The sequence below is a fragment of the Carcharodon carcharias genome, chromosome 19 (genome assembly GCF_017639515.1).
Source record: "Carcharodon carcharias isolate sCarCar2 chromosome 19, sCarCar2.pri, whole genome shotgun sequence".
Taxonomy (NCBI): domain Eukaryota; kingdom Metazoa; phylum Chordata; class Chondrichthyes; order Lamniformes; family Lamnidae; genus Carcharodon; species Carcharodon carcharias.
The window spans coordinates 96,826,245-96,970,423 of record NC_054485.1 but is presented as its reverse complement, the minus strand read 5'-3'; the positions used below and the strand labels follow the sequence as shown (position 1 = coordinate 96,970,423).

Sequence of the window (144,179 nt, the reverse complement as noted above, 5' to 3'; positions counted from 1 at the left end):
CGTCATCTAGATCATTAATGTATAAAGTGAAAATTTGTGGTCCCAAAACTGACCCCTGCGGAACTCCACTAGTCACCGGCCACCATCCCGAGAAGGACATCCTTATGCCCACTCTCTGCCTCCTGCCAGACAGCCAATCTTCTATCCATGCTAGTACCTTGCCTCTAACACCATAGGCTCTTATCTTACTGAGCAGCCTCCTGTGCGGCACCTTGTCAAAGGCCTTCTGGAAGTCCAAGTAGATAACATCCATTGGCTCTCCTTGTCTAACCTACTCGTTACCTCCTCAAAGAATTCTAACAGTTATGGTGTCAGGCCAACATTTTTGGTCCCCGAATTTGCAAGGACTTCAAGTGGGCATTTGGATGCAACTCTTAATCTCCCATGTATTCAGCAAAAATTCTGATCAGCATTAAATCTGACCATTAACTGAGGTGTGTTCGAATTCTGTAAGCAGAAGAATTGGGGGCCTGGTTATTTTTTATTAATCGTTCATGGGATTTGAGCTTCGCTGGCTCAGCCAGGATTTACTTCCCATCCCTAGCTGCCCTTGAGAAGGTAGTGGTGAGTCACCTCCTTGAACTTCTGCTGTTAGGGAGGGAGTTCCAGGTTTTTGACCTAGTAAACAGATGGCGATGTAGTTCCAAGTCACAATGGGTGGGTGACTTGGAGGGGAACTTTCAGTTCCCGTTGTCATGAAAAGCAGATTAAAACCACAAATTACTTGCGAGCATATTGAATTTTTTAAGGAAGACCTATGTGTTTTAAAAGAAATACAAGCAAAGACACTGAGCAAAAGAGGGCTGATAATGGAAAGTCACCACTTTCTGGAAAATACCTATGTGAGTTATAGTTGATCAACTGATCCTGAGAGAACATGCTAGAGGCAAATCTCAGCAGAAGTCAAAATCAGAAAGGAAACAGGACAGCCTCTTCAGCTACCCTGCAGAACTAAGTGTCTCCAACTAACTGCGAATTTTCCAATGTCAGCTCTATCAGAATCACTCAACTTAATGGTCACAACGTACAGCCATCTATGCCTCATAGACAAGTAAAGGATAATTTGTATTTTTTGTTGCTTTTATTTGGACTGTTAACTTCTCATTTCTGATCTATTTGTATGTCTGTTGCATTTTTATTATTTTTCTTGGGCTTTAGTAACTAATAAACCTACACTTCCTTTGACTCAAGAAAGCCTGGTTAAATTGGTTCCTTAATAAAAGTAAATACATTTGGACTGGGAAAAGGTATCCATGGGGATCGGATTTCTAAATTAATCTTGTTGTGAACAACAGAGGGGGTTGAATGAAGAAGGGGAGCCAGCTCATTCCTCCTCATCCGTGATCAAAACAAAATTAGGGTCCCATCCCAGTCGTAACAAATTGGGGATCTTGTCCAGGGATTTGACAAACTGGGGACCATGTCCAGGGACTGGTCGTGACACCATGCACCTGCTACCCTTGATTTTCTAAGTCTGGAAGTGAACTACTCATTGCAGAATTCCCAGCCTCTGATCCTGTCTTGTAACCATTGTATTTATATGGCTGGTCCAGTTAAATTTCTGTCAATAGTAACCCCCAGGATTTGATGGTGGGGCATTCAGCGATGGTACTGCTGTTGAATGAAAAAGATAGATTATGAGATTCTCTCTTGCTGGAGAAGGTCATTATCTGGCAAGAGTGTTATTTGCCACTAATTAGCCCAAGCCTGAATGTTGTCCAGGACTTGCTGCATTGGCTGTGGACTGTTTCAGTATCTGAGGGGTCACAAATGGTACAGAATACTGTGCAACGATCGGCGAATATCCCCACTTGTGCCCTTATGATGGAGGGAAGGTCAGCAATGAAGCAGCTGAAGATGGTTGGGCTGAGGACACTACCCTGAGGAACTCCTGCAGCCAAGTTCTGGGACCGAGATAATTGACTTCCAACAACCACAACTGTCTTCCTTTGTTCCAGGTATGACTTCAATCAGTGGAGAGCTTTTCCCCTGATACCCACTGACATCAGTGTTGCCACACTCAGTGAAAGCAGCCTTGTTGTTAAGAGCAATTACTCTCACCTGACCTCTAGAATTCATTCCTTTCGTTCATGTTTGGACCACAACCAAGATATGGAGCTGAGTGGCCCTGGCACAACTCAAATTGAGTGTCTGAGCAGGTTATTGCTGTGTAATATGCTTTGATAGCATTGTCCATGACACCTTTCTTCACTTTGTTGATGATTGAGAGCAGACTGATGGGGTGCTAATTGACCAGATTTGATTTGTCCTGCCTTTCATGGAAAGGACATAGCTGAGCATTTTTCCACAGGTAGTTCTCCATGCTGTAGCTATAATGGAACATCTTTGCTAGGGCCATACGTAGTTCTGGAGCACAAGTACTACAGTCAGATGTTACTTTACTGTATCCAATACCTTCAGTAGTTTCTTGTCTTCAGCTGGAGTGAATCGAATTGGCTGAAGATCAGCATCTGTGACGCTGGAGACCTCAGGACGAAGCTGAGATGGATCGTCCATTCAGCACTTCTGGCTGAAGATGGTTGCAAATGCTTCAGCCTTGTCTTTTGCACTGATGTGCAAGGTCCCCTATCGTTGAGGATAGGAATATTTGTGGAGTCTCCTCCTCCGGTCTATGGTCAATTATCCACCACCATTCATGACTGGATGTGGCAGGACTGCAGAGCTTAGATCTAACCGGTTGGTTGTGGGATTGCTTAGCTCTTTACATAACATGCTGCTTCCACTGTTTGGAATACATGTGGTCCTGTGTTGTGGCCTCATCAGGTTGGCACCTCATTTTTAGATATCACAATCTTAGCATTGTGGCTTGGCATATCCAGCACTCTACTATTAGCAATTCCTGGTATGCTTTCCTGCACACTTCATTGAACTAAAATTGCCTCCATTGTATTAGTAGATTGCTGGATATGCCAAGCCATAGATTGTGATTGAATACAATTCTGCTGCTGCTGGCCCATAGCACCTCATTGGTGCCCAGTTTAGTATGGTGGAAGTTCTCAGTGGGAAGATGGTACTTTGTCTCCACAAGGACTGAGCAGTGGTCACCCCTGCCAATGCTGTAATGGACTGATGCATTTGTGACAGATATATTGATGAAGGCAAGGTCAAGTTGGTTTTTCCCTCTTGTTGTTTCCCTCACCTCATGTCACAGACCAAGTCTAGCAGCTATATCCTTCAGGACTCAAGAAGCTTGATCAGTAGTTGTGTTACCGAGTCACTCTTGGTGATGGACATTAAAGTCCCTACCCAGAGTACATTCTGTGCCCCATGCCACCCTCAATGCTTCCTCCATGTGGTATTCAACATGGAGGAACATAAAAACATAAGGAATAGGAACAGGCATAGACCATTCAGCACCTCGAGCCTGCTCCGCATTTCAATAAAAGCTTGGCTGATCTTCTTGTGTTTCGATTTCCACATTCCCATCTAACTCCGATAACCTTTGATCCCTTTGCTGAACAAGAATCTATCTACCTCTGCCTTAAAAATATTCAATGACCCCACCTCCACCACCTTCTGAGGCAGAGAGTTCCGAAGTCGCACAACCCGTTGAGAGAAAAAAATTTCTCCTCATCACTGCACTAAAAAGGCGACCACTAATTTTAAAACAGTGCCCCCTAGTTCTAGGCTCACCCACAAGAGGAAACATTCTTTCAACACCCACCTTGTCAAGGCCATTCAGGATCTTGTATACTTCACCCAAATCACCCCTCACTCTTCTAAACTCCTGTGGAAACAAGCCCAGTCTGTCCAACCTTTCCTCATAAGACAATCCACTCATTCCAGGTAACAATCTAGTAAACGTCCTCTGAACCACCTCCAACACATTTACATCCTTCCTTAAATAAGGAGACCAAAACAGCACACAGTATTGGAGGTGCGCTCTCACCAGCAGAACTGATTCATCAGCTAAGGGAGGGTAGTAAATGATAATCAACAGGAGGTTTCCTTGCCCGTGTTACCCTGATGTCATGAGACCCAGAGTCAATGTTGAGGACTCCCAGTCCGACTATATACACCTCTGTGTCACCACCTCCAGTGATTCTGGCCTGCTGGTGGGACAGGACAAACTCAAAGATGGTTTTGGAGGAATCTGCAACATTGACTGTTGGCTATGTTTCAGTGAGTATGATTATTTCATGCTGTTGCTTTACTAGTCTGTGGGACAGCTCTCCTGATTTTGGCACAATTCTCCATACGTTACTGAGGAGGACTTTGGCAGGTTATGCCCTTGTTTTATTTGGTGCCTGGGTCAATGTCAGATGGTGGTCCTAACTCCAACCAGTTTAACTCTTATTCAGCCTTTCTACAAATGGTTTGATAGATCTGATTGGATTGCTAGGCTACTTCAGAGAGCAGTTGTGAGCCAGCCAAAGTGCTGTGGGCCTAGGGATTAGAGTCTGCAGGCCAGAACAGGTACATATGGCAGATTTCATCTCCTAAAGGGCATCAGTGAACCAGGTGGGTTTTTACAACAGTCTGGTAGCTGTGCAATCATCATCACCGAAACATGCTTTTTTAATTCCAGATTAATGGATTAACTGAATTTAAATTCCCCCCAGCTGCTGATGTGGGATTTGAACTCATATCTCCAGAGGAGCATTCCTACAGGCCTCTGGATTACTAGGCCAGCGACACTACCACTATGCTACCAGTCCTTCTGTATTTTGTTCCCCGTTGGGATTCCTGCTCAACTAGTCTGGTTAAAATTGAGTTTCCACTCTCAAGTATTTTGGCAAATATTTTGCAAGTTGCGAGCCACCAGGATATTTTAGGCGGGGGCACAAAGGATGTAAAAGGATGCGTGTGAGGGAGAACTGGGGAAACCAAAGCTGGACTGCCTGGTCCATCAGCAAATGGACTATCTCTGTTGCCACCCAGTCAGCAATGAAGAAGTCACAGGGCTGTCCATCTGCTTAAAAGGGATTAGCTACTGTTGATCACTGCCATGCGGCAGTCACTGTTACCATTGCCCTCTCCTCTACTCTTCAACCTCCTTTCAGGCTCCTTTATCAAATATTGCAACAAAAAAAGCCCAGAGCCATTGTCCTCGGTCCCTGCCACAAATTCGCTGACAACTGAGTCTGAAGATCTGCCCGGCCATTGTCTGAGGCAGAACCCGACCATTCACGACTTTTATTTCCTACTTGAGCCTGAGCTGAGCTTCCAATCATGTATCCGCTCCATCACTATGATTGCCTGCCTCCACCTCACCCATAGTGACATCACCTATCTCAGTGCCTGCCTCAGCCCATCTGCAGCTGAAAGCCTCATCCAGGCCTTTGTCACCTCGAGACTCACCTATTCTAATGTTCTCCTGGCCGTGCTCCCACCTTCCACACTCTATAAACTCCTGGTCATAAGAAACCTAAGATCATAAGAAATGTGTTGCAGTGGTAGGCTTCTCAACGCCTCCAGCCTGTTCTGTCATTCAATAAGATCATGGCTGATCCACCATGGCCTCAGTTCCACCTTCCTGCCACCCCCACTACCTGCCCCCCAACCACCCCACCACCTCCCCCCACAACCGCATTAACCCTTGACTCTCTTGTAGATCAAAAGTCTGTCTAACTCAGCCTTGAATACATTCCGTGGCCCAGCCTCAGCTGCGCACTGAGGTAGGGAATTCCAAAGTTTAATGACCCACTGAGAGAAGAAATTCCTCCTCATTTCTGTCTTGAATTGGACACCCTTATTTTCAAACTGTGCCCCCTAATTCTAGATTCCCCCCAGTGGGGAAATGTCCTCTGAGCATCTAGCCTGTCAATCCCCCTCAGAATCTTGACCAGCAGTGCCTCAAAACTTAAAATTCTCATCCTTGTTTCTAAATCACTCCATGGCCTCGCAGGCTCCCTATCTTGATACCCTCCACCAGGGCTAGGGCCCTCCATGATCTTTGCATGCCTCCGATTTTGGAATCCTCCCAAATTTCCATCACTCAACCATTTGCAACTGTGTCTTCTGCCCCAGGCCTCTAAGCCCTGGAATTGCTTCCCTCCACCTCTCCAACTCTCTATCCCTCTTCTCCCCCTTTAAGATACTCCTTAAATTCTGCCTCTTTGACCAAGCCTTTGGCCATCTGTCCTAATATCATCTTATGTGGCTCAGTATTAATTTTTGTCTGATTACATTCCTGTGAAGCATCTTTGGGCAATATGACCATGTTAAACGTGCTACATAAATGCAGGTCGTTCTTGCTGTGACAGAACATCTGCAGTATTATTCAGCATTCTGCCCACAGATATGTCAGTTGGCTGACTCAGGGATTAGCAGAGTGAGGGCTTTCATTTCCTTTTCCTACTGCAGGCTAACAAGAACCGGACACAGCTGCCCAGTTTTACCACGCTGCTGACTTTTCCCAGAGTACAGGGGCATCTTCAAGTAGGCCCATGCTCCTCATTGCCAGCTGTGGGACCTTGCTGTGCGCTGATTGCTCTGCATTTCAAGCAAGTCCATTTTTAATCACCGAGAGCAGTCAGAGCCTCATGAAAAATTCTTGGAGCTTTGGTGTCAAGAATCTTCAGGCCTCTCTCCTGTGCCTGCACCCAGAGTAAGAGCACCCTCACTCCCACCCCTTCACATGCTCATCCATTAAGCGTAAAAGTGCATCAGCAAACATGGTCAGAGTGGTTGTAAATGGCTTTGAACTGGCAAAGCAGGAGGGGGGGAGTTCAAGTGAAGGGAAATTTAGAAATCCAAAGATAAAAGTTAAAGCAATCGAAAAGTACATCAATATGGGTAAAGACGAGTTGAGTGGGGATAAAAAAAAAGGCAGAGAGAGCTTAATGGTAACAGTGCATCAGAGAGTAAGGTTCAAGCAGGGAATAGCAGTAACCAAATAAAATTTAAGTCACTTTATCCGAATGCACAGAGCATCCGCAGTAAGAGAGATGAACTAGCGGCACAAATGGAGGTAAATGGTTCAGATCTAATTGCCGTTACAGAGACATGGGGCAGAATTTAGCCCTTATTGCACGGGCTCGGTGGGGTTGGTCGGGGAGCCAATGGCCGCGTGCGACTGAGGCCGGAAGACAATTTCATGCTGGCGGGACAATTAAAGCCCGGCCGCCGTGAAACGCGAGCGGCAGCGCTCAGCACTGCCTGTACGGGCGGGGAGAGGAGAACGAGCACGAACTTCGAGCATGCACGCAAGTGCGTGCTTGAAAATTTCCTTGAGGCTCAGGGAGATGCCTCAGGGAGATGAAGAGCTTTAAAAAAAAAATAAAGAAATTAAAAATATTATAAAACACAGTCTGTCACATGAGCAGGGACATGTTATTAATTCAATTTTAAATTTTTTGTTTTACTTTTATTTCCTTTAGAAAACCTCATCCCGACCATGGATGAGGTTTCCCAAAAAGTGCAAAGGCCACTTGGCCGTAGGTTGGACGGGCAGCGAAAAATGTAAATTGATTGAGACTTTAATGGCATTAACAGGCCTTTTAATTGTTGGCCGGCATGCTGCCAATTCCCCTGTGTGCCCGCTGGCCAAAATATCACCTGACTGTGCGTTGACATCGGGACGCTCACCCAATGTCAACACGTGCCATTTTACGCTCGAACAGTTGGGCGCACGCCTGCCTATTGAGGTAAAAATTTTGCCCATGGTTACAAGGTGACCAAGGTTGAGAAATAAATATCTCAGGGTACACAACATTTCAAAGAGACAGGCAGAATGGAAAGCGATTAGGGCTAGCCCTGATAATAAAGGGTGACATAAAGACATTAGCGAGAAAGGATCTTGGCTCAGATAATCAGGAAGTAAAATTAGTCTAGGTAGAGCTTAGGGCTAACAAGGGTGGTTATATGCTGGTGGGAGTAGTTTATATCATTGGACATATAGCATTGGACAGGCCATTAAACAAGAAACTATTGGAGCTTGCAATAAAGGCAGTGCAATGGTTGTGGGGGATTTTATTCTTCATATAGACTAGACCAATCAAACTGGCAAAGGTGAGTTTGAGAAAGCTTTTGTGACAGTTTCCTGGAGCAAGACGTTGTGGGACCAACTAGGGATAAAGCTATTTTAGCTCTACTATTTTGCAATGAAGCATAGTTAATTAGCAATGTCATGCTAAATGATCCATTGGGAAATAGCAATCATTATAAAATTGAATTTCACTTTAAGTTTGAAAACAGCATGTTCCAATCACAATCAAGAATATTAAATTTAAACAAAGCCAATTACATAGATATGGGGGGAGGGCTAGCTAAGGTTGATTGGGTAAATAGACTAGGTATGGTGGTAAATAATAGTGGAAACATTTAAAGAGACAATTCAAAATGTTCAACAAAAATACATTCCATTGAAAAACAAAAATTCAGTGAGAAAGATTCATCTGTGATTTACTAAGGATAGTTTAGGTTATAAGAAGAGATTTATACTGTTGCAAAGAATAATAGTAAGTCTGAGGATTGGGAGTGTTTTAGAAACCAGCAAAGGGCCTCCAAAAGTTGATAAAAAGGGGGGAAATGTAGAATATGAGATTAAAGTAACCAGGAGTATAATAACAGATTACATGAGCTATTACAAGTATATTAAAAGAAAGAGAGTAGCTAAAATCAATGTTGGTCCCATAGAGGCAGAGGCAGGAGACATTGTCATGAGAAATTAGGAAATTTCAGAGACATTGAACAAATATTTTCTGTCTGTCTTCACAGTAGAAGACAAAAGTTACATACCAAAAAGAGGTATACCAAAAACCTAGTGGCTAATAATAGTGAGGAAATTACTGTAATTAATAACAGCAGAGAAAAAGTACTGGAGAAAATTAAGGGACCAAAATCCAACAATCCCTGGGACCTGATGACTTCCATCCTAGGGTTCTAAAAGAGATAGTTGCACAGATAGTGAATGTGCTGGCTATGATTTTCCAAAATTCCCTAGATTGCAGAATGGTCCCAGCAGATTGGAAGTTAGCAAGTGTAAAACTGTTATTCAAGAAAGGATGGGAGAAAGAAAAGAGGGCCAGTTAGCCTAACATAAACCATCAGGAAAGTGCTGGAATCTATTATTAAGGAATCGTACCAATGCACTTAGAAATGCATTGTATGATTAGAACAAATCAACATGGTTTTACAGAAGGGAAATCATGTTTGACAAATTTATTAAAGTGTCTTGTGGATGTAACTAGTAGAGTAGTTAAAGGGGAACCAAGTAGATGTAGTATACTTGAATTTCCAAAAGACATCTGATAAGGTGCCACACAACAGGTTTACACACAAGGGCTCATGGAGTTAGGGGTGATATATTAGCATGGGCAGAAAGTTGGTAATGGACAGGAAGCAAAGCGTAAGGATATATGGAGCATTTTGAAGTTGGCAGGCTGTGACTAGTGGAGTGCTACAAGGATCAGTGCTGGGGCCTCAGATATTTACAATCCATATAAATGACTTAGACGAAGAGATAGAGAGTAATGTATCCAAGTTTGCTGATGATACAAAGCTAGAAGGGGATGCAAGCTGTGAGGAGGACACAAAGAAGCTGCAGAAATACAGACAGGTTAAATGAATGTGCAACAAGGTGGCAATATAGAGTATAAGGTTGGGAAGTGTGAGGTTATTCATTTTGAAAGCAGAATACTTTTAAGAAGTGTGAAACTTGTGAATGTTGATGTTCAGAAAGACTTGGATGTACTCATACACAAAAAGTTAGCATGCTGCTACAGCAAGCAGTTAGGAAAGCAAATGGAATGTTGGCCTTTATTGCAAGGAGACTGGAGTACAAGAATAAAGAAGTCTAGCTAAAATTGTATGGTGCTTTGGTAAGACCCCACAACTGGAATACTGTGTGCAACTTTGGCCTCATATTTAAGGAAGGATATACTTGCATTGGAGGCCATACAACGAAGGTTCACTAGATTGATCCCTGGGATGAGAGAGTTGTCCTATGATGAGAGGCTGAGCAAATTGGGTCTGGATTTTCTGGAGTTTAGAAGAGTGAGAGGTGATCTCAATGAAACATTCAAGATTATCAAGGGGTTTGGCAAGGTAGATACTGAAATGTTGTTTCTCCTGGCTTGGGAATCTAGAATAATGAAGCACATTCTCATTTAGGAGTGAGATGTTAAATTACTTCACTCAAAGGGATGTGAATCGTTGGAATTCCCTACCCCAGAGGGTTGTGGATGCACCGTCATTGAATATATTTAAGGCCTCTGAGCCAGGAACTTAAGAGTTCAAGTCCCACTTGAGATAGCTTGAGCACAAAATCTAGGTTGATATTCCTGTGCTTAATTAAGGAAGAAGAGCGGGAGACTTATCCACGGTGTCTTGACCAATATTTATCCCTGAAACAACATGACGAAAATAGATGATCTGGTTATTATCACATTGCTGTTTGTGGGAGTTTGCTAAGCATATTAGCCACTGTGCCTCCAACATAACAACAGTGACTCCACTCTGAAAGCACTCCATTGGCTATAAATTGCTTTGAGATGTCTGCTGGTCATGAGAAGCACAATAGAAATGCAAATCTCTTTCTCTTTTATATAAATGCCCATCTCTATCCCTTTCTCTCTCTCTCCATCTCTCTCTTTCTCTGTCTCTCTCTCTCTCTCTCTCTGTCTCTCTCTGGCATCACCATTTGTTCCTCCTCACCTGTGCACGGCGAATTTGAAAAATATATTTGTTCTGTGAATGTGGGAAATGTTTGCAAAGCTGTCATTATGTCCATTCCCAGTGGTCCCAGAGAGGTGAGAAGGGTCTCCTCCTTGAACTACCGGACTCCATGTTGCCAACGGTGTCCTCCTGCCCACCATTATCCATTATAGGTGGTTGTTGGGGTGCTGCTTCCTCGACTATACTGGCAGGCCATCAATCACAGAAGAGGAGCATTTCTTAGAATGCTGGTTGTGACTCAGGGTGAGGTGATGGTGTAGTGGTATTTTTGCTGGATTATTATTCCAGATACTATCCTGGGGACCTAGGTTTGAATCCCACCACTGCAAATGGTGAAATTTGAATTCAATAAAAAATATGGAATTAAAAGTCTAATAATGACCATGAAACCATTGTCAATTGCTGTAAAAACCCATCTGGTTCACTAATGCTCTATAGGGAAGGAAATCTGCTATCTTTATCTGGTCTGGCCTACATGTGACTCCAGACCCACAGCAATGTAGTTGACTCTTAAATGCCCTCTGAACAAGGGCAATTAGGGGTGGACCCAGCAGTGCCCACATCCAAAAAAACTCATTTCATTTTGTCAAGACACTGACCAGGAGATTTTGATGTTGTTGAATAGTGTAAAACTGGTGATTATGTGTCAGCAGCCCATATTATGTCTCTCCTCATTTTTAGTTCCATTTTTGGGTACAAGGAAAACAGGCTGTCACATTGCTCTCATGTGGTTTCACATTTCACACAAAGAAAAGGTCTACCTCACAGTGTATGATGTTTACATACTTATCTGTAAACCTGTGTATTTGTGTATGAGAATGGAGTTGATACCTAACTTGTCAGCTATGGCTTTGTGGCTCGCCTCTAGGTCAAAATGTTCCAGGTTCAATTCCAGTCCAGCACAAAAATGACAGCTGATACTCCAGTGCAGTACTGAGGGAGTGCTGCACTGTCAGAGGGTCAGAACTGAGGGAGTGCTGCACTGTCGGAGGGGCAATACTGAGGGAGTGCAGAGCTATCAGAGGGTCAGTGCTGAGGGAGCGCTGCACTGTTGGAGGGTCAGTGCTGTACTGTCAGAGGGTCAGTACTGAGGGAGTGCTGCACTTCGGAGGGTCAGTACTGTGGGAGTGCTGCACTGTTGGAGGGGCAATACTGAGGGAGTGCTGTGCTGCCAGAGGGTCTGTCTTTCAGAAAAGACCTTAAACTGAGGTCCCATTTGCTCTCTGAGGTGGACACAAAGGATCCCATGACACTATTTATTCCATAAGGAAGAACAAGAGTTCTTCCCAGTGTTCTGCCCAATATTATCCCTCAATCAACATCACAAAAACAGACCATTCGCTGATTATCACATGGGTCTTTGTGGAAGCTTGCTGTGCACAATTGCCTGTGTGTTTACTACAATACAACAGTGACTACACTTCGAAAGGGAATTCATTGACTGTAAAGCACAATAAGAAGTCCAGTAGTCGTGAAAGGTGCTGTATAAATGCAAGCCTTTCTTTAACTACAGCCAGTTAATACTGGCCCCAAGTTTTCATGGGCAAGGACCTCCATGAGCAATGTTTATGAGACCCATTTTCAGAATTGAACCCACTAAGTTCCTGGAATCATTCTGGTAAACCCGTGTTCTCTCCAAGGCCAATATCTTCAGCCTGCGGTGCATTTCCCAGAACTGATGGGCTTGGACTGAGACACCATGCACCTGATGCATAACTTCCTTCCCTTTGTGTTCCATCCTGCTTGAGATAAAGACCAACAGTCTATTTGCCTTTTAATTTTTTTTCCACTGTTTTTTTAAAAATTTAAAACATTTTCCTTTGCTGTATTGACAACTGTGTGGCAATCCATTCTTTCACACATGTAATGCTTTTCAGTCAGTTCCTTTGACTATGCAATGTATGTGTGAGTCTGAAAGATCCCATTTCTACCCTTTCTTTCTTGTGACTGCTCCCTGTGTCTGTGTTAAATCCCCCCAGGGGCAGAATTTTACGTTTCCCCGCTGGCGGGTTTGTAAGCTGGTGGGGTGGGGGGTGCGGGGGGGAGGTGGGCATAAAATTTCTCGGATGCCCTTCCTGCCAGATTCCCGCTCCCCCAACCTAGCCACAATTTTATGCTTGGATGGACGAATGGCCAATTGGGGCCCGTAAGGGACCAATTATTGACCACTTGAGGGCCATTTCCCATCCAGCTCAATTTTCAGGCTGGCAGGAGGAGTTCCAGAGCAGGGGGGATGCCTGAAAATAAACTGGGTTCGGGACTTGGGCGGGAAACAGTGAGGGGGCACTTCCATCAACCGCTTCCTTCTAGCATGGGGCAGGAAGGGAAACCCCACCATCCTGGCCCAGGCCTACAGCTACCAAGAACAGCTCCAAGGAGATCCTGATGGTTTATCTCCTGTGTATTTGTGTATCAATCTCTGTCTCTCTGCTTTGTCTGCATCTCTCTCTCTCTGCTTCCCTCCGTGATACTACTCAGGCGTTCTCTCTCAGTGAGTGACATCACTGTGGCATATCTACTTTTGCACATGCTCAGAGTGCTCTTATTAGTATTAACCCTTTACTCGACAGTATATCTCATTCTTTCTCTCTCTGCTTCCCCTTTCCTTTCCAATCTGTATCTTGCTTCCGCACATCCCTCCTTGAGATCATCAAAGTCAACATGCAACCTGCGGTGATGTTGCATGTGAAGACAGTGGTCCAGGTAGCTATTTTCCCATTGATTCTATGAACACACGAACAAGGAGTAGGAGTAGGCCATTCAGCCCCTCGAGTCTGCTCTGCCATGTAATAAGGTCGTGGCTGATCTGATAGTAACCTCAAATCTGCATCCCACCTATCCCCGATAACCCTTGTTTACCAAGAATCTATCTACCACTGCCTTAAAAACATCCAAAGATTCTGCTTCCACCACCTTTTCAGGAAGAGAATTCCAAAGACTCATGACCCTCTGAGTGAAAAAAATTTGCCTCATCTCCATTTTAAATGGGCAAACCCTTATTTTTAAAAAGCGACCCCTAGTTCTAGATTCTCCCACAAGAGGAAACATCCTCTCTACATCCACCCTGTCAAGTCCCCTCAGGATATTTTATGTTTCAATCAAGTCACCTCTTACTCTTCTAAACTCCAGCAGATACAGGCCTAATTTGTCCAAAATTTCCTCATAAGACAACCCACACATTCCAGGTATTAGTCTGGTAAACCTTCTCTGAACTGCTTCCAATGCATTTACATTTTCCTTAAATAAGGTGACCAATATTGTACACAGTACTCCAGATGTGGCCTCACTAGTGCTCTGTGTAACTGAAGCATAACCTACCTATTTTTGTATTCAATTCACAGATTCACAGAATCTTTACAATGCAGAAAGAGGCCATTTGGCCCCCCTCACAAGAAATTATAACGTTTTATTAGCTTTCCTAATTACTTGCTGTACCTGCATACTAGTCTTTTGCGATTCATGCACTAAGACACACAGACCCCTTTGCATCTCAGAGCTCTGCAATCTTTCACCATTTAGATAATATGCCTCTCTTTTATTCTTCCTGCCAAAATGAACAATTTCACATTATCCCACCATATACTACATTTGCAAGATTTTTTCCCACTCGCTTAACCCATCTATACCTTTTCGTAGCCTCCTTATGTCCTCTTCACAAATTACTTTCCTACCTATCTTTGTGTCATCAGCAAATTTAGCAACCATCCCTTCATTTATATAAATTATAAACAGTTGAGGTCCCAGCACTGATCTGTGTGGCACACCACTCGTTACATCTTACCAACCTGAAAAAGACCCATTTATACCTTCTCTCTGCTCCCTGCTAATCTTCTGCCCATACCATGAGCTTTTATTTTCCACAATTCTAAGAGCTTTTATCTCACTGAGAGGTGAAATATAGTAAATGCCTCCTTGCAAGTCTTGAACTATTGCTTTGAAAACCATGTTGATTTCACCTTGTGGGTTTCTGAGCAGCAACGTTCCAAATGGTAAAACTTGCAAGGTTCAAAGTACTAAGTATGGTATCTCTAGGCAGCAAAGTTCTAAGGATGGAATTCCTGACTGGTGAAGTTCCAAGGATGTAATTCCCAAGTGGTGAATAGAACTTCCAAATACTGAACTTCTAAGGGTGAAATTTCTGGTGATGAAGTTCTAATGGTGGAATTTCTGGGTGGTGAAGTTCTAAGGGTGGAATTTCTGGGTTGTGAAGTTCTAAGGTTGGAATTCCCAAGTGGTGAAGTTCTAAGTAGTGAAGTTCGACTCTTTCTTCTCATCCTCAATGATTTCAAAATCCATCTCAATTCATCATGTTCTCTCTTCCTCTAACATTCACAGTCAACTGCCTGACTTTGCCATCTCATATGTCCATGGTTCTCCTAAAATATATCAATCACCAACAAGTTCCTCATCACTCCCTTGTATCGCTTTCCATCCACATCTCACTTCCCCTTCCAAAACCTAGTTCCCTGGAAAAAAACTTCTGCCAATTCACTTGTAAGCGCCCTCTCAAATTCCTGATTGGTTGACTTTGGTCCTCCATTCACAATGACTTTTCTGCAACTACCAATCTGCTTAACTGCACCTGTACCTTCACCTTCCATGTAGTCCCCATTAAAACCATGACTGTCTCTCACCCTGACTGCACCCACTGCTATGGCCCTCATCTCTGCTCCCGTAAGTCCAAGGGATGTAGTCTTGAAAGGATATGGTGGACAACTGGTTTAGTTATTCACAGCCAGATCTAGCCCAACAACATAAAACACTAACTGTTCTCATGTGCTAAAACCATTCGTATTTCAGGATCACCTGCAAAGATAATCCTGGCTTCTTTTCTCTACTATAAGCTGTCTTCTTAAAATCCTATCCCCTGTCCCAACTACCCTCACCTCTTATGTCTGAGGAGCTCATAGATTTCTTTTCTGATCAGCTGCCCCTGCTGCATCTCTCCCTTCTGCTTGCCCTCCATGCCAAACATTCCCCCTGTTCTAGCCCTGACGTCTCATCTTTCTCTAATTTCTCATCCCCTCTTCAAGCAGGAGACCCACCTCCTGCTCCCTCGGTCCTATTCCTCATTCGTTCATGGGATGTGGGCGTAATTGGCTAGGCCAGCGTTTATTGCCCTTGAGAACTAAGTGGCTTGCTGGGGTCACAGGAAGAGGGGATTCAGATGGGCTTACTCCAACCTTCCCCTTCTCCTCAAGGAGTCAGCCAGGGGCCCTTGGGCACCCATAGGAAGGAGGATCAGCAGGTGTGCACAGCGGAGTCATCCACACAGGTGATTCTGGGAGCGTCCAGCCCATCCGAATCCCCTCTTCCTGTGACCCCAGCAGCCCCAGTTCCACAGACCGAGGCAGGTGCCACTGCCACACATCAAGTCCTCGAAAGCAGGCCAGGGCCCTCCTGAAGACACCTACCAAGGTCATTACAGACAGGGTGTAGCAGTCAGGAGACTGCCTCTATGTCTGCTGTGGATGTACGGGGAGGACCAAGATGTAGTGGCAGGGTTAGGCAGGTTGAGTAGTTGCATTGCCTGTGCATGGGTGTCAACCACTTGTACTTAATCTTCACTTTTGTAAATAAACTCCCAAGAATGTCTCCTTGCCTATGGTTCCTCGTTCTGTTCAGCAGTGTTCATGTCACTCAGATTTGAAACCTTCGTTCCTGCACAAGATAAAGGCAGGCGTCTCAGTCCCAGGGCCTCTTCCCTGAGCAGTGTGTAACCTTCAGACCAAAGTGATGTACCAGCTTCACACCCACTGGACGCATTACTGTGTCCTCATCGGAGGAGACATGCAGCTCTTCCACCTCCCCCTCAGCCAGGTCCTCCCTCCGTTGCAGCGCCAGGCTGTGAATCGTGCAGCAAGCGAAGATGATGCATGATACCCTCCAGGGACTGTATTGCAGGGCTCCACTGGACTTGTTGGGGCACCGGAATCTCATTTTCAAAATGCCAATTGTTTGCTCCACCAAAGTCCAGGCCGCAGCCTGACCCTCGTTGTACCATTGCTCTGCTGTAGTCTGAGGTCTCACAGACGTCATCAGCCATGTCTTCTCTGTATAGCCCTTCCCCCGAGGAGCCAACCCTGCAGCCTTTCTGGACCCTGGAAGATTTCAGGGATCTGGGACCTACTGGGACGCTTTCACCAGTGACTGTACCATGGCCACCTTTCACAAGGGAATTGTACAACTTGCCTAGCCAGCCAATTGCTCTGCTGCCCCCTAAAACGCACATTAATTTGCCGACTGCGCCCACGGGGTGAAAGGTTCTGGAGCATTTGGTGGCACGTTCATGCTTTTGCGTTGCTTGAGTGGGCAGAGAAGCTTCAGAGGCCCAGCTCCAAGCATGTCGATGGAACTGCAGGTGAACAGTCTCAGCTGCAGAAGAATGCTCAGTTTTGACAAGCTTTTCGAAGTGCAAGGCCGCTTCCCTCACCCCCAGCGCCACTCCCCCCGACACTCCGGCATGTGCTGGACTATTTCCTTCAGCCTGTGCTTCCTTATGTCCTCCCCCCCACCACCCCCCCCTCCACCACCCACCAGCCACCAGCCACTCTCCCCAGCCCCACCCACACCAGAGCCCTTGACCCAGCACTGCACTGAAAGCCATCCAGGAAAGAGCAATTTGCCTATATATCCCCCACCAACCCCCCTCCCCCCACCCCCCCCACCCCCCCACCAACTCCGAATGTGCAGTTCCTTCTTTTTGACATCCTTCAGGCAATGCTCACGAGTGCCATGCAAGGTTGTGTGCACTCACCTCCGAGTTCCTCTCAAAGTTCAGCTCGCCAGGTGCACGCTTTTCAAAGGCAGTTGTGAAATGGGGAGGCCGTTCTGAAGTCACGCTGCTGTGGGAGGGGGGGTAAGTTTGAGGTGGGAGGATGATTCCGATGAGCAGGGCTCATAATTAGATGCCGATGTATGAAAATTGCGCTCCCAGTGTGTGGGGTGACAGGGGATGCAGCCCCTCATTGAAGAGTGGAGCAAACTGGTTTCACAACAGCGTAAAACCGATGTTTGGCCTTCTCACCATCTTGTTCCGGAACCCCAACCTCGACACTGCCGCCCGCCATGACACCTGACGCCAACAGGGCCGGAAAATTCCGGCCATTGCCTTCAGTCCCCGTGACAAACTTCATTTCCTATAGCCACCAACTACACCCTCTCCCTGGCAACAGCCTGAGGTTGAGAGAGTCTGTTCACAATCTCGGCATCGTACCTGACCCCAAGATGAGCTTCCAATCACCTCCGTGCACTGGTACTAAGACTACCTATTTCCAACTCTGTAACATTGCCCGTTGCACCATTGTTCCAGCCATTCTGTTGCATGAAGCCCCGGCTTCCTGTTCAACAACACTTTCGTTTTAACGTTCTCACCATTGTTTGCAAATCCCTCCATGGCCTCGCCCCTCCCTATCTCTGTCACCTCCTCCAGCCCCAAAGCCCACCGGGATATTCGATTTCCTCCAATTCCAGCTTCTTGAGCATCCTTGATTTAATCATCCCACCATTGGTGGCCTTGCTTTCAGCTGCCGAGGCCTTAAGCTCTGGAATTCCCTCCCTAAGCGCCTCTGACTCTCTACCTCACTTTCCTCCATTAAGTTGCCCCTTAAAAACTGCCACTTTGACAAAGCATTCTGGTCCTCCACCCTAATATCCCCCAGTGCAGCTCGGTGTCACATTTTGTTGGGTAATGTTCCTGCAAGGTGCCTTGGGACATATTATTACATTAAGGGTGCTATATAAATGCAGGTTGTGGTTGTGCGGTATCCTCTCCTGACCATTCACCATTTTTGTTCTTTTTGGTTTCTGACCCCTTTCATGAACGAGCTCCTTATTTAGCTCATTTGCTATTAAGGCCGGAAAATCACAGCCCCCTGGCATTGGGGGCGGGGCTGTAAAATGCGGCCGGCCATTCCAAAGTCCATCGACCCCGGCGCGATTGTAAAATGCCGCCAGCACAAAATTTCAAGCGTTAGCCCCGTGGACGCTCAGGGACGACGGGCACAATTTCGCCGCCTGCTTCACGACCCTGACATCGGGGTCAAAACACGACATCCGAGCCCAGGCTTGGCAGCAGTGGCACCAGGTCAGCAGTTTTACAGCAGGCGGCTTCCTAATTGCACCCCCCCCCCCACCCCCCTCCGGACTCCCCATCCAATTAAGGGAGGCAGATGGGCTCCCGGTGTTGAAGGCCCGACCGGACGGCCGGCAACTCTGAAGCCTCGGTGGCCCAACTGGGAGAGGCGGGCGCGATCGAGGTGGGTCGGGGACTTCAGCTCGCCTCAATGTCGGAGAGCAAAATAAAAAATTTAAGCTCGGGGGCGCCAATGGCCCCTCCAGAGGGCCCACTGGGGCCATGGGTGCAGCCTTTCATGACCGCGCACCGCCACCAACAGGAGATTCCCCAGCGGCAGGATGACATCAGGGAACCACCGCAATGCGGGCTTCCCAATATTTTCCCGGCCGCGCCCCCTCCCAGCCCATGTACCAGGTCTGGGGAAACCTGATGCGCTTTGGCGAGCGAAGCAGCCAGCGATTTGTGGTTTCTACACACATTGGCCCGTTTGCTGTCTCGGTGGCCCTGTGTTCAAACACAGGCATCAACCTCGTCCGCGTGGCTGTGCGTACCAGCTACTATCACCTGGGTGAACGCAGGAGTTGCCAGCTCTGAATTGACGTTTTCCTAGAGGTTTCACCACTTGACCTCCCGCCCCACCTGCTCAAACACCTTCGCTGATCTCCGATTTATTTTTTTTTTTACAGCTAATGAACATTCGAATGAATTCAAGAAGATCAACAATCCATTTATTTTAACGCCCCTCGTGATTTTTTTCCCTGAGCTTTGGTCGGAGCAGTGACCTGGAGATTAATTTTTAACTCAGTGAGACGCCAGGGCAGTCCTGGAGGGTTGGCAACCCCTAATCAGCGGCGAAAACACAATGAGACATCACCAGCTGCAGAACAAGTGATGTCCTAATCCTGTCAACAAGATTGTTTCGTCCCCTCTCTCAAGATAGGTTTCTACAAGATTGCTGCTATCGAACATGTCCTCCTGACACCTGGGAGTTTAGTTACTGTCTTGTTTATTGGAACTAACAGCTTGCCGGACAATGATAACCGCAGGCTAATACATCATGTACTCCTTTCCTTGTGGGGAATGTAGGCAAAAGTGAAAGTAAATACAAGCTCTCAGCAACTCCAGACAGTCTGGCTCCAATCAAACATCTCAGAGTTCCCAAGTGATCCTTAAAAGGTGCACCATTTAAAAGGACTATATTAGACTGGTTTTCCGAACACATGCTTCCTAGGCATTGTCGGGATGTGGATTGCAGTGGGGTGGGTCCACCTGGGAATTCCAAGGGATGATCCATGTCATCAAATTTCTCTCCAGATTTCCGTGAATCTTCATTTACCCATGCACCCTTTCGGCTGCTGTGCACTATTTTCCAGCACTGACGCTTACTTTGTGGGTGCCCACATTGTGCTTCAGAGAGAAGCATCAATGTTTGCTGGGTACCCAGGACAGCGTCAGTGTTCACAAGGGGATATCCAAGGCTGTGTCAATATTTCAAAAGGTTACCTGGGACTGTACCATGATGTCAATGTTGTGGAATGGGTCAATATTTTTAAGTGCACTCAGGGCTGTATCAATAATTGTAGGGGTACCCAGAGTACTTCAATATCCTGAAATATATCATTGTTTGCAAGGAGTATCCTGGAATGTGTCGACATTTGCAGACACCACTCAAGAGTTTGCTGCTAGTTGCACAGGACCACCAGATGTGCTGGTTTTTGCAGGGGAACACCTGGCCTCTGTTGGTATTTGCAGGGAGTCTCCTGGAGTGTGTTGGTATTTGCAGGGAGTCCCCAGGAGTGTGTTGGTATTTGCAGGGAGTCCCCAGGAGTGTGTTGGTATTTGTGGGGAGTCTCCAGGAGTGTGTTGGTATTTGTGGGGAGTCTCCAGGAGTGTGTTGGTATTTGCAGGGAGTCCCCAGGAGTGTGTTGGTATTTGTGGGGAGTCTCCAGGAGTGTGTTGGTATTTGCGGGGAGTCCCCAGGAGTGTGTTGGTATTTGCGGGGAGTCCCCAGGAGTGTGTTGGTATTTGAGGGGAGTCCCCAGGAGTGTGTTGGTATTTGTGGGGAGTCTCCAGGAGTGTGTTGGTATTTGTGGGGAGTCCTCAGGAGTGTGTTGATATTTGCGAGGAGTCCCCAGGAGTGTGTTGGTATTTGCGAGGAGTCCCCAGGAGTGTGTTGGTATTTGCAGGGAGTCCCCAGGAGTGTGTTGATATTTGCGAGGAGTCCCCAGGAGTGTGTTGGTATTTGCGGGGATTCCCCAGGAGTGTGTTGGTATTTGCAGGGAGTCCCCGGGGATGTGTTAGCATTTGCAGGGAGTCCCCAGGAGTGTGTTGATATTTGCGGGGAGTCTCCAGGAGTGTGTTGGTATTTGCGGGGAGTCCCCAGGAGTGTGTTGGTATTTGCGGGGAGTCCCCAGGAGTGTGTTGGTATTTGCGGGGGGTCTCCGGGAGTGTGTTGGTATTTGCGGGGAGTCTCCGGGAGTGTGTTGGTATTTGCAGAGAGTCTCCAGGAGTGTGTTGGTATTTGCAGAGAGTCTCCAGGAATGTGTTGGTATTTGCAGAGAGTCTCCAGGAGTGTGTTGGTATTTGCAGGGAGTCTCCGGGAGTGTTTTGGTATTTGCGGGGGGTCTCCGGGAGTGTGTTGGTATTTGCGGGGAGTCCCCAGGAGTGTGTTGGTATTTGCGGGGAGTCCCCAGGAGTGTGTTGGTATTTGTGAGGAGTCTCCAGGAGTGTGTTGGTATTTGCGGGGAGTCCCCAGGAGTGTGTTGGTATTTGTGGGGAGTCCCCGGGAGTGTGTTGTTATTGGCAGGGAGTCCCCAGGAGTGGTTTGGTATTTGCGGGGAGTCCCCAAGAGTGTGTTGGTATTTGCGGTGGGTCTCCGGGAGTGTGTTGGTATTTGCGGTGGGTCTCCGGGAGTATGTTGGTATTTGCGGGGAGTCCCCAGGAGTGTGTTGGTATTTGCGGGGGGTCTCCGGGAGTGTGTTGGTATTTGTGGGGAGACCCCAGGGGTGTGTAGGTATTTGTGGGGAGACCCCAGGAGTGTGTTGGTATTTGTGGGGAGTCCCCAGGGGTGTGTTGGTATTTGCGGGGGGTCTCCGGGAGTGTGTTGGTATTTGTGGGGAGACCCCAGGGGTGTGTTGGTATTTGCAGGGAGTCCCCGGGGATGTGTTAGCATTTGCAGGGAGTCCCCAGGAGTGTGTTGGTATTTGTGGGGAGTCCCCAGGAGTGTGTTAGTATTTGCAGGGAGTCTCCAAGAGTGTGTTGGTATTTGCAGGGAGTCCCTGGGGATGTGTTAGCATTTGCAGGGAGTCCCCAGGAGTGTGTTGATATTTGCGGGGAATCCCCAGGAGTGTGTTGGTATTTGCAGGGGCACCTGATTCTTGTGCCGGAACACACTGACTTCCACGTTTTTGCCCAGTCTCCAGGTGATTTTTGGTATTTGCATCAGGCCCCCAGATTTGTGTTAGTATTTGCCGTGTGTGTCTCAGTTACGTGCATGGGATGCTCGGGAGCTGGTCAATATTTTTGAGGGTATGAAAATGCTTATGCTAGTTCAGTATATCAGGATGTACTTAATTCATCGTTTGTGGGATACGCTGCTGCTCGTGTCAGTGTGGACAAACAGGCATACAGTGAGCCACCAAGCACATTAAAGTCAGTGCCGGAAATTATTGGTCTTGATCACCAAACTGGACCATGAGAAATTCCAGCACTAAACAATAATGTTTATCCAAACTCCATAGAACCATTGAACCATAGAACACTACAGCACAGAAAACAGGCCATTCGGCCCTTCTAGTCTGTGCCGAAATATTATTCCGCTAGTCCCATTGACCTGCACCTAGTCCATAACCCTCCAGACCTCTCCCATCCATGTATATATCCAAATTATTCTTAAAACTTAAGAGTGAGCGCACATTTACCATGTCAGATGGTAGCTCGTTCCACATTCTCACCACTCTCTGAGTGAAGAAGTTCCCCCTAATGTTCCCCCTAAACCTTTCCCCTTTCACCCTAAAGCCATGTCCTCTCGTGTTTATTTCTCCTAATCTAAGTGGAAAGAGCCTACTCGCATTTACTCTGTCTATGCCCCTCATAATTTTGTAAACTTCTATCATATCTCCCCTCATTCTTCTACGCTCCAAGGAATAAAGTCCTAACCTGTTTAATCTTTCTCTGTAACTCAACTCCTTAAGACCCAGCAACATCCTAGTAAATCTTCTCTGCACCCTCTCAATCTTACTGATATCCTTCCTGTAGTTAGGCGACCAGAACTGCACACAATACTCCAAAGTTGGCCTCACCAATGTCTTATACAACCTCATGGCCACACCCCCCATGGGATCCCCCGCCGCCCATGACCTTCCACAAGTCTTCCCCCGCTATGGGACTATTCCCCCTCCATGTGAACTCCCCACAATTCACCCCCAAGTGAACATCCCAACTCCTGTACTCAATACTTTGATTTATGAAGGCCAGTATGCCAAAAGTTTTCTTTACAACCCTGTCTACCTGCGACGCCACTTTCAGGGAACTATGTATCTGAACTCCCAAATCCCTACGTTCCTCCGCACTCCTCAGTGCCCTACCAACTCAACAGAAAAAAAACTCAGCCAGGAATTGGCCAGCTATTGAACTTAAAATGATCGTACTGATGTGTGGCAATGGCAGTGGTTTGCTGAAGAGGACAGGAGAATTCAGATTTAGCTTCAACTGCCCACCATAAGCAAGGTACAGCTGTGTCGTAATCATGGGTGACATTGGCAAAAGCGGAAAGTAACAATGTAAGGAACAAGAAACTAGTTAAAATCACAGGCCACAGGCTCCTAGCTTCTCAGCTCCAGGAAACTCAACGGGCTGTAACTTTGGAGTTCCAGGGCAATGTATCTCGGGGCGTGGTGGAGGTACTCCAAAGGTGTGTTGGGCAACACCCTACAACACCAACCACCCCAGCAACCCCACCCCTACCCCCGTGGACGTTCCCAGGTAAGGATTGCATGGCAATTGCCGGAGAAGTGCAAACTTCCGATGGGCAGTTGCCCTGCAGTGGGAATCACTCGAAAATGTGATTTAAGTCATCACCTTTGGATGGTTCCAACTGTGTTTCATCAGGCAGTTACCCAGAGCACGTTAGAAGATTTAAAATCACTTCTGGCTTCTGGGTAACCATGGTACAGATTCGCACCGACCCCACCAAACTCTCACACCCCTCCCCACCCTGCTGCGGGACTCCCCCCAACCCCCGAACCCTCAGAGGACTCGCCCCCACCACGAGACTCGCTTCTCCCACCCCTCCTCCACAAGACTCCCCTCCTCCCCCATGCCAGTGTTTCCCTACCACACACTATGACACTCTTCTCCTGCCTGCCATTGGACCCCCAACCCCCCACAACCTATGACTAACTCCCCTCCCCACACCTCCCACCCTGCCCCCTCCCCCACACTTCCACAGCCAGGAGACTCTCCACCTACCGGAACTCCCCCGTCCCCACGAATACCCCACCCCCAAGGGACTCCCCGCCCCCGACAGCCCCACCCGCATGGGACCCCGGATTCCCATCTCCTCGACGACCACACCCCCATGGGATCCCCACCCCCGCACATGACCTCCCACAAGTCTTCCCCCGCTATGGGACTATTCCCCCTCCACGTGAACTCCCCACAATTCACCCCACCCCCACAGAATTCCCCATCCCCCCTGACAAGCCCCTCCCCTTCCCCCATGGGATTCCCCTTCTCCCCCCACCGACACAGCTTCCCACTCCCACGGGACTCTCCATCCCCCTCCTCGACTAATCCCCTCCACCTGGGAACTCCCCACCCCCAAGTGAACTGACACCCCCACCAGCTCGACTACCGCCCCCCCCCCCGCCCCCCCCCCCCCCCCCTCCACGCACAAGGCTCAACTGCCGACTTCCACCACACCCCCAGCCCCGGCCTCACCCAACTCCCTTCCCCAACCCCCCCTAACTCAGGCAGCTGCTACTCCCCTCCCCACATCCCACCCGCCTTGGCCAAGCCCACCTCCCCTCCCCAACCCCGGCTTGGACCAACTCCCTAACCTTCCCCTCTACCACACCCCTGCCTCACCAGCCAATTTACTAATGAGTAGAGATTGAGAACACAGCTTCCATCTCTGACACAAAAATTCAAACCGAGCATCACCACAAATGACCATGACAGAGTAAAATAGCGTGAGGAAAAACAGAGAAACAACTAGGCTCAGAACTTTAATCACAGGCCCAGAGCACGTAGGTTACCAATGCTGAATCCCGGCAGAGAGTATGGGTCTGAGACCAACAGATGGAAGGTACAATCATTGAAAAAAACTCCACAACCAAGATCATACAGAATCGAGACAGACCAGGGTGTCATAAGGAGAAACCGCAGTGCTTTAATATCCTTGGAGAGAAAACCAATCGAAACTTGGGCCTAGTACTCAGACCCTGAAAAAGAGGAAAGACTTATCTAAAGCTTTGCAGTCACCCAGGAAAGGAAGACTCACACTGACAGAAGGGGGAGTACTGAATATTCTCGACCTCTAAAGATCAGACAAAGACCAAAGATTGGTCAAGGTACCTCAGAGACTAACCCTGCAAAATCTAAGACTTTGTGGGAGATGTAGGAGGATGTAAATATGATGGAGATAAAGACTTGGGGGGGAGATTTCGAGTAAAGGGCTAACATCAGAAGCACACATGGTGCTGATGTAATAATGATGTCAGATCACATGACTGAGAAATAAGAGCGATCTGGAAGACAGCAGAAGCTCTTACCTCATGTAGAGTTCCAAATGTGTAAACACTTGCGGTAAATAAATGGTTTGGGTTAAAAAGACAATGGGGGGGATTTTCCTCTCATTGGGCTGGTGCGGCGGTCAGACACCCACAATTGGGCCCTGACCACGATTTCACGCTGGCTGGCTGTTGCCATTTAAAGGCCAGCCAGTGTGAAACACATGCTAATAACCTCAGCACTACCGGGGTGGGGGCAGGAGGAGTGCGAGCACTGAAGTGTGCGCATGCATGGGGTTGTGCTCAGTGAGAGCTCCCTGAAGGCAGAGAGCTGCCTCATAGCCGCTTGATAGCACTGCTGATGACCCCTTCTATTGCTTACTGATGATGGAGATTTGACTGATGGGGTAATGGGCCGTGTTGGATTTGAGCTGCTTTTTTTGTACAGGACATACCTGGACAATTTTCCACGTCACCGGGTAGATGCCCATGTTATAGCTGTATTGGAACAGCTTGGCTTGGGGCAGGGCAAGTTCTGGAGCACAAGTCTTCATTACTATTGCCGCAATATTGTCAGGGCCCATAGCCTTTGCAGTATCCAGTGCCTTCAGCCATTTCTTGATATCACTTGGAGTGAATTGAATTGGCTGAAGACTGGCATCTGTGATGCTTGGGACTTCTGCAGGAGGCCGAGTTGGATTATCCACTCGGCACTTCTGGCTGAAGATTTGTGAAAAGCAAACCAAAGAGGAAACAAGGTAGCAAAGTAATTTAAGATTTATGGTCTTGAGATGCTGTGGGGTCTTTTTCAGGTCTCCCACTGGGTATGCAGCATGAAACCATCGTCCCCACCGTATGGAAACAGACTGCGCATCTAAACTCACCATTGACAACGTTTTCCTAGGGGTTTCACTGGTCAATCACCAGACTTTGGCACGGGATTGGGATTTTGAGGGCCTCCCCTTTAAAGGAAAAAGAGAGAGGATCTCATTTATATGGCACCTTTCACAAACTCAGGACGTCCAAAAGCACGTTACAGCCAATTAAGTGCTTTGGAATTGTAATCACTGCTGTAATGTAGGAACTGCCAACCTGTGCACAGCAAGCCCATAAACAGCAATGTGATATTGACCAGATCATCTGTTTCAGTGAAACCAAGGCCTCTGCCCTATTAGGTGGACAGAAAAGATCTTGTGGCATCATTTTGAGGAAGAGCAGGGAAGTTCTTCCCCCTGCCATGGGCTAATGGTTGATCTGGTCATTTATCATATTGCTGCTTATGGGAGCTTGCTGTGGACAAATGACCTGCCTTGTTTCCTACATTGCCCTTTGAACAGGAACTTCATTGGCTGTAAAGCACTTTGGGGTATTCTGGGGTTGTGGAAGGCATGACATAAATGCAAGTTTTATTCTTTTTATTGACCACCTTCCTGTCCAGGTAACCCCTAGCGTCACACTCATCTACAGTGATTCAGCTGTGCCCTTCTTTCTCCTTCAGTCTCAGGATGTTTTTCACAGCATTTATTGCCCATTCCGAACTCACCTCAAGAAGATGGTGAAGGGTCTTCAGGTACACCAAAGTGCTGCTCGGAAGGAAGTTCCTGGTCTTTGACCCTGTGACAGTGAATGAACGGCAATATAGTTCCAAGTCAGGATGGTGTGTGGCTTAGAGGGGAACTTGCTCCCAAGCAGCTGCTGCCCTTGTCCTTCTAGGTGGTAGAGGTCGTGGGTTTGGAAGGTGCTGTCAGTGGTACTGCTGGTTGCCTGGATCAGTGCAGCTTGAGAAGATTCTCCCAGAGTTCACAGCTGATAACCTGATTCCGCATTATACTGACAAACTTAGATAAATCATCTTCATTCACCAGTGCATCCTGGCCTGATTAGAAAATAAACAGAGAAAAGAAAACTCTGAATGTTCAGCAGGCCAGGACAAAAGTGAGTTAAACATTTCAGGTTGATGTCCTTTCATTAGGAACCAAAAAAGCAAGAGATTTAACAACTGATAAGCAAGTGCAGGGGTAGGGGAAAAGCTTGGGGTAGGGTAGGAAGTAATAAAGGGAAGGTCTGTGATAGGATGGAGAACTTATATGATAAGTGGGATCTTGATGGAAAACAAGAGTGGGTGGTGTTATTGGCACAAGTAAAGAAACAAGAGTTGGGACTAGAGGTGGTGTAAATGGCAGAAGCAGGACCATCTGATCACCTGTTGCTAGAAAAAGTGGGAGCAGTGTGTATGATCTGAAATTGTTGAACTCAGTGTTGCACCCTGAAGAGAGTAAAATGCCATACTGAAAGATGAGACACTGTTCTTCGAGCATTGACCCTCATTAGAAGAGTGTAGAAGGACAAGGGCAGAAAGATCAGAATGGGAGAGGAGCAGAGTATTGAAGTGGTTAAGCCTGCAGCTGAATGTGTTCAACAAAGCGATCGCCAAATCTACGTTTAGTCTCCCCACTGTAGAGGAGACCGCATCATGACCTGATTGGAGTCTGTTTACAGACAACTGTGTAAACAGAGCCAAGTTACTGTTACTTAGTACTCCTGATTAACTCTTATACAGTATTGTCATATTGCTTACACTAAAACAAGTGAGACAAAACTGAAGATTCTTTCCAGAAGCAGCTAATAAGCTCCATTTTGAAGTCATAGTATAAATATTTGGCTTAGATTTTACATAGACAAGGTATATAATATAGAATTTCATGATATGACACAGGTTGGAGTTCTATTTGGCAAATGCACTTCCTTACCAGTATCTACCTTGAAATATTAAGGCAGGCTGCTCAACCCTGTTTCGATTGATGCAAATTATCCCATTTTATTCGAAGTATTTAAGGAAGAGCAAATAAGTTCTCATTGAGTGCAGGCTATCATGAATTCCTCAACTAACCCCACCAAAATGAAATTAACTGCTCATTTATCTCACTGCCGTTTATAGGACCTTGATGTGTGTAGTGTGGCTGCTGGAGTTACCTACACAGCCAACAGTGATTTTGGTTCAAGAGGTTAATCACTGGTTATGAAGTGTTTAGTGTTAATTGTGTATTAATTATGCTTAATTGTATGCAGGTGGTGGATGTTAACTGGGCATTCACTTGAGTCTTATAAATAGACACAGACTGAAACAGCAGCTGTTGGGTTGGGACTTGTCTGATTTTAATGCCCTCTAAATTAATGTAAAAGTGTGTAAAGATTGGTTCCAGTTCTATCCTTCACCAGCTGGCTTTCTAGAATGGAACACCTAGGGATGTGCAGCAGCCATATAAATGCAAGTTCTTTCTATTCAGTGTCTGTGATGTTATGCTTCTGAATAAAAGCAGTATTGAATTAATATGTTGATCTGAATCAGGTATGAAAATGAAGCTGCTTTGCTAATATTCTTCAGGGGCTGTACCATTTGCTTATTTGAGGGGGGTCCTTTTTAACTCTTGTCAGAAGATGGCGATCTTGTACTTTATGAATCACTATGAATAGTTTGGTGCAAAAGTTTAATTGGGGTGAGTAATTGTTAGTTACTGCCCAGCCTGAACCTGCTTCAGATATCATTTCTAGTTTCGATCCAGCCTTGCCTCCAAATTAGATTGTTCCTCATCATTGTACAGCATGTCAAAACATGTGCTCACAGACTCATAGATATTTACAGCACAAAAGGAGGCCATTTGGCCCATCTTGTCCACGCCAGCCAACAAAGATCTGACACTAATCCCATTTTCCAGCACTTGGCCCATAGCCCTGGAGGCTATGGCAATGCAAGTGAATATCTAAATACTTCTTAAATGTTACAAGAGTTACTGACTCAACCACCCTTTCAGGCAGTGAGTTCCAGACTCACACCACTCTCTGGGTGAAAAAATGTTTCCTCAACTCCCCTCTTAGCCTTCTACCTCTTACCTTAAATCTATGGACCCTGGTTACTGACCCCTCTACCAATGGAAAAAGTGCCTTCCTGTACCTTCCTATCCACCCCATTTATGCCCCTCATAATCTTATTCACCTCTATCAGGTTCCCTCTCAACCATCACTGCTTCAAGGAAAACAACCCTAGCCTGTACAATCTTTCCTCATAGCTTACACCCTCCAGCCCAGGCAGTACCCTGGTCAATCTCCTTTCCACCCTCTCCTGTGCAATCACATCCTTCCTATAATGTGGCAACCAGAACTGCATGCAGTACTCCAGTTGTGGCCTAACCAGCATTTTATACAGTTCCAGCATAAGCTACCTGCTCTTTTATTCTAAGCCTCGGCTAATAAAGGCAAGTATTCCATATGCCTTCTTAACCATCTTATCTACCTGCCCTGCTACCTTCAGTGATCTGTGAATATGCCCACCCTTTGATCTTCAGTACTTTCCAGGATCCTACCATTCATAGTATAATCCCTTGCCTTGTTAGCCCTTCCCAAGTGCATTACCTCACACTTTTCCAGGTTGAATTCCATTTGCCTCTGCTCTGCCCACCTGACCAGTCCATTGATAGGTTCCTGCAGTTTACAGCTATCCTCCTCACTATTTACCACCCTACCAATTTGTGTGTCATCCGTGAACGTCTTGATCATACCCCCTACATTTCAGTCCAAATCATTTATGTACACCACAAACAGCAAGGGCCCCAGCACCAAGCCCTGTGGAACCTCAATGGAAACAGATTTCCAGTCACAGAAACATCCCTCTACCATCACCCTCTGCTTCCTGCCTCTCAGCCAATTTTGGATCTAATGTGCCGCTTTGCCTTGGGATCCCATAGGCTCTTAGTTTCTTGACCAATCTGCCATGAGGGGCATTATCAAAAGACTTGCTAAAGTCCATGTAGACCACATCAAATGTATTACCCTCATCAACACTCCTGGTTACATCCTCAAAAAATTCAATCAAATCTGACAAACACAACCTGCCCATGCTGACTATCCCTGAATAATCCGTGTCTCTTCACGTGCAGATATATTCTGTCCCTCAGGATTCTTTCTAGTAACTTCCCCACCACCAAGGTTGGACTGACTGGCCTGTAATTCCCTGGCCTATCCCTTCCTCCCTTTTTTTAATAATGGGACAGCGTTAGCAGTCCTCCAGTCCTCTGGCACCTCACCTGTGGCCAGAGAGGATTTGAAAATTACTGCCAGGGCCCCTAATATCTCTTCCCTTTTCCCCCCTCAACAGCCTGGGATACATCTCAAACAAAAACAGAATTACCTGGAAAAACTCAGCAGGTCCGGCAGCATCGGCTGAGAAGAAAAGAGTTGACGTTTCGAGTCCTCATGACCCTTCAACAGTTCTGAAGGGTCATGAGGACTCGAAACGTCAACTCTTTTCTTCTCCGCCGATGCTGCCGGACCTGCTGAGTTTTTCCAGGTAATTCTGTTTTTGTTTTGGATTTCCAGCATCCGGAGTTTTTTTGTTTTTATCTCTGGGATACATCTCATCTGGGCCTGCAGATTTATCCACTTTTAAGGCTGCTAAACCCATTAATACCTCCTCTCTCTCTCTCTGTTAATTTCCTCTAACATTTCACAGTCCTCCACCCTGATGTCTATACCTGTGTTATCCTTTTCCATTGTGAAGACCAATACAAAATATTCATTGAGGACTGTACCCACATCTCCCAGGTCCACACACATTACCTCTATGCTCTCTAATTGGCCCTACTCTTTCCCTAGTTATCCTCTTGCTCTTCATATATTTAAAAAACCCCTTTGGTTTTCCTTTATTCTACCCACCAATGCTTTCTCATGCACCGTCTTAGCTTTCCTAGTTTCCTTTTTAAGGTCTCCATGCACTTCTTATACACCTAATAAGGACCCTGCCATATTGAGCCCTCAGTATCTGCCATACGCTTCTCTTTTTTTCTTAATCCTAACCTTTATGTCTCTTGACATCCAGGGTTCCCCGGACTTGGTCCCCCACTTTGTCTTTACAGGAACATATTTGCCCTGTATTCGCGCTATTTCCTTCTTGAATGCCTCCCACTGCTCTGAAACATTTTTATCTGCAAGTAGCCACTCCCAGTCCACCTTCAGTGATCTGTGGGCCAAATAGTATCTCATCACAGTAAAATTAGCCTTTCCCCAGTTTAGAACTTTTATTCCTGGCCCAACCTTATCCTTTTCCATAACTATTCTAAATCTAACTGAGTTATGGTCACTATCTCCAAAATGCTCCCCTGGAGCCACCTCCTACCTGCCAAGGCTCATTTACAAATATTAGGTCCAGAACTGCCCCCTCTCTTGTTGGGCTTTCTATGTATTGGCTAAAAATGTTCTCCTGGATGCAATTTAAGAATTTTGCTCCCTCCCTACCTTGCACACTGAAACTATCCCAGTTAATATTTGGGTAGTTAAAATCCCCGACTATTACTGCCTTATTATTCTTACACTTCTCTGAAATTTGACCACACACTTGATCCTCTATCTCTCCCTGGCTGTTTGGGGGCCTACAGTACACACCCAACAGCGTGTTTGCCCCTTTTCTGTTTTTTACTTCCACCCATATAGCCTCATTTGATGATCCTTCCAAGATATCATCCCTCCTCACTGCTATAATTGATTCCTTGATCAATATTGTAATTCCCCCCTCGTCTTCTATCCCCCCTCTCTATCTCGCCCTATACCTTATAGCCAAGAATGTTGAGCTGCCAATCCTGCCTTTCTTTTAACCAAGTCTCAATCATAGCTATGATATCACACTCCAACGTGTCTATCTGTGCCCTCAGCTCATCTGTCGTATTCCTCAGGCTCCTTGCATTAAAATATATTCCATTTATTCTTGCTAGACTCACTTCTTTCTTATCTAGCCTATGTTGCCTCTGTCTTCCAGACTCATTCACTTGCGTTTTAATTTCTAATTCCACCTCAGCTTCTCTCGCCTCTGTACTACTTTTCAGGATTCCATCTCCCTGCCAATGTAGTTTAAATCCTCCCCAACAGCATTGGCAAACCTCCCTGCGAGGATGTTGGTCCTGTTCCTGTTCAGATGTAAACCGTCCAACTTGTACAGGTCCCACCTCCCCCAGAAATGGTCCCAATGCCCCAGGAACCTAAAGCCCTCCTGCACCATCTCTCCAGCCATGCATTCATCTGCTCTATCCTTCTGTTCCTATACTCACTACTGCGTGGCACTGGCAATAATCCAGAGATTACTACCTTTGAAGTCCTGCTTTTCAATTTCCTACCAAATTCCCTAAAGTCTGCTTGCAGGGCCTCATTTCTCTTTCTTCCTAGTCATTGGTCCCGACATGGACCATGACCTCTGGCTGTTCACCCTCCCCCCTCAGAATGTCCTGCAGCTGTTCTGTGACATCCTTGACCCTGGCACCCAGGAGGCAACATACCATCCTGGAATCACATCTACAGCCGCAGGAGCACCTATCTACTCCCCTCATTAACGAATTCCTTGGACTTTTTAATTCCAGATTTTTTTATTAGATTCAAATTTGCCATGGTGGGATTATGAATCCATGTTCCCTGAGTTGCTGGATCACTAGTCCAGTGAAAATACCACTACACCACCACCACCTTCCCTGCTCCTTCCTCAGTATTGTATTGAAGCCTGGATTATGTATTTAAGCCTCTGGAATTGGATTTAAATGGACAAATTTGGGGCAAAGAAGCAAGAGTGCTTCCAATGAACCCACATGTTCTTGAACGTAAGGATTCTGAAGAAGAGTTATTTGGACTTGAACCGTTAACTCTAATTTCTCTCTCTCCACAGATGCTGCCAGACCTGCTGAGATTTTCCAGCATTTTCTGCTTTTATTTCGGATTTCCAGCATCTGCAGTATATTGCTTGTGATCCTGAATTGACGTTCATTCAACTCGGTTTCTATTGAGCGTGTGTACCTTTCGTCAAATATCCCTGCTGTGGACCACTAATTGACTATTGGGTGTGCTCTTCAGAGATTAGACTTGACATGCATTTTGTGGTAGTGATAAGGACAATATCTCTGTCTTAGTATTAAATCACCTCTCATTTTCACTTCTCCCAACAACAATAGACAAATGTGCAGAAGATAAGCACACCCTGGGCGCCAACATCCCCCACTGAGTCCTTTCAGGTCATCACCATTTGTGGAATCCTCTGTCAATAAATCAGCCCGGGTGGTGTCCTGTTTTGACAACAATGGGAAAGCGAGGAGAAGCTGATGTTCCAAGGTCACCCCAGGGCATTGATCGAGCATGATAGACCAATGTGCCAAATCTCCCGGGGAGGGGAAAGCAGTGTTAGACTGTGGCTGGGTGGAGCTTCCTGGTCTATTGGGGTCAAACAAAGTTCATCCCCTCAGAACAGTGTGGCGACGAGCACTGCTGGGATGTTCTGAGTGCTTCCCCCTCGTCGCATCTGTACATGTTTCTTTAACAGAGCTGTCAAGAGTGGGCAAATTCTCAGTGCAGGATTTTCAGTCACGAGTCACCAATTCAACATGGATAAACAGGCAGCATCCATTGCACAGGCCTAGCGGTGTTTGAACTGAATTCAAGCCTTATCATAGCCGAACGGACTGTTCCGAGTCTTCGCTTATTGTCAAAGCAATTCCGTCACCTTTCCTGATCACCACAAGGACACCTGTCGGGAAGTTGCTGGAAGAGCTGCTTTCAGATGGGAATGACTGGCAAGCTTCCCAAACCTTCAGGATTTCCCTGAGTGTCCAGGAATGAAAATTTGATCTCCGGTGCACCACTGTTAATAATCATCATAGAGCCATAGAGTTGTACAGCAGGGAAGGGGGCCATTTGGCCCATCATGTCCATGCTGGCTGATGAGTAGCCATCCAGCCTAGTCCCACTTTCCAACATTTGACCCCTAGCCTTGTAGGTTACAGCATTTAAAATGCATTACCAAGTACTTTTTAAAAGTTATAAGGGTTTCTGCCTCTACCACCTGTTCAGGCAGTGAGCACATATATATCCCCATCGCCCTCTGGGTGAAAATATCCCCCACTTACCCTAAATCTATGCCCCTGGTTAAGGGCCCCCTCAACCAAGGGAATGGTACCTTCCTATCCACTCTATCAAGACGCCCACTAATTTTATACACTTCAATTAAGGTTGCCAACTGCGATTAAATGTTTTCCTAGAGGCTTCATCATATGACTTGCCCACACTCCAGTCATTAGTCAGCCAACAGATCCATCTTTATGACATACTGCCTTCCTACGCCAATTGGAAAGCAAAAAGACTCATTACCCAATTGGATGTTGCTTGACTGTCAGCCAAACAAACTTTTTTTCCCATTTTCAATATTTTTATATCTGGTAAAGAGAAATGTTCAAAGAAAATGAAGTTTAAAAACTTTTTTAAATGTCCCTATTATATTTCTCCAGGGTTGCACACAGCAGTGTCCTGGAGATTGATTTTTAACCCATGGAGACTCCAGGCAAATCCTGGAGGGCTGGCAACCCTCATTTCAATTAGGTCTCCCCTCAGCCCCCTCTGTTCCAAAGAAAACAGCCCTAACTTATCCAATCTTTCCACATAACTAAAATTCTCCAGTCCACGCAATATCTTCTCTGGACTCTGTTGCAATCATATCTTTCCTATAGTGCGGTGAGCAGAACTACATGCAGTACTCCAGCTGTGGCCTAAATAGTGTTTTATAAAGTTTCAGCATAACCTCCTGGCTCTTGTGTTCTATGCCTCAGCTAATAAAGGCAAGTATCCTGCCTGTTTGCTTGATTGTCTTATCTACCAGTCCATTCAACTTCAGTGACCTGTGGGCGTGAAATCCAAGGTCCTTCTATTCCTCAATACTCCTCAATGCTTTACCAATTATTGTGTATTCTCTTGTCTGGTTTGGTTTCACTAAATACATTATCTTACACCTCTCTGGATTGAACTCCATTTGTCACTGTCACCCCACCTGATCAGTTCCTTGATATCTTTCAGCAGTCGAGTTTCCTTTTTCATTATCAACCACGTGGCCAGTTCTTGAATTATCTGAAAATTTATTAATCATACCCCCTACATCCAAGTTCAGATCATTGACACTTACCACATATATTCGAGTACGAAGTACATTTTAGTACTAAGCCCTGCAGGACTCCACTGGAAATAGCCTTCCAGCCTGAAAAGCACCCATCAACTGTTGTCCGTTGCTCCCTACCTCTCGGCCAATTTTGGATCCACTTGACACTTTCCCTTGGATACCATGGGATTTTACGTTCGTGACCTGTCTGCCATGTGGGAGCTAATCAAAAGCCATGCTAAAATCCATATAGACTACATCAAATACATTACCCTCATCGGCCCTCCTTGTTACCTCCTCAAAAAATTCAATCATGTTAATCAGACACGGCCTTCCCTTAACAAAACCGTGATGACCATGTTGTCACTGGGTGTAAAGGGGTGAACTGGCTCCCCTCTATTCAGCCTCTTCGGTTGGCCACAACAAAGTTTTAAGTTTCTTTTTCACAAGGATTTACCTTTTGCAAATCAGAATGTACATAACTAGTTATGCAGTGGGCAATAAGGAGCCAATCAAACAAGGTTTTCTTGAGTTAAAGAAAGAGCAAATTATTAACCACCAAACCGGGGGAAGAAATAATAAAAACGCAATGTCCCATGCACATAGGTATCTGAAATGAGGGAAGTTAGAGTCCAATAAAAAAAGTTAAAAGAATATATGGTTAAGTGTCCTTTGATTGTCCTTGCGGTGTAGATTTTAAACATTACAGTTGATCTAGGTTGGCTAGTTTCTTGGATGCAGTCAGATGTAGAAGATATTGCAATTATTGCAAGATCTTGGTTTGCTGATCATAGAGTTATACAGCACAGAAACAGGCCCTTCGGCCCATCGTGTCCTTGCTGGCCATCACGCACCTATCTATTTTAACCCCATTTTTCAGCACTTGGCCCATAGACCTGAATGCCATGGTAGGTTTCTGACTTCTTGAAATGTGTGATGCACACTTTTTCCGAAAGAGGGAGAGGGAGAGAGAGCACAGCTTTTCAGCCTGTTTCCTCTGCTGAAAACTTTCTTGATACTGTCTGCGTCATTTGCAATTTCCCTGCAGCATCTGCAGCCTGGCTTGTTACACTTCACCCATCATGAATTTCCCAGGAGTTTTGGGTGGGTCTCTCTGTGGCAGCTATTGTTTCAATATCCAGCACTTTGCATTTTAATGTCTCTTCCTTAGACACCAATGAGCTTCGATGGGACTGAAGGTTTGTTTGTTTTTCACGTTCACCTTGGAATGTGGCCTTGCATTTATAAGTTGTTTGTTCTGTCTCATTTCAAATTGCAAAATTTCCAGTCAGTTGCAAGTTTGAAAACCAAGGGGAGAAATCCCCCCCCATCGGGCAGGCTGTTCGGGAGAGGGCACAGGCGGGCGTGGAGCTGATCGCCACCGGCGTTCGGCTGTGCACCACCATTCTACAGGGGCGGGCCAATTAAGGCCCACCCAGCGTGACTCACACCTGCTGGCGCTCAGCGCTATCTGTGCAGACGGGGGGGAGGGAGGAGGGAGAGTCGGGGCCTGCGCTTTTTTGCGCATACACGTGAAAGAGCGCAGCAATCTCCCTGAGGCGCAGAGCTGCCTCAAGGAGATTAAGTTGAATTTGAAAGTTCAAAATAAAAAAAGTTCAAAATCATTTACACATGTCCCCTCATATGACAGCGTCATATGAGCTGGGACATGTTTATCAGATGTTCAATAAATATTAATTTAATAAACACTTCAGGAAACCTCATCTCGCCCGTGGATGAAGTTTCATGAAAAATGCAAAGGCCGCTTGGGTTCCTCGCCTGCCCTCGCCACCCTTAAGGTTGGACGGGCAGCCCTGTCAAATTGGTTAATTGCTTTATTAATGGCCTTAGCAGGCCTTCGACAGTTTGGCGGGCGCGCAGCCAACTCTGGTGTGCGCCCACCGAACAAAAGATCGGAATGACACACGGTGACGTCGTGACGCATGCCTGACATCACCGTGTGTCATTTCACGTGTCGGCATGCAGGGCCCACCCCCGCATGCTGAACAGAGAATTTTGCCCCATATTTTCAAAATTAAAGGGGCATATCCCCATGGCAATTGTCTTTGATTAATCATCTCTTTCTAAATGAAGATTTATTCTGCCCCTCACAATTTTTTTCCAATAATTTGCCCATCACTGAAATTAGGCTGACTGGCCAGTAATGACCCTATCCCTTTCCCCCTTCCTTAACATTGGTACAACTTGAGCTGCCCCCCAGTCCTCTGGCGCCACATGTGTAGTCAGAGGGGACTGGAAAAATGTGGTCAGATCCGCCACTATTTCTTTGTTTGCTTCCCTTAACAGACTAGGGTACTTTTGTCCAGGCCTGGTGATTTATCCACTTTCAAAGCTGTTAAGTCCCTCAATAGCTTCCTCTCTCACTTTAATTTAATCTGATGTTTCACATACCTCCTTGATTTGCAACATCTGTAAACTCCCTCTCTTTTGTGAATACAGACCCAAAGTAATTATTAAGAACCACACCAACAGCCTCCCCCTCCACACACAGGTTACCCTTCCGGTCCCCAATAGGCCATATGACCTTTCTTTAGTTTCCCTCTTGCTCTTTATGTATTTACAAAAAAATCCTTGTTTTTTCTCCCTTGCCAAGTCATGTGCCAAACCAGGAGCCCCGGATGCTGACAGTGAAGGTCATAAGCCTTTCTCAGTGTGATTCAGGGATACAAGCGGCTCCCGGGAACCAGGTTTGGTACTCCTCTCACCCTGGACAAGGGAAGCTGGGATAGTGAGGGTGAGACAACATCAATGTCAACATCAACTGTGGATAAAAAAGCCATTGGGGCTGTTAAAATCAGTTGTGTTTTTATTTAACTTTCCTTTGTTTTTATTGGATGTAAAATATCGGAGGTGGGGGGTGGGGTGGGGTAAAAGGCTGACTGGCTGTGGAGCTGTTGGAGATGGGAGGTCACATGATAAAGCCCCCAGGATTATGCCCAACTACAGTTGGCAACTGTAATGATTGGCTATCAGCTACATGATGGTGCAAATTATAAATGGAACACAGTGGGTTCAAAATAGGCCACTGGCCTCACTACCTACTGCTAGGAGAGGGAAAGCCTAGAACATTAATACCATGTTTGTGCAAAGCCTAATAATGTAACCATAAGCCAACCATGTAACACTCAAAACTAGCCCAGTGCAAGGACAGCTACTATCATTAATCTCTAGGAACAGATACTGGTGGCATGGGTAAAGAGTTGGCAGCATATGAGGATCTGGGCTCCTAGGTTCTAGTTTCAATTGCCAGCCTGTAATGGGTTAGCTACTGTGGATCTGTCCCTGGGTTAGGGAGTGGGGAAACCTGCCAGCAATCCCAGCTTGATTGCTGTCCTCCAATGCTGGCTATGTTCCTAAGTATATGAACATCACGTGAAACAAAGATCAGGCTCAGCTGTGATATCCAGGTGACTTGACTGTTCTGCCAATATCCACTGCAAAGATTCTGTACGTTTGTACCTAAATATTTGCATGCTTCATTCGAGAGTCTGCATGGGTATGTATCCTAGAATGTGAATGGAGTGTGCATTCTGGAATCTGAATGGAGGCTGTATTCCAGAGACTGGCTGAAGTGTATGTTCTAGAATCCGAATGGGGTGTGAATTCTAGAATCTGAATGGAGTGCAAATTCTAGAATCCGAATGAAGTATTTTCCACAATCTGAATGAAGCGTATGTATTAGAGGCTGGATCAACTCATTGCGTTCAAATCTTTCCATGGTCTCATTGACCCTATCTCTCTAACCTCATTGAGCCCTACAGCCCTCTGTGAACTTTGAGTTCTGCAATTCTGGCCTTCTGCACATCGTCAACTCCCTTCATCCCCACCATTAATGGTCACACCTTCAACTGTCTGAGCCCTAAGCTCTAGAATTCCCTTTCTAAACCTCTCTACCTCTCTTTCTTCCCTTAAGATTCTATTTAAAACCTACCTCTTTTACCAAGCTTTTGGACATCTGTCTTAATATTGTTTTTTTTTTATTCATTCATGGAATGTGGCCTTCGTTGGGTGGGCCAGCATTTATTGCCCAATCCTAGTTGCCTTTGAGAAGATGGTGATGAGCTGTAATCTTGAACCACTGCAGTCCATGTGGTGCAGGTACATCCACGGTGCTGTTAGGGAGGGAGTTCCAGGATTTTGACCCAGTGACAGTGAAGAAACTGCAATATATTTCCAAGTCAGGATGGTGAGTGACTTGGAGGGGACCTTCCAGGTGGTGGTGTTCCCATCTATCTGTTGCCCTTGTCCTTCTAGTTGGTAACTGTCGTGGGATTTGAAGGTGCTGTCGAAGGAGCCTTGGTGAATTCCTGCAGCACATCATCTAAATGGTACACACTGCTGCTACTGGGCATCGGTGATGGAGAGAGTGAATATTTATGGATGTGGTGCCAATCAGCTGGGCTGTTTTGTCCTGGGCGGTGTCAAGCTTCTTGAGTGCTATGGGAGCCGCACTCATCCAGGCAAGTGGAGAGTATTCCATCACACTCCTGAATTGTGTCTTGTAGATGGTGGACAGGCTTTGGGGACTCAGGAGGAGAGTTACTCATCACAGGATTCCTAGCCTCTGATCTGCTCTTGTAGCCATAGTATACATATGGCTAGTCCAGTTCAGTTTCTGGTCATTGTAACTCCTAGGATGTTGACAGTGGAGGAATTCAGTGATAGTAATGACATTGAACATCAAGGGGCAATGGTTAGATTTTCTCTGGAGATGGTCATTGCCTGGCACTTGTGTGGTGAGAATGTTGTTTGCCACTTGTCATCCCAAGTCTGGATATTGTCCAGGTCTTGCTGCATTTGGACTGGACTGATTCAGTACCTGAGGAGTTGCAAATTGCTGAACATTGTGCAATCATCAGCCCACTTCAGACCTTAAAATGGAAGGAAAATCATTGATGAAGCAGCTGAAGATAGTTGGGCCTAGGACACTACCCTGAGGAACCCCTGCAGTGATGTCTTGGAGCTGAGATGACTGACCTCCAACAACCACAACCATCTTCCATTGTGCTAGGTATGACTCAAACCAGTGAAGAGCTTTCCCCCTGATTTCCAGATTTGCTAGGCCTCCTTGACGTGATACTCGGCCAAAAGCAGCCTTGATGTCAAGGACAGTGATTCTAACCTCACCTAGGAAGTTCAGATCTTTTTTCCATGTTTGAACCAAGGCTGTGTTTTGGTGTCTAATTTTATCTGATGGTGCTTCTGTGAAGCGCTTTGGGATGTTTCACTACATTAAAGGCGCTGTACAAATGCAAATTCTTTCAGTGTTTTTTTTCTGGTTGCTCAGTGTTTCTCTACCTTGTACTGCGACCATCTCTATATATATAGTCTCTCCGTCCATCCTTTCTCTGCCATTCCAGCATGAGCAAGCAATAAATCTATTCCTGGTTCTGGGACCATTTTCCCCTGTCCACCTTCATGTTTGACAGCGAGAACATGTTGAGGCAAACAAACATTGACCACAGCGAACACGAACACATCTCTCTTATGCTGTGAAGACCGCAGTCCCTTTTACAGATCCCAGGGCTGTCGTTACATTTATGGACAGTAAATATATTTCAATCAAAGAAAATAAAGCTGCTCCCTGCTGCGGTCATTAATATGTCATCGAAGTTGCCCAGCCTCTTTTTAATTTAATGGGAACGTCTTCAAGAGGCCAGCATGGAGCTTTAAAAAAAAAACATATAAATTTCCCTTTAGTATTCTTCTCACCGAGTACAAGAGTGGATTTTCTTGGACTCGCGCCTGGAACTGTTGCATCGTCTGGGAGGAGAGTCTGGGGGGAAAGGCAAAGATGGCATAACAAGCTGATGAGGCTCTTGTAAAAAGAGCCTTTGGGATGCTTGATTATATACTTTGTGGGACATAGGTAAATTTAGCCTAACCCATCTATTTGAATATGGAAGGCGGTCTGGTGCAACTTTGATTTTACACCCCACCCTGATCTTACTCTCCACGCAAGTTCCACGCCATCCCTTGAGTTTCCCACCTGCCTGTTGGGTACAAATGACCCCACTGGTGTACAAAAGTAAGGATGCTATGATAAATCTGTCATTAGCTGCCCCAATTAGGTGATGGTAGTCCCTGTCCTTGAACCATTAAGGTCTTTGGCGCTGCTGCAACTTAAACGCTGGAGATAGTGTTACGACCGGGATGGGAGGAGTGCACAAATTACCCAGCCCCACTACTCCGCAGGCCGTACCATTAATTTAAATGTTTAATTTTCGCACCGAAATGGCCAATTGTCTACCTCTCCCTCTAGTACCCTGAATAAAATAGGCTCTGACCAGACTTCTTTAAAAAAACTCAATGATTAATTTATTTTAAAACAAAACTTCTTTTAATAAGTTGCAAGCACTGGTTAACACACAACTGTAATCGGGAAGTAAAACTATCTATCTCTTCCTGAAGAATTTCCCCAGTAAACACACACACACACACAAAGGACAAACAGCATCTCTCTGCAGAGATGGGGCTTGGAGGATGGGCACTACAAAGTTAACAATAAAATCTGCAGGGTCTCGATGCTGTCGAACTGGAGTTCTCTCGTGTGAAGATGCGCCTCTGGTCCCGGTGGATGTCTGGACGTTCTCACCACTGGTCTCAGCTTTGCAGGTCCAAATGCAGACTGGTTACACTCAGATGAGGGTTCTCTGGCTGTATGTTGATAGCCACGGACAATTTTAGGCAAGGTAGAGAGAGGGAGCCAGCCAAGATGGCCTTCCTTCCTCAGCTTGTTCTCCAACAAGACTACCTTCAAAACAAGCAGGTTCACAACTGAAGTATTTTTCCTCTCTCCCATGCGATTGCCTTTTTGGTCTTGCAGCTTTTCATTAATTAAAGTGTTTTGCAGTTCAACACAAACAACTTCTTCTCAAGAGGTCAGCTGATTTCTTGGAAGAGGCCTGCTTGTTGACAGCTCCAAGATGAACTTATGACCTTCTTTTAAAAAAAAAGGAATCCCAGGTTAGCATCCACATGTCCAGGTCATGCCAACTCCTTCCATTTTGTAAAATAAAACCTCAGCCTTGAGAGATATGATTCTAACAATAGGTAGGGAATTGCAGCATTTTGGCACAATGATTGCCACATCAATATGGTGTGTGACGTGGAAGGGAACTGGGAGATGATGGTCTTCCCAGGAATTTGCTACTCTTGTCCTCTGGATGGTGGATCGTTGGTGGATCGTTAACTAGAAATACAGTCTCCTGATCAATGTCGGAAAGGCAAAGGTGGTGGAGTTGGGTGGAAAGACCAACAAGATTCTGATTAATGGAGTTCAGCTTAAACAGACCTTAGACAGATACCTTCCGCTATCTTGGGTCACCCATCATGGAAGATGCAGAGTCTGCCAAAGAAATTCAGGCTGGACTTCACAAGCGTCATGGCATTGTGAACTCACATAAGATTATGGAGTAGCCAGAACATCGCGATCACAATGAAAATTTGTCTTTCTTTGTGTGGCCGTTAACGATATATAGCTGTGAAAGATGGACCATTGAGAAGATTGACGAGGTTCAAATAAGAGCATTTGAAATGAAAGGACTCGGACGGATATTACTTGTGTCATGGACGGTCCAGGGGACAAATGAGTGGGCGCGTGAGGAAGCTGGTATTAAGAGGAACTTATTTGAGGCACTGATATCAAGGAAGCTCACATATTTTGGACATGTGATGTGAGCAGGAGGGGAGTGTTTGGAAAAAGAGGTGATGCAAGGCAAAACATCTGGAAAACATGCACAAGAAAGATCCAAATGTCATGGATGGATAATATCAGAAAGTGGACTGGCCTCTCAATGGGACAAGCATGGGAGAACAGAGGTCAATGGAGAGAGCTTGTTCATAGTACAACCAACCCTCGGAATGAAGATGGATGAAACTCAAGACAAGACATCCTCCTCAGCGTTGGAGGTCTCGATTCATTCTGTAGATAGGACATTCCATCGAGTGTGCTGCTGGTGTGTCAACAAACTGAGCACAGAGTAAGGAATGTAGCTGGGACCTCTTAGTCTTACCTGCCTTGTTTCCTCACTGGGCAGTGAATCTAACCAACCAAACCATTGGCAGGAAGAACAAGGAGAGGCAATATTAACTAAAAGGTACAATTTTAAAGTGGGTGCAAGAGCAGAGGGACCTGGGAGTGTATGTGCACAAACCATTGAAGGTGGAAGGTCAGGTTGAGAAAGTGGTTAACAAGCTGTACAGGATCCTGGGCTTTATAATTAGAGGTACAGAGTACAAGGAAGCTATAAAACACTGGTTCAGCCTCAATGAGGGGATTGTGTGCAATTATGACACTGCATATAGAAAGGATGTGGGACCTTTGTAGAGCTTGCAGAAGAGATTTACAAGAATAGTTTTGAGGATGAGGGACTTCAGTTATGTGAATAGATTGGAGAAACTGGGGTTGTTCTCCTAGAAGAGAAGGTTGAGAGATTTGCTAGCGGTATTCAAAATCATGAGGGGTTTGGACAGAATAGATAGGTGTAGTATAAAAAGTTAACAGATGAGATATGCTAATTTATGATGTAAATGATGATTTACCATTTACACCAGTCAGTCATGTGTTAGACTCTCAAGAGGGAGGTTGGAATCATGCCTAAGAGCTACATAGTCTAGGTGTAGTACCAATAAACAAGTGTTAGCAGATACCAGAGCATGACTACAGTCTGTCTAAGAACCAGGTCCCAAACCTAGAGTCCAAGACAGAAGGATCTAAGCTCAGAATAATAGGAAGAAACTGTTTTTATTGGTGCGGTTGGGGCTGGGGGGGTGTGGTGATGGTGGTGTGGTAGTGGTGGGGGCACTCTGAAAACCAGAGGGGTCAGATTTGGGGTAATTAGTGGGAGAAACAAGGTACAACATGAGGAAAGTCATTTTTATGTAGTGGGTGCTTGCATTGGGGAGTGCTCTGACTGAGATTGTGATTGAGACAGGTTCAGTCATGGTTTTTGAAGGGGAGTTGGATGGATACCTGAGGGGTGACGATTTGCAGGGCTATGGGGAAGGAACCAGGGAGTGGAACTGGGACTGGCTAATTTACTCTTGTAGACAGTGGACTTGGGCTCGAGGCCTCCTACTCTGTTTGACCATTCTATCATTCTAACCCTAGGTAGAAGCCATTTCTGTAATATGCTTACGGTACTGGGGACAGGATAATGTTACACTCTGCGTGCAAGGGCTATAGACAAAAAAACTCTGGATAAATCAAAACAGTACCCTGAGAGTTTAAGCGTCCACCTCACCTGTGGAGTGTCAGCTGTAGCTCAGTAATTAGTAATTCTGAATTACCAAGGTTGTGGGTTCAAGTCCTGTTCCAGAAACTTGAACACAAAATCTAAGCTGAGACAGCCATACAGCACTGAGGGAATGCTGCAATGTCAGAGGTGTTTTTGTCTTTCAAATTATATAGCAAAACTCAAAGTCCCATCAATATTTCTGATGCACTTAAAAGATCTTAATGTCTCAACCAACAATGATAAGAAGCAGATGATCTGGTCATCATTACATTGCTGCTGTGGGAGCTTGCTGTGCACTGTCTGCTGGGTGTCCTACAACAGGGACTAAACTTCAAAAGTACTGTATCAGGATGTCCTGTGGACGGGAAAGGTGCTGTATAAATGTAAGCCTTCCTTCTTTGTTTCTATAAAGAGGAGACCCTTCAGGCCCCAACTAGCTAAGCAATAATGCAGCCTGTGAACCATTTCTGCTATACTTGTTCACACGTGATGGAGAAGGAGCCCTCAATTTGATTGTAAATGCACCGATAGGGGAATTCCAGGTTCTCAGGTTCTCCAGCCCCTTCTGGTGCCTCTCCCCTTATGATTGCTGGTGATTGTGAAGAGTTCCTGTGACATCTGGAGCTGCTCAAGGACACTGCCCTCGGTTAACTGGGTAGAGCTGTACGCAGTGAAATGGCCAGGTAATTAGTGATGGACACGCAGTGCTCAGTAAGTTAATCAGATGGTATTTTGGGAACTGGAATGAAGATTGTTGAAATGCTTCATGCCGATCAGCTGGGCTCCTCCATCAATGAGGATGGGATTATTTCTGGAGCCTAATCGTCCACTGCAGCTGCAAGGACAAAATCAGCTACCGATGCAGCATATTAAACTTCAGCCCGTTACAGGGATTACTAACATCAGGAGAACCAAACCCCAACTATCAAAATGAACATGGTTTAGTCGTCGATGTGATTAACAGCAGCAATAACAGTGAATACAACCTCTGGAGCCATTTTTGAACTCGCTGGTGTGTCAGCAGTTGGGATAGCTGAGTGAACGGTCTCCCTCCAGTGTGAACTCGCTGGTGTGCACTGAGGTTGGATGAAGACCTGAATCTCTTTCCACAGGAAGTACAGCTAAACGGCCTCCCCTCAGTGTAAATTCGCTGGTGAATGGTGGTCTCTTCGCAGTGTGAATACGCTGGTGTCTCAGCAGGCTGGATAACTGAGTGAATACCTTCCCACACTCGGAGCAGGTGAACGGTCTCTCCCCAGTGTGAATCCGCTGGTGTCTCAGCAGGTCAGATGACTGAGTGAATCCCTTCCCTCACTTGGAGCAGGTGAATGGCTTTCTCCCCCTGTGAACTCGCTGGTGTCTCAGGAGGTCAGATGACTGAGTGAATCCCTTCCCACACTCAGAGCAGACGAACGGTCTCTCCCCAGTGTGAATTCGTTGGTGTCTCAGCAGGCTGGATGACCAAGTGAATACCTTCTCACACTCGGAGCAGGTGAATGGTCCCTTCCCACTGTGAACCCGCTGGTGTCTCAGCAGGTCAGATGACTGAGTGAATCCCTTCCCACACTGAGAGCAGACGAATGGTCTCTCCCCAGTGTGAACTCGCTGATGTGTTCGCAGGTTAGCTAGCGTACAATATCACTATCTCAGCATGGGGAAAATTGCAATAGTTCCAAGGCATGATAGGATTTTCCAACCGGATAATCGGAAACAAGCAGGCCCTTAGCCTTTTGTACGATAGCGCCCATAGCATAATTGCATACAAGGGCAAAATTTCTTCATATTTAAGTTGAATATTGAATATCCATCAAATGCTGGAATTTAATCGAGGGGTTCAGATGGTTCATATATAGAATAATGGATACCTTGGAGTGAGTTACAGGCTGGGATATAATCGAGGGGTTCAGATGGTTTATATATAGATTTATAGATACCAGTGAGTGAGTTACAGACTGAAATCTAATTGAGGGGTTCAGATGATTTATATATAGAATAATGGATATCTGGGAGTGAGTTACGGACTGGGATATAATTGAGGGGCGTGGATAGTTTATATATAGAATAATGCATACCCGGGACTGAGTTACAGAGTGAAATCTGATCGAGGGGTTCAGATGGTTTACATAGAGAATAATGGATACCTTGCAGAGAGTTACCGAGTGGAATCTAATTGAGGGGTTCAGATGCACCAGCATGGGTGAGAGTTAGGGTTAGGGTTAGGTTTATTGATTAATCAGCTCAGATCAATTGCAATATAAAGAACATTGTGGATTAGGCTAAGAAGGAGCTGGATGCAGAAGGGAGAGAGAGGTGCGTTGTGATGATCATATGTTTGCTCAGTGATGTGTTTTGTAAAGATTTCCAAACAAAATAATGCATACTTAAGACTGCAGCCAGAAAGAGCACAGTGACCTGGTGCAGAAACCCTCTCCTTTAGTTCTCAGCAGGTTAATGACATGAGCAAATGTCCTATTTGGCAATGGTTTGCTTCAGTACGCCAACCCCTTGAGTGCTCAGGATTCACACGTATAAACGGCACCTTTAGATGAAAATATTAACATCTCAGCTGTTAGGGGGTGCGGCAGGGGTGGGGGGGGGGGCGGTGGAAGGGCCGACATCTGCCGGCATCAACGAGTAAATAATCAGTGTGAAATGACTCTCAGACGGACAGCTGCTCATCACCCTGGCAACCAGGTTAAAGGGCAGGCACCTTTTGTTGCGTGTTCATTAGGCTGCCTGCAGTGGAGAGGGCCCAGGGAGTGGGGGGGTGGTTGGGGGGGTGGAGCTGGGAGGGGAGGAGAAATTGACCAGCGGCTAGACAGGGCCACACGGGAAAGGGCTGGAGTCAATGATCTGAGTGATGGGTTCAGTCGGGCTGGAGGTGCTTGAGTTGAATGACATTGAGAAGTGAGACTGGGGAAGGGCGGGGTGGGGGGGGATGGTTGTGGAGGTTGGTAAAACATTGCTGTCTGTGGGTGCCCTCCCTTTTGTCTTGACTGGGCCACAGCTCAGACCTGACTTAATGCAGCTCATAGCACTGATAAATAACAAACTTGCGTCTATTTAGCACCTTTCACAATCCTCAGGAGGTCACAAAGCACCTTATAGCCAAGGAGGCACCTTTCGAAATGTTGCAATGTATGAGACGTGGTGGTTAACTTGCACGCAGCAAATTCCCACAAACACAGCAACGTGATAATGACCAGATAATCTATCTTTTTGTCATGTCGACAGAGGGATAAATATGACCAGAACACTGGTGATAACTTCCCTGCTCCTCTTTGAAGTAGTGCAGTGGGATTTTTGTTTCCTTGTACCTGAGAGGGCAGCTGCATCTCAGTTTAATGTTTCATGCCAAAGGAAAAAGCAACAGCGTCTCTGACAATGCAGCACTCCCTCAGTCCTGGCACTGACTGTGTCAGCCTGCCCTCCGGAGTGGGTCTTGAAACCACAACCTTCTGCGGTAGCACTCTTGCCTCTGAGCCACTGCTGGCACAAATGTCATCAGGGCCAGGTGGGTGGGAGGTGGTGGATAAGGAGATACGAGCGCGGGGAGGGGGCTGAATATTCTTGGTGCACAAGCCTCCAACAATTCCTAGTCAGGATTTTTCCACTCTCAATAAAAATGTACTTGTTTTTCATGTGGAGTAATGAATTGGTTAAAAGAACGTGGAATTAGACACCCAAAATCTCTCTCTAGTGAATAATTAATTCATGATTAATTCTTTTGATATATATAAAATTAGAAAAACAAATTTTATTTAAACGTGCAACAGTAACAAGGCATGGCCCTCACACCAGGGGTGGGTGAGGGGATTCTCCACTCAATCTTAAGAATCGAAAAGCAACAAAGCAAGTATTTGTGCAATAATGACTGCCAATTTGTAGTTTAATAATAACTTTACAGAAATATGACCCCCTCCCACTCCACTGCTTCGACTAAAGTCAGGGTCATAGGGTACGTTGGCAAGGTTTAGCAGAGAAGGTTTTGAAGCTCTCCAGACGGAGGAGAGTAAAATAAACACAAGCTTCAACTGTTAAGATTGCCGAGAAAATCAATCCATTGCCCCGAGATAAGTCTCATTTAAAATTATGCTTTTGACAACATTTTGATAATCAGTCAGACAGAGAAAGGTTAAACTGCTTTATTTATAGCTACACACGGTGACAATTACATCCCCGCCCGAAGAAAAGAATGTTTCCCGTCTGGATATTTCAGTTTTCTCTGCGATGTAAAATGAAAAAACCCTTTTTCACCATCATCCGTCAGGTCTATTGTAGCTTTAGGAGCCTTATAGCCGGCCTAGGGTAGGCTTTGGGTTACGAAGTGTGCCCTAGGTCAAGTAGATGAAAATGAAAACTAACTCGGCCTCACCCCTTTTCAACACAGAACCCGGGGCGGGGGAAGTGAAACAAAGGAAAGTTCCAGAAGGTGCAGCCAGCAATCTCTGGCTGGTTTGGACAAGGGAGGCAAAATTTGCTCTGGGAATTGGCTCCCATTACAGGATCACACCTCTCAGAGGGTCATATTGAAAATGTTAATCTCTTTTTCTTCTCCCAAATGTTGATGATCTGCTTTGCATTTCCAGTTTTTACTTCAGCAGTCCTGGGGTTTTGTTTTTTTTTCTCTCCCTGTCTTTATCTCACGTGTGCCACTTTCATTTTGTTTCATTTTCTCCGGAGAAACTTGAAGTTGTGAAGTGAAATGCCTTTTCACATCTGTTCACGTGTCTGTGCTTCAAACACAACTACTGCGTCTTAATATTTTGGCCTTTTTGTTTGCTTATGTTCTTTTGTGTGCCTTGTCTCTGGGGAAACCAGGCCTTAAATCCCACACTGATCGTTAGCCCCAGATTCCTCCCTTTGCCATTCTGAGGGGCTTTCAATTGTCGAGGGCTGCGGTGTGCAGAAGGGACTCCATCCACTCCTTACGATGTGCTTGTAAGGCACTAGGAATATTCCAAATTTAACCTTGCTCCCCATTGCAGGGTGGTAACTATCCCCATCTCAAACCCTCTCCACTGAGCCACTGAGAGTGACCGCCTAGACATCTAGGAGACAACTGGAGCTATTGGGATCACCTGAGGTTGACAGATGGAGGAAAGTTGGGGCAGGAGGAGTGTGATATCTGCATCCCCCTAAATCCATTTACATCTGCCTACAGGCAGCCAGTCAAGTGCCCAAAGCAACTGGATAGGAGTTGCCACTCCCTTCAGATCAGAGGACGCCAACCAGGTATAATCTGGGCTCGTGTTCGACCATGCCCTGCAGGTGAAAGCTCAACACACTAACATTCTTCTTTGTTACCAGGATAGCTTTTGCGAAACTCAAGAGTCATCAGCTTGTCCCCCCGTTCCCTCCGATTGCCGATTCTGATCCTCCATTAACTTATTTGGCATCTACTTTTAGCTACCAAACGATTGGCTCACTCATCAATAATGAGATAAGAGCCTGTCTCTTGGTAGGAGATTGATGTCTCACATTTCAGTCATATGGCATAGAGGACCACACCACTCCATCACAAATACCTGGTTGGCGTCCTCTGATCTGAAGGGAGTGGCAACTCCTATCCAGTTGCTTTGGGCACTTGACTGGCTGCCTGTAGGCAGATGTAAATGGATTTAGGGGGATGCAGATATCACACTCCTCCTGCCCCAACTTTCCTCCATCTGTCAACCTCAGGTGATCCCAATAGCTCCAGTTGTCTCCTAGATGTCTAGGCGGTCACTCTCAGTGGCTTGCTGCATCAGCCCCAGGAGGAGCAGTCCCCATGGGATAGAGTGGTCAAGGTCAAGTAATCGAGCCTCACAGACCCTCTCCACCTCGGGTGCCAGGAATTACTGAGGTGAGTGCTGTGGGCAGGAGAACAGCAGCTCAGGGCTAACAGCCGAGATGCAATAACGGGTGAACATGTGGCACAACAGCCTTTGGACACGAAGGAACAACGGTATAGAACTTTCTCTCTGGAGATTAATGAATGGGGGCAGGCTCCATGATGGAGTCTGTGGAAAGGTAGGGTTGAAGATGCACTTCATCTCATCCCAGGTTCTCTTACATGGTTTAAACTACATGCCTCTTTTCTCTAGAAAAGAGATTGAGGAGTGGTTTCTTGATAGAGTTCTTTAAAATTCTGAAGGGGCTGGTTAAATTGTTTGCACATGTGGGGCAGACAAATATTGGTGTTGAATGTGTGCTCTGCCCAAAGGCAGGTCTTAGGCTCATTGTCTGCTGATGCTTCATTCTGAGCTGTTTACTTGGCAGTTTCTTTTTGGCAGGGGTGGTTTGCCGTTACCTTCCACTCTCAGGGGCAGGGTGAGGAGACAGGTCCCGAGTCTACCTCAGCCAGTACAGGGATTCAACCTGCTCTGTTGGCATTATTCTGAACCACACGCTAGCCATCTAGCTAACTGAGCCAACCAGCAACCCCCAGGCAAATATTAGGGGCCATAAATATAAGAAAGTCACAAATAAATCTAATGGGAATTCGGTAAAAACTTCCTTACCTTGGCTAATCTTTACCCAGGAAGTGCTTAGAATGTGGACCTCACTAGCATAAGGTGCAGTTCAGGTAAGGGAACCTAGATAAGCACACGAGAGAGGAAGGAATAGAAGGTTCTGCTGATCGGGTTAGACAAAGAGCGATGGGAGGAGACTCGTGTGGAGCAGAAACAACAGCACACACCTGTGGGTCCGAGTGGCCTGTTTCTGTGCTGTAAGTACAATGCAATTACCTTGGGCAGGAAAGCCCGAAAAAGGAGCCTGAAACAAGGCCGGATGTTTTGACACAGGCTGCTTTAAACGAAACCAACGGGAACTACCAAAATAAAAACGGTGCTGGAAAAGCTCAGCAGGTCTGGCAGCACCTGTGGAGAGAGAAACAGAGTTAACGTTTCAGTTCTGAAGAAAAGTCACATTGGACTGGAAACATTAACTCTGTTTCTCTCTCCGCAGATGCTGCCAGACCTACTGAGTTTCTCCAGCACGTTCTGTTTTTATTTCAGATCTGCGGCATTTTGCTTTTATTTTAGGGAACTACCAGAAGATGTAAAGTAAAATAAAAGTTTAAATGGTTGAAGCAAAAATGTAAATTAAGAGAACCAATGCTGGCAATTAGACTGAAAGCTTGTTGGTGACTTAAAGACGCCTCAGAGCCGTCCCATCAAAGCAACACATGCCAGAAAGACCCACTGACACCACAAATCCCCTGGTCCATGGGGTGTGGGCAGTTATTTTCTTATATCCCCTGAACTTACCCTCTAAACTCAGCAGGGGTGAGGGAGCAAGAGGAGGCTGAGGGCAAGAGAGGGTGGAGGCAGCAAGAGCAGAGAAGGGGCAAGTAGGGTTGGGAAAACTACGCTGGAAGACTACTGATTAATTCCCCCTATTTAGCGTCAATGCCTCTTTATCTCTTGGCCTTAAAAGCAAACTCAACATTTGAAACAAAAGGAAAATTGTTTTAACAAAACACAAATAAAAACTGCATGGAACAATAAAGTTTATTGAAAGCAATTATGGTTACTTAGCAGCACAGAATGGCAGCATAACGCTTAAAGAGACAGGTTCTGGTTTTGGCAGCCCAACCAACTCCCCCCACTTTGCAGTGTGCATTTCAAACTTGATTTTTTTTTTGCATGTGTGTGTAATTTAAACAAAGAGTACACTTTTGGCAAACAGCTTTGTCAAAATTAAGCCATGTGGAGGTTTCCCTTCAAGATTTCTTTGCGAAAATAACTTAAGAGGAGCCACCACGCGGTTCACCAAAAGGCCAGGTCTTCCAAAGCAGGCCCAGATTTCACTCACCCCCATCCATTTCCTCACCCCTAACCCCAAAGGTTCCGGACTGGCAGACATTTTAAGTGTCGATAGTCCAACGTTAAGTGAGGGGGATGGGGAGGGTGGGTTGGGGAAGGATAGGCAGGGGTACACACGGATGCCACACATGCTTTCTGACCAGAGCATGCTCACGAATGGCCTACACTCTGCCAAAAAAAGGGCACTCTGCCACTCTACTAAAGACCATTTGAAATAGAAATAGCAATTTAAGATTCACTTAAGCTAGAACCACAACCCATTCTCTGTTACTATCATTTTTTTTCTCTTTTAAAAAAAAATGTGCACATTCATATCATAAAGCATACATGGAATACATCAAAATTGGAGGGGGAAAAGAAAGATTTAAAAATAAGGTCAGAAACTATTAAGAGTTATTTTTCAAATCAAACCAAGACAGCGATGGCCACGGTTCAGGCAACTTTCAAATTGAACCCTTCTGCCTTTCTGCTAACCAGTCTCATGTACACAGAGGAGAATCAGCTCTGTTCACATTGCAATGGGTCAAGGGAGCCTTGCCCTCATTTTGGGGCCCATAATCCGAAGGCTTTGTGACAAAAGTATTTTTTTTTGTTTTGGGGGTCATAGGAGAGGGTGAAATGTCTGCGCCAGTCAAAGGCTGCAACTCGGTTTCTGGGCAGGCTCTGATGCACTCCAAAGGTGCAGAGCGAGGCCAAATATGCCATTCACTTTAGTTTCTTACCCCGCCGCCAGTCCTTCTGCTTTGAATAAAGGTACAACGCTTAAGAATGGGGGTGAGGGAGGGGAACAGAAGTAGTTTGGGTTTTACAGCCCAAATATCATCTGGAAAGACCTTCAGGCTGCTTCCATTGGAACAATAATGGGCTACCTCATTTGCAACCTTTCATTTTGAAAAGAATTGTCCTTACAAATTTACAACCCAGCCTTCATGTAATGGAGGCTCCATGCAGGCACTGCATTGCCAGCAGGAGGTCATCAGGTGTGTAGAGGGAATAGTCGCCTCAAATAAATCCCCTCAAAACCAACATTGGGTCTGAAGAGATAGTTGTCTTCACTGAAGGCCAATGCAAAACAGGGTTATGAGAAACCCAGGACTGGGGGCTAGCAGTTGCTACAGCATTTTAAAAGTGGAGGCACTGGGGAGAGGGCAAAGCCATTTTGTTGCTTCACTGTTCAAGTCTCCTCTGGGTGGAAAATGGACTGTTACCATAGGAAAACTTGGTCATGCTATCCCAGGAACCGATTCTGCACGAAAACTTCCCAACTGTACTGGCAAACTGACCCCCTCACAAAGAAAAACCATCCCCCACAATCACCAATTTTTGCCTCATTAATCTCCTTCTGATTCTTATTATTTACAATATGAAACATTGCAATCTTATAGGCCATTTGATAGATCCTCCCACATGATAATGATATAGAATGACACAGCACAGAAGGTGGCCGTTCAGCCCATCATGCCTGTGCTGGCTCTATGAAAGAGGTACCCAATTACTCCCATAGCCCCTGAAAAAAGGTATAATTTTGCACTCATTGTTTAGCAATATCTTTGAGTGCAAGTGTAGGCCCCTACTTTTGTAGGGTCCTGTAGGTGGTAGCTCACTTGGTAACCAGGAAGGGAAGACTGTCCAATCAACAGGTCTTTCCTAACTGTGCAACTGTGGCACTCGCAAAGAGCTGGGCAAATGCTTTTGTTCTCTCTGTTCTTGACATCTTCCCAAACCTTAACTGCTAGTTGCCCACGTGTCCTCCATTGAACCAGATGAGAGCAAACGGACTTTTGAAAAAAGGACCTCAATAGCCAGTGAGGAGAAAATTAATCTCCAACCCAAATCTGGCCACCAAACCAGAGAGTCCAGCAGGGAACAATTGGGGCAGAGGTTTCAACTCTTGGCTAACTGCATGCTCCGCCTCCTAAAATAGATACGGAGACACAAGACCACATTTTTGTTTTGTTCAAAGTCCAGTTTCCAGAGCATCACCCATCAGGATCCTTTAACCAGCGTGGACACAAAGCTGGAAATCTCCCTTCCCCATTGTAAAAACAAACTCAGACTGGCAATGGGCGAGGCTGTGGGCAAGGCCCTCATGCCCAGGAACTAAAGAATGTCCCAGTGCCCCTTCCTTCCTTTCATGTCCCTCTGTCCACCCAGTCCACTATTATTGAAGGGGCCACTGTCATCGGGAACAGCTCGACCTACGTACACAACAACCAGACACAAGGGCCATCCGTAATGGGGAAGGACCAAGGCGTTGCACTTATGAGAATATTTTATGAATAAGTTTCAAGGATGTAGCCTGAATTGCATCTTTGAAGGAAGAAAGAGAGAACGATAGGAGCACAATGTTTAATGAGAAGTGTTTCTCTCTCTTTGAAACAAATGCAGAAGAGATCAAGCACACTTTTGTCCAAAAAAAAAAGCTCAAGCCAACGGTTAATGACCCCTCTTTAAGGCCAGAGTCCATGACGACAGTGCCCCTTTAAAGCAACATTTGAAAATTGGCCACAAAAATCATTAAAAATTGGTCTTCGATTTACACTTAAAAAAAAAGGATTCACCTATTAAGGTCCATAATCATGGAACATGTGGAAATCGCCAGAGTTATTATTTTCTGAGCGTCTTCAGATAAAAATCATTACACTGCAATTTTGTGCTGACCCGAATAACACTTTAAAGGAAAAAACAAACAAACAAAAAGATTTTCTAGTGTGAATGTTGTCAGAGGTAGTATGTGAGCAGTCTAAATCGGTAGAACGTGTAGTAATTCTATTGGTTTATATGAGCTTGCATGAGGTAATAAAGCTGTTTTATTTTTATTTTTTTTTTGATTGGCTAGTCATGTACAAATACTTCTTTCTACAGTATATACACTGTGCCCCCACAGGTTGGCACAACTAAAACGCAGTGTTAAAAACCTCACTGTAAAACCCCAGCCTTCAGTGTGTGATCAAACCTTAAAACGTAACCAGAACAAAAAGACTCATCCCCCTCCGATTTATCTTTAAAATATATAAAACGTAGTCACCTTCCTTTGTAGTTTTGAAGCTTTTAAGAATAGATCAGAAACTATTGACATTTAATGCCTTTAAGAGCCTTTGATCCAGAGGATATTTATCACCTTTGCCTGGGCTTGCAAATCAATGTGTGGGTCATTTGAGAACAATATAAAGCACAGGGGTAATGTCACAAATCACCATTGGTCTGGCCTTGTGTCTTTGAACGCTCAGCCTGCTCTCGAGGGAAGAACAAGGACTTGGGTTTCTAGACTCATATTCTGCCAGCCATGCACACTGCTCTAAAAGACATCCACGCTCCTCCAACCAGTGGGGCAAGCCCAGCATTATTGCCCTTAAAACCTCAGTGAGCGCAGCTCCAAGACCTTAACCAGGTGGATGCCAATGGACTGCCTCCCCAACCTTGATCTTGGCTGAAGGTATAACCTCTCACGCCAACAGGGGCGCTCTCAAAGTTGCCAAATTTTGGTTGGCCCGAGTTCATGGAAGGACTGTCACATGACTCCGCCCCCACTCATGCCATTGGTCACCTGATGCATCTATTATCGCTTTCCCACACCAATCAGAAAGCTAACAAACAATGTTACCTGATTGGATGATCCTTGACTAGTAGGAAAACAGCCACTTCCCCATTTCTAACGTCTGTAAAACTAAAGCACAAATGCTTAAACTAAATAGAATAAAAAAGCACCTTGCATTAAATGCCCTTATGATTTTTCTCCAGAGTTGCCACAAGCAGCAGTCTAATCTTTATTTCCTGGAGACTGCAGGAGAACCCTGGATGGTTGGCAGCCTTACACTCGCACCTTGTAGGACCTGACTAAAAGAGGTTGGCCAATCACACATCTCACTCCCAAAAGCTCCACCTCCTCTCTCAAAAGTCACCTGGAGGCAGCCTCAGGGTATTAATTCACTGCCCTACATGTCCACGCTGGAGCCCTCTCCCATTATTATGGGTAGTCAAGAAATAAAAGCATCATTTTCTAACAACAGCTGCTCCCCATTACCAGTATGAGCGACGCTTGGAGTCTCTCCGTGTAAGACCGATGAAGCTAATAATCCTGAGGTTGGGCACTTTGGTGCTTGTGAGGAACCGAGGCTGGATTCTCCATCCTCATTTTAGTGAGGGTGGAGGGGTGGGGTGGGGAGAAAGACAGGATGAAATATTTTCAACCCATCGTTCCAGCCTCCTGTCAAAGAGCAAAGTTCTGAGCTAACAGGTCACAGGGATTTGCCCCATAAACCAGGAAAAAACCCCCTAAGAAGTGAACAAATTTTACAATCTCCTTGCTTTCAAACATGCCCTTTAAGGTGTTTTCTGGTTCGTATTGTTTCTAAACCTGTAAAAAAAATTTTGAAAAGTAAAATGTTAAACTGCATATTCTCAGCTTAAAGAAAGAATCACTCCCAAATGAAACTATGCTATAGATGCTCTTACTCTGTGAAGACACACTCTCGTCTAGCCTAGGAAAAGTAGTCCTGACCTTTGTAAAAGCAACAACTATATCCAGTTTTATGGGGCAAGTTGCTCGAATACAAATAGTGAAAGACTGAAAGGAGAAAATGGGGAAGGAAGGTGAGAAAGGAGGAGAGGAGGAAAGGGAGAAAGAGAGAGTGGAAAAAGAGATAAAGAATTTGAGTGGGAAAAGCAGACTAAAAAAAGCAGGGAGAAACAAAAAGGACAGTGAAAGAGAGAGCAAGAGGTAAACAAGAAAGATAGATAGAGAGGCAGATAGGGATTTCCCTGCCCTTATTAAATTCAGAGCAAACAAACATGACTTGATGCTTACTGTCAACTGCACCATCATCCTAGCTTTTCAACTATGGGAGCCACTCAGTTAACAGCAGAACCACTGACCTTGATGAGCTTTTAGCGGTATAGGTCTTTCCTCATTGGGATAAGAATACTGCCCACCTCCCCACAAAGTGTTTATAAACACGAAATTAAAAATATGAAGTTATGAACGAGAAAGAATACAGTCAGCACGCTTGCACAGCATGTCTCTTGGGGTGACCTAGCAATTCTCTCTATCGACCTCCTGGATCCCCACCTCCCTCCTGTGCCATTACCACAGGCCAATTCTAAGGCAGTAAGTCATCACTGGACTGTTGAAGCTCCACCCCTCGCACTATAGACAACATCCTTACTTCCACGAGGAGAAACTCTTATGCTGGGCGCACTCGGCTGCCTGCGTATTGCAAATGACTGATGTCGGGCCAGGACATGTGGCAGTGCAGGCTACATGCCTCGTTCCCACGGAAACAGTGCAAGTCAAAGCACTTGTGACATTTTGGGGGTTTTTTTTGTACAAAATAGCAGCCTTTCCTTTAATCACCACACTGAAGCCAAAGGTTTTACAATAAAACATAAGGTGATTGGTTAGTATCAACATCACCCCCCTTTCTTTTATCATCCTCGTCTCTTCATTACTTTTTCTTCTCTTCGTATTGGTCAACTCTGGAGAAAGCCCGTTGGATCAGGGAATGGTTCTGTTGCTAGGGGATCAGTTGGAGGTATCCGAGTGTACGCTTCCGGGTCCTTCTGTTGGCGATGTCACAGAAGACGGGGTGGCCGCATCTTGCCAGCCTCCGTTAGCCTGGAGGGAGTGAATGGAAAGAGGAAGGTTTAGAGCTGAGAACTTGCTATGCCAAGCATTTTTGTCTAGATTGGATGGGACGAGGTGGAGCACAGTGGGTGGTTCTGTTCTTCAATGAAAGTAAGAACTTGCATTTATACGACACGAGCATAGGGCTGTCCCAAAGCACTTTACAAACAATGAAGTACCTTTGAAGTGCAGTCACTGTTGCAATGTAGGAAAGGCAGCAGCCAATTTGTCTACAACAAGCTCCTACAAACAGCAGTGTGATAATGACCAGATGATCCGATGTCAATTGAGGGATAATTATTGGCCATGACACCAGAGAGAACGCCCCTTCTCTTAAAAAAATCGTGTCACAGAATCTTTTGTGTGCACCAGAAAGGGCCCCATTTAATGTCTCAGGCAAATATCTCAATGTGGAATAGAAAGTGTCTGGCCTGTCCATATACAAAACAGTGCAACTCCTTCTGTGGCATTTCAGATAAGAGCTGATTGAGGGGACAAGAGGTTTTAAAATAAAATCATGAAGTGATCGCATTCCAATGCCAAACAATTCAGTCCCAATCAATCAATCAGGTTTGATCTGAACTGCTGACAAGAACCCCACGACTGTGCGCATCCAGTCCAAACAACCCAAGGCTCTCGTTCCATGAGCCCAGCTGGAAGCGGAGATGCCCATCTGCCTGCAAGTCATTGTTTCCCCGCTTGAATAAGGTGATGCAATGGCAACTTTTATTCTTTGTACTGGGCGTATTCGGTTCCTGCTCCTTGTGCACTGCGACAAGACCAATGTCATCTCTCCCTATGGCCAGTGGATCATCCGCTTGTCCGACTTGTTGCTGTTTGTGGTGCCTTGCTGTGTGCAAAATGGCCAACACCTTTCCCATGCTGCAGCAGTGACTACACTCGTGGAATATTTCACAGGCTGCAAAACGCTTCTCTCCTTAATAATGATCGTGAAACTACTGGCTCGTTTTCACTAACGTCCTTCAGCAAAGGAAATCTACCATCCTCACTTGATCTGGCCTACACGTGACTCCAGACCCACAGCAACATAGTTGCCTCCTAACTGTCCTCGTAAAGGCTACTCAGTCATTAGCGGCTCACCGAGCTGCTCAAGGGCATTCAGGGATGGGCAATAACTGCTGCCTTGCCAGCAAAGCTCATGTCCCAAGAATAAAGGAAAAACAGGAGCACCTGGGAATGCCCTGAGGTCTCTTTCAATCTTCCCAACTCAGTAGCGCTAGCGCTGCTGTGCCTCTGAAATGCATTCCCGACGCTTGCAGAGATGCCCTAATAAGTCACCTTGCCGTAGTCCCAAAGCTTCGCTCATGCTGCTTCCTTCTAGCCCTTACCGCAGCCCCACGACCACTCCATGGAGCCCCATTGTTTCCAACAGAAATAGAAGCCTGGGCGGCTTCAACACCAGGTGGCTGATCCACAAGGCCTGGGTGGCAGCTAAAATCTACCCCAGCAATGCACTGATGCAGAATGGAGAGGGATGGGTGCAAGGAGCCTTATGGCGCAAGGCCTTACACCTGCACTGGCCTCAAGATCTTTGACTGAAGGGCAGTGAAGGGCATTCCCAAATAAAAAAAACACAAGTTTAGCAGAAGTCGCCTGCTGCTGAAACCCTCATTCATGCCTTCACTGCCTCTAGACTCGACCACTCCAATGCACTCCTGGCTGCTCTCCACATTCCAGCCTCTGGAAAGCTGAGGCCACTCAAAACTCTGCAGCCTGTGTTTTAACTTGCACCAAGTCCCATTCCCCTATCACCCCTGACTCACTTACATCAGTTCTCAGTCAATGTCTAGATTTTAAAATTCACAATCTTGCTTTCCAATCTTGGCCTTGCCCCTCTCTATTTCTGTAATCTCCTCCAGCTGCACTCCTCTAAATCTGGCCTCTTGGGCATTCCCATTGGAATGGCTCCACCATTGGCGGCCTTGTCTTCAGTTGCCTAGGCCCCAAGCTCTGGAATTCCCTCCCTAAACCTCTCTGCCTCTCTACCACACTTTCCTTCTTTAAGACACTTTTTAAAGCCTACCTCTATGACCAAACTTTTGGTCAGCTGACCTAATGTCTCATTCTGTGGCTCAGCATTATACTTTGTTTTATAATGCTCCTGGGGAAGGGTTTTGTTACATTAAGGGTGCCATATAAATACAATATACTATTGTTGTTGAAGTCACAATGAGACGACATGGACCCACAGAGACAGGGAAAGGATCATCAGCCTTCATTCTGTTCACCCCTCACCAAAGGGAGTAGATTATCCATAGCTAACTACTTAATCCTTTTACCATTTCAAACACCTCAATTAGATCACTCTCCAATACACAGAGCTTATTCTACATCTTACAACAAGCAGAGCCAAGAGAGATCCACAAATATTATATTAAAATGCATAAGGGATGCACTTCCTCAAAGTGTCACAACTACTTCCGGTCACACACTGATGGACATCTCTACCCTTGTTTTCTGTATATATATATAAAAAAATCAACCCCACTGATTCAAGGTGGCCAAGCCAAGGGAGATCTGCTAGGACTTGATCATCAGTGTCGGACCGGTGTAACTCTGAATGGGATGTCAGTGCTGCATAGGTTAGTGAAAAGCTTGTGTCTGAAATAAAGTGCTGCACTTAGTTCATGAATATTTAGGGAGATTATTATACAAAAAGACAGCCCAATTCAAGATTGTTGCAGATTTTCATAATGCAGTCATTCCCTTACTCCCACCCATTCCCGATTTGGCCCTTTCCCTCCAACGCATAATGGAGCTATGATTCACCTACCCTCACATCCCGTGGACTGTAGATCTGATTGACACCCAGTCCTTCTCCGTAGCCCCCAGTCTGGTTCAGAGAGTGACGAAGTGACTCGACCTGCAGAGCAAGATTTCAGAGAGGCCTTTTAGCAGCACAGCCCCTGGCAATTTTACAAAGATGTTTGTCGTCTTTTCATTGATATGAGAGAGAGGGGGAGAGAGTGTGTGTGTGAAAGAGAGAGAGAGAGAGAGCGAGCGAGTGCGGCACATTCAAGCTTTCAGACATTAAACTGGACGCTTGACACTGCTCCACAGAGAAATGAGGTCATAGGTCACCCCTGTCCTGCCCCTCCTCCCCCACTGATACAGGAGACACTCCCTTTTCCAATCAGCCCTAGCAGGTGGGATAAATGTTGGCATCTTGGTAGAGCCTAAGTCTACCCTTGAGACGTAGATCGTACAGCACAGAAACAGGTCATTTGACCCAACAAGTCAATACTGATGTTTATGCGTCATACAAGTCATCCCATTTGTCATCTAGCCCTGTCAACATAATTTTCTATTCCTTTCCCCCCTCGTGTGATTGTTTAGCTTCCCCTTAAGCTTATCTATGTTACTTGCCTCGACCCCTCCCTGTGGTAGCGGGTTTCACATTCTCACCGTTCTCTGGGTAAAGAAGCTTTTCCTGAATTCCCACCATTTGTGCACACTTTCTGTCCAGGAGGGGGTCAGAGGTCACTGGACACTGCGACTAACACCCCTCCCTGCCTTATTAGACGAAGGGCTTTTCGACAAATCTTGATGCCTGATTACTGGCTATAACCAGCACGCACCATGAGGAGCGACTGTGCTCAGTGCCACATCGTGCCCTGGTCTCGTCAGGAGAGGCTGATCTATTGCCTCCCCAGCTCCAGATTGACCATTAATAAAGCCACATTGTTTAAATCTCAAAGTGGCTGCTCAAGATCACACTTTGACCGCCATTTGATGGCAGAGCATTATGAGTCGGCTTTCACAATGGCCGACCAGCCTGCATTACAGGACCTCCCCATTGGCGATCGTTGCAACGAAGCTCTCCTCTGAGAGACCGTTGCAGTCCTGTACCACAACTGCCAGCAGCCCTCATGATTCAGAGTTTCGGTGTTACTAACCTGTGCCCCGGGGTACGAGTCCCCATTTAACCCTTGCATTCCCATGAACATGTCCCCAGAGCCGGATAGATTAAACGATCCAGAGGAACCTAGACAGCGAGAGAGTGGAAACAACAAGGACACTGGAGATCAATATCAAATTTACAAATGGATTCAGTGCGCAGGCTGCTCATTACAAAAACATTCTACGTGAATAATCTGCTATTGGTTTAAACATTGTGTGCCCATTGTACTCAGCTATCGAGCCCCGAATCTCAGACAAGGTAACTCGGAGAGTTTTGTTCCAGCATTCTTCATAATGAGGTTGAACCGATCATTATGATACAATCACTGGCACACAGAAGTTTCCCTACTGCAGCTGATCGGAGTCGAGACACTGACTCAAACCCTCCGAAAGGTTCAGCAGTCAGGAGAGGGAAAGAGGCAGACCAGGGGGTCAAACTCATTGCCTGAAAGAATCTCCTCATCCCACAGATGTCAAGAGAGGGCGTGAGGGAGGGCAAAAGTGAGGAGCCAGCAGTGGAAGAGGAGAGAGAAATAGGCAGAGAGAAAAGGATGGGGAAAGGCCACGTGAGGGGAGAGGGTGGGAAGGGCAAAAGGGAGGAGGAGAGGGGTAAGGAGGAGGATGAGGAGGAGGAAGGGGAAGAGGAAGGGTGAGAGGGGGGGAGGAGGAGGAGAGGAGAAAGTAAGGCAGGGAGAAGGGAGATGGTGGAGAAGGGGGAGGGTGAGGTGGAGGAGAGGAAAGGAAGAAGGGGAAAGAAGGAAGAGTAAGAGGGAGATCGGGAAAGGAGGAGACAGGTAAAGAAAGAGGAAATGCTCACCAGTTGGAAGGAAAGATCTGAGATTTGGAAGACACTACATGGGGGGGGAGGGGTGCGTGTGGCAGGCGGGCAAGGGAGAGAGGGTGGATAGCCAGGGCATGGAGGGAAAGGTTGCAGGTAAAGTGAGAGACGGAGATAGAGGGGGCAGAGGGGGAACACAATGGGAAGAACTCTTCGAATAATCGGAAGGCTGAGAGGCAGACACCGTGAGCAGGCTGAACAAAGGACGATGTCTGCAAGTCCACACACAATTCTGTCGCATAATAAGCCAATGTTATATTGACATTTTTAAGTACATACAGGCTACAGAGTTAATTGAGGTCAGTACTCTGCTGTCCATTGTTTAAACAATAGAATCACAAGAGGAAAACAAGAAGATAATCAGTACTTCAGCTGACTCAGGTGGATCAACTGCACAGTAAGCAGTCGCAAAGGAGGGGATTACTTCACCCTCTGTCCAAAGGTGGTCACGGGCACAGACACTAGACTCCACCATCACCAGCCCTGGGTATGTCCTGTCAAATATCGGCAAGGAAACTGCCTACTGACTACCACATACCGCCCTCCCTCAGCTGATGAATCAGTGCTCCTCCATGTTGAACACCATTTGGTCCATCACCAAGAGTGGCTCGGCAGCCGCACTATAGATCGAGCTGGTTAAGTCCTAAAGGACACAGCTGCTCGACTGGGTCTGTGGCAGGTGGTGAGGGAACCAAGAGGGAAAAACATATTTGACCTCATCCTCACCAGTCTGCCTGCCACAGATGCATCTGTCCATGACAGTATTTTTAGGAGTGACCATCGCAGAGTCGTCGTGGGGATGAAGTCCCGCCTTCGCAATGAGGATACCCTCCATCGTGTTGTGTGGCACTACCACCATGCTAAATGGGATAGATTTCAAACAGATCTAGCAACTCAAGACTGAGCATCCAGGAGGCATTATGGGCCATCAGTAACAGCAGAATTGTACTCAAACACAATCCGTATCCTCAATGCCCAGCATATCCCCCCACTCTACCATTACCATAAAGCCAGGGGATCAACACTGGTTCAATGAAGAGTGCAGGAAGGCATGACTGGAGCAGCACCAGGCATATCTAAAAATGAGGCGTCAACCTGGTGAAGCTATAACACAGGATTACTTGCATGCCAAACAGCATAAGCAGCAAGTGATAAACAGAGCTAAGCGACCCCACAACCAATGGATCAGATCTAAGCTCTGCAGTCCTGCCACATCCAGTGAATGGTGGTGGACAATTAAACAACTCACTGGAAGAGGCGGCTCCCCAAATATCCCCATCTTCAATGATGGGGGAGCCCAGCACATCAGTGTAAAAGATAAGGCTGAAGCATTTGCTACAATCTTCAGCAGAAGTGTCAAGTGGATGATCCATCTCGGCCTCCTCCAGAGGTCCCCAGCATCATAGATGTCAGTTTTTAGCAATTCAATTCACTCCACGTGATATCAAGGAATGGCTGAAGGCACTGGATACTGCAAAGGCATTGGGGCCTGACAATATTTCGGTAATAGTACTGGAGACTTGTTCTCCAGAACTTGCCGTGCCCCTAGCCAAGCTGTTCCAGTACAGCTACAACACTGGCATCTAACCAGCTATGTGGAAAATTGCCTAGGCATGTCCTGTACACAATAAGCAGAACAAATTCAACCCAGCCAATTACCGCCCCATCAATCTACTCTCGAACATCAGTAATGTAATGGAAGGGATCAACAGTGCTATCAAGCAGCACTTGCTTAACAATAACCTGCTCGCTAACACTCAGTTTGGGCTCCGCCAGGGCACTTAGCTACTGACCTCAAGTGTGCTTTGTCCTGGATGGTGTCAAGCTTGAGTGCTGTGGGAGTTCACTCATCTAGGCAAGTGGGAAGTAATCCATCGCACTCCCGATTTATGCCTTGTAGATGATGGACAGGCTTTGGGCAGTCAGGAGGTGAATTACTCATCGCAGGATTCCTAGCCTCTGATCTGCTCTTGTAGCCACAGTATTTATATGGCTAGTCCAGTTCAGTTTCTGGTCAATGGTAACCCCAGGATGTTGATAGTGGGGGATTCAGTGATGGTAATGCCATTAAATGTCAAGGGGCGAAGGTTAGATTCTCTCTTGTTGGAGATCATCATTGCCCAGCACTTGTGTGGCATGATGTTACTTGCCACTTGTCAGCCCAAGCCTGGATATTGTCCAGGGCTTGCTGCATTTGGACATGAACTGCTTCAGTACCTGAGGAGTTGCGAATGGTGCTGAACACTGTGCAAACATCAGCGAATATCCCCAATCTGGGTTCCGCCAGGGCCATTCTGCTGGCAACCTCATTACAGCCTTGTTCAAACATGGACAAAAGAGCTGAACTCCAGAGGTAAGGTGAGAGTGACTACCCTTAGCATCAAGGCAGCATTTGACCGAGTGTGGCATCAAGGAGCCCCAACAAAACTGGAGTCAATGGGAATCAGGTTGGAGTCATACCTAGCACAAAGGAAGATGGTTGTGGCTGTCGGAGATCAGTCATCTCAGCTCCAGGACATCACTGCAGGAGTTCCTCAGGGTAGTGTCCTAGGCCCAACCATCTTCTGTAACTCTATTCATGACCTTCCTTCCATCATAAAGGTCAGAAGTGGGTTTTGCAGTTTTAAGAACTAATTTGCATTTCTATAGCACCTTCCATCACCTCAGGACTCCCTAAAAGGCTTTACAACCAACCAAGTACTTTGGAAGCGCAGTCACTGTTTTAATGTGGGGAATGCAACAATTTGCACAAAGCAAGCTCCCACAAACAGCACCGTAATAGTAGTGACCAAATCATCTATGTTTTTTAACTGATAGTGATCGAGGGATACATATGAGCCAGGACATCAGGGAGAACTCCCCTGACTCTTTTCTGGAAAGTGCTTTCATATTCACATGAAACAGCAAACAAGGCTTCAGTTTGCTGTCTCCTCCAGCAATGCTGTACCTGGAGTATTAGCCCACATTACATGCTTAAGCCCTGGTAGCATCTTCTGCCTGGAATCAACCTACTTGAGTTATGTGGGCCAAGTGAATACTTTGAATCAACATAGTTCTTCTTTCCACATGACAACAGTGATGACACTTCAGAAGCACTTTGAGACGTCCTGAGACTGTGAATGGTACTTCCTGCAGTTATCATCATTGCCAAAATCCCCCAGCCACTCAAAAGGTTCCTCTACAAACCTCACCGTTCTTCAGAAGCTTCCCTCCTGCCCCATTGACAAGCTGATAAGATCAGGTGCAACAATGGTCTTAACATCCCCTACACTCGTTTTTTTTTTAAACTCTCCACTGAAGTCAAACATTGGGAGGAATGTAAAACCCGTGGGATTCCCGCCAGTTACCCCCCAAAGCTGCACATTTGTACCTCAGACTGGGAAACCAATTTTACTCAGCCAATAGCATCCTAGTCAATAAGTTGAATGTTGCCAGGTTTATTGTAATGAGCTGCTCCATTTCAAGGACCGGTCATCATTATCTCTTCAGTTTTCACCAGTGAGATTTAGTTTCTCGGAGGTGGTGGTGGTGGGGAGTTGGGGGGGGGGTGGGGGGGGGAGGTGTGGGTGGTTAGGGCAGGGGGTTGATCCATCTTGATAGGGTCCCAGCAGGTTCTATGGCTCAAACTCACTACTAGTCCATTGCCATTATAGCATCATACATGGAGGGACTGGAACCAGAGGGGGACAGAGTGTAGAGACCCGGACTAGCTCTATGTCAGTGAGTGGGATGGGTCAGAGAAAAGGTTCACTAACAAGACGAGAAGAAAAAATATACAGGATGTCCCTCCGTCCCGGAGGGAGGGAGGGTGGGAGGGAGAGAGAACAAGATGGAGAGGGAAAGGGAGAAAGCGATGGAGAGATGAAGGGAGAAATAGATGGAGAGGACTGGAGAGAGAAAGGGATGGAGGGAGAAAGGGATGAACAGAGAAACAGATGGGGGATAAAAGGTAGCAAGAAAGGGATGGAGAGAGAAAGCAAAAAGATAGCGAGAGAAATGATGAGATGGAGAGAGAAAGAAATGGAGAAAGAGAAGGTGGGGGCCGGAAGGAATAGAAAGCACAAGGATAGAGATGAAGGGGAGCATCAGTTGCAGATATACTCTTAATACACAGGCCCCATCACAATTCTACTACAGTGACTCATGCCCATTAGTCCCTCACCTTTCACAACACCTTCACAAGAGGAGAACCAGGGAGGGAAGTGTTGAGACTGCGACAGAGGAATCTTGACAAGCAAAAATGAACCCTTCCTCCAACCTCAGCAAAATACCGGAGAAGCGGAGACGAGTTATCTGCCCCATGCATTTCTTGCCTTTCTGAAATTTTCTCCATACCGTTCTCCTTCCATCCCTCTTTCCTTCCCTGAATCCAATCCAGTCAAGCAAGATAGACCCAGGCCTGAAGCAGCCTTTAAAAGAGAAACCCAGGAGGCCTGAAGAAGCCTCAGATTTCTACTACCCGGCAGACACTTTCCAACTCTTTCGGATTTCCCTGGAATCTCCAGGAATTGAAGATTGATAGCCAGGGGCTGTGAGCAAACACCAGGGAGAAATATCTGAGGAGAGTTAAAAAATGAGGAGAGTTAAAAAAAAAAGTACATTTCCCCTTTCTCTGAACAATTTTTTTCCAGTTACAGAAATGGGGGAAAATAAGGGCTGTTTTGACTGAGAGTCAAGAATTATCCAATTGGCTTTCAAATTGGGCGTGGGCAGGGGGAGGTAGGGTGCGGGATATGTGGTTCTCCAATGATGGACTTGTTGAGTGACCAAAGAGGTCAAAGCTCCCGGGCAACTAGGCTGACCACTGGCAGAGGCCACGAATACCAGGCACCATGGTGGTGGCATCATCATGCGTGGGTAGGGGTGGTGAAATTACCACGCAGGGCAGAGTGATGTCGTCACACGAGGGGATGGTGGGGGTGGGTGAGGGGACCTCATCGCATCTGGACATTCAGGCCAAGGGGCAGACCAGCTCAAAAATCAGACACCTGGTCACTCTACAGGCAACCAAAGTTGGCAACCTTGCCGGCACAGTCAGCAGTTTTTATTTTTAAATGCACGATACATCGATGAACTTGATGCCCAAATAAACCACCTTGAGGAATTGAGAGTTAAAGGAGGATAAGAAGCGAATTCAGCCTTTGCACATTTTGCCTGTTGTGTACTCCTCCGAACATTAAAAATACTCTACCACTCTGGCTGAGGACTGAAGGTTAGGAAGCTTGGCCTCAGAAAGGCAAGAAGGGGCTGAATTCACTTTCCGTAGAAATAAGCTTGCCCGTTTCTTTAAAGTTCCCTGATACCCCACCCCTCACCAACCCAACACTTGGGAAGAAGCATTAACCAACAATAAGAGAGTTTCAATTAGGTTACAACATCAACATGACTGTGCAGGTTATAGTTCTGCTTCTTCATACCGGCGCTCAGTGGAGATGTCAGGGTCAAGCTCTCCATGCCACCCTGCCACCCACCCCTCCCCCACCCATTAGAAAATCGCTGCTTGGGGTTTAAACAAAAACTAGCGACATTTAAACAGAAATGGATAGGAATGATGCAATTCTTGGTTCAGTGGGTACAGGCACCATTAACCATGCCAGCTGCTTTTAGCTGAGGCCCCACAAGAACGTGACAGGCTGGCCGCAGTGTCCCCAGACTGGGGAGAATTTAAGACAAATAATAATTAATAAGAATAATCAGTCAGGATTAGGCCACACGTTTGCTATCCAGTGATTTCCTCTGTGAAGTGACTGCATGGGGAGGCCAAGGTCTGCTGTCAGGGTGTGAGCATGGTGCTGGAGAGGTTGGGGAGGGCAGGGAGTGAAAGGGCAGTGGGGGTAGCTGGTGAATGAGATGGACACCTGAGAAAGGGAGGGTGCGGAAAGGAAGAGAGAGAGAAACACAGACAGGACAGACCTGAGCAAAAGAGAGGGGAGAAGGAAGGAGCAAGAGACAGGGAAAGTGTAAAAGCATGCCTGATCAAGGAGGATGGGAGAGAGAAAGAGAAGGTGAGAGAAAAAAGAAAGGGAGAGAAAGGAGGAAAGGAAGGAAGATAGAGCAAGAGATGGATAATGAGAAAGTGAGGATAGAAAGAATGACAGAAAAAAAAAGTAGAGAGAAAGGAGGAAAGGAAGAAAGAGTAAGAGATGGATAATGAGGAAGTGCGGACAGCGAGAGTGAAAGTGAGCAGGAGAACAGGAGAGACAGAGAGAGAATATGCCTGAGCAAGGAGGGGAGAAGAAAGTAAGAGGGACAGAGAAGACTAGAACATGTGAGCAAAGGGCACAACAGAGTAAAACTTTTCCTACTTTGATGTTTATCCAATATTTCCATTTGATCAACAGCTACTAAAGTCTGTTGGCAACGCTACATATTCCCCTAGCCCAGGGGGAGCTGGGATTGTGGAGTTTAGTAAACTCAGCAGACGGCAGAACCTTCCTAAATCACATTGCCTGGTGTCACGTCAGTCGGTGCAGGTATCCAATGAACCCTTGGGGACAATATTTTTAGGTGTGGCGGGCAGATACAGAAGGAAGAAAGCTAACAGCACCACAGTTAAAAAAAAAAATGCAGATGTGCGAACACAGCAAATGAAGCAGACGAACCTTAAAACAAAGAACTGGCAATGTCCGACAGGACAGGGTTACCAAGAGACAAGACACCAGAAAAACTGCAATCACAAGAAGGGAAAAAAGATTTTTAAAAAAGACAAATAAAAAGTGGAATAAGACGGGCTGGTATGGTTAATGTCGTCCAGGAGGAAAGTCTACTCGTTGCAACCCAATCAGGTTTTCATTTTCCCCTTTGGTTGTCGTGTTGAAAGAGCAACAGAGCCAATCAGTGCAGAGGATACTGTTGCTAGGTTATCTGCCTACCTGCTGAGGTGGGAGTGGTGGGCGAGTTTGCTTGGCTGTTCTGAGAGGCTGCTGTCGCATTCACGGCGGTCTTAACAGCGTAAATGTTAGCCTCCTCCTGGAACTTACCAATGTTCTTCTTATACCGAATTCGCTTGTTTCCAAACCAGTTGGACACCTGGAGGGAGACAGAGAGGTTCAGGCAATGTCTTCAGAAAACTCTGAGGTCCACACACAGCAACTTGCCATAGACACATCCTGCACTCTTTTTTTTATTCATTCTGTCCAATGGGACATGGGCGTGGCTGGTTAGGCCAGCATTTTCGTCACGTGTAGGCCAGACCAGGTAAGGACTCGCTGACTTCCTTCCCTAAAGGGACATAAGCGAGCCAGATGGGTTTTTATGACAATCGACAATGGTTTCATGGTCATCATCAGACTTTAATTCCAGATTTTTTTTTTTTACTGAATTCAAAATTCCACCATCTGCCGTGGTGAGCTTCGAACCCCAGAGCATTACCCTGGGTCTCTGGGTTACTAGTTCAGTGACAATACCACTATGCCACCACCTCCCTTTAGTATGACTAGCGCAAGCCAGGTCAAAGTTGCCATCTTGGGGAGATGTCAATGGACCAACTCAGCTTACAGCAGATTCAGCAGCTCAATGCATGGCACTCAAGGGAACACAAAATCTGGTTCCTACAACGGAGCCATTCCTGCCTCCTCCCACACGTCCCATTATCGGATTGGACTCTGACAAGCTGCTTGTAAAGTCTGCATGCTGCAGACATTCCTCGTGGAGCACAGGAGGAGGAGGAGGCCATCCAACCCTTTGAGCCTGTTCTGTCCCAGTCAATTAAATCACAACTGACCTGTAATTTAGCCCGTCTTGATCCTTTATAACCTGACCTAACAAAAGTCTATCGACTCCTAGCTGGTCGTATTTATTACTGCAGGTTACGTCACATGACACCCCCCACCTCCAAATGCCCCACCCAGTCAGTCTCTTCACCCCACCTCCCCCATCATCTCCAACATTTCTATAACTTATTTTAAAAGACTGTTCATAGAAAATGGTGAAAAAACCCAATCATAATTTAAAGAAAATCTGTAACGCCTCAACGATTGTGTTCCCTGGGGTTTTCTTACAGGGGTGACCAGGAGATGGGAGTCTTTAATAGTTGGAGGGTTGGGAGTGGGGGGGGTTGCAACCCGATCAATTTAGTCTAGGTCCATTTTCGCGTGGGCCTTGCTAAGCTGTGGTCAGGCTCAACACTTCCAGAAGGAATGGCTCATGTGGAGGCCAGAGCAAAAAAGTACAGCAAGCACTGGGACTCATTTCAAGGGAACTGGAATTAAAAAGCAGAGAAATTATGCTAAATATGAGGGAGAAAGGAATATGTTGATGGGTTGAGATGACCATGGGGCAGTAGGCTCATATGAAGCATAAACACTGGCATGCTCAAGTGTGATTGCACCTCTGAGCTGCGTAGCATTGAAGTAGAAAAAAAAATTGGGGTCGGGATCGGAATTTTAGTAAAGACGGGGCCCAAGGGGGGAGAGATCTTCAGTCTCAAGGCTTATTGGACTTGCCGAGGATTTGTGCTGGGGAGTGCAGTGGTGAGACAAGAGATTACTGATGGACATATTCTGTACTATATTGTCCCACGAGAGATAGGGGCCCAAGCTAAAGTGCACCCAACTAAGCGCTGCTGGCACGATGGCTCCCATGTGAGTGCTGAACAGGCTTACTTGGTTAGGACTGGTGAACACTAGCCAGGATCCAGGGCGGATACAGTTCAATCCTAGTTACCTGATTTCAGTAGGCAATTGGCTTTCCTGTTGCCAGATTAAAGTGTGCGCGCAACTGGACCCAGAACAGATCAGCACCTTCAGGGGAGAGGGAGTGAGGAACTGGACCCAGAACAAATCAGCACCTTCAGGAGAGAGGCAGTGAGAAACTGAACCCAGAACAGATCAGCACCTTCAGGAGAGGGGGAGCTAGGAACCGGACCCAGAACAGATCAGCACCTTCAGGGGACAGGGAGTGAGGAAATAGACCAAGAACAGATCAGCACCTTCAGGGGAGAGGGAGTGAGGAAATAGACCAAGAACAGATCAGCACCTTCAGGGGAGAGGGAGTGAGGAACTGGACCCAGAACAGATCAACACCTTGCTGCAGAGAGTGAGGGGAGAGAGGGTTAACAAGTCTAGAGTTACACTTGATTTACTGCTTTACTTTGATTCTGTCAGGTCTCCTGAAAGCTGGAGATTACCAAGCCCAAAAGGAATTTGTACAATTTCATTTTCAGGTCTTGGTGATATTAAGTTACCCTCTCTTTGCACTTATCAACCAGATCTCTCAAACTCTGGCACTACATCATATGCTGAACTTATCTCCATTCAAAATCCTGTTATTGAACATAACTTCTTGGATAGGTTCTTTTTTAACTTCAATAATGAAAGCTTGAACTCCAACATGAATAACTCCAACATTAAATCAAATGCTCCAATCTAGATCAGAGGGCTAAATGCTGAGCCAACTTATTGAAAAATATTCCATTTATAACAAGTGGAGTAGAAGGTAATTAGGTAATTAGCCATAGTCCATGAGGGACCATAGGCACCGCGCTCCATTAGAGGGGGACAAGTGGTTCTCTAGTTTGAGGGGCACCACTCCATATGCAGCATGGGGCAGGTTAATCTGGAAACCCAGTTAGTGCTCAAGCACATCTCAGGAACCAGGCAGAGTACAACAATGCTTAATTGAGCTTTTTATTCTGTATCTAACCCATGTTGCACCCACCCTGGGAGTGTCTGATGCGACAGTTTAGAGGGAGCTTTACTCTGTATTTAACTCTGTGTTATACTTGCCCAGGGAGTGTATGATGGGACAGTGTAGAGGGAGCTTTACTCCTTGAATGGTGTCAGCTCACTACCGCCTTCTCAAGGGCAATTAGGGAGAGGCAATAAATGCTGGTCTAGTCACTGACGCCGACATCTCATGAATGAATATAAAAAAAAACTCATCAAAACTGCATTGCATCTGTTCAGTCAAATCCTGACACTAATTATAATAATGTGGAGTCATGTTCCTGCACTGAAGACTCTTATCAATTGTACTTAACTCCTTTAAAATGCAGCTCAGTATTTTTGAATGTCTTAGATGGAGACAAGTGATCATCTTGCAGGTTAATCTAAACTTGGGAGATATTATTCAAAACTTTCCATTATTGAGTTTCATCACTGGGTCCTCTGACCTGGTCCACTAATCTGTGCTCTGCCACGTGTGGCATTGAACCACACTAGTGAGGCCTGCAGCTTAACCTTTGAACAGCGATGGCAGGATGCTGCGCCTCACTGTTCAACAAATCCCCCACAGATGCCCCTGAGTGAAGACTGCCATGAATGTCCCACTTGCAGCAACAAGCAAAGCGGCCACAGCACAGTCTGACAGGAGGGACAGAAGAGAAAGGATGGACAAATACAGAGGACATGTGCCGAGGCATCAACTGTATTCAAGGACAACCCAACAGTTTGTTGTCCACGGTCCAAAATGGCAACCTGGTGAACAGCAATAATTTACATTTACACAGTGCATTTCACATAGTAAAACATCCTAAGGTGCTGCACAGGAGCACTGTCAAACAAGAATTGACACTAAGCCACAGCAGGAGTTATCAGGGCAGATGACCAAAAACTTCTTTAAAGGAGTCTCTCAAAATGGAGGTGGTGGGTGGGGAAAAAGAGAGAGAGAGAAGAGAGAAGAGGAGGGGGAGTTAGGCAGGGAATTCGAGAGCTTAGGGTGAAGGCAGTTGAAGGCACAATCACCAGCGGCAAAGCTTAGGAGGCCCAAATCGGAGGAGTGTCAGTGGGGCTAGAGGAGGTTACAGAGACGGGGAGGGGCGAGACCAAAGGAAGGATTTGAAACCAAGGATGAGAATTTTAAAATTAAGATGTTTGCTGATACAGGAGTCAATGCAGGTCAGGGAGCACAGCGGAGTGACGGGCGAACAGGACCTGGCGCGAGTTAGGACCCCGGCAGCAGAGTTTCGGATGGCCTCAAGTTTCCGTAGAGCGGGAGATGGGAAGTCGGTCAGGAGAGCATTGGAATTGTCAAGCCGAGGCATGAATGAGGAATGCAGCTGCAGATGAGCTGAGGCAGGGGCAGAGACTAGCAATGATATGAAGGTAATAAGGCAGAAGGTGTTTACGGTAGCCCTGTCCAAACCCACAAGGCCCAGGAAATTCTAATCAAGGCAAACGAGCAAGGGAGAAATTGAAACAACATTTTGTTCGTGGCACATGGGTGATGCTATGCTGCCCATTCTTGGTGCCTTGAGAAGGTTGTGGTGGACCTTCTCCTTTGATCTCTGAAGTCCTTTTACAGATGTTGGTAGCTAGGGAACTCCATCCCTCTGGCTCTGTTGCAGCATGGAGAGAGGCCAGGCCTTGCCTGAATCATACGAGGTCACCAGGTCATAGTTTGGACAACATCTTCTGTGCAGCCAATAAAACAAGAAAGAATAAAATTTCGTATTTATCCCCCATCTTTCACAACCTCATTGAAACGCATAATGGGCTTGACAGAGTAGATGCTGAGAGGCTGTTTAGGACTTGAGGTACAGGCATGGGATAAGGAGTCGGCCACTTACGACTGAGATGAGGAGAAATTTGTTCACTCCGAGGATTGTGAATCTTCAGAATTGTCTAGCTCAGAGAACGGCGGATGCTCAGTTGTTGAGTATGTTCAGGACTTACATCAATATGATTACTAGACTAAGGGAATTAAGGGATTTGGGGATAGGGTGGGAAAATAGAGCTGAGGTAGATTAGACATAATCTTATTAAACAGCAGATCAGGCTCGAGGGACCGCAAGGCCGTTTTTTTCCATTCGTTCATGGGATGTGGGCGTCGCTGGCTAGGCCAGAGATTTATTGCCCATCTCTAATTGCCCACGAGAAGGTGGTGGTGAAGCTGCCTCATGCAGTCCATGAGGTGTACATACACCCACAGTTCTGTTAGGGAAGGAGTTCCAGGGTTTTGACCCAGTGACAGTGAAGGAATGGCAATATAGTTCCAAGTTAGGCCGGTGAGTCGCTTGGAGGGGAAGTTCCAGTTCTACTCCTGCTCCTTATATTGTGTTGGGAGCCGCAGCAGCAAATTTTCACACAGCAGGCTCTCACAATCAAAAAAACGTGACATATGACCAGATAGTCTGTTTCAATGATGTTGCCTGAGGGTTAAATATTGGTCATGAGAGCAAGCCTCTGCTGTGGCTGCAAAATGGGATGGGACCTTTCACTTTGGCCTGAGGGGGCAGGTGTAATGTCTCATCAGAAAGACAGTGCCACTGACTGTGCAGCACTCCCTCAAGTACTGAGCTGGGAGCATCAGCCTGGATGACATGGTCAACTGACGGAGCAGGTCTTGAACGCACGACCTTTGGGCTCACAAGGTGCGGGTGCGACCAACTGATTTATGTTGGCATTATCTGGGCAAGCCCTCTCTACAGTTAACGAAGCTTAGGAAGAGGAGGAGGCCATTCAGTCACAGAATCACACAATGCAGAAGAGGCCCTTCGGCCCATCGAGTCTGCACTTGACCTACCTACCTAATCCCATTTACCAGCACTTGGCAAGCCCTCTCTATCATCAACAAAGTTTAGGAGGAGGAGGTGGCCATTCAGTCCCTCAAGTCTGCTCGACCAGCCAATTGGATCATGGCTGATCTGTACCTCAACTTTACCTTGCCTTGCTTCCATTGCCCTCGAGACCCTTACGTGACCAAAAAAAAACCTTCAGTTTTGAAATTTTCTGCTGACAGGCCAACCTTTTAAAGGCGAGAAAGTTCTGGATTCCCACGACCCCTCTGTGTGAACAAGGGAATGGCCCAGCTGTAATTGGTTTCTGGACCCCCCCTGACCTGAGGAGATACTTTCTCTTCAACAGCTTAAGAACCAGGTTTCGATCGCTCCTGAATCCTCTCGGGGATACAAGCTACGCCGTCATTACTGAATTTGAATACATTCAACGAACACTTAAAATCACGAAGGCAACACAAGAACGAAATCTCACACAACCAATCACGTCGGCAACAGAAAGCACGCAAAACGATAACAAGAGAAGAAGCTGTGAGAAGGTTAAACGGGCCTAACCTGGGATACACTGACCTGCGATACAGTGATGCCACATTTTTTTGCCAGCTCTTCTTTGGCCTCTTCACTGGGGTAAGGGTTACTGAGGTGAGAGTAAAAGTATTCATTCAAAATCTCTGTGGCCTGTTTGCTGAAGTTACGCCTTTTTCTCCTGCAGAATTAAAGTTTAGATATGACTATACAATCGAGCAGCATGGAGAACTGCAGGCTCTAGAAGCCCAAACACTGGCTTGGTTCACTCTTAACACTGTCACAAGGTCCTCATCGTACAGATCAGCACACTACAGCCTGGAGGTCAAGGGGCCCGACAAATAAAGCCTTTTATTCTACTGGAAATTGTTACCTGCCCAGGCCCCGAGCTGCCAATGTTATCCTAGAGTCTGGAGGAATTGATCAGGGTTAAACCTGTGCCACTGCTGGGCAGTGCCAGCTTCTGCTCTGCATCACCCATGCCAACTGATCAGGGGCTTTGATATGTCCTCAGAGTTGTTAAAAACACAAATTATATTTAGTTCCCTCAGTGGCTCCGTCAAGACCTGTACTTCTCTGTTCTGCCTTCCTCCCTCTGTTCCCCTGCTGTCCTCCGCTTCCTCCCTCAATCAGTCCTTCCCTCTTCCCCTGCTCCCTCCCTCAGCCTCCATTCCTCTCCCACCCCCTCCCTCGGTCCTACTCCATCATCCCTCCCTCCCTCGGTTCCCGCTCTTATTCCTTCCTCCCTCAGCCCCGCTCCTCTCGCTTGGTTCCCGGCTCCTCACCCTCCCTCCGTTCCTGCACTTCTCCTCTCGCCCCATTCCCGCTTCTCTCCTCTCCCTCAGATCCCGCTCCATTCCCTCACTCATTCCCGCTCCACTCCCTCCTCTGGTTCCCGCTCCACTCCCACTCCCTCCCCCCACCCTGTAAAATTGTACCTGTACAGCTGCTTCTATTCCTCCCTTCCATCTCTATGCACCAATGAAATCAGAGACTGCCCACAGTGGATCCCTGAACTCCACTGATCCCAACCTGGAGATCCCGCCTGTTCCTGGAGCAGGAAGGGTTGAGCTGGGTGAATCCACCGTACTGACCTGGCATCAAGGAAGCGGGACCGAAGGATCATGACTGCCTCGCATGTGCTTTGCTTTAGCTGCATCTGGATCGAGCTGAACTTCCGATGGATGATCCCAACCATTCTCTCGATCTCCTTCGGCGAGATCGGCCGTGTTCGGCTCTGCTCCCTCAGGAGGTTCATGACGTGTGTCGTAAATTCACTGCAGGCCTGGCAAGAGAGAGGGAAAAACAGCGAAATCAAGCTTAGTAACGGCTCACTCGTTCAGTGGAATTGCACGGGGCTCTCCACAAAACTCTACACAGCACAGATAACAATAGCACAAGGCAGGGAGATAGGTAGAACCAGTGCATCGAGTTACATCAAGGCAAAACTCAATAAGACAAAGGAATAACAGAGTGAACTAAAAGAGTCATCAGATGGCTCGAGGGGGAGAAGAGGAGGGGCGAGGGGCGGAGATGGGCCGAGGGACGGAGAGGGGCGGAGAGGGGCCGAGGGACGGAGAGGGGTGAGGCGGTCGAGAGGGAGGGGGCGAGGGTCGAGAGGGAGGGGGTGAGAGGAGAGGGGAGAGGGGCGAGGGGAGAGGGGCGAGGGGCGAGGGGCGAGGGGCGAGGGGCGAGGGGAGAGGGGCGAGGGGAGAGGGGCGAGGGGAGAGGGGCGAGGGGAGAGGGGCGGGGGAGAGGGGCGGGGGAGAGGGGCGGGGGGAGAGGGGCGGGGGAGAGGGGCGGGGGAGAGGGGCGGGGGAGAGGGGCGGGGGAGAGGGGCGGGGGGAGAGGGGCGGGGGAGAGGGGCGGGGGAGAGGGGCGGGGGAGAGGGGCGGGGGAGAGGGGCGGGGGAGAGGGGCGGGGGAGAGGGGCGGGGGAGAGGGGCGGGGGAGAGGGGCGGGGGAGAGGGGCGGGGGAGAGGGGCGGGGGAGAGGGGCGGGGGAGAGGGGCGGGGGAGAGGGGCGGGGGAGAGGGGCGGGGGAGAGGGGCGGGGGAGAGGGGCGGGGGAGAGGGGCGGGGGGAGAGGGGCGGGGGAGAGGGGCGGGGGAGAGGGGCGGGGGAGAGGGGCGGGGGAGAGGGGCGGGGGAGAGGGGCGGGGGAGAGGGGCGGGGGAGAGGGGCGGGGGAGAGGGGCGGGGGAGAGGGGCGGGGGAGAGGGGCGGGGGAGAGGGGCGGGGGAGAGGGGCGGGGGAGAGGGGCGGGGGGAGAGGGGCGGGGGAGAGGGGCGGGGGAGAGGGGCGGGGGAGAGGGGCGGGGGAGAGGGGCGGGGGAGAGGGGCGGGGGAGAGGGGCGGGGGAGAGGGGCGGGGGAGAGGGGCGGGGGAGAGGGGCGGGGGAGAGGGGCGGGGGAGAGGGGCGGGGGAGAGGGGCGGGGGAGAGGGGCGGGGGAGAGGGGCGGGGGGAGAGGGGCGGGGGAGAGGGGCGGGGGAGAGGGGCGGGGGAGAGGGGCGGGGGAGAGGGGCGGGGGAGAGGGGCGGGGGAGAGGGGCGGGGGAGAGGGGCGGGGGAGAGGGGCGGGGGAGAGGGGCGGGGGAGAGGGGCGAGAGAGAGGGGCGAGGGAGAGGGGCGAGGGAGAGGGGCGAGAGAGAGGGGCGAGAGAGAGGGGCGAGAGAGAGGGGCGAGAGAGAGGGGCGAGAGAGAGGGGCGAGAGAGAGGGGCGAGAGAGAGGGGCGAGAGAGAGGGGCGAGAGAGAGGGGCGAGAGAGAGGGGCGAGAGAGATGGGCGAGAGAGATGGGGGAGAGGGGCAAGAGAGATGGGGGAGAGGCGAGGAGGAAGAGGAAGAGAGGAGGGCAGCGAGAAAAGAGGGCAGCGAGGGGAGAAGGGGTGGGGGAGTGAGGGGCTCCGAGGAGGGATGAAAGGGAAGGAGAGCTGCATGAATTAGTTATAAGTCAGCAACATTGAGCTGCCACACCACTTTGCATACTGCAGATTGCCAGCGTGTCTAAGCCTGTCGTTGAAGCTGCAGGGATGGCTGGCTGAGCTGTCAGCAGCAGTCTCATTTACCAGGATTTAGCTCATTTCCATCAGAACCCAGAGTGACCGAGTACAAGCAGGGGCTCCTACACCCACATCCCTGTTCATCATTCAAACTGCATCTTTCACCGCAGACAGCTCGGTAATCTGATCACAGGGGTATGGGGAGGATGACTGGAACAAAGAGACCTCACTTTGAATGTTCAAGCAGTTTATATACGACACAAAAAGAGAGCAGCTGCTCCTCTGGGGCAAGGCATCGGAGGTGGAGCTTTACTCTGTATCTAACCCGTGCTGTACCTGTCCTGGGAGTGTTTGATGGGACAGTGTAGAGGGAGCTTTACTCTGTATCTAACCCCATGCTGTACCTGCCCTGGGAGTGTTTGATGGGGACAGTGTAGAGGGAGCTTTACTCTGTATCTAACCCCGTGCTGTACCTGTCCTGGGAGTGTTTGATGGGACAGTGTAGAGGGAGCTTTACTCTGTATCTAACCCCATGCTGTACCTGCCCTGGGAGTGTTTGATGGGGACAGTGTAGAGGGAGCTTTACTCTGTATCTAACCCATCCTGTACCTGCCCTGGGAGTGTTTGATGGGACAGTGTTGAGGGAGCTTTACTCTGTATCTAACCCATGCTGTACCTGTCCTGGGAGTGTTTGGTGGGGACAGTGTAGAGGGAGCTTTACTCTGTATCTAACTTTGTGCTGTACCTGTCCTGAGAGTGATTGATGGGGACAGAGTAGAGGGAAATTTACTCTGTATCTAAACCCGTGTTGTTCATGGCCTGGGAGTGTTTGATGGGACAGTGTAGAGGGAGCTTTACTCTGTATCTGACCCCGTACTGTACCTGTCCTGGGAGTGTTTGATGGGACAGTGTAGAGGGAGCTTTATTCTGTATCTAACCCCGTGCTGTACCTGTCCTGGGAGTGTTTGATGGGGACAGTGTAGAGGGAGCTTTATTCTGTATCTAACCCCGTGCTGTACCTGTCCTGGGAGTGTTTGATGGGGACAGTGTAGAGGGAGCTTTATTCTGTATCTAACCCCGTGCTGTACCTGTCCTGGGAGTGTTTGATGGGGACAGTGTAGAGGGAGCTTTATTCTGTATCTAACCCCGTGCTGTACCTGTCCTGGGAGTGTTTGATGGGAACAGTGTAGAAGGAGCTTTACTCTGTATCTAACTCCGTGCTGTACCTGTCCTGGGAGTGTTTGATGGGGGCAGTGTAGAGGGAGCTTTACTCTGTATCTAACCCCGTGCTGTACCTGGCCTGGGAGTGTTTGATGGGACAGTGTAGAAGGAGCTTTACTCTGTATCTAACCCCGTGCTGTACCTGTCCTGGGAGTGTTTGATGGGGACAGTGTAGAGGGAGCTTTATTCTGTATCTAACCCCGTGCTGTACCTGCCCTGGGAGTGTTTGATGGGGACAGTGTAGAGGGAACTTTACTCTGTATCTAACCCCGTGCTGTACCTGCCCTGAGAATGTTTGATGGGACAGTGTAGAAGGAACTTTAAGCCATATCAAATCTGTTACCATGACGAACCGCTAGTAGACTAATTTGGCCTGGCCGTCCGATGCTTTTGCGGCTGGCTCCGTGTAACAAGCAGAGCCATCAGTGCATGCTACCTGTTCGTATTTCTCCAGCTCCGTGTGGTAAATCTGCCGAATCTGTGCCAGCTTTGCCCGGTAATCCGAGTGCTCGATCGAGTTGTCGGGTGACACTCCGCCAGAAGCTGCTGCTGCTGCCGCGGCTGCCGCGGATCCCCCGCCTTTCTCCGGTCCAGCTACCCCCTCCGCCAGCAGCATGTTGTCCAATCGCATGAGCTGGGGGTCCACTGGCTCCTCCTCCTGACTGCTACGAATACTCAGGCCTGCATCAACAGGGCAACAAAGGAAAACCCAATTAGATTCCTTTCAGTCAAAAGGCCGACAAGAAAGGACGGACAGTCCTGAACGATCGGGTTGATCCTTGGACGCAGCGTCCAATCATCGAGATTAAAGAGAGACACATTCAAGTTTTTTTTATATTCATTTTACGTGACGTGGGCAGCACTGGCTAGGCCAGCATTTATTGCCCATCCCTAATTGCCCTTGAGAAGGTGGTGGTGAGCCGCCTTCTTGAACCACTGCAGCCCATATGGTGTAGGTACACCCACAGTGCCGTTAGGGAGGGAGTTCCAGGATTTTGACCCAGTGACAGTGAAGGAACGGTGATATATTTCCAAGTCAGGATGGTGAGTGACTTGGAGAGGAACTTCCAGTTGGTGGTGTTCCCATCTATCTGCTGCCCTTGTCCTTCTAGATGGTTGCAGTAGTGGGTTTGGAAGGTGTGATGGGTGTTAATTTGGATATCAGCTGACCCCCAGCGTCAGAAAGGTTTTTAAAACTCCATTTGTATTGCACTTTTCACAGTCTCATCCCAAAACACTTTCCAGCCAATGAAGTGCTTTTGAAGTGCAGCCACTGTTATAATGTGGGAAACGTGACTGCCAATTTGTGCACAGCAAGCTCCCACTGGGTCAAAATCCAGGAACTCGCTTCTTAACAGCACTGTGGGTGCACCTACCACCATATGGGCTGCAGCGGTCCAAGAAGGTAGCTCACTAACACCTTCTCAAGGGCAACTAGGGATGGGCAATAAACGCTGGCCCAGCCAGCAACACCCACATCCCATGTATGAATAAAAAAACCAAACAGCAATGTGATAACATTTTACTGATATTAGTTAAGGGATAAATACTGGCCAGGAGACTGGATGAACCTAAAATAATGTCATGGAGTTTTTTAACACAAATACTTAATATGTAGGAGCTGGAGTAGGCCAATTGGCCTTTTGAGTCACTGCACCATTGGGCAAGATCCTAGCTGATCATCTGCCTCAGCTCTAACTTCCTGCACTATCCCCATAAATCTACCAATCTCGGTCTTGAATGTATTCAATGACTGAGCCCCCTTGGCTCTCTGGGGTAGAGAATCCCAAAGATTCAACGATCCCTTTCATGAAGAAATTTCTTATCTCAGCCCTAAATGGCTGATCCCTTACTCTGAGACTGTTGCCCCATGTTCCAGATTCCACAGCCAGGGGAAAGCACCCCAGCATCCACCCTACCAATCCCTTGGTTTAATGCCACACCTGAAAGATGGCACTCCCTCAGTACTGCACTGGGTGTGTCAGCCTAGATTTAGAGCTCATGTCTCTGGAGTGTTCAACTATTTCATTTTTGATTGAGAGTTTGGTAACTGATCTATGCTCACTCTGCTTGATTAGTTAAGCCTGGGCGTGGACTCAGAGTAAAGTAGACAAACTGTAGAAAGAGCTGGAAAGCCAGAGCTGAAGCATGGAGCAGGCTTTTTAAAGCAGTGAATAACACCTGTTACGCACATGGAAACTAGTGTCATCTCTGCACAGACCTGGGATATAAATATAGAACAGACACTGATTCAATAGGTGAGAGTGCTAGCTATCAAGCCACGGCTGAGTGGAGAGATCTCCTGGTGTCCTGAATAACATAGCCAAAGAAAACAGATTAATGGTTCATCTCATCCCGGGCCTGTGGAATGTTGCAGGTGCAAAATGGCTGCCCTGTCACCTACAGAGCAAGAGTCAGTGCCTTTCGAAGTGATCAATAGCTTAAAGCCCTTGGAGACATTTTGACAGTGTGGTAAATGCAAATGTAATTATGAATAAGTTAACAAGGCTGTAGCTGGGTCAGCCCGAGTAAGCCAGCTGTCAGTTGTTAAACTGTTTAAGTTACTAGTTGGCCATGCTAACAGTGTAAGTAATTGATGAACAATCTCAGGTACAAGGAATCTCAGTCTCAGATTCTGAGAGCAGGTATTTTATTTCAATAAATATCCTGTGACTTGAGCATGCTCACTCACAGTTCTCTCCTGCTTGAATAATTAATGCTCTCTCTGGTTTCACCAGTGTGCAGAACAACTGAGTTGCCATCACCACTGAAGGGCGGGAACATTTTGAGTGACAGCCCGAAGGTCTTCCAAAGGGATCTCATATTCAAAGCTTGGCCAAATCAGTGCTGGCATTCGGCCAAGGTAATGAGCAAGATCCTGGAAAAACATTGCCTCCCTCCCTAACCCAGAAGATCCTACTTCCCTCCCCAGCCCCCAGCCTGGAGCACCCTTACTCCCTCCCCTTGCAGCACCCTCACCCCCTTCCCCACAGCACTCTTATACCACCTCCCTAACCCCACAGCACTCTTACCCCTTCCTCACCCAGACTCTTACCCCCAACCCCCCCCAGCACCCTTACCCCTCCCCCTAGCACCCTTAACCCCTCCCCCCAACACCCTTAACCCTTCTCCCGCAGCACTCTTAGACCACCTCCCCAACCCCCCAGCATCCTTACCCCCAACCCCCTGGCCCCCAGCACCTTTAGACCACCTCCCTAACCCCACAGCATGCTTACCCCCTCCCCTCCAGCACCCTTAAACCCTCCCCCAGCACCCTTAACCCTTCCCGCAGTACTCATAGACCACCTACCCAACCCCCAGCACCCTCACCCCCAACCCCCCAGCATCCTTACTCCCCAACCCCTCTGCCAAGAACATCCTTACCCCCAGCAATCTTATATCACCTTCCTAACCCCACAGTACCCTTACCCCCTCCCCCCAGCACCCTTACCCCCAACCCCCAGCTCCCTTACACTACCCCCTCTGCCAAGAGCATCCTTACCTCCAAACCCCCCAGCACTCTTATACCACCCCCCTCAACCCTACAGCACCCTTACCACAACGCCCTTACCCCAACACCCAGCGCCCTTACCCCTAACCCCCCCAGCATTCTTATATCTCCCCCTTAACCCCACGGCATCCTTACACTACCCACCAGCTCAGAGTATCCTTACCCCCACATCCCTCAACCCCCAGCACCCTTACACCACCTGCCAGCCCAGGGCATCCTTACCCCCACATCCCCCACCCTCCAACACCCTTACGCAACCACACCCCCACCCCAAGCCCAGGGCACCCTTACCACATCCCCCAAAACCCACAGCACCCTTACATCACCCTGCAGCCCAAAGCATCCTTACATCCAACCTCCCATCCCCCAGCACCCTCACACCAACCCCCCCAACCCAGAGCATCCTCACCCGCCCCTTGCCCCCAACCCCACTGCACCCTTACCCCACCCTCTGCCAACCCCACAGCATCCTTATTACCCCTAGCGGTGGCGCAGATGTGTTATTGGAAGCTCATTTCGGAGTAAATTTTATTAATAGAGGAACCCAGAGATAGGTCATTCAGCCCTTTGAATATGCTCTGCCAGTCAATTCGATCTGGATGAACTGTATCTCTATTTACCCTATATTAGGGATGCCCCAATAACCTGACACATCAAAAAAAAATCAATACCCGCTTTAAAATTTTCAAATGACCCCCGCACTCAGCACTTTTTTTGCAGAGTGGGAGAGTTCCAGATGTGAGAAGAAATGCCTCTTTAATTCACTCCTGAACGGCCGAGTTCTAATTTTAAGCCTGCCCCAGCTTGTTCCAGACTTCTCTACGAGGGGGAATGGTTTCTCTCCATCTTGTCAAATCCTTTAATCATTTCAAACAGCCCAACTAAATCACTCCTTAATCTTCTATACTCAAGGGAACACCAAGGCTTGTCAATCCCATAGGGATTGGAGGCAGAAGGTAAAACTGAAACTTGGATCCTTTATCGCGGCTGCTGCCGCCTTCCTTTCCAGTGGCACCGCCCGGTTCCCACATGCGCCCCATTCTCATAGAGGATATCCCACCCGTGACAAACCGTTTGAAATCGGAGCCAGGTGTGACTCAATGGGCAGCCGCTCTCGCCTCTCCAGTCAGAAGGCTGTGGGCTCCAGACCCACTCCAGAGACTCGAGGGCAAAATCTAGGCCGACGCTCCCAGTCACAGCACTGATGGTGCGCCGCACTGCCGGAGGTGCCGCCTTTCAGATGAGGCATTAAAACTTGCCCTGCCACACCCCCTTCTCAGGTGGGCACTGAAAGGTCCCACTCCGAAGAAGAGCAGGGGTCTCCCGACTTGGAAACATATCGGCCGTTCGTTCACCGCCGCCGGGTCAAGATCCTGGAACTCCCTCCCTAACAGCACGGTGGGTGTACCTACACCACAGGGGCTGCAGCGGCTGAAGAAGGCAGCTCAGCACCACCACCATCTCAAGGGGGCAACTAAGGATGGGGCAATAAATGCTGGCCCGGCCAGCGAAGCCCACACCCTCCTGAATGAATGAATAAATAAATAAATACTTATCCCTTAACCAACATCACTGAAAGAAGGACACACTGGGCCATCTGCTCAGCAAAATCACTGTGGTGGTCGGTGGGGTGCGGTTTGGTTTAGTGAAAAATCATCATGGCGGGGTCGGCGCCAAATTGTGATGGCGATGCAAACAAAGTCGTGAAAATTCACAAGCTATCGGCAATCATTTAAACGGGGGGGGGGGGGGGGGTGCAGAAAGGTATCAAATAAAAAGGATCACCCAATTATGAATATTTCAGTGCACAAATAACCAGGGCGCACTGCAAGGTGCAGGTTACATCTACAAGAGGTTTCATCTGCACTCTGCATCTTGTAACGCGGCCCACGGGTTACCGTGGTCAGCCCGAGTACTCTCGATTATTTACAAACTATTTCACAGTCTTCACGCTCCCCATATTCGTCCTGCGAGTCGATTGCAGGATGGTGTCCCCACCACCACCTCCCCCCCACCCCCGCTCAATCGCACGTGGACTTGCCAGCGGGGCGCCCCGCCCGGGATCCTGCTGTGCGCAACCCGGCCGCACGACAGAAAGTACTTTGGTCGGTTGCACAAGGCGCGGTGGAGACGTCCCGGGGTGGCAAGAGGCGCTAGCGAAATGTCTGACCTCCCCTTCCCCACCCCTCCCCCCACACCCCCGAACCCACGGGTTAATTTGCTGTCCGGAGGGGTTTGAAGTGACGCCGGGCTCTGCCGAATGATGTCATGGTTTATATTAAATCACCGCAAAAAGCAGCACAATCCACACTGGTGGAGACGGCGGCCAGACATTGCCAGGTGCACTGCATATGTGGCAAAGCGACCTCACCGACTCCTTATCGCACTGTTTAACTTTACACGGCTCCTTGCCGTCGCCATGGCGATGACCTAACAATGACCTTTTCCCTCTTCGTCAACAAAGGGAGTGAGGAGGAGGGGGGGGGGCGGGGCCGGGAAGGGGAAGGGGGCGGGTTTGCGGAGGAGAGATGCCCCCCCCCCGTCCCAAGAGCGGCTACCATGGCAACAAGGAGGCATTCCTTGCATTTCTTCTACAAGGAAGGCCACCCTGGTTAAGGATTTTAAACGTGTGGACTTAAAAAAAAAGATTTCTCTGCTGAGAAGAAAAAAACGAATTTGCTACATGACAGGCAGGGCTGAAGGGAAGACAAAAACGTGCACGCGCACACATGCACACGAAACGTGCGCGCGTGCACACGCAAATGCACACTCACACCAATGCGCGCGTGCACGCACAAATGCACGCTCACACCAATGCGCGCGTGCACACACAAATGCACGCTCACACCAATGCGCGCGTGCACACACAAATGCACGCTCACACCAATGCGCGCGTGCACACACAAATGTACACATTGTCCAATGGCACTGGAAAGCTGAAAGCAGAACTTGTTAGTCAAGAAATGGTACACCTCAGTTAGGGATGCCAAGGCCAAAAAAAAAACAGACGCGCACACTCCTCTCGCAGGATTGCAGCGTGTCGATGGTTCCTAGTCATGGCCTTCAAACCCAACATCTCACCTGTTGTGACCCCGCCCCACACAGCATTAGCGGATTGAACACGATCGAGAGTGTTAAGCGCATTGCAAAATCGTAGAGCAGTAGGAATATATATGTATAGACACATAAATGTATAGAACATGTGTGTGCACACGTGTGCGTGTGTGTTTGTTTATGAGCAGAGTTTGACATCAAAGAATTTCACACAAAGATTAATTGATGAGTAATGGAGGCCACTTATAGCTCAGCTCCAGTTTTCGGTCAGCAACACCACTAAATCAAACAGCACAGAAAGTGGTCATTCTGCCCATCGTGCCTGTGGCAGTTCTTTTGAGGCAGTTATCTAATTAGTCCCACACCCCTGCTTTATTGCCACATAGTCCTGCAAATTTTTCCTGTTCCGAGTATTTATCCCATTTTTAGAAAGTTACTTTTAAATCTGCTTCCGAGATTCTTTCAGGCAGTGCATTCCAGTTCATAACTTGCTGTGTTAAAAAGGACTTCTGATCTCCCCACTAGTAATTTTGGCGATGTTCTTTAATCTGTGCCCTCAAGAGGTTGACCCCCCCTCCGTCAGTGGAAAGTTTCTCTTCTAACCTGCCAAAATGCTTCGTAATTTTGAACACCCCTATTAAAACTCCCCTCAACTTCCCCCATCAGCCTTGGATCAGTGGGTAGCACATTTGCCTTAGTCAGAAGATGGTACGTTCGAGTCCCACTCCAGAAGCTTGAGCACAAAGAAAATGAAGGTTGACATTCCAGTGCAGTACCGAAGGAGCGTGGCACAATTGGAGACACACTCATTGAATGGGGGGTCCTGTCTAACCCTTAAACGGGCGTAAAAGGTCCTACAGTATTATCTGAAAAAGAGGAGCAGAGACGTTGTCCTGTGTCCTGGAGGTTAGTTATTCCTCAATCGTGGTTGCAAAATCGAATCATCTAGTTGGTCATTATCACATTGCTGTTTCTGGCAGCTGTCTGCGTGCGAATTGGTTGCTGATTTTATCACATTGCCCAGTGCCTACACTTGAAACAATGGGGCTTGGTGACCCCTTGCCTCCCTCCACCAAAAATCCATGGCCCCACCATCTTCCATCTACACCGAGGAAGCAAAGTTGGGAAATCCTGCAGTATCTCAGGAGGCACGTGGCAACCCTGATCAAGGTACATGTGCCAAATTTATATTAGTAGAATCACAGAATGGCTACAGCCCTTTGTGTCTGTGCCAGCTCACCTATTTCAGCACCCGCACCTTTTCCCCATAACCCTGCACATTTTTCTTCTCTAGATAATGATCCAATTCCCTTGTGATTGCCCTGATTGAAGCTGCCTCCACTACACTCTCAGGTGGCGCATTCCAGCTCCTAATCACGCACTGCGTGAAAAAGATTTTCCTTATGTCGCCATTGCTTCTCCTGCCGGTCACTTTCAGTCTATGCCCTCTGGTTCTCGACTCTTCTGCCTCTGTTATCGTGGCTTTATCGCAGGTTCTTTAGCTTCTTACTCTAGAGGAAATTTGCCAGAGGCAATGGTCTTTTGTTGAAAACACATTTATTCATATCCTGACTATTTAAAAAGGTTAAATAAGACCAAGACATAACTGGAGCTACCATCTAAGATGCTTTTCAATCATCTTCTTCAGTGCGTGACATCACTGTGACATGGCTCGTGTGCACATCCTCAGTAGCCTATTGGAGTAACCCTTTGCACTACCAGCAGGAACTCTTTCTCCCTATCTACTCTGTCTAGACATCCCGTGATCTGGAAAACCTCCATCAAATCTCCTCAACTTGCGCTTCTCTGAGAACAATTCCAAATTCTCCATTCTATTTGCATAACTTAGTGCCTCACCCTTGAAACTATCCTCATAAATCTTTTGGCCTTTGGCCCTTTCATGAGTCTGCGTAATATACAGCACAAAATGATCTGGTCAGGGTAAGCATTATCCTGCAGGATGGTTTTGATGCACCCTTTTTCAGCATCGATCTTGCATGGTGAGCAAATGGCTCAGGCCCTACTTACAAGGTTGCTAATAAGGCCAATATTATAGCATTTGTAAGTGTAGGAATCCCAATGGCTATATTGACCAGTGAAGGTATTCTTGGCGTCATCGTGGGACTGATAGCAGATGGTAGGTTTTAACTGTAAGGCACAATGCCTTTGTTAGTATTTACCTGGTGAGAACAGGACTTTAAATAAACAACAAACAGCTGTCACCGTGTGTGTGTGTGTGTGTGTGTGTGTGTGTGTGAGAGAGAGGGACAGAGGGGGAAGGGGGGGGAGAGAGAGAAGGGGGAGAGACAGAGAGGGAGGAAAGGGGGAGAGAGAGGGAAGGGGAGGGAGAGAGAGCAAGAGAGAGAGGGAAGGGGGAGAGAAATAGAAGGGGGAGAGAGAGAAGGAGAGAGAGAGAGAGAAGGAGTGAGAGAAGGAGTGAGAGAAGGAGTGAGAGAAGGAGAGAGAGGAGGAGAGAGAGGAGGAGAGAGAGGAGGAGAGAGAGGAGGAGAGAGAGGAGGAGAGAGAGAAAGAGAGAGGAGGGGGGAGAGAAAGAGAGAGAAGGGGGGAGAGAAAGAGAGAGAAGGGGGGAGAGAAAGAGAGAGAAGGGGGGAGAGAAAGAGAGAGAAGGGGGGAGAGAAAGAGAGAGAAGGGGGGAGAGAAAGAGAGAGAAGGGGGGAGAGAAAGAGAGAGAAGGGGGGAGAGAAAGAGAGAGAAGGGGGGAGAGAAAGAGAGAGAAGGGGGAGAGAAAGAGAGAGAAGGGGGAGAGAAAGAGAGAGAAGGGGGGAGAGAAAGAGAGAGAAGGGGGGAGAGAAAGAGAGAGAAGGGGGGAGAGAAAGAGAGAGAAGGGGGGAGAGAAAGAGAGAGAAGGGGGAGAGAAAGAGAGAGAAGGGGGGAGAGAAAGAGAGAGAAGGGGGGAGAGAAAGAGAGAGAAGGGGGGAGAGAAAGAGAGAGAAGGGGGGAGAGAAAGAGAGAGAAGGGGGGAGAGAAAGAGAGAGAAGGGGGAGAGAAAGAGAGAGAAGGGGGAGAGAAAGAGAGAGAAGGGGAGAGAGAAAGAGAGAGAAGGGGAGAGAGGGAGAGAGAGAAGGGGAGAGAGGGAGAGAGAGAAGGGGGGAGAGGGAGAGAGAGAAGGGGGGAGAGGGAGAGAGAGAAGGGGGGAGAGGGAGAGAGAGAAGGGGGGAGAGGGAGAGAGAGAAGGGGGGAGAGGGAGAGAGAGAAGGGGGGAGAGGGAGAGAGAGAAGGGGGGAGAGGGAGAGAGAGAAGGGGGGAGAGGGAGAGAGAGAAGGGGGGAGAGGGAGAGAGAGAAGGGGGGAGAGGGAGAGAGAGAAGGGGGGAGAGGGAGAGAGAGAAGGGGGGAGAGGGAGAGAGAGAAGGGGGGAGAGAGAGAGAGAAGGGGGGAGAGAGAGAGAGAAGGGGGGAGAGAGAGAGAGAAGGGGGGAGAGAGAGAGAGAAGGGGGGAGAGAGAGAGAGAAGGTGGGAGAGAGAGAAGGGGGGAGAGAGAGAAGGGGGGAGAGAGAGAAGGGGGGGAGAGAGAGAAGGGGGGAGAGAGAGAAGGGGGGGAGAGAGAAGGGGGAGAGAGAGAAGGGGGAGAGAGAGAAGGGGGAGAGAGAGAAGGGGGAGAGAGAGAAGGGGGAGAGAGAGAAGGGGGAGAGAGAGAAGGGGGAGAGAGAGAAGGGGGAGAGAGAGAGAAAAGGGGAGAGAGAGAAAGGGGGAGAGAGAGAGAAGGGGGGAGAGAGAGAAGGGGGGAGAGAGAGAAGGGGGGAGAGAGAGAAGGGGGGAGAGAGAGAAGGGGGGAGAGAGAGAAGGGGGGAGAGAGAGAAGGGGGGAGAGAGAGAAGGGGGGAGAGAGAGAAGGGGGGAGAGAGAGAAGGGGGAGAGAAGGGGGAGAGAAGGGGGAGAGAAGAGAGTGAGGAGGGGGGAGAGAAGAGAGTGAGGAGGGGGGAGAGAGAGGAGAGAAAGAGAGAGAAGGGGGGAGAGAAAGAGAGAGAAGGGGGAGAGAAAGAGAGAGAAGGGGGAGAGAAAGAGAGAGAAGGGGGAGAGAAAGAGAGAGAAGGGGGAGAGAAAGAGAGAGATGGGGAGAGAGAGAGAGACGGGGGAGAGAGAGAGAGACGGGGGAGAGAGAGAGAGACGGGGGAGAGAGGGAGAGACAGGGGAGAGAGGGAGAGACAGGGGAGAGAGGGAGAGACAGGGGAAAGAAAAAGAGAGATGCGGGGGAAAGAGAGATGGGGGGAAAGAGCGAGAAGGGGAGCAAGAAGGGGAGCGAGAAGGGGAGCGAGAAGGGGAGCGAGAAGGGGAGCGAGAAGGGGAGCGAGAAGGGGAGCGAGAAGGGGAGCGAGAAGGGGAGCGAGAAGGGGAGCGAGAAGGGGAGAGAGAAGGGGAGAGAGAAGGGGAGAGAGAGAGAAGGGGAGAGAGAGAGAAGGGGAGAGAGAGATCAAGAGTTGCATAGAGATGAGTGATGGATGAAAATGATAGTCCTATGTTTGTACAGCATGCTGTATACTTCAAATCTGTAATTGTGTTTATTGCACATTACATTTGAGGAAGCATTGCTTTATCGATACAGGATTCGCTCCTCCAGGATCACATCACTGTTTCCAAGGAAAGGTTCACAACAGCAATTCATTTGGTCTCACTCCTCTCACTCTGGCCCTCCAATTTCCTCCTCTTCAGACTGATCTAATTCCCTTTTGAAAGCCATGATTCACTCTGCGTGCACCACACTCTCAGGCAACGCATTCCCAATCCTAGCTGCTCACTGCACTAAATGCATGTTGCCATAGGTTCTTTTGCCAATCACCTTAAATCGATGTTCTGGTCCTCAATCCTTCTGCCAATGGGAACAGTTTCACTTTATCTAACCTGTCTAGACCCATCATGAGTTTGAAAATCTCTGTCAAATCTCCTCTCAACGTTCTCTTCTAGAAAGAGAACAGTCCCAGCTTCTCCAATCTATCTGTGTAACTGAAATCCCTCATCCCTGGTACCATTCTCATAAATCGGTTCTGCGCCCTCTCCAATGCCTTCACATCCTTCCTAAAGTGCGGGGTCCAGAACTGGACACCATATTCTAGCTGAGACCTTACCTAAAGGTTGACCATAACATCCTTGCTTTTGTGCTCTATGCCTTTATTTATAAAGCCCAGGATCCCATACGCTTTATTAACCGTACTCTGGATCTGCTCATTATCAGATTGCAGTTTTGTTGAGATTGCTGAATGTCTGCTGTGCACAAATCGGCTGCAACATTTTTAGCTGCTGCATTTCCTATAGCACAATAGGAACTGCACTTCAGTTTATATTGCCTCTCCTCATTCTTCCTACCAAAACGGAGAACTTCACACCTCTCTGCATTAAATTTCACCTGCCAAGGGTCTTCCCAGTGTTTTGAAGTCTAACCACATCTCTTCTCTTGACTACATGTTCATCCATCTATCAGTCACAAAGTACTGCTTCGTAAATCCTAGTTCTCAAGCTGGAAAAGGTCAGGAGGCCTCTCAAATTCAGTTAGAAGAACCAACAACCTGCAACATTGTCATGTTTGGATTTGTTTCAAACACAATAGAAGGATGCAAACTGATAAACTCTTTTAGATACCAGCCAATAACTCATGAGATTTATAGAACTAAATTTCACAACTTTCCATGGTGTGATTTGAACTCTCAAACTCTGGGCTACCAGCTCAGTACCATGACCCACAGTCTGCCCTTTAATGCTCTCACCACGATAACATTCAACAGTTTGTTAAACAATTCCGCAGTTGTTGTCTCCACTGCCCTGTGCAGGCATTCATTCCTCATGTTAATCACACTGAGTCCGGCCTGCTCATTCAGGCCTCAACATGTCCCATCACCATGGAGTTGCAATCCACACAAGCAAGCAGAATTCTAAAATACAGGTCTTAAACATCACAGCACAGGTGGCAGCATGTTAAACCAAAATACTATCAACGTTTATCAACTGTGGCTCAATTGGTAGCATTCTTGCTTCTGAACCAGTGGGTTCAGTCCATTTTAATTCAATCCAGTCCGATTTAGGGGAGATGGTGGAGTAGTGGTAATGTCAGTGGGCTAGTAATCCAGAAACCTAGGCTAATGCTCAGAGGGCATGGGTTCAAGTCCCACCACGATGGCTGGTGGAATTTGAGTTCAATTAATAAAACCTGGAATTGAAAGCTGGTCTCAGTAAATGGCAGCCTTGAAATCATCATCTATTGACTTTAAAATCCATCTGGTTCCCTGATGTCCCTTGAGGGAAGGAAATCTGCCATCCTGACCTGGTTTGACCTTTGTGTCTGGTGGACACTGAAATGGCCATATTGGGAAAGGCAACAAATACTGGCCTTGCAGCAATGCCCACGTCTTCCATGGAAGAATTTTAAAAGTCCCGCTTTCAGAATTGAGCATGAAAATCTAGGTTGACTCTCCAGTGCTGCATTGAGAGAGTGCTAGACTGTTGGAGGGGCAATACAGAGGGAAGGCTGCACTACTGGAGGGGCAATTAGTGAGAGAATGCTACACTGTCTGAAGGAGCACAGCACTGTCAAAGTTCTGAAGGAGCACAGCACTGTCAAAGTTCAGTAGTGAGAGTGCACTACACTGTCGGAGGGATGGTACTGATGGAACGCTGCACTATCGGAGAGACAATGCTGCATTGCCAGAGGTGCTGTCTTTCAGATGAGACACTAAGCCCTCTCAGGTGAATGCAAAAGAGCCTGGGGCACTATTCTGAAGAAGAGCAGGGGAGTTAACCCGGATCTAAGGAGCATTTATCCGTCAATCAACGTCACAGAAAACAGGCTATCTGCTCATTATCAGACTGCAGTTTTGTTGAGATTGCTGAATGACTGCTGTGCACAAATCGGCTGCAGCATTTTTAGCTGCTGCATTTCCTACAGCACAATAGGAACTGCTCTTCAGAAAGTGCTTCGGTGGCCGTAAAACACTATAAGATGTCCCGTGGTTTTGAAAGCATGCGAGATCTTTGGCCTTAGGGTCAGCACGAAGGAAACTGGAGTAATGAACCAGCTTGCTCCAGCAAAGACCCATCTTGAGCCCCAGGTTTCAGTCCATGACCAGAATATGTGAGCAATGGAGAAGTTCACTTATCTCAACAGCACATGCTCTCGAGCTGTCTACATCCATGACGACACACACACAAGAATTGCAAAAGCAAGTATAGCCTTCGACAGACGTCAAACACCAGTCTGAAAGTCTATAGAGCAATCGTCCTGCCCACTCCTGCTCTCGGCATGCGAGACCTGGACTGCGTACCAGCATCATCCCAAAGAAGCTCAACCACTTTCATTGGAGCTGCCCTCAGAAGCTGCTGAAGGTCTGTCGGCAGGACAAAATACCAGACACCGAGGGTGCTCACCCGAGCTGGCATACCAAGCATCCACACCATACTGAGACAGTCACAACCGAGTTGGGCTGGTTATGTAGCCAGAATGCCTGACACTCGCTTACCAAAGCCAATCTTCTACAGAGAGCTCGAGTCTGGGGTGCACTCTCATGGCGCTCAAAGGAAGCGCTACCAGGAGACTCTGAAGGCTTCGCTGTGGAGTTTTGGAATCGACCCAGAGTCCTGAAAGGAACTCGCCCACGATCGCTGCATCTGGCACAACCAAATAAAAAAACGGTGCGGCCCCCTTCAAAAGCCAATACAAAGCAGAGAGAGAGAGAGAAAGAGAGAAACCCCATGGAGAGTGAATCCCATGCCAGCAGCTCACCCAAAACTCAATCTTCTGTGGAATCCAGAGTTTTTTGCAGAAGAGACTTACAGGCGCAGATCGGCCGTAGCACTCAGCCGCTGGAACCCTAGCAAACACTGCGGATGATGAACATGGTCATCTTCACCTCGAGGGACAAACAGCATGGGCGTGAAAGGTGCTACATAAACGTAAGTCTCTTTTTTGTTTCGAACCACCACACTGTGAACGCCATGCCCAGTTTGGTCATTTGGATAAAGTGGAAAGGTCCAGGCCCTGCTGACACACAGCCTCTGGGCTCAGATGGGAAGACCTGTCCCATGGGGCAAGGCAGCCTGTACCCCTAATCCCAGCAAGAGTCAGCCCCTTCAGAAGAGGGGAGAGAAAGGAGAGAAATTGGAAACACGGTAAATAGGTACTGAATCACAGAATGGCCACAGCCACAGAAGGAGGCCATTCAGTCCAGCGGGTCCGTGCCAGCTCTCTGCATCCAGCTAGTCCCATTCCGCAGCACTTTGCCTGTAAGCTCCAGATGTTTTTTCCCCCTTTACCGAACACCAAATTGTATCAAGTAGCATTGGCACAGTGGCTGGAACCCAGCCTCTGTTCCGACACGTGCGCACCTCTCCCTCTTCTCCTCACCTAGTGAGCCCATCTGAAAACCTTCCCGGCAACGCCAATCGCCCATCTCGAAAGAAAGAAAAGCATAGGGGGCTGGCACCTGCCCACAGAGTTGCTCCCTCGCTGGGCAGCTTGGTGTTTCTAATTCAAGTTTTTTTTTTAAATCCACATTGAAAATGATCACCTGGTGTTGGGACCGTGTTTGATGGGGTCACTGTGAGGACGGTCTGTGATAGTTCAAGTCCAATTCACCCTCAGTTAATCAGACACCAGAATAATCGGGGACAGATAATGCCAGTGCTGTTTCATTACAAACAAATCTCACTCTTGTCCCGAGAAAGGGCGTCACTGCCATGTCACCTCCAGATTAAAGGGTGGCGCCTGAGAACAGAATGCTGACTAATTTTTAAATGAGGTAAATATTTATCTTTTAGTTGCTGCAGGAGTTCCTCAAGGCAGTGTACTAGGCCCGACCATCTTTAGCTAGTCCATCAACCTTCCCTCCATCATAACGTCAGTAATGGGAGATGTTCGCACAGAGTTTACCTCCATTTGCAACTCCTCAGTTACTGATGAGTTGACTCAAGTTAGTAGCGCTCTCCCTTCTGAATCACAAGTTGCAGGCCCAAGTCCAAGCCTTGAGCACAAAAGCCAAGGCTGACACTCCAGTGCCACGCTGAGGGGAGTGCTGCACTGTCAGAGGCTCCGCCTTTCAGGTGGAATGTTAAACGGAGACCCCCCCCCCCAAGCATGGGAGTTAACCTCGACGTCCTGGCCAATATTTATTCCTGAATCAACATCACAAAACAGATTATCTGGCTATGCGCAAATTAGCCACCGCATTTCCTGCACCAGCACAGTGGCTACACTCCATCAGCTGTAAAGTGCTTTGGGATGCACAGAGATTGTGAAAAGCGCGCATCTAAATCACTTGATAATTGAACTCAAAAAAGGGATAACAGGTGCTCAAGAGTTTTGGGTGCAGCCCCAAGAAACAGCCATCAGCTTCATCAAGTGCAGCAAAGGGAAATCAGCCATGAATTCAAAAGCAGTGAGATTAATGGCAAAGTTAAATTCACATACATGATGGGGGCAGGGAATGACTCGCTTCCTGCATCAAGGACAGCATTGGGCCTTGTGCCAAATCCCAGTGAAGGAGCAGAGGCTACCAGAAGCTTTAGGCTGCAAAGGGAAACGTTATCCCACAGAGTTTGTTTTGGCTTCAAATCCACGTGGGTCGCATGGTAGGAAAGAGGACACGTGTGTCGAGTATTGTGACAGTGGGGGTCTTTGGGCGGAGTAGATGGGGAGGGACCGTTTCCACTGGCATGAAGGTAGGCAGAGAGAAGAGAGATTTAAAATAACTGGGAAAGAACTGACGTGGGGGCAAAGGTGAGAAGAATTTTTTATTTAAACCCAGTGAGTTGGTTCTGATCTGGAATGAACAGCATAAAAAGAATGGGGGAAGCAGGCTTTGCCACCTTTAAAAAGGGCCCTTTAAACAATTAAAAAAAAAGGAAAGGTTTGCAGGGCTGTGAGGAAGGAGCAGGGCAGCTGCACTAATTGGATAGCTCTTTCAAAGGTCCAGCAGAGGCACGATGGGCTGAATGCCCTCTTTCTGTACTGTAAGATGATATGACTCTATAACGTGCCATTGTCATTAATAATATTAAACCGTCTCTTTTACTTCTCTCTCACCTCACAACCATGCCCTACCCATTCCTCCTGTTGGCAACAGTCCAAATTCCACTGAAGGTTTACCGGACAAAGCCCTAGTGTCTTCCATCAGCCGCTGTCAATGCCGTTCTCTTGTGCGCTGAGAGAAGGCTGATCCTTCTCCCTCCCCCCCTCTGCCCAGCACCACCCTGCAGTTTAATTGGACTCATAATGCACTGATCCTCATCTATGATTCATGCTCCAACTCCTGGCACAGATCGAGGTGTAAACACTGCCTGTAACTCAGTCTGCCAGCTTCCTGGTGTCGAGGCACAGGAGGGTTGCATCTGACTGGTCCATGCCAATTTCCAAAGCCCTAAACGGTTTTTCTAAAAAAAAACCTCTGCTGCCTTTTTATTTCTTGCCTGTTTTAATTAGCGAGAGCTTTCAGAGTAAAAGGAGCAACTCGCTGCCTGTGCATTTTCAGACCATACCCATGTCCTCCTCAGGCTCTCGATCAAGAATGTTAACCGATGTCTCAAATGCTGACAGTGATTAGAATATTCCACTATTCATTTCCTATTTGTTATCTTAAATTTTACTTTTTTTTTTTCCCTGCTTTATGTTTCATGACTGACTTTCTTGCCCACCCAAACCATCAGTTATCATTTGAACAGTCCTCCAATTCTGGTCTAATATGCATTTCCAAGTCCCCACGTCCCAGCATTGGTAGTCATTCTGTCTCAGCCCAACCTCAGGAATTCCCTCTTCAAACCCCTCTCCCCCTCCCTCTCCCCCTTGAAGACTCTCCTATTTTTGACCAAGCTTTAGGCCACTTCTGCCTAATGCCACCTTCCTACAATTCTTTCGTTTGATCTTTTTGCCTGACTACACTTCAGTTGCTCGCCTTACCACAATATATCAGCGCACTCGGTTATCGCAAAATTATGGATTGCGCCAGCTGTGGGAACACGGAGGAGAGCAGCTAACGTGAGGCTTTACCATCTCCCATTTCAGTCCTGCGATCAGGTGAATACAAACATTTCTCTCCAGCAGTGAAATTAAGGCAGGAAGTGACATACAAAGCCACAAGCGGTTAACTGCGCACCACACTCTCACCCATTTCCCCCAGCCAAGACCCACCCACCCCCACAACCTCACTCACTGGCCACCACCTTCTCCCTGCCCACAGGCATGCCAACGAAAGCACCCTCATTTCCTTCTTTCCTACCTTTAGCCCATTTCCCCTGCCAAGCGCCAATCATCAGCCGGGCAGGAAAGCCATGTAAAAAGTCGCCGCCTGCCCAACTGGCATCTTATTCAGCGACTGGGAAACATCTAGCCTCCCTCAGATCTCCCACCCCAACCCCACAGGTCACTGCCTAACCACAGTCAGGGACACAGAGTTCTCTGCTGGTGGGACGGTGTGAAATTGCTGTGCTGAGGCTTGGGCTCTGGGAATCATAGGGGGTTTCTTTGGTAAACTTGCCCACTCGTGAGACCTCATGAGATGGAGGCAATATGGGAAAACCAGGCAGCCAGGAGTTCATACCTGCTGATGAAAGGTGTTCAAATTTGAATCCGACCACTTCAAACAGGCAGGAAATCAGGGTGGGCCCTCGAGTAACATGAGTTCCCTTTTATGTAGAGTCTTCAGTGCAGAAGCTTTACAGGAGCGCCGTCAGGCTAAAACTGATCGATATACAGTCAAGTAGGTAGATAACTGGGTCAGGTGACTAAACGTCTGGCTTAAATAGCTGAAGGCACCGCCAGCAAATAGTGGGGCAACGGTAACTGGGGATGCACAGAAGGCCAGAGTTGGATGGACAGGGGATGGGAGGGGGCTCTTAGGGAATGTGTGTGGAGCGAAGAGGCGCACTCAATGACACACACACAGATTAATACGCTCTTACTGGAGCACCCTCAGTCCAAGGCCACAATCAACCTGCCCACGAATCGAACATTTCATTAAACCGCCTCGAGTTCCAAAACAACATCCATGAAGGACGATCGCCAGTGAGCATGTGCTCCGCCAACTTATCACTCATTGAACTTATAGTCAAATTAACCCAACTCTCCATTGGCGATTAGCCCCCCCACCCCAACCCCCCGCCCCGGGGTGGGGGGGAATGGGGCAAGGGAGAGAAAGTAGGGAATTGGGAGAATGCCTGTTCCCCTGCGAAAATAACCCACCCTCACCCTGAACAAAATGAAAAGCAAAATACTGCGGGTGCTGGGAAGCTGAAATTAAAAAACAGAAAATGCCCAGAGATACTCAGCGGGTCTGACAGCGTCTCTGGAGAAAGAAAGAAACATTTCGGCTTGAGGGCTCTTTGTCAGGTTGGGGGAGGGAGATGGGGAGGGGGCGTAATTTGGAATGGGACAGCTTTTAAGCGACGGAGGAAAGTAGAAAAGGGAAGGGTTTGTGGTCGGGCAGAAGGCAGGGGGAGATTTAATCACAAAGAGAGGTGATGTTGCAAGACTAAAGGGGATAGTAACAGGACATATAAAAAAAACGATAGATGGGTCGGGTGGAGGTGTAGACGTGAATACCTGAAACATCGCCGGCAGCTGCTGTCTGGAAAAATTACAAATCTGAAATGGCTGAACTCGAATGTTGAGTCTAGAAAGGCGTGAAGTGCCCGGTCAAAAGATGAATTGCTGTTCTTCAATTTTACGTTGACCTTCACTAGAACAGGGTTGGAAGCCAAGAATAGAGGTCAGAGTGGGAGTGGGACGCAGAATGAAAAAGGGCAGGCAACTGGAAGCTCGGGATGATGGTTGTGGAGGTTTTCAGCCAGCCTGCCTTTGTTTTTCCCGATGTGAGGGAGGCTGAAAATGCAGCCCACCAAACTGAAAGAGGTAGGAATAAATCGCTGTTTCACCCTGGAAGGAATGTTTGGGGCCTGGACAGTGTGGAGAAAGGGGGTAAAAGGGCAGGTGTGCATCTCCTACGTTGGCATGGGAAGGTGCCGAGGGAAGGGGGTGTGGGGTCCGGGATGGGGGGGGGCGAGGGGGAGGTGGGTGGTGGGAGTGTTTGAGCAGTGTACGTTCCCTTCAGAAGGGAAATATGTGTTTGATGGTGGCATCAGGCGGGGGGGGGGGGGGTAAGTGGTAGTGGAATTGGCGAGTTCCTTCTGCCCGACCACAAACCCTTCCCTTTTCTACTTTCCTCCGTCGCTTAAAAGCTGTCCCATTCCAAATTACGCCCCCTCCCCATCTCCCTCCCCCAACCTGACAAAGAGCCCTCAAGCCGAAATGTTTCTTTCTTTCTCCAGAGACGCTGTCAGACCTGCTGAGTAGCTCTGGGCATTTTCTGTTTTTTAATTTCAGCTTCCCAGCACCCGCAGTATTTTGCTTTTCATTTTGTTCAGGGTGAGGATGGAGGCTGGTGCGGTGGGAGTTGAGGGCAAGGGGAACCCCATCATGGTGCTGGGAGGAAAGAGAAATGGTGAGAGCAGAAGTGTGGGAAATGAAACGGGCATGGTCAAGGGCCCCCCCAACCACAGGGCGGGGGGGGTAATGAGGAGGATTCCTCGGGTGAGGAAAATGGAAGACGGATTGAAAGTGCTGCTATGAAAGGTTGAATCGTCAGAAAAACTTGGGGAATGGGATGGAGTCCTTACAGAAAGTAAGGTGAGAGTCAGTGTGGCCAATAGATCTGGAACTTAGTGGGCTTTTAGGGAATATTGGTCGATAACCTATCCCCAGAAATGGAGACAAGGGAAAAGTCGGAGATGGACCTTATGAAGGTGAAGTTAGGGTGAAATTGAAAGCAAAGTTGATGCTATTTTCCAATTCATGTTGAGAGCAGGAAGCAGGGGAAATGAGTAGGACTAGAACAAGGAATGTGCCACATTCCCAATGGAATGAGCCACATCCCCAATGGAATGGTAGGCATCACTAGGACCCATGCAGGCACCCACAGCAACACCTTTCATTTGGAAGAAGTGAATGGAGTTGAAGGAGAAGTTGTTCGACGTGAAAACAGGCTCAGCTAGGTGGAGCGGGGTGTGGAGGATGGAAACTGGCTGGGTCTCAGTTCAATGAAGAAGCGGGGAGCTCTCAGGCCACCCTGCTGGGGGTCACAAGTGCCAGGAGATTGACGTCCATGGTAAAAAGGAGATGGTGAGGGCCAGGAAACTGTTGAAGTGGTGGAGGGCGTCGGAAGAGTCACGGACATAGGTGGGAAAAGACTGGGCACGGGGAGAAAAATTAGAGTTGAGATAGAAGGAATCATTTCAGTGGGGCAGGAACAGGCTGAAACAATGGGTCTCCCAGGCCAAATCTGTTTATTCATTTTTGGAAAGGAGGTAGAAGCGGGTTGTGCGGGATTGGGGTCTATGAGATTGGAGGAAAGATCTCCTGAGGAGTTGAGGTCAGTGACACACTTGGATACAATTGCTTGATGTTTGGTTGTGGGGTCATAGTCCGGGCAAGGGTGGGGGAAGGAGGAAGTGCCAGGGTATTCGGCCTCTGCACAGTACATCAGGCAACAACAAACCCTTGTCAGTAGGTTTGATGACAATGTTAGGGTTGGATCTGACAGGATGGAGTGCTGTCAGTTCAGAGAGTGACAAGTTGAGTGAGTATATGGAGCGGAACAATTGAGACAGCCGATGTCACACTGGTAGCTGTCAATAAAGAGATATGGAGAGCGTAAGACACCAAAGGGGAGGGTCCAGGTGGAGGGAGAATAATGGAGTGGGAAGGGGTGTTGGGGGAGGGGTAACTGACAAGCAGACCAGGGTGTCATGGAGGGAACGGCCCCTACGGAATGTTGAACGGGAGTGGAAGATGCGGTTGGTGATGGCATCACGCTGGAAGTGGGAGGTGAGGATAAAGGGATTCCTATTGTGGTTCTGAGATCGAAGGAAAAGAGTGAAAACAGAAATGTGGGAACTGGAACGAGCACAGTTGAGGGCAGAATCAACCAGCAGGCAGGGTTAGGATGAGAAACATCCTCTGTTGAGGAAAAAGGAAGACATAACAGAAGCACTGGTGTGGAAAATTATTAGATAGGACAGAGATTGGGAAATTAGGGGAATGGGATGGAATCCTTATAGGAAGTGGGATGTGAGGAAATGTGGGAGTCAGTGGGCTAAGAGGGAGTATTGGTCAAAGCCAATATCCATTAGGGGTAGTGTCTCAAATCCAGCTATCTGAAAACCAGCAATGGCCAAAATCCAGACAATTTTTTTAAGCTGCCGTACATGAATTTTTACTATTATTAGAAGTAAAATAACTCACTGGCTTGATGGACTAGGTGCTGCGTTGGCACAGTGGCCTACCAACTTTGCATGCTGGTCTCTTCCCTCGCTACGAGTGGTCCGGATGACCCTTGACCCAACCTGAACCGCCCATGCCAAAAAGCCGACAGGATCCAAAACCCAGCAAGGACTCGGGTGCCGAGGTTACCGGTTTTGAGACACTGCGTCTGAATTAGTCATTGATATTTGGATACTAGCACCATTCCGGATCCTTCTGCCTCTTCATGCTCCTCTGACCTCACCCCTTGTTGTGCTTTCACAATCCTCGCTGGCTCCGAACGATCTTGTCCTTGGCAAAGGCCTTAGCTTCGTTCCCTTACACTGCCACCCTCAATGGATCCGAGCTCGGCAAGTCAATAAGCTTTTCTCCCGTTACTGCTGCCTCTGTGCCCGCCTCCCATTTTGTCAGACAATACTATTATTACCATTTTGCGTCCCCTCTAGACTCTTTTGTTTATTTACTTGGCCCCACCGCCATCTCCTTTTGCCCTGCTACGGCATCCTGTTTATCATTTCATCTCTCCGGCCCTTCACTCCCAACACAGGCCTTTCCCTTCTGTTATCCCCTTCTTTAGCGCTGTTGCAACTCCGAGCACTGCCGGTTCTGAAGAAAGCTCATCGGCCGGAAACATTAACTTTATCCCCCGCTCTCCACAGATGCTGCCAGACCTGCTCGCTACTTGCTGCATTTTCTGTTTTCAATTTCCGGACAAATTCAAATCACGTGCTCACACCATTGTATCAGGGAACTTTCAACTCGGGGTCAAGGGGACAAAAATTACTCTTTTATTTTTCTAAAAAGCAAAAGGACAAGTTCAAGAGTCTATAGTGGCCGGGGTGGTGGGGGGAGCTGCAGTTGAAGTTGTTTGCCAGGAAGACACAACAAGTCATGTGATACAGAGACAGGAAATACTGGAAACACTTAGCAGGTCAGACAGCATCCATTGAGAAAGAACAACAGAAGGAGTTTGTGCTTTCGGCCAATGGCCTTGCTTGACAACACTCTGTTTTTCTTTCTCTACAGATGCTGCTGGGTTCCAGCACCCTCGGTATTTATTTCAGGTTTCCATTGTCCGCAGGAATTTACTTTTATAAATTGCATGAAGTAGCGCCTTCAACACAGCAAAGTGTCCCAAGGCACTTCGATAAAAGCAAAACACTGCCGATGCTGGAAATCCGAAATAAAAACAGAAAATGCTAGGGAAAACTCAGCAGGTCTGGCAGCATCTGTGGAGAGAGAAACAGAGTTAACATTTCCAGTCCCCTCTAGTCCATAATAGCCTTGCCAGCAATGCTCGCACACCTTAAACGAATGATAATAAAAAAAAACTGCAACTAGTTGTTTTGCCACAAGGGCCAGGATAGTGCCGGGTTCAGTTGTGCTGTGTTAAGATCAACTTGTGAAACTTTAGCCCACCTGCTCCTCCAGAATAAGGACTGACCTGCCAGAGCACCCAGCAGTTTTGGCTTTTGTTGGGAGCAAGAGCTGAATGAGGAAGAGGGAAACAACTTGCATTTGAATAGCACCTTTCATGATCTTGGCGCACTCCAAAGTACTCTACAGTCAACAAGGCACTTTTTGAATTGTAGCCACAGCCACAATGTAGGAAGGTCCCACAAACAGCAGAGGGATGCCAGGTGATCTGATTTTCTCTCAGTAACCGTGGCATTGGGTCTTTCACGTGCTCCTGAGGCAGCAGAGGGGTCCTGGGTTTAACGTCGCATCCAAGCCACAGCACCTCAGACAGTGCAGCACTCCCCCGGCACTGCACTGAGAGTGGATGCCTGGACTCGAACCTATTACCATTCGACGTGGAAGCAGGAGGGCTACACACTTGAGCCCGTGGCTGAGACTGGCCTGCTGAGTGGGGCAAGCTCAGGATGAGTGAACAAGGTGGGGGTCTGAAGCCTGTTGCCACCCTAAACCCCTTTAGAACAGGAGAGAAAGAGAGGGAAGAGAGCGCAGCCCGGGTGATAAAATTTCACTGCGACTGAAGTGAACTGGTGTCCACACTGTAGCGGATGAGTGAAATGCTGCCACCAGACAGCAGAGAGGCTGCAGAATGAATTGGAGGTGATTCTGTAGTGCAGGTCTGGGCCCTGCTCTCCATGATCCCTCTAAACATAATCAACACCAAGGGATTTCCCACACCGCACAGCCCCTGACAGCTCATATTGATTAAAGATTGTGTTAAATGTGGGATCCTCCACACTGCCAACCTCCAGTGTGCGATATACTGTCAAACATGTTTAAAATTACACTCATCACTGCGCACTCACAGATTGCTGGTGCTAAAGAATGAAATTATATCACTCTGGGGGTGCTTTAAGAAGGCAATGAGTGACTTGCGAGACATTCCAGCTTTATTGGGCTGCTGTTAAATCCATACTACATTACAGCCAGCCCTCCCTCCCTCGCCCATCCATCCTCAAGGAGGATCACCCTCTGCAGAGCGCTGGACGGTTTTCTCTCAGATTCAGTTATGAAAAGCTGTTGCCTTGAAATGGGGACAGCATGCCGATCCATCTACATCTGGTGCAGAGAGTCAGCGATGCGGGAAGAACTGCCAGAGGCCCTGAGCTCAGGAGCTCCCTCCCTAAACCTTTTCTTCCCTTACTCTCCTTTAAAACGCTCCTTATAACCTACCTTTCGGACCAGGCTATCGGTCATCTGTCCCTAGTATCTCCTTATGTGGCTCAGCGTCAAAGTTTGACGATGCTCCTCTAAGCACCTGGGGGCACTTCACTGCATTAAAAAGGTGTGATATAAAAAGTGGATGCTTTTCCCACATTCTGGATCCCATTGGCCCAAAAAGCAAGATGGGCACATGGCGGTCACATTACAAAAGGGCATTAGAGCGATAAACGGTATGGGCAGGTTGGAGATACTGCGACCAATGTCAGAGAAAGCTAGGAGGAAATTTGATGGAGTTTTGTTTTAAAATTATGATGGGATTTGTTAGAGAGGGGTGTGGGCAAGTCGTTTCATATTGAAGGACTTTAGAGCACAACAGCTTTGAGAGAGAACTGGATAAGCATTTGAGGAAGAGGAGAATACAGGGCTACGAGGAGAGAGCAGGGCGCTGGGATTAATTCTGCATTGCATTGGCAAAAAAGCAAGCACCGATGCGATGGCCTGAATGGCCTCCATTGTGCTGGAACGCTTTGCGATTCCATCTGCTCTCTCACATGCTGAGAGGAGTGTCACACCAGAGGGGGTGAAAGACAAGCTTCAGAATCAGGTCTCGTCCTTAAACACTGGTTACAGTACATGGTCTGCGGCTGACGCTTCTGCCTCTGCCAATTCTGTATTAACCACTTGGCACCAGAAGCAGACACGTCCACTTCCAACCAGCGGCAAATTCAGCTCTCACTCCCAACCTTGTCTCTTTCTACTCCCATCATTTCCCTTTCACTTGCTTATCTTCCAGGCCGGATACCCATTCTCCAGCCAAGATCGAGGGCTGAATTTCTGATGCCAGGGAGCCCCTTGTTTAAAGCGGTTCTTTTACCCTTTATTTAATCCTTAATTTTTTCCTGCACCTTCACTCAATGCCTTTCTCTTCAGTTCCCTCTTGTTTCCCACACTCCAGCGTTATGCACCAGATTGGAAACCCAACAGGCATTGGGATGTCAAAGATATGTCTAGACTGTATTGTTCCCTGGCCAATAACCACTGGTCACAGCAATCAATAAGCAATCGCAATCAATTAGTCTACAACAGACCCAGACATAGCAGTGCAATCAAGCAGCACTGACTCAGCGATATCCTGCTCACTGATGCTCAGTTTGGGTTCCGCCAAGGCCAATCTGCTCCAGACCTCATTACAGCCTTGATCCAAACATGGACAAAAGAGCTGAACTCCAGAGGTGAGCTGAGAGTGGCTGCCCTTGACATCATTTGCGAAAACAAGAAGATAGGAAAGCTGTGAGGACATTGGAGAGAGTGCCAAAAAATTCACGAAAATGTTTCCAGGGATGAGGAACTTCAGTGCCATAGATAGATTGGAGAAATTGGGACTGTTTTCCTTTGAGAAGATAAGGTTGAGAAGAGATTTGATAGGATTATTCAAAATCATGAGGGGCCAGGATGGATTAAATAGAGGGAAGCTGGTTCCCATTGGTGGAAAGATTGAGCGAACATGGATTTGGGATAATTGGGAAAAGCAGCAAAGGGGGCATGAGACATTTTTCCACCCAGCGAGTGGTTAGGGTCTGGAATGCGCTGCCCGAGGTGGAGGCAGGTTCAGTCAAGGCATTCAAGTGGGAATTGGATTATTATCTGTGCAGTGTTATCGGGGAGAAGGCCCCGAGGTGAATTGCTCATTTGGACAGCTGGTGCAGACACGATGGGCCAAATGGCCTCCTCCTGTGCTGCAACAACTCTAAGGTTCCATAATGTTCCAGATACACAGTTCAAATCTGACCACGGCAGCTGGTGGAATTTAAATTCAATTAATTGATAAAAATCTGGAATAAAAAAGCTAATCTCAGTAATGGTGGCTATGAAACTACTGGGATTGTTGTAAAAACCCATCTGGTTCACGAATCTCCTTCAGGAGGAGGAAATGTGTCATCCTTACCTAGTCTGGTCTACATGCGACTCCAGGCCTACAGCAAGGTGGCTGACAATTAACCTCCCTCTGAAATGGTCTAGCAAGTCATTGGGTTGTATCAAACAGCTACAGTAATGTCAGATGGGCCACCTAGCGTCCTAGATATCGGAAAGAACAACTACAGGTGAACCGGCAAAGTCCTCCTCACTGACATTTGGGGTCTTAAGCCAAAATTGGGAGAGTCAAGCAATGCAGCCTGACATGGACAAATTCACTGAAGCATACTTGACATCCAATGTTCCAGACTCCTCCATCACCATCTCCGGTTATGTCCTGTCACATTAGCAGGACAGACCCAGCAGAGGTGGCACAGTGTTATACAGTTGGGAGGGAGTAGTGCTGCTCTCTATCCTCAATAGATCCGGACAATATTCTGGCAATGTAATGAAGACTTGTGTTCCAGACTGGCCGTGCCCCTAGCCAAGCTGTAGCTACAACTCTGGCATCTAGCCAGCAATGTGGAAAATTGCCCAGGTCTGTCCTGTACACAAAAAGCAGGATCAGTCCAAACCAGCCAAAAACCACCCCATCAGTTTACTCTCAGTCAAATTGTTGGAAGGTGCCAGAGACAGTGTTACCAAGTGGCAGTAAACTGCTCACCGATGCTTGATTTGGGTTCCACCAGGGTCATGGCTTTGGACCTCAACACAGCCTTGGTTCAAACACGGACAAAAGAGCTGGGCTCCAGAAATGAGGTGAGAGTGACTACCCTTGACATCAAGGCTGCATTTGACCGAATGGCATCAAGGAGCCCTAGCAAAATTGGAGTAAATGAGAATCAGGAGGAAGACTCTCCTCTGGTTGGAGTCATACCTAGCACAAAGGAAGATGGTTGTGGTTGCTGAAAGTCAATCATTTCGGTCCCAGGCATCACTGCAGAAGTTCTTCAGGGTAGTGTCCTCAGCCCAACCTTCTAGTCAGCTACTTCATCAGTGACCTTCCTTCTGTCATAAGGTCAGAGGCGGGGATGTTCACTGATGATTGCACAATGTTCAGCACCATTCGCAGCTCCCCAGATACTGAAGCAGTCCATGCCCGCGTGCAGCAAAACCTGAATGACGCTCAGGCTTGGGCTAACAAGTGGGAAGTAACATTCATGCTGCACAAGCGCTGGGCAATGACCATCCCCAACAAGAGAGAATCTAACCACCACCCCTTGACATTCAATGGCGTTACCATCACTGAATCCCCCACTATCAATACCCTGGGGTTACCATTGACCAGAAACTGAACTGGACTAGCCATATAAACACAATTATTACAAGAGCAGGTCAGACGCTGGGAATTCTGCAGCAAGTACCTCACCTCCTGACTCCCCAAAGCCTGTCAAAGCAACAACAACTTCTAAAGGCACAGCATTAATGGTCATGTATGTTGACAACAACTAGCTCTCCCTTACCACCACCATCTCTCTCTCTCTCGTCCTCTTTGCTAAATTATCAGAATGTTTATCCGACACGTTCTGGGCGAGCAGAAATTTCCTTCAATTAAATATTGGGAAGGCTGAAGCCATTGTTTGCAGCGTCTGCTCCAAATTCTGAGGTTAAGCCAGTCTATTGACAACCTTGGAGTCACATTCGATCCCGCGTTAAGTGTCTAACCTCACATTCGTGCCATCACTCAACATTACGTCCATTTCTACTTCTGTTACCTCTGGACTGGACTATTCCAATGTATTCCTGGCTGTTCTCCCACATTCTATCCCCCACCTCCCCCTCTGTAAACTTGAGGTCACCCAAAACTCAGCTGCCCATGTCTTGACTCTCAGCACGTCCCCTTCCCCCATCATTCCTGAGCTCATTAATTGACATGGCTCCTGGTCAAGCAACACCTGAACTTTAAAATTCTCACCCTTGTTTTCAAATCCCTCGATGGCCTCACTCCCTCATCATCTCTGTAATCTCCTGCAGCCTGACAAACATGAGAGACAGGTACGCAACTCTAATTCTGCCCTCTTGGGCATACCCAATAATAATTGCTCCACCATTGGCAGCCATGCCTTCAGTTGCCCCAAGCTCTGGAATTCCCTCCTCAAACCTCTCCGCCTCTCTCCCTCCCTTCTCTCCTTTGAGACGGTCCTTAAAGCCTACCTCTTTGACCAAACTTTTAGTCATCTGACTTGATACCTCCTCCTCCTGTGGCTCAATGTCATACTTTTTTTTATATAATGCTCCTTAAAGCTCTTTGAAACGTATCACGACATTAAAAGGTACTATATAAATATAAGTTGTTGTCAACTTGGAATTATATTGTTATTCCTTTATCGTCACTGGGTCAAAATTCTGAAACTCCCTCCCTATCACTGCCACCTTTTCAAGGGCAATTAAGGATGGGCAATAAATGCTGACCTCACCAGCAATGCTCACATGCTGTGAACAAATATGCAAACAAAAAGGACAGAATTCAGGACCCAGGGCTAGTTTCTGGGATAAAGCAGTCATATCCCCTAGTGGAATCAATTCCAGGATTCCCCCTCTGGGAAATTTAAAATAAAAAGTCACATCCCAGAGGAAAGGTACAGCCAATTCCTCCCGGGAAGAATTTGAAGAAAACAAACAACCGTTTGACCCACTCTGAGCAACACATCCATCGCAGGCAGATGTGTGAAGACACCCAGTAAATACACACAGAGAGAGGCAAAGGCAGCAGTACACAGTCACACTTAGGAAAAAAGAAAGAGAGAGAGAGACACAGACAGACAGAGAGAGAGAGGGAGAGAGAGGAGACAGAGAGAGAGAGGAGACAGAGAGAGAGAGAGAGAGGAGACAGAGAGAGAGAGAGAGGAGACAGAGAGAGGGAGGAGACAGAGAGAGAGAGGGAGACAGAGAGAGAGAGGGAGACAGAGAGAGAGAGGGAGACAGAGAGAGAGAGGGAGACAAAGAGAGAGAGGGAGACAAAGAGAGAGAGGGAGACAGAGAGAGAGACAGGCAGAAAAAGAGAGAGGCAGAGAGAAAGAGGAAAGCAGAGAGAGAGAGAGAAGCAGAGAGAGAGAGAAGCAGAGAGAGAGAGAAGCAGAGAGAGAGAGAAGCAGAGAGAGAGAGAAGCAGAGAGAGAGAGAAGCAGAGAGAGAGAGAAGCAGAGAGAGAGAGAAGCAGAGAGAGAGAGAAGCAGAGAGAGAGAGAGAAGCAGAGAGAGAGAGAGAAGCAGAGAGAGAGAGAGAAGCAGAGAGAGAGAGAGAAGCAGAGAGAGAGAGAGAAGCAGAGAGAGAGAGAGAGAAGCAGAGAGAGAGAAACAGAGAGAGAGAGAAAAACAGAGAGAGAGAGAGAGAGAGAGAGAGAAACAGAGAGACAGCCTCACAGTAAATACACACAGGGAGAGAGACAGGAGTGCGGGGGGATTGGGCGGGTGCGGGGAAGGGAAGGATGTCGGCAGCAAGGCATCCTTTCCTGATGCCATGACCCTCAGTCAGGCACTGAGTGCCTTTGATCAAAGGACACCCCGAGGGGTGACAAGCAGTCCACAAAGGTTTACCTGTTACGCACGCTGCATGGCAATAGGCCCACCCACCACTGAATTAATACCAGTGAAGGCGGCTGGTCATTAACTGGCCACTTAGGGGCCTCTATCAGCTGTGGGGAAGGAAGGCCGACTATGGGCCTACCCGCCTGAACTTAATTCGGGCAGAGGGAAGGCGGTGGCAGGGTTTCGGCATTCACCATCCCACCTAATAAATGCCCTGGCCCTGCCCGAACCCCACCCCCCCCCCGCCCTTTCCGTCTCCAAGACTCGCCACCAGAGCGAGCAGACAATTCCCAAGGATTCTATTGCCAGTACTGTGGGAAAGCAACTTTCCCTACTCCAACTGGGGTGTGCCAATGCACCGTGACAACCTGCAAGGGTGGGGCAAACGGGGTGCATGAAGCAAGTTTAAAAAAGAACATTTCTCTTTTTCATTAAAACCTGACTATTCCAGTATTCAGCAGGTTTTTACAGAGAGCCATGAAGCTCACAGATCTCTGCCCATTAAGGGAATGTCAATCGGGACAGCACAACTGATTCTAGCCCAAGGGGATGACAGGGGAACATGTAGCAATTGAGGGAGATGGGGAAGTCTGGGCCAGCCTTGACCAGTGATACCACCTCCCCCTGCCCCCCAGTTGAACAGCCTTAAGTCGCACACCAGCTTCACTCATATGCAAAGAGCAGAAACTCAGATGAGGTGGTTGAGGGCCATGCCATTGAACAGGGAGGACTGTGCCCCAGTGGGGAATACCAACTGTGGTCAGATGTCTCCCTGGAAGTTTCGCCACATGACCAGCCAACTCCAACTGCCCCACCTATTATCATAGAGCCATGGAAGGGTTACAGCATAGAACGAGCTCATTCAGCCCATCCCATCTATGCTGGCTCTCTGAAAGAGCAATTCACCTGGCGCCAATGCCCCGCCTTTCCCCCTAACCCTGCACATCCGTCCTCTTGAGATAATGATCCAATTCTCTTTTGAAAGCCACGACTGAATCTACCTCCACCACACTCTCAGGCCGTGCACTCCAGATCCTAAGCACTCGCTGCGTAAAAAAAGTTTTCCTCATTGCTTCTTTCGCCATATCACCTTCCCCCCACCCCCACCCCACACCAAACCAGCTACCCTGTCCGGACCCCATGTGATTTTGAACACCTCTATCAAATCGCTCAGCCTTCTCTTTTTGAAGGACAACAGCATCCCACACCCGCACTCCATCGCAATTATTTTTTAAAAAGTGTTCAAAATGAAAATAAATTTTAAAAAACTGCCTTGTATGATTTCCGCCCCCTCCCCACCCCCACTCCCCTGGATTCCCCACAATAGTTGACCTGGAGATTAATCTTGGGAGAGTTGGCAACTCCCAGACACCAGCACTTTCAAGTGGGGGAGGACGAATGAGATGCTCTCAATCTGCAAGGAATTTTTTCCTAATCTATGACAACGGGTGGGTTTAGTCTACAGTTCTAAAACACTGTCTCCCCTCCCCACCCCCAACAATAAAACAACAGTCTCATCTCATCCCATCCTCCCTGTCCCCTCACACTCCAACTATTAACCCCAGCTCCTTCCATACCTGAACTTCACCACCAGCACCCCCCCACCGCCTGCCCTAAGCCAGCCAAACAGATGGCTCCTCACTCCCAGTGCAGGCTGCAAAGACCAAACAAGTGAGGCACAGGTCCCAGCCCTCAGTCCAGGTAGCTGACAATCTCAGAGAGGCCATTGAGTTGCTGATTTATGGCACGGAGTCACGTTGTTTACACAAACTGAAATTAACAAACTCCCTGGTGAAATTGATTATAGAAGCAAGCTAGTTAATCACTCGCCCCACTTGACAAGCAGAATTATGTAATTAACAGCAATATTACCCTCTGCCTGAGGAGGTGTTTTATTTAAAGGGCCACTCTCTCGCAGCTAAGAGCTATACTCCCTTTCATAAGCTGCCCATTCAACCCAACCCTCCGCCCCCAATGCTATTTGAAGGGGCCACCACCCCACGCAAAGCAACAGCAAAAGCGCATCAAGCTTGCCCATCTAGCAGCAGCACTCTGATTACGATAGCCTAAAGTGCACTTTGTGGAGGAGCATACAAAGCTTACAGGGAAACTGCTCGAGGAAAGTGGGGGGCAATCTTGGCAAAGTAACCGGATCAGGTGCCTCACTGGATTTTACCCTCTCCACCCCGCTTTCACTCCCCATTCCCCAAGTCAATACTGGGGTGTAAAACCAGCCTTCCTGCAGGTTTCTTGCCCAGCAAGTCAAATGAATATTGCCCCCTTCCCCATCTTTTATTCAGGTTAGGAAAATCCTGGCCTACACCCATGAAAAAAAGATTTGCATTCACATAGCACCTTCCATGACCTGAGTGTCCCAGAGAATTTTACCACCAGCCAAGAGTTTTAGCAGGGTAGTCACTGTTGAATAATATCGAATGACGTCTTTTTAAAATGGAGTCATTATTATAGTATAGGAAACTCAGCAGCAGGTTTACACACAGCACAGTCCTACACAATGCTCTGTGATAACGGCTGATTAATCTGATTCTAGACAATCAGGACACCCCGGCTTTCCTACGAAATGGTGCCAGGGGGTCTTCTATGTCCACCTGAGAGGAAAGTCATGAACCCAGTTTAACGTCTTACTTGAAAGACAGTGTAGCGTTCCCTCAGTACTGCACTCAAGTGAGAGCTTGGATAAGTCAAGGCTCATTCTGCTAAAGGAATTGGGAACTGGAAACACCAGTACGTCCTGAGCATTAGCAGTTCAGTGCCGTCTTGCTATGGAGTTCAGGAATGAATCTGTCTCTGGGAACTTGCACTCGTAACTGGCACAACAAAAAATGAAATAAAATCAAATCTGCCTTTTCACTGAGGAACAGGATCGCATGTTTCTTTTTGGGATGTTCCTCACATCAAGTATCAGGAGGATGCAAAGTCTATCCCACAAGACACTATTCAATACCTCCCATATAATTCAACTTCACCCTTATACTAGACATTTCCAAGATAATTCTATTTGTGAATGAACCTCTACTAGCTTAGCTGATTATATAAACTGTTGGCTTTGATTGATGCTCACTTCCTTCCGCAGCAGTGTTGTTGCACATTGCACAATGCAAGGGGATTGTTAGTCCTTCAGTGCCAGGTATCTCATGGAATATAAGGCCAAGTCAAGTTTCAGGCCAAAGGGAAAATGGACAGACTTTGAAAAATAGTCTTGAGGTGAGAGCACAAAGTTGGGCAATTTATTTCACAACAGAATCTCTTCATCAGCTCAATCCTCACCTCCTCACACCACCAATGCTTCAAAACTCACCTCTTTTAAAAAAAAATTCACCTCCTGATTCCCCAAAGCCTGTCCGCCATCTACAAGTCACAAGTCAGGAGTGTGATGGAATACTCCCCACTTACCTGGATGAGTCCAGCTCCAGCAACACTCAAGAAGTGTTGACACTGTCCAGGACAAAGCAGCCCGCTTGATTGGCACCCCATCCAGCACCTCCAACACCGACGCAGAGTGGCAGCAGCGCATGTCATCTACAAGATGCACGCACCAAGGCTTCTTCGACAGCCCCTTGCAAACTTCTGACCTCTACCACCTCAAAGAACAAGAGCAGCAGATAGATGGGAACACCACCATCTGGAAGTTCCCCTCCAAGCCACACACCATCCTGACTTGGAAATATATCACCGTTCCTTCACTGTCACCGGGTCAAAATCCTGGAACTCCCTTCCAAACAGCACTGTGGGTGTATCCACACTGCATGGTCTGCAGCGGTTCAAGAAGCCAGCTCACTGCCACCTTCTGAAGGGCAATTAAATGGGCAATAAATGCTGGGCTCAGTGGTGGTAATGCCATTGAATGTCAAGGAGAGATGGTCAGATTCTCTCTTGTTGGAGATGGTCATTGTCTTGCACTCATGTGGCACAGATGTTACTTGTCACTCATCAGCCCAATCTTGATTATTGTCCAGGTCTTTCTGCATATGGAGGGAGGCTGCCTCAGTGCCTGAGAAGTTGTGAATGCAAAGTCATCTCAAAGTGCTTCACAGTCAATGGGGTACTTTTGAAGAATTGTCACTGTTGTAATGTGGGAGATGTGGCAGCCAAGCTGTGTGCAACAAGAGCCACTGAAAAGGAATGTGCTAATGAGCAGGTAATCCATTTTCTCAATGCCTCTAGTTAACAAAAGTGCCAGATAGGCATTCAAGCTCGAGGCTAAGTTCAAATCTATGTTAAAAATGTACGGCCATAATATTTTATTTTAGTACTCCAATCATAGAGTTGCTAATGGTTTCACAGGACCAGCATGAGCCAAGTGGCCCCTTGCGGAGCCGGTGCCAATTAATCAGATCTGGCAAGGCAGCCATTTTCATCTGGCCCCATTTTCAGTCCCTAATGGTTCTCCGATATTATTATCCTCCACCAATCGCCACCCCCACCACCCCGGCACCACACCCCACCCACCTCAGGGCAGCCAGACTGCCTAGCTCCCACCCAATACATTCACGCCTTTCCCCCATGATCTTCATTAGAAATTCACTGAGTTAAAAACGCCTCGAAACAAAGGCACCGGTTTGACTGGGCTGGCAGCACTGCGGCTGCGCGAGGGAGACTGGAGGAGAGAGGTCCAGAACGGTTTAGTCAGAAAGTAAATGGAGTGAAGACAATGTACGGTCACAATCTTGGAGCTAGTCAGCTCACCGGCTCATGGGTTAGATCGTTGACCCCTCTGAAGTAGGATACAATTGACTAACAGGCCTGGACATGCAATGTCAATCCACCCACTACCCTCACCAACTCCAGGGTAACAAACGAGCAAAAAAAAAATGGAAAAGCTGAGAAGCCTTGCACCCAAATTAACCTCTTAATACTCCAACGAGGAAGAGGAGGCAGCCACTCAGCCCCTTGAATCTACCATTCAACATTCTCTAACAGCAAAGTACATCTGAACCATGAGGTTGTGCAAGAGACAGCAAGATCATGAGACGTTGTATCACTTCCTATGATGATGTACACAGTGTCCCATTAGTGTATCACACAGTTAGAATTAACCCCTTATGCTACAACTAGGGACAGGAGGCAGCCAATCAGCTTCTCGAGTCTGCTCCGCCATTCAACTTGATCACAGCGGGACTATATCTCAACTCCAGTTACCCACCTTTGTTCCATACCCTCTTGCTCTTGCCAAATAAAAAATTATCAATTTCAGTCTAGAAAGCTCTAACTGTCCCCAGGATCCACTGGAGAGAGAACTCCATATTTTCATTACTTGGTTGTTTCCCTCCTACATGGCCTCACTCTGATTATTAAGTTTAAAGCCCCCTTCTTCTGTGTCCACTGTGCCTCAGTTGGCAGACTCAGCAAGGCTGTGGCATAGTGGTATTATCACTTGACTAGTATTCCAGAGACCCAGGGTAATGCTCTGGGGACCCAGGTTCGAATCCCACCATGGCAGATAGTGAAATTTGAATTCAATAAAAATCTGCAATTGAAAGTATGACGATGACCATGAAACCATTGTCATAATCTGGTTCACTAATGTAAGGAAATCTGCTGTCCTTACCTGACCTGGCCTACATGTGACTCCTGACCAACAGCAGTGCCCTCTGAGGTATTGAGTATTTTCAGTATTGAGGGAGTGCTGCACCGTCACTTTCAGATGAGACGTCAAAGCAAGGCCCCATCTGCTTGCTCAGGTGGATGTAAAAGGTCCTGCGGCACTATTTCAAAGGGCAGGGCAGTTATACCTGGTGGATATACCTATTTATAGGCAGTTATACCTATTTATCCCTCAACAACATTAAAAAAAAAACAGATTATCTGGTCATTATCGGATTGCTGTCTGTGGGAGCTTCTCACGTATAAATTAGCTGCCTCCTTCCCTACACTACAACAGACATACACTTCCATTGACCGTAAAGTGCTTTGAGATGTCCGGTAGTCACAAAAATCTCTACAGAAAATGCAAGTCTTTGTTTTTCTCTTGATTCGCTCCCCCCCACCCCACCCCACCCCCCACCAAAGGAAATAGTTTCGCTGTATTTCCCTTATCAAACTCTTTGAACATTTCAAATGGCTGAGTCAGATCACCTGTGAAGCTGCTAGACTCAAGGGAACATAAGTCAGGTTAAAGAAACCAGCTTTCATAATTTAACCCTCTAAGCCCCAGTATCATTCCGACAATGCATCCTCTCCAAGGCCAGTGTGTCCATCCCAAGACGTGGGGCCAGATTTTCAATGCAGGGTCAGAAACTCATTACCTGGATAGATGCTAGGTCCAACCCCATGCCCGAATTGTGTCGCTACCAGAATGTGATTTTTTTTAAAAAAATGTAAATGTCATTTAAATGTAAACAGCCTAATTGAAGGCAAGCTTGGCGCCCAATTGGAGACACTGAGTGCCTCAAGGAGGGAGGAGCTGCCTGCATGCTGCCAGTGACAAAGGCAGGCGGCAGCCATGTTGGGGACTGCCCTTGTTGTGTCAATTTTACCAGGAAGCCCCTGCAAAGAGGAAGAGGGCAGACAGTGGTCTTGCACAACAAAGTAAGATCAACGTTCATGCTTGTGCTACTTGGCCCCACAGATTAAAAGACCTCTGCAAATAAAGCTATGTGGGCCCAATGGCAAACCACACAGCTGTTGCGCTGACGTGCTCGAGACTAGTCGGGTTTGTCCAAAAAAGTCTTTTAACTTGACCATTCTGCTCCACGTCAGCATCTTCACAAGCTCCCTAAGGAGCTTAAGGGTCCTTTAACAGGCATCTGGCACAATCCTTGCTCCCTCTCCTCTATCCACCCCTTTAAAATTTGAAACTGTCCCAGAATTCCAACACGACTGCTGAGAATGCAATTTTCAAAGCTCGCCCGCCCACCCACACCGGGTCCAGAACCCGTCTGCTATTGAAAACCTAGCCTCTGGTGCCCAGAACTGAACACAGTTCTCCAGATGGGGCCTGACAAAGGCTTAGCACAGCAATTATGTCAAAGGATTCACACTTTCAGGACTTGTAATTTGCTGGGAGAAGACGTCAACAATCTGTAAAACTCCAAAACTTGGTGCGTGCTGGGATAAGGGCTACAAAGTCCTAAGTCGCATTTGCACAACACAGTGGGCTTGCTGACCGACCTTGGCTCCTGGTCCAGCACTGCCTCAATAATAAAATACTTCTCTTTGTTTTCAGATCCTTACATAACCTCACCCTGCCTCATCTTTCTGACCTCCTCGAGCCACATCGCCATGTTAAACAGCACCCGTGCCTGACCACGCAGCAGCCTGGCAGGTATCGCAGAGCCCTTGTTTCATGTCAAATACTGTCCGTGTACAAAATTTTAAGGTACCACGCACTGAAAGAAAAAACAGCCACACGCAACCAACAAAATTCTAATGGGAACAATGCCCGCACGATCTCTGCACCCCTTCACCCCTGGCCTCTTGTGTATTCCTGAGTTTCATCATCCCACCATGGACAGTCATTCCTTCGGCTGTCTAGGCACCAAGCGCAGGAATTCCCTCCCTAAACCTCTTCCGCCTCTCTCTGCAGCTTTATGACGCTCCTTAAAGCCAACCTCTATGACCAAACTTTTGATCACCTGTCACATGATATCTCCTTATTGTGGCTTGGTATCCGATTTTATCTGCTCTTGGTCCTGTGAAAAGGCTTGGGATGTTTCACTACATCTAAGGCACAACATAAAAACACGTTTTGTTGAGACAGGGCACTGTGCGACTCACACCAGGCACCACCTCGCTGCACAGCTCGAAGAGACTCTCAGCAGCAAACCCAACGAGGCTCATCAATTCATAGGTTTGAGAACAAAAATGTAAAATCAGCAAAAACAGATGAGCACGATTTCAAAATCCAGGTCAAACAGGGAAAGAAAAGCACCTGAGAAACTGAGGAATCTGGCTTCTGAAGTAAGAAGAAATGAAAATGAGAAAAAGGAGCTTGATAGTGTCAATTATTGGAGACGGGGGATTCCAGAACAAGGGGAGACAGAAACATAAACTTAGAGCTGGGCTGTTAGAGAGTGATATCAGGAAGCATTTCTTCACACCAAGGATAGTGGAAATCTGGAACTCTTTCCTGTAAAGACAATGAATGCCAAGGTCAATTGGAGCTTTCAAGCCCAAGATCAACAGGTTTTTGATGAGTAACAGTATTAAGGGATATGAAGCAAAAAAAATGGTATAGAGTTGAGGTACAGATTAGTCATGATCTGGTTGAATGGCTTGAGCGGCTGAATGGCCTACTCCTGTTCCTATCATAACCAAATCACAGAGATGGAGAATGACACAGGCACAATTACAGGGACTATAAGCAAGTCATCTGCCACCCAAGACCATCACAGCCAAAACCAATTGTGCCCTCACGAAAACAAAGAAACACCCCCGATGTGCTTAGGACATCATAATGCACTTTGCAACAGACCCATTGAGCAGCTTTCTGAAGTGTAGTCACTGTTTTTACACTGGTCAACAAAACAGCCAACATGTACTCAAACAGCAAATGAGACAAATGCCCAGTTAGCCACTTTGTTGTGGTGCTGGTCACGAGTTAAGTGTTGGCAATGGCTCCAGGATAATGCCCCTGCTCCTCTTCAATCAGAGCGGGGAGAACTTCAACATGCACCTGAACGTTTCATCCAAAGAGCAAAAAGTCCAGCACTCACTGGGAGTATCGGAAAAAGGAGTCCATTTAGCCTCGAGAACCTGTTCCACCATTCGTTCAGATTATAGCTTATCTGTGACCTAGCTCCATTTCATCCACCTCTGCCCCATATCCCTTAATAGCTTTAGCTAACAGAAATCAATCGCAGATTTAGAACTAAAAATTAGCCCAGATTCAATTACCATTTACAAAAGATCATTCCAAACCTTCACCACCCTTCATGTCTAGAAGTGTTTCCTAACTTTACTCCTTAAACATCTGCCTCAAGTTTTTAGGCTATGACCATCTAGTCCTAGACTCTTCAACCAGTGGAAATAGTTTCTCTCCAATGTGTTCCTCTTTTATATCTTGAAAACTTTGATCAAATTTTCTAAACTCCAGGGAACAGAACCCTAATTTGTGCAACCAATGCAAGAGATGGCCGGCCCAGATCACATGCTAGAATGGCGAGTGAAGGTGTCATCTTCAAACTCAACTCAAGGGGCAAAAGTGCTATCAACTGGCCCAAGCTATGCACAAATGTTCTAACAGGAGCCACAGTCTAGGACTAGAGGACATGGTCTTGACATTAGAGCCAGGGCTTTCAGAAGGGAAGTTAAGAAAACACCTCTACATACAAAGGATGGTGGAAGTCTGGAGCTCTTCTGCAAACGTCACTTGATGCTTACAGCACAAGAGGTGGCTATTCAGTCCATTGTGCTGGTGCCTGTACAGGATCAAGATGGACAACTGCCTGGCCGAGTCCACCACCCACCTCCAAACCAGGGACAATGATGCTCATCGTAATAGCTGAGAATAGGGGATGGTCACCTTTGACCTTTATTGCCCATATCACCATTATTACAGTCAAATTGACAATGGATGTGCAGTCTGCCGTTAAAACCTTCGAGGCTTCCCACATGAGCTCTGTAAGTAAGGATATTCTGGGGGGTGTAGCTTACACTGGAGACTAAGGCCAGCAACATCCATGAAGGAGTAACCACATTCCTTTGTTACAACAGGACACAGGGGGATAAAAATAGAGGCCAATAAAATCCAATGATGACATCGGTCACCTTAATGAGGGTTATAAAGTGTGCTATCAGACCATTCACAGAACAAATAAAGGATCAAATGTATTGAAAATCGCTACATTTTAAACTGAGAGCCATTTATTAAAAGAAACAAGTTGTGTTTGCTCTGAGAGCTCTATCCCACTCACTTCTCAACAATGCTTCTCACCAAATATTCTAAAAATAGGGCACCAATGCAGCACCCCCACAATCCTAATGGATCACAGACAATCCTGTCATCCACTACAATCCCAATGGATCACAGCTTTTCCCACCATCCTCCACAGTCCCAGTGGATCAGATGCTTCCCATCGCCCTCCACAGTCCCAGTGGATCACAGTGCTTCCCATCGCCCTCCACAGTCCCAGTGGATCACAGTGTTTCCCATCACCCTCCACAGTCCCAGTGGATCACAGTGTTTCCCATCACCCTCCACAGTCCCAGTGGATCACAGTGTTTCCCATCGCCCTCCACAGTCCCAGTGGATCACAGTGTTTCCCATCACCCTCCACAATCCCAGTGGATCACAGTGTTTCCCATCACCCTCCACAGTCCCAGTGGATCACAGTGTTTCCCATCACCCTCCACAGTCCCAGTGGATCATAGTGCTTCCCATCACCCTCCACAGTCCCAGTGGATCAGAGTGTTTCCCATCGCCCTCCACAATCCCAGTGGATCAGATGCTTCCCATCGCCCTCCACAGTCCCAGTGGATCAGAGTGCTTCCCATCGCCCTCCACAATCCCAGTGGATCACAGTGCTTCCCATCACCCTCCACAATCCCAGTGGATCACAGTGCTTCCCATCACCCTCCACAATCCCAGTGGATCACAGTGCTTCCCATCACCCTCCACAATCCCAGTGGATCACAGTGTTTCCCATCACCCTCCACAGTCCCAGTGGATCATAGTGCTTCCCATCACCCTCCACAGTCCCAGTGGATCAGAGTGCTTCCCATCGCCCTCCACAATCCCAGTGGATCACAGTGCTTCCCATCGCCCTCCACAATCCCAGTGGATCACAGTGCTTCCCATCGCCCTCCACAATCCCAGTGGATCACAGTGCTTCCCATCACCCTCCACAATCCCAGTGGATCACAGTGCTTCCCATCGCCCTCCACAATCCCAGTGGATCACAGTGCTTCCCATCGCCCTCCACAATCCCAGTGGATCACAGTGCTTCCCTCCACAGTCCTGCTGCTGTAAAGCATCTGCTTTAAGTGATGTTGGTTGAGAAATAAAAAACTTGCAACAAGTGTTGTGTTGGTTTCCCTCTGCACCATGAAGTTACAGCAATGAGCAACACCCATGGAATCGGCTCACAGGTTAAAGAACAGGTTGTTCCGGAAATTTTGCCCACTGCTCAGCTCCTCACACCTCTGACACACCCATCACATACCATGGCACAATGCTGGAAACAAATTGGAAAAAGCAAAGAGAAACCACTTAGGGGGAGGCGATGACATAGTGGCATTGTCGCTGGACTGGTAACCCAGAGGCCCAGGGTAAAGCTCTGGGGATTCGGATCCAGCCACAACAGATGGTGGAATTTTAATTCAATAAGAATCTGGAATTAAAAGTCTAATGATGGCCATAGCAGCAACCTACAGCAACCTCCTGCTGATTACCACTCTCTTTCAGCTGATGGAACAGCATGTGGAGGGAGCACCGAGGGTGGTAAGGGCGTAGAATGTAGTCTGGGTGGGAGAACTTCAACGTCCATCACCACGAGTGGCTCGGCAGCACCACTACTGACCGAGCTGGCCGAGTCATAAAAGACATAGCTGCTAGACAGGGTCTGTGGCAGGTGGCAAGAGAACCAACAAGAGGGGAAAACATACATGGCTTCATCCTCAATAACCTTGCCTGCCACAGATGCATCTGTCCATGGGTCGGAATGACCACCACACAGTCGTGGAGACGAAGTCCCGCCTTCACATTGAGGATACCCTCTATCGTGTTGTGTGGCACTACCACCGTGCTGAATGGGATAGATTTCAAACAGATCTAGCAACTCAAGACTGGGGCATCCATGAGGCACTGTGGGCCACCAGCAGCAGCAGAATTCCAGCAATAGTGCTGAAGGCCTGTGTTCCAGAGCTTGCCACAACCTTAGTCAAGCTGTTCCAGTACAGCTACCATGCTGACAACCACCCGGCTATGTGGAAAACTGTCCAAGTGTGTCCTGTATACAAAAAGCAGGACAAATCCAACCCGGCTAAATACCGCCCCATCAGCTACTTTCCATCATCAGTAAAATGACTGAAGGGGTTATCAACAGTGCGATCAAGCAGCACTTGCTTAGCAATAACCTGCTCGCTGATGCCCAGTTTGAGTTTTGTCAGGGCCACTCAGCTCCTGGCTTCATTTCAGCCTTGGTTCAAACATGGACAAAAGAGCTGAACTCCAGAGATGAGGTGACAGTGACTGCCCTCAACATCAAGGCTGCATTTGACCGAGTGTGGCGTCAAGGAGACCTAGCAAATCGGGGGGCAAACTCTCCACTGGTTGGAGTCATACCTAGCACAAAGGAAGATGATTGTGGTTATTGGAGGTCAGTCATCTCAGCTCGAGGACATCACCGCAGGGGTTCCTCAGGGTAGTGTCCTCGGCCAAACATTATATCATAAGGTCAGAAGTGGGGATGTTTGCTGATGATTGCACAATATTCAGCACCATTCATGACACCTCAGATACTGAAGCAGTACATGTCCAAATACAGCAAAACCTGGACAATATCCAGGCTTGGGCTGACAAGTGGCAAGTAATATTCATGCCACACAAGGGCCAGGCAATGACCATCTCCAACAAGAGAGAATCTATCACCCCTTGTCATTCAATGGCATTACTGAATCCCCCACTATCAACATCCTGAGGGTTACCAGTGACCAGAAATTGAACTAGACTAGCCATATAAATACTGTGGCTACAAGAGCAGGTCAGAGGCTACGAATCCTGCGACGAGTACCTCACCTCCTGACTCCACAAAGCCTGTCCACCATCTACCAGGCACAAGTCAGGACTGTGATGGAATACTCCCCAATTGCCTGGATGAGTCCAGCTCCCACAACTCAAGAAGCTCAACACCATCCAGGACAAACATTCACTCCTCCACCAACAACACACAGTAGCAGCAGTCTGTACCATCGACAAGATGCACTGCAGAAATTCACCAAAGCTCCTTAGACAGCACCTTCCAAACCCACAACTGCTACGATCTAGAAGGACAAGGGCAGCAAATAGATGGGAACCATCACCTGGAAGTTCCCCTCCAAGTCACTCACCATCCTGATTTGGAAATATATTACCGTTCCTTCACTGTTGCTGGGTCAAAATCCTTGCATTCCCTTCCCAACAGCATGGTGTATGCACCTACATCATATGGACTGCAGTGGTTCAAGAAGGCAGCTCACCACCGCCTTCTCAAGGGGCAACTAGGAATGGCCAATAAATGCTGGCCCAGTCAGCGAAGCCCACATCCCGTGAATGAATGAATGAATAAAAAAGAATTCCTTCTCTATCCACTCTATTAAAATATTTAATCTTTTGAAAGTCTTCCATTAGGTCACCCCTCAGCCTTCTTTTTTCTATAGAGAAGAGATACAGAGCGTTGATCCTTTCCTGACAAGTAAACCCAGAGTTCTGGTATCATCCTTGTAAATATTCTCTGCAACCTCTCCAGTGCCTCTATATACTTTTCATAATATGGCGACCAGAACTGCATGCAGTATTCCAAGTGCACTCTAATAGTATTTCCCTACTTTTCAATTTTATACATCTAGAAACAAAACCAAGTGCTGATGTGCTTTTGTTTTAAAAGGCTTTGCTAACCTGTGGCGCAACTTTAAGTGATGCATTCAGGGCTGGCCCCCTTAAATGAGATTCGGAGTTGAGTCACTATCAAACAGAAATTGTTGAAAGTACTCAGCAGGTCTGGTAACATCTGTTGTGACCTTTCATCTGACCAAAGGTCATCGATGAAAAAGTTCTTCTCTCTGCGCAGATGCTGCCCAACTTGAAGAGTGTTCCCAGCTTCTGCAGCATTTCGTTTTTGGGTTCGACTCAGTTATCATTCTGCGGCCCTGGTCATTATTTCACCTTTGTTGACCTGCAGTGAGTGCAAACACCTTCTGTTTCTTTGGAATCTGTTATCCTCTCTCACCATGGCACCACTTCAGTGCAGAATGGAACAGTCACTTAGTCTAACTATTTTCATTTCAACCGAATTCTGAAAAAAAAAACAAACAATGCATTCACCCCTTTCAGAAGCCAATGCATACTTTAATTGGATGTGGTCACATGGGAGAATGTATTCCGCTGGAGGTTAGTTAGGCCTGGGCACCTGCAAAAGGGTCGATTTGAGGAGGGGGGTGTGGGGAGAGGAGGATGCAGAGAATATTTACAAGGATGACCCTCCGCATATTGGTGGTCATCTTCATTATGATCGCTGTCCTTTATGACCAGTAGATTTGGGAATCCAAGTATGAATGGTATTTATAGCACAGAAACAGGCCATTTGGCCTGACTGGTCCATGCCGGTGTTTAAGCTCTACATGAGCCTCTTCCCAACCTTCAACAAATCCTTCTGTTCCAGATCTCCCTCCCCTTTAAATGGATCAACACTTGCACCTCAACCAGTCCGTACGGTAGCAAGCTCCACACTCTAAACGCTCACCGGTGAAGAACTTTCTTTCCCCCCTCTGGATCATTTAAACATTTAAAGCCAGCGACAGGTACAAAAAGCAATCACAGGGGTTAATGGAATATTGGCCTTTATCTCAAAGAGCCTGGAGTACAAAAGGGAGCAAATTAAGCCTCAGTTGTATAAAACCTTGGTCAGACCCCATCTGGAAAACAGCATGTTACAACTCAGATAGCCAGTAGGATAGAACTGCAGCCAAGTCCTTGTACACTTACAAGTTTCCATTTACACTGAAAAATATTACATATCAAAAACCTTTAATCCAACACCCACAGTTTCAGTTTACTCCTATATACATAAGCACAAATAAATCCCTAGTTCATGCCCACCACCTGAATACAATTAAATGCCCAATTAATTTGCCATTTGCACAGCATTCTGTTCTGGCACCACACCACAGTAAGGATCTATTGGTTTTGAAGGGGGTGCAGCATAAGTTAACCAGAATAACACCAGGGCTTAGAGGGCTAAATAATGAGAGCGGGCTGCACAAACTTGGTCTGTTTTTCCCTGAGCTTAGGAGATTGATGGAGCAATCTCAACAAGGTGTTTAAAATGAAGCACAGATACTGAGAAGCTTTTTCCTCCAGTGGAGAAATCAAAGGCGAGGGACAAAATCTTAAAATTGGAGCTAAACCACTTGGGTATGAAATCAAGAGTACTTTTTTCCACACTAATGGGTTGTATGAATCAGGGACTCCCCACACCACCCCTCCCTCCCACCCAAACAAGGCTGTGGATGCTGGGTGTCAATTGGTCCCTTGAAGGCCAATATAGACAAATTTTTGTTCAGTAAGGGTATCATATGGAGCTAAGACAGATAAATGGAGTTACACTACAGATCAGCTAAAATTTAACTAAGATGCAGACCAGGTCCGAGGAGCTGAAAGCTGTTTCTATCTTATGTGGGGAGCGAGGTGGGGAGGGAGTTATGGGAGTCACATGCTGAGTAAACCCCACTTGAAATGCTCTGTCCAAAGATCGCTTGATAATACAGGGGTACATAGGAACAGCAGTAGGTCATTAATGTTGGAGTCATGTTGGAGACAGGGACTTCTCACCCTCTCTCTACACAGCTGCTCCCAACAGTTCCTCAGTCCAGATGCTGGGAAACTGCTAGCACCTTCTCAATATGTGGCATACAAACATATGAGCATATGAATGACGAACGGGTGGAGGCCACTCGGCCCCTCAAGCCTGCCCCGCCATTCGATAAGGCCATTGCTGCGCTGATTTTAACCTCACATTCCCGCCTACTTAGCCTTTCGCCCCCTTGCTTAAGAAGAACCTATTTGCCTCTGCCTTAAAGCTATTCAAGGACTCTGCTTCAACCACCTTTTGAGGAAGGGAATTCCAAAGTCTCACAACCCTCAAAAAAAATTTTTTCCACATCTCTGCCCTAAATGGGTGGCCCCTTATTTTGAAACAATGATCCTGAGTTCTAGAGTCTCCCCCAAGAGGAAACATCCTCTCCACATCCACCCTATCAAGGCTCCTCAGGATCTTATATGTTTCCATCAAGTAATGTGATGAATTTCCCTGTAGGGTCTTTCCATGGTTTGATCTCAGTACCTAGCACCTTTTCCAGTCATGGGTTTCCAGCAGGGATCACCAGAGAGCAATCTGGAGCTGCAACCCTAAGTGACTCCCCCCTCACCACTCATCCTGGGCTTATGAAGGCCAAGTGTGGTGCCTACTCTCTGGAGTAATTGAACTGAAAAACAGAGGGGTTATTTTAAAGTTGCACTGAACTTTGGTTTGACCATACTTGAAGGACTGTATACTGTTTTGGTCTCAATATTATAAAAAGGATATAGAGGCATTGTCAGCAGCAGTAAAAGATTCATAAGAATGATATTTATGACTACCAGGAAAGATTAAGATAAGGAAAGGGTTAACGGACTAGCTATGGTTCAGAGCAGTGTTTGTCAAGTGGAAGCTGGATGGGTGCAATACCAGCTAATTACATCAATACTTGTTAATTGCAGTGATACTGCAGAATTGAATAGAAAAGTTTGGGGAGACAGCAGCGTAGTGGTAATGTTACTAGACTAGTAATCTAGAGGCCCAGACTAATGGTCAGGGATTCAAATCCCACCAGAATTTAAATTCAATTAATAAAATCTGGAATTGAAAGCTAGCCTCAGTGATGGTAAAACTATTATCGATTGCTGTAAAAACCGATCTGGTTCATTAACGTCCTTTAGGGAAGGAAATCTACTGTCCTTACCTAGCCCGTCCTACATGTGACTCCAGGCCCAGTGCAATATGGCTCACTCTTAACTGCTCTCTGAAATGGCCTAGCAAGCTACTCAATAAAGGACAATTTGTGCTGGGCAACAAATGCTGATTTTGTCAGTGGCACCAATGTCCCATGAAAGGATAATTTTTTAAAAAAAAACTGAATTAAAAACTCACAGCAAACTGACTGAAATCAGTGGAGGATGATTGAATCTGGGCAGTTAATCACAGTGGGACTGGAAGAAGTCCTTATATAAATGGGTAGTCCTTAAAATCAAAGACAACTTGGGAACATGCTAACCAACCAACAGCTGATCATGCACCCAACTTGCCAATTCAGAAGAGGATTACACATGAGCTCTTTCACAAATTGTATTCTCTATATAAATCCCTGAAAAAGTCCCACACAGGATTACTCAAGAAAGGCAGGTGGTATGTATCAGCGGAGTCCCGGTGAACCAAGCAGGAAGATCTCGGTTAAAGATCACTCCTAAGCGACCTACAATCATCTCAGATTGACCACCTGAGGGGCAACTGTATCATTTTTTTTAAAATGAAGAATCTATCTACCTCTGCCTCAAAGATATTCAAAGACTCTGCCTCAGCCACCTTTTGGAGGGCGAGAATTCCAAAGTCTCTCAACTCTCAGAGAAAACTTTTTTCCTCATCTCTGTCCTAAATGGGCAGCCCCTTATTTTGAAACAGTGACCCCAAGTTCTAGATTCTCCTACAAGAGGAAACGTCCTCTCCACATCCACCCTGTCAAGGCCCCTCAGGATCTTAAAGGTTAAATCAAGTCATTTTTTTTTTTGCTTAGATTCTCAATAAAGATGTAAAATTAATGTGAGATTGTGTCGAATGCAATTCTCAGTCTCCGAATCTAAGAAAGAGGTAAAATCACCTACACTGAGCAGGCCGAAGCTCTTTCTGTTAGTAAAGAGATGAGTGAGGGGGTGACCGAAGAGAGGGCTTTAAAATTATGAAAGGGTTTGAGATGGTAGACATAGAAACAATGTTTCTGCTTGTGAGGGATCAAAAGTAGAAGCTATAAATATAAGACAGTCACCAATAAATCCACTTGAGAATGCAGGAGATTTCTTCACCCAGAGAATGGATGTTCACGACCACATGAAGTAGTTGAGGTGAACAGCACAGATGCATTTAAGGGGAAGCAACATACACACGAGGGAGAAAGGAATAGAGGGATATGTTGAGAAGTGAGGTGGAGAGGAGTCAGAGGAGGTTCATGCAGAACATAAACCCGAACAGAAACCAGCTGCCTGTTTCTGAAGTTTAGATTCACAAGGATATCACCAGACGTTCCATGTTACTCGAGTTCAGGCCAAATTCCCTCAGTGGAGAATTGCCTCCTCCCACTACCCACACACCCTGAAAACAGAACCGGGCCAGCGAGAGGACCTTACAGGGCAGAACAAAAAGCCACCATTTGCTGTTGAGCAAACATTTAAACCACTGCAGGAGACAGGTTTACAAAGTGGCTATTTTTACTCTCGGTCGTTTATAGAACTAAAGCTGCAGGCACAATCCCAAATAGAGGAGCAGGATTTCTTGGCAGAGCCCGTGTTTACCAGGATCCAACTGCATATAATTTCTCCCTTTTGCTGAAGACCTCCACGCCCAAGTTAGCATGGGGTTACCACGGATACGCTGAGGGGTCAACTGATCATCACAGGCGGGCCTCCCTTGGCTTCAGAAGCACTCAGCTCAAGTTTCAAAATCCAAGGGGTTGACAGTCACGGGAGTTAAGGAGTCCTCCAGAAATGTTATACCCAGCTTGAAAACAGGACATACAAGCATGCGTACAAACATAAGAATTAGGAGCAGGAGTAGGCCATTGCCCCCCCCCCCCCCCCCCCCCCCCGCCAAGCTCTCCTCACCATTTGATAAGATCATGGCTGATCTGATCGTGGCCTCTGCTTTCCTGACTACCTTAGATTCTTGACTGATGAGGGAGTCTATGTACTCAGACTTAAAAATATTCAATGACCCGGCTTACACCACTCTCTGGGCGAGAGAATTCCACAGGCGAATGACCCTTGGAGAAAAAAATTTACCCCGATCGCTGTATAGATAGGAGACCCTTTATTTTTAAACTGCGTCCCCTAGTTAAACCTCTCCCACAAGGGGAAACATCCTCCTAGCATCCACCCCGTCAACTCCCCTCAGGATCTTATACGTTTCAATACGATAACCTCACAATCTTTTAACAGTGACTCATCAGAAAAGCCGCACCTCCAACAGTGCAGCAGCACCTTCAGTACTGCACTGGGAGATGTGGCCTATATTGTGCGTTTGAATCTCTCTAGAGCGGGACACGAGTCCACATCAAAAGGCAGGAATGCCACTCACTGAGCCCAGACTCTCGGCACCATAGGCAAAAGCCTCTCCTCAAAAGAAAATCCCTTCATTCCAGGAATCAGTCAAATGAACCTTCACTGCACTGCTTCTAATGCAAGGCACCGGGTGCCAGCACATAATATACCTTGAGGCACTGGGTGCCAGCACATCACATACTCTCCAAGGCACTCAACGAGAATCTGGCTGGAAATTATCATAAAGGGCTACTTCATTCTCCAATACATCCCTCCCCTCCCCCAAAACGACGGAAACTCTTACTGAGGTACGATTCCACCACTGTCCGCATTAACTCACTCAACTGGGGACCAAGAAACAAAGGTTGGAAAGTCCTCCCACCTTGGAAGGCTATCACAATCCATCCATTCTTACCTGTCGCCTGCCTTCCTAATCCCCCTTCAACAATCAGACCGTCAGTTTTCATCCGAGGTCACCCAGCAGTGATTCTGAGTGGGAGTCCTGGCTGGTTTCATACTCCTCCCCTCCCTACCAACGGGGTGCTCAGGTCACCAGCAGTGCTCCTTCTTACTGCTGATTGCAAGATTTGAGCCACTTCTTTCTATTTAAGCTAACAATTCATCCGCGTCCTTATTATGGAGGGTAGTGAACGCAGTACAGTGGAGCAGCCAAATCCTCGAGGATCTATCAGCCGCAACACTTCACCCTCAGTGAGCCAGCATATACAATACATGATATATCAGTTAAGTATCAGCAGGATGTCCCAAAGCACCTTGCAACGAAACACACAGTGTAGTCATTGTTGTAATGTAGGAAATAGGGATAGCCAATTTGCGCACAGCAAGCTCCCACAAACAGCAATGTGGTAATGATCAGATAATGTTAGTGATATCAATTCAGGGTTAAATATTGACCAGGATACTGTGTGGAGGGGCGGGGGTAGGGGGTTGGGGAGGGTGGGATCTTCCCTGCTCTTCTTCCAAACAGTGCTATAGCACCTCTGATGCCCATCCGTGAGGACACATAGAGCATCAGAAAAGCCGCACCTCCAACAGCGCAGCAACTCCTTCAATGCTGTCCTGGGAGATGTGGCCTATATTGTGCGTTCGAACCTCTCTAGAGCGGGACACGAGTCCACATTCTCGAGACTCAAGAGGTAGGAGTGTTAGCCACTGAGCCCAGACTCTCGGCACCATAGACAAAAGTCAAAAGCTGCCGAGATTACCTTGTGTTACTGTATAAGGTCACGTGAGCACCACCTTCACCAGGCTTCAGCCACCTGATGCCAGGCTGGTGGGTATGGAGGCATCGATCAGAACACATTGTAAATCATGAATCATCCACGTGGCAACAACCCTCACTTATATACACAGCAAGTGAGCCAGGCTCAAACTCAATCCCAATCTTAACACTGCATCACTGTGCTGTTTTTGGCAATTATATTCAACCTAAGGAGACTGTCGATTCTTACCATTTCAAAGCACAAGCTGAAGATTTAAATAAAGGGCTGACTGAATGCACAATCACCTCAAAGTCGAATTTCAGCACACATACACGCGCGCGCACACACACACACACAGCAACTGCACATCCAGTGTACATTGTACACTCAGAGTAACCAATCCCAGTAGTGACATTATACGCACAAGGAAATACAGGGGATATCTTAAGAATAAAAGCAAAACAGTGCTAAAATGTATGTACCAGTTGACTCAGCTCCCTTACCCTTGGGGTAGTAGGGTGGGTGTGCCCCTGACATGGACTGAATTCACATGGAATTGAAATGGTCTCATACCCGCTCCAGCGTGGTTCAGTTAAAACTTTTCCAGACGGGTTGGAAATGAATTTTTCGGCTCCTCAAAGTTCAGCCAGAAGGAATTGAACTTTTACACAGGTTTCTGACACGACCAGTGATCCCAACTGAGAGTCAGAAAATAGCCGATCCAGACCAGGGCCAGTCAGCACTGCCTCCAAACATGGTGTCTTGCCACCAATCACAAATGCCCAGTGCTGTGCCACACATATTTCTGATGGAGGGCACTGCAGATCAATTGATTGGGTCCTGTTCTGACGTTAACTTTTCTCAAGATCAATTACATCATGTCAACGGCTGACAGCAACTGCTTCGCGAGACAGTAAGACAGGATTAAGCTCACTGAGTGTGGCCCAGGTCTAAACCACCAATCGCAGTGACAGATTCCTGGCTGCCATAGCACTATGGCACGCCCAAATGTGACAAGACACACACATGCACGCACGCATGCACACACTGTCATGATTAAACTAATGGAGCATATATTACATCAATAGCACATACGAACATACAAAATAGGAAGAGAAGTAGGCCATTCAGCCCCTCAAGCCTGTTCTGCCATTCAATAAGATCATCGTGATCTGCTTGCATTTCGAGTGCTACATTCCCACCTAACCCCAATAATCTTTCATTCCCTTGGTGAACAAAAGAATCTATCTACCCCTGTCTTAACAATATTCAGTGACCCCACCTCCACCACCTTCTGAGGCACAGAGTTCCAAAGTCACACAACCCCCAGGGGAAAAAATTCTCATCTCTGTCCTATAAATGCCGCCCCTAATTTAAAACAGTGCCCTCGAGTTCTGGACTCGCACACAATTTTCTGCAATAACCTTTGATGTGGCACCTTATCAAATACTTTCTGGGGATCCAAGTGCAGTACTTCTACAGGCTCCCCTTAATCTACAGCGCATTTAACTCCTTCAAATAACTCCAATAAATTGGTAAACATTATTTCCCTTTCACAAAATCATGCTGATTACCTTGTGTTTCTCTAAGTGTCCAGCTATAACTTCTTTAATGTTTGACTCTAACACCTTCTCAGGACAGATGGCCTGCTAACTGGCCTATAGTTTCCTGTTTTCTGCCTCCCTCCCTTCTTGAATAAAGAGGTTATATTTGCTACTTTCCAGCCCTAAGGAACGTTTCAGGAATCTAGGAAATTTTGGAAAATTAACAGCAAACCATCTACTACCTCATTAGCCACTTCTTTTAAGATTCTAGGATGAAGCTCATCCGGGCTGCAGCTCCAGTTTGCTCAGCACCGCTTCCCTTGTGATTGTCATTTCACAAAGTTCCCATCTCCCTTCCATCTCCTGATTTACAGCTATTACTGGAATGTTTTTTGTATCCTCTATAGTGAAGACAGAAACAAAATATTTGTCCACTTCATCTGGCATTTCCTTATTATCTACTAATAACTCCTCATTCTCACTCTCTAGAGGACCAACACTCACTTTACCTACTCTTTTCCTGTTAAATACCTGAAGAAACTCATGCTATCCATTTTTACATTTCTAGCTAGCTTCCTCTCATACTCTAATTTCTTTCACCCGGTTAACCTTTTTGCCATTCTCTGCCATTCTTTATATTCCAATCATCTGACCTGCCACTCATCTTTGCACAGTTATAAGCTTTCCCTAACTTGTTCAGTTAACCACTGGCGGTGGATCCTCCCTTCAGAAATTTTCTTTATAGTAGGAACATACTTATTCTGTGTATTCTGAAAAATCTCCTTAAATGTCTGCCACTGTTACTCTATTGATCTACCCCCTAGCCTAATATCCCAGTTCACTTCAGCTAGCTCAGCTTTCATGCCCAAATAGCTGCCCTTATTTATGGTTAAAATACTAACCCACTCTTTCCCCTTCCATATTGGATGTAAAATTCAACCTTGTCGTGGTTAAAGCTACCTAGGGGTGCGTTACCTGGAGGTCACTAATTAATCCTGTCACATTACACAATACCAAATCTATTATAACCTACTCTTTGGTTGCTTCCAGACGTGCTGCTCTAAGAAACTCTCTCGAAAACATTCTATGAACTCCTCATCCAGGCTACTACTGCCAATCTGATTTTCCCAGTTTATATGTAGATTAAAGTCACCGATGATTATTGCCGTCCCTTTATCACAAACACCCAATATTTCTTCTTGTATACTTTGCCCTACATTGTGGTTACTGGCAGAGAGCCAGTAAACCACTCCAAGTAATGACTTCATTCCCCTACTATTCCTCATCTCCACCCAAACCGATTCTACATCCTGATCTCCTGAACCAAGGCCATCTCTAACTATTGCAAAGATGCCATCCTTGATTAACACTGCTACCTCTCCACTTTGACCTAGCTTCCTATTCTTCTTGAAGGGTATACACCTCTCAATATTCAGGACCCAATCCCTGTTATTCTGCAGCCACGTCTCCGTAATGGCTATCATATTTAATTTACTTCAATGTGCATTATCAACTTGTTAAGAATGCTACGCGAGATACAGAACGTTTAGTTTTTTCTTTTTGTTATCTTCGTGACATCTGGTCTTGATTTTTGGTGCATTCTTAGAATCACAGAAATTCACAGAATCACAGAATTTTAATGGCACAGAGGGAGCCCATTTGGCCCATCGCGTCTGCACTGGCTCTCCAAATGAGCATTATGACCTAGTGCCAGTGCCCTGCCTTTTCCCCATACCCCTGGATATTGTTTCTGTTCAAATAATCATCTCTGCCCTTTAATAAACCGCATCTTTCCACATTTGATCCCTTGCCCCACTCTTTTGCTTAAAACTCTCGCTACTTCCCTAGTCATGTGGTTCACAAGAACACTGGTCCCAGCCCGGTTCAGGTGTAGATTGTCCCAATGGTACAGCCCCCACTTTGCCCAGTACTGGTGCCAATGCCCCACAAACTGGAACCCACTTCTCCCTCGCCAGTCTTTGAACCATGTATTCATCTCTCTAATTTTATGTACCCTATGCCAATCTGCATACGCTCAAGTAATAATCCAGAGATTATAGCCTTTGAGGTTCAGCCTTTTAATTTAATGCCTAGCTCCTCATACTCTGTATGCAGAACCTCCTTCCTAGTTCTGCCTATGTCGTTGCTGCCTACATGGACCACAACAACCAGATCCTCCCCCTCCCACTGCAAGTTCCTCTCCCGCTTGAGCAGATGTCCCAAACCCTGGCACCAGGCAGGCAACACAGCCGTCTGGACTCTCATTCTTTGCTACAGAGAACAGTATCAATTCCCTTCACTATACTGTCCCCTACTATCACTATATTCGTTTTTGCTCCCCCAACTTGGATGGCTTCCTGTACCATGGTCAGTTTGTTTATCCACCCTGCAGCCCCCACACTCATCCAAACAAGCTGAGAAAACCTCAAACTTATCGGACAATTGTAGAGGCTCACACTCCTACCCTCTGGCTCACACTCCTATCCTTACCAGCCTCAATTGCACTCACACCTTCCTGTTCCTGACCACTGACCAAATCAGAAGACCCAATCCTAAATGGTGTGACTGCCTCCTGGTACAAAATATCTAGGAAACTCTCACCCTCTCTGATGTGTGGCAGCGTCTGCAGTTCAGCCTCCGGCTCAGTGACTCTGAGCCGAAGTTCCTCAAGCCGCAAACACTTACTGCAGGTGTGTTTGCCCTGGATCTCAATGTTATCCAGGAGCTCCCACATGCTGCAGCCTTGACACATCACTTGTCCTGCCATTCTTAATGTGTTTTACATATTTACTTAGTTATATTATTCATTTATTTACAACATTTTTTGATATTTTATTAAATTTTACCACCAATCTGGGTCCTATTTTAAACCTTAGGAATAGAAAAGGCCTTAGCAACTCACCAGATAGTCACCAAACAGCTAGCTCCTTGCCCTGTAGCACAAGTCAGCCATTGTCATCTAGGACATGAGCGAGTGGGAAAATGTCAAACCTCAGATGTGACTCATCCCGGCCTTCCCTCTTTTCACAGGGTTTAGAATTACTTTGGAAAAAGTTAGCAGCAGAGGCTATATCACAACACCAACACACCATAAACTTCCTTGGCTTCATAATGTCAGTGACGAGGAATGCACAGATGCAAAGTTAAGGGATATTCATCCAGGTAACTGCATGTCTTTACCTCAGGGGTCCCGGTAGGGTTTACAATGACTCATTCAGTCATCCCTGCCACTCCATCCCCCACCCTCCAACTCAACCTAGGGCAGAGAGCTAAGGGCACCAGCAACATTCCAGTGATAGTTTATCCCTCACCCATCTAGCCAGTCTTATGAGCCAACAACAAAGTACATTCAAAGGATGCTATATTTGCAAGTTAAATGCCCCAAAGGCACTGTGCAGGGATGTAATCAGCCAGAATTTTGACACCGGGCCACAGGAGATGATATTAGCATAGGTGACCAAATGCTTGATCAAAAGGTTTCAAGCAGCCTTCTGAAACATGGGAGAGAGAGCGCGAGCGATAATTCCAGAGCTTAGGATCAGGCAGCTGAAGGCACAGCCACAACATAAAAATAAATTGCAGCAAGAGGGTTGTGTGTTTCCACACTTATATAAAAGCATCATTATAGAATCTGTACACTTCAGATGCCTAAACAATCGCAGTAAAGAGAATGCCATGGTAATGGAAGTGGGCACAAACACACAAATATCCACACACAGGGTTACAGAAATGAGGGAGTGATGAGGCCATGAGTACGAGGATAAGAATTTTTAAAAAGGCATGTTGGTAGACAAGGGGATTCAATTCAATGGTGGTTGAGCTGGGGAAGGGGACCAGGGGATTGTTGAGGAGGCGGTGATGTGGGTGGTCATTGGAGAGCAACCTGAAGTAAGAACCCCACAATCGGTTCCATTCTCCTGGCCCTTGCTATGATCCTCATGCAAGACCTCTTCGGACCACGTGCCACACTTTCTGCTACCTCCCTGACTGCCTTTGTCCAGCCAACTCAGAACAGATCCGAGACCAGGACTCCGACCAGGCTGAGACCAAGTGCTTATCGTTCAACCACTCAATGGGACCAGCCCCGGGCGGGCACCGCAAAAATCTCTTGCAAGCTGGAACGGCCATTTCTCAGAATATCTTAAAAGGACATGTCCTTTTTGCAATAATTAAACCAAATCACCATCAAAACAAATCTCATTCAACACGGCACCAAGAGCGAGAAATGTATTTGCATTTATCCAGTGCCTTTCACCTCAAGACGTGCCAAAGTGTTGAACAGCCAGTTATTCTGCTTTTTTGAAGTGTAGTCACTGTTGTGATGTAGACAGTGTGGCCAAGCAATTTGTGCACAGCAAGCTCCCACAAATGCCAACAGATAAATTACCAGATAATCTGTTTTCTTAGCAACGTTGATTGAGACACAAATATTGGTCAGGACACCAAGGAGAATTTTCCAGCTCTCCTCTGAATATTGCTTTAGGAACTTTTATGTTGATGAGAGGGTAAACGAGGCCTCTGTTCAATGCCTCATTTGAAAGGCGGCTACTCCAACAGTATAGCACTTCCTCAGTACTGTTTTCAATACGAATACATCCCAGTGGGTAACACTCTCACCTCAGTCAGAAGATCGTGGGTTCAACTCCCACTCCTGAGATTGGAGCAAATTTATCTGGGCTGATACTCTAGTGCAGTACAAAGGGGGTGCAGAACCGTCAAGAGGCTCAGTGTGGAGGGAGCGCGGCACCGTCAGAAGGTCAGTGCGGAGGAAGTGTGGAACTATCAAGAGGCTCAGTGCGGAGGGAACGTGGCAACGTCGGGTGTCAGTACAGAGGGAGCACAGCACTGTCGTAGGGACAGTACCCAGTGAGCGCTGCACTGTCAGGGGGTCAGTACCGAGTGAGTGCTGCACTGTTGGAGGTGCCGTCTTTCGGATGAGTCTCCTAGATGGGTGCAAAAGATTCCATGACACTATTTGCAGGAAGGGAAGGGGTGTTCTTTCTGGTAACCCGGTTAATATTTATCCCTCAACTAATGTAATCGAAAGAAAAAGCATGTGGTGATTATCTCATTGTTGTTTGTGGGAGCTTGCAAATTGGGTAGATACTGCATTTCCTACATTACAGTAACCAAGTATTTCACTGACTGTACAGCATCTTTGGGATTTCCGGAGGGTACGAAAGATGCTATACCAATGCAAGTTCTCTGTTATACACAATGTAACTCTTATGATGATATAATATATAAAAACCAAAATGTATTTCAGAAATATATATAAACAAAATGTATTCCAGAGAGCTGTGCACTGCCACACTTAGAATAAATACATTATAGAATCCCTACAGTGCAGACACCAAAACAATCCAAATTAAGAGAATCCAACTCTAACAGCATTTAAAAAAAACAAAATAAACTTATCCAATCAACACTTGAAAATCCTCAGTTATAGTATATCTATATTTTAAACATGTCAATCATGCACAGGTGCTAAAATGTAAATATTCTAAACACAGCAAAATCCCTGTTAGTACCTAAAGGCAGCTGAAAGGTTTTTTCCTCTCTCTCTCTCTTTCAATGCAAGTATGGCTTTCAGATCAACTTGCTTGGTACCGCCATCTCAAAGCTTTTTGAAACATGAACTCAGTGCTGATAGGTCTCAAAAAAAAATCTCTTCTTTCCCAGCTCAAACTTGATCCCCACCCCCACCCCCACTCCCTCACTCACTCACTCCTCTCCCTCCCTCCCCACATCCCACTATCCATTGGAACACTCAATATGTGCAATGCAACCTTAACAAAACGTTCATGCAGCCAGTAATTCGATTTTTATTTTATATTCAAAAAGCTGGTTTGCCAATCCTTTTATTTTCTTCAGACCGAACTGTTATTCTGTTTTATTCTGGTGAGTAGTGGGGGGTGGGAGACAGGGTGATGGTTGTACTCCTGACGTTTGAAGTGGCCCCTCTTGTTTGGTTTGAACACACCTCATTTAGATTGTTATTTTTGTCCAGGAGAAAATGTTGAAATCCACAGTGTATGTTTGCATGGAGTAAGGAAATTGATCCAAAAACCTTTACAGTGTTGGGCTGAAAGGAGACAGGGGATGGGAAGGAAAGAAAATAAATTACAATTCTACAGAGAGAGAGAGACAAAATGTGGGAAATTGCATTGATCAGTATTACTTGTGGAGAGGTTACAAAACAATCCCCCTGTTTCTCTTGGTGAAAAGTGATCAGGAGTTACATTGTTACCCCCTTCCCTTCTTCCTGTGACATTCTGACAAGAGGCAGAAAGGGAGAGGGAGAGGGAGGAGAAATGGGAGAGGGGAGAGGGGGGTGGGCGGTTGTTGAGGTGGTAGAGAAGGAAAAGTCAGAAAGATTGCAGCTTTAACACAGAGAATGAGACAGAGAGAGGGAAGAGCTTTCTAAGCTAAGGCCAAGATGGCGGGCCAGAAAATTGTTTCCCTTTTTGTGTGTGTGTGTGTGTGTGTGTGTAAGAGAGAGAGAGAGAGGGGGGGGCGGGCTAACATATTTCTCTTCCTATTTAACAGAGGCATTTTACAGGAGTTGAATTCACTCACCAGTCTTTTCTTTAATCTCACACAGAACACTGAAGAGAGCTGGTTTCATCCTGTGACAATTCAAGGCATGTTTCCTTCAGGAAAATAAATTCACATGATCAATAAAGGGACGCAGAACACAAAAAAAACAGAGCAAACTTTCAACCACATTTCTTAAAAACTGCTCAAGCTTTCTCCCGCACATTAGGATTTGCAAAATGACAATGCAGGTTTATAATTTGGTTTTATTTTGTGCAAAAAGAGGTAAATTAAAGAGGGGGGGGGGGCAAGAGAAGAGAAAAAAAAATAACCAACTTGGCCTGAGCTTCGTCCAGACTTTGGTCAGTGATGGTCATGATCTGATGAAGGATATCCCCGATGTCTTGCTTCCTGCCGTCCCCGTTATCCGTAGCGTTTTCGTGCATGTGGGCACTGAGGGGCTGGAGGCCGCTTTGCACCGGGTGCCCGGGCATTCCCACCCCGCCGCCGCCGCCGCCGGCTCCCCGAGCCTGCAGCAGACGGTTCTGATCTTCCATCCTTCCTCCTCCCAGGCAGAAAATGGGGACAGACAGGTCCAGCGCCTCCGCTTAAAGATTTCCGGCACACAGACACACACACAGACACACACACACACACAATCCCAGCGATCCAGGCAAAACGTCGAGTTTTCTGTCTGAGTCTTTCTCTCTCTTTGCCTTCCCTCCCCCCCCCCCTCTCCTCCTCCCCTAAGAGAGAGAGAGAGAGAGGAAAGGAGGTGCTGGTAGGAGAGGGAGGGTGTACAAATCTACTGAAATTTACTTCCCCCCCTCCTCTTTTTTTGTTTCTTTTTGCTGCTCAATGTTCCAGTTCAGTGTAGAAATCGGCTCTCAGATCCTCACTGTCTTGCAGAATTAAAGGTTTTTTTTTCTCTTTTTCCACCCCCCCCCCCCCCTACACAGACAAGAAGGAAAAGTACTACAGCTCCCAGTTTTACTCTCCCATGTCAACTAGCACTGTGCCTCAGTGCTGCCACAGTCGCTTACTTTGTAATGCAGATAGATGTTCAAGGGAGAGAGAGAGAGAGAGAGAAAAACGAGAGGGGGGATGGGTTTCTTAAAGAGACACTTGCCCATTTCTTTTCAATTACCATGAAGTTCTTGCTGATTTTATCCTCTGCCTGTCTCCACCTTTACCTGTAAAGTGGACTTGCTTCATCGGGTTGATGGTATGGAGGGGGGTGTTCAGCCATGACACTCTAACTGAGCGAATCAGACCAGGAATTTCCACGGTCCAATGATGATTGCCAATGACACTGAGCTATGTGGTGGAGATGGTGAGAACGTGGTCGAGGATCTGGAGAAGGGGTAGGGGTGGGTGGGGGGGCAGCACTGGGAGTCAGGGATGTGAAGATCAGTGGACCAGAGACCTAATCTATGGACTGTCAGTTTGAACTTCGAGAAGAGGGTGGGAATGAAGGTGTAAAGATTCTGGGTGAATCCTGGAGAAAGTGAGTCATCACTGGGGCCAGTGATGGCAGACGATGGGGGTGTGGAAATGAAAATTAAGCAACGGATTAGCTCCGGTTGGAGTAATTGGAAGAGTTGCAGTGGAGTATTGTGTGATGAAAAAGTATCACTGAAACTCAAAAGAAGAGCCTACAAGACAGTTGTGAGACCATCCTTGTATTATAGTGAAGAAACTTGGGCAACATTAAGAAGCAAGGGACAACCAGTGGCTATTGATCAGGTGCGGATACTGAGATGGATGTGTGGTGTGATGAGAAAGGACAAGATCAGGAACCAGTACTCCGGGGGGGAGGAGTCACTGAAGATTGTGCGAGCTTCGAAAAAAGTAGTCAAAAAGAGATTGAAATGGTATCTATCGCGGTGACAGTGAGGTGGTGACGTGAGTGTTGGAGATGGGCCTGCCAGGGACAAGGAGAAGGGGAAGGCCCAAGACCAGGTGGAAAGATGCGGCGGCCAGTGGCTTAAACACAAGAGAAATGGGTGACTGACAGGGGGCAATGGGGAAGTGTGATCAGCCAGCGTTGTGATGAGACCAGGTAAAATAGGAGAAGCCTAAAGGAGAATTCAGTGAAAGAAAAACATGCATCTCACAATGTCCTAAAGCACTGAAAGTGAATAAAACACTTCTTGAAGTGTAATGCAGGAAATTGCAGCCAATTTGTGCACAGCAGGATCCCACAAACAGCAATGTGCTTTTGGCCAGATGATCTGTCTTAATGACATTGATTGTGGGATAAATATCAGAAAGTCACTAGGGAAAATATCCTCCTGTTCTTCTTCAGAATAGTATCATGGGTTTTATTTTTACATCCACTTGAGAGGACAGACAGGACCTCGGTTTAGTATCTTATCTGAAAATCAGCACTTCTGACAGTCAGCACTCCCTCTCTGCATTGAACTTAGTTAAGTGTCTATAGTCATATTTGAACCCACAACATTCCTGATTCAGGAGCAAAAATGCTACTCACTGAGCCATGGTGGACAGATGGAAGGGTTTCTCAATATGGTGTGACCTCCGGGATGAAGCACTGAGGCTGATGGAGGGATGGGTAAGTGTATCAGGGGCTGGGGCGAGAGGAAATGATAGAAGAGATGATAGAGTTGGAAAGGTTTAAACATATAAAAAGATTTTTAATTTGAGTCATTAGGTTACTCAAGATGGAGGGTGTTAGTACAACGGGAGACTTTAGGTAAAGATATTGAGAGATGTGGAACAATGGCAGGTAAATGGAGTTGAAGTACAGATCTGCCAAAATCAAATTTTAGACTTTTAACAGTTGATACAACTGAGTGGCTTGCTAGGCCATTTCAGAGGGCAGCTAAAAGTCAACCACATTGCTGTGGGTCCAAAGGCACACATACGCCAGACCAGGTAAGGACTGCAGATTTCCTTCCCTAAAGGGCATTAGTGAGCCTGATGGGGTATTTTCATTATTAGACTTTTAATTCCAAATTTTTTTAAAATTCAAATTTCGCCATCTACCATGGTGGGCTTCAGACCTGAGTCCCCAGATCATTACCCTGCATCTCAGGATTACTATTCCAATGACAATGCCACTACGCCATCATCTGAGAACATACAAACAGGTGACAGCATTTAGTCCCTCACACCTGTTCCTCCTTTCAATGAGATTGTAGAGATAATGTACAAACCTGGAGTGCTGTGATTTACTAGAATGATATCTGAACTCAAGGGTTAAATTATTGGGGGAATTACACAAACTAGGGTTGCCATCCCTTGAGTTTGGAAAAATCAGTGGTGATTTGATTGAAGTTTTCAAGATAGTAAGGGGAACAGATAAGCTGGATCTGAAGAAATTATTTATGTTGGTTAGGGAGACTAAGACTCAGAAAAGAAAGACCTGCATTTATATCATGCTTTTCATGATGACCAGACGTCTCAAAGTGCTGCATAGCAAATGAAGTACTTTTGAAGTTCAAAACAAAAGTGTTGGAAACACTCAGCAGGTCAGGCAGCATCTGTGGAGAGAGAAACAGAGTTAATGTTTTGGGTCGATGACCTTTCATTAGAATAGGAGAAAGACAGAAATGTAAGAGTTTTTAATCCAATGGGGAGGGGGCAGGAAGAACAAAAGGGAAGGTCTGTGATAGGGTGGAAGGCAACAGAGAGATTAAATACCAAAAGATTTCATGGCGCAAATGCCAAAGACAGTGGAAATGGGTATAGTAAAGAAACAAAACTGTCAGATTAGACGTGAAGGACTATATAGCAGCCATTTGAATGCAATATGAGGGATAAAGAAAGAAACAAGCCAGCAAAAAAAAAACACAAATGAAAAAGCACATGGAACAAGATGGAGGCAGAGGTTATGAACTAAAATTGTTGAACTCAATATTTATTGAGTCCTGAAGGCTGGAGAGTGCCGAGTTGAAAGATGAGACGCTGCTCCTCGAGCTTGTGTTGAGCTTTGTTGGAACACTGTAGCAGGCCAAGGACAGAGAGGTCACAGTGGGAGCAAGATGCAGAATTAAAATGACAAGGGACGAGAAGCTTGGCATTATGCTTATAGACCGAACAGGGGTGTTCCGCAAAGTGGTCACTCAGTATATGTTTGGTCTCCCCAGTGCAGAAGTGACCAGGTTATAAGCAGTGAATACAATGTAGCAAAATGGAAGAAGTACAAGTAAATCACTGTTTCAACTGGAAGGAGTCTTTAAAGCCTTGGATGGTGAGAAGGAAGGAGGTAAAAGGGCAGGTATTTCATCTGCTGCGCTTGAGCAGAAAGGTACAGTAGGGAAAGGGGGAGGTGACGGAGGAGTGGACCAGGGTGTCGCAAAGGGAATGTTCCATTCGGAATGCTGAAAGGGGAGGGCGGAGGAAGATGTGCTTGGTGGTGGCATCAAGCTGGAGGTGGCAGAAATGGCAGAGGATGGTCCATTCAATACAGAGGCTGGAGAGTGAAAGGTGAGGATGAGCGAAACCCTATCGAGGTTCTGGGAGGGAGGGGAAGAGGTGAGAGCAGAAGTGTGGGAAATGGATCAGACATGGTCCAGGGCTATGTCAACAATGCTGGATGGGAATCCTCTGTTGAAGAAAAAGGAAGACATATCAGAAGTGCTGATGTAGAAAGCTGCATCATCAGAACAGATGTGATGGAGGGAGAGAAACTGGGAGAATGGTATGGAGTCCATACAGGAAGCAGGGTGTGAGGAAGTGTAGTCAAGGTAGCTGTGGGAGTCCATGGGTGGCAGTGAATATCAGTTGATATCCTATCCTCAGAAATGGAGAGAGAGAAAAGTCAGGGAAGGGAAGGGAAGAGTCAGAGAGGGGCCAGATGAAGATGAGGGAAGGGTGGAAATTGGAAACAAAGTCAATGAAGTTTTCCAGTTCATGGTGTAAGCAGAAGGGGCACCAATCTAGTCATCAATGTGCCAGAAAAAGAGATAAGGAGGGGGCCCGAATAGGACTGAAATAATGAATGTTCCACATATCCCACAAAAAGGCAGACATAGCTAGGACCCATGCGGATGCCAGTAACGTGGAAGTGAGTGAAGTTGAAGGAGAAGTGGTTCAGGGTGAGAACAAGCTCAGCTACTCAGAGGAGCATGGCTGGGGATGGGGACTGGTTGGACCTCCATTCGAGGAAGAAGCAGAGAAGCCTGAGACTGACCTGGTGGGAGATGAAGCATTTTGAAGTGTATTTAATGTTGTAATGCAGGAAATGGGGCAGCCAGTTTGTACACAGCAAGCTCCCACAAACAGCAATAAGATAATGATTTTTAGTGATGTCGATTGAGGGGTAAATATTGAACATGACCCTAGGGAGAACTGCCTGACTCTTCTTTGAAATAGTTCCATGGGATCTTTTACTTCCGCCCAAACAGGCAAAGGGGGGTCCTTGGTTGAATGTCTCGTCTAAAATGTGATATCTCTGATGGTGCAGCACCCCCTCAGTACTACAGTGGAGTGCCAGCCTTGATTTTTGACTTAACCCCTGGCGTAGGCTTTGAACCCAGAGCTTCCTGACTGAGAGGTGGGCACATTACCTACTAAGCTGACACCCAAAGGGCACCGGGGTGAATTGCCACTCTCTCAGTGGTTACCACAAGGGCAGATGATCTGCCATTGCAGACAGCAGGGGTGAAAGCTGGAGCACTGCAGCACGGTACATCCCCGTGGTTTACACTGGGGTGGAGTTGGGGGGAGACACTTTTCTACCTTATAAGTTATTTATTTCTGACATTTAGAAAAGAGACAAGTGCCAGTGTCAGTGTCAGTCCAGGACTTTGACCTTCTTTTCTCAAACCTTGTCACTATTATCGCCAGTCCCGGGAATGCTTTAGATTTTGAGGCATCGCCATGGCTACCCCACATCTTTAAGATAATGGGAGGAGGAGGAGGCTTGTTTTATGAATCATGCGATTGAGCCTGTGCAGGATGAGTGTAAG

The 144,179-nt window shown here is 47.2% G+C and overlaps 1 protein-coding gene across 6 annotated transcripts; it reads right to left on the bottom strand.

The window, feature by feature from the left end:
- Positions 1–52,136: 52,136 nt before the first annotated feature.
- LOC121291372 (pre-B-cell leukemia transcription factor 2-like) lies at positions 52,137–138,966 on the bottom strand. Of its 6 annotated transcripts, none has more exons than XM_041212453.1 (9): positions 138,580–138,966; positions 138,286–138,359; positions 80,482–80,726; positions 76,925–77,115; positions 75,861–76,011; positions 69,724–69,880; positions 62,010–62,098; positions 60,887–60,976; positions 52,137–58,083 (listed from the first exon to the last, which is right to left on the bottom strand). In XM_041212453.1, the coding sequence occupies exons 1-9, from the start codon at positions 138,798–138,800 to the stop codon at positions 57,991–57,993; spliced, it is 1,311 nt and encodes a 436-aa protein (XP_041068387.1). In that variant the 5' UTR covers positions 138,801–138,966; the 3' UTR covers positions 52,137–57,990. The 6 variants fall into 6 exon arrangements, with proteins under 6 accessions (XP_041068387.1, XP_041068390.1, XP_041068388.1 ...); XM_041212456.1 differs by having other exon boundaries at positions 69,832–69,880; XM_041212454.1 differs by having other exon boundaries at positions 75,876–76,011.
- Positions 138,967–144,179: the final 5,213 nt, after the last annotated feature.

Coding starts and splice junctions, on each gene's coding strand:
- LOC121291372 (XM_041212453.1), bottom strand. CDS start 138,800: ATGGAAGATCAGAACCGTCTGCTGCAGGCTCGGGGAGCCGGCGGCGGC. Junction 62,099..69,723: donor CACCACTCCCACCTCAGCAG/GTAGGCAGATAA, acceptor CTCGCTGTCTAG/GTTCCTCTGGATCGTTTAAT. Junction 58,084..60,886: donor ACAGTCCACGGGATGTGAGG/GTAGGTGAATCA, acceptor CACTCCCTCCAG/GCTAACGGAGGCTGGCAAGA.